A 144,179-nucleotide genomic window follows, 5' to 3' on the forward strand; every position below is an offset into this window, starting at 1 on the left:
TACTTACTGTATTTCAATTACTTACTGTATTTTTTCTGAATACAAAGTTACATTGGTACTTATATTTATCAATTTAATTTGGTACCTGAATTTTTGAATTTTTGTATTTTTGTATTCCTCATAAGTGCATAATGACAGCATGGATTATTAAAACAAACAACTTTGCTTTATCACAAATTTTGCATTGTAAGGATAAAAATAGTAATGGTTTTTCTTACTTACCTTTAGTTTATGTCCCAAATGCTTGTTATGATTTCAATGTTGTTATGTAAGTTCTTTTCTGTGTTCCCACTTTAGCACTTTTGTTCGCATTACTGCTACACTATTTCAACAACTTTGTTAGTACATGTTTAATATATGGGTGAGAATAGTAATAGCACGTACACAATGTAAATGTACATAAGTTTTCCGGTTCGGGCTAGCGACAGAATAACAGCGTCACGGGGCAGTTCTGTTCCGTGAAAACAACGCTGAGTCGCCCGGCCCATTCACACTAACCACAACTACTGTAAACCGCCTGTAACAGTAATTCAGTAATTTATTATATATCACACAATTGTGAAAAATAATTATATGTATTTTAATAATGTTACAATTTATTAACTGTGTTCATGTTATGTATGTAGGTAGTTAGTCCAATACAAATTTAATTTTTATGTTTTGTATTGTATTGTGTATGTTTGTGAATTAGTGTGAATAAATGGTATGAATTTGAAAAAAAAAAAAAGAAAAGCGTTGGGACAGAAAGCGGAAAAAATATGAATAAAAACTGCAGGAGCAAAGAAGAAAGAAATCCCGTGTGATTTATTCTTCAAGTGATGAAGGCGAAGTTTTACAACCACATTTTGAAGGTACCTACAGTGCCACAAACTTATCTGTTCCGGTGACAGCTCACGAAAATGTGTAATATTTCTTAATTGTATGAGATTTTAAGTTTGCCAGTAGTGGTAATTCGCTCTTGTGGTTTCAATAAACCCATCTAATCTATATCAATATATAATTCATTAGTAAATAATGAGATATGGATCAATTTAGTTCGCTCTCACCGGAACAGAAAAGTTTGTCGCACTATAACCTAACTTATTAATAAATTTGTTTTTTTCGTGTGGTGAGAAAGAGGCTAGAGGCTATTACGAAAATATTTTTTAAGCATTTTGCTCAGAGCTATCACGCGCATGATAACCAGTAGCTACTATTTTCCCCGAGATAACTCGCGCAGGTTATCCAGAGGCATTTTTGAGTATTAAAAATGTTTAATACTTATCTATTACGTCGCTTTTATAACAATATATGCAGTGGAATTAGCATTTTTTTCAAACTATTCACATGTTCGATTATATTTTTCCCAAGAATCTTTTTAAAGCTTTATTTGCACCAAATAACCTTGAAATGCTTTTCGCATTTTCAGAAGTGGACGCTACAGACGTTCTTCCAGTAAGCTCTGAAAGTGGGGTTATGCCGCCACACGAGGCCGTGAATCAAGATGTTATGGATGAAGTACAGATGTCAGACCCTGATTTTGATTCTGAATTATTAAAATCCCTTGATGATTTTGAAGACGAGCCGCTCGAGTGGGGGGAAAACATCCAGAATGATATCGCAAAAAGATTTGAGCGAGTTTTACTGCAAGGCCTAAAAAAAGAGGAAAAAACTGATCTGACAAAGAGGTACCTATTTCTGAAGAATAGCCCATCTACTAAAGCACCAGTACTTAACCCAGAATTGGCCACAAATACGCTGCAGGAACCTGCTAAAACTCGTGATAAGCGCCTCTCAGAAAAACAAAACCAGCTCGGACGAGCCCTCGCTGCCCTTGGCGCTGCCATGACGGCATTGCTAAAAAAGAACGTGGACAAATCCGACGTTATGCGAAAACTGAACGATGCAGGCAAATTTTTATGTGACTCGCATTATACTGAAACAGAAACTCGCCGAGCCCTGATCATCCCATTGATTGACAAATCTCTTGAGGAATCTTTTAAAGAAAGAAAACGAGACTGATTCTTGTTCGGTGACAAGTTATGCGACCTGGTCAAAAAATCTCGGGGAATCACTCAGGGGCCTGCACCAAACACATCAGCCAATTTAAACTGGAGAGGCCCACCGAACCGGCAGCGCCACTACCGCGCCGGTCCACCCCAGTCGAGTCGCGGTGGGCAGAGAGCGGCGCCGTCCTCCGCCACCTCCGCCGCCGCCGCCGCGGCGCCTGCCGCCCCCGCCGCGCCGCCAGACGCCGCAAAGACCCGCGGTGCAGTATCCACCGGCCGATCGGCCGCACTAGATGACACACAACCCACCGAGGTACGTTACGTTATTTTAAAGACGCGTGGAATCAAATTAAGTCTGATGAATACATCTTAAATACCATTTCTGGATATAGTCTACCTTTTATAGAAACACCTCAACAACTGCCTTTCAAAGAACGCTCGTTTTCCGAGGCTGAGAAAAAATCTATAGTTAAGGAATTATTACATTTAGGGCCGATTTTTCAGTGCCAGGATAAAAGGTCAAATAACTATCTAGCGAATAATTTTATTTGGCTGTTTATCGGCCTGGTAGTTGCTAAACCATTTTTCAATGAGGCGTTTGTTAAAAAAAAAAAGTTCCTTTTTGGAGAAATAGATGGCGTTGTCTGGGGTTGTACCAACTTTCAAACCCTCAGAACACACTCAGATCACAATATGTTATTCTGTGAGGCTAACGAAATGTGAAAGTGACGTAGGTAGGTAGAATTGTAGTATTATTTTCTCTATGATGTCGATGTCACTGTTGCTTCGTTGAATGTTTTCGCAGTTTCCAATCAATTTTTCGCACATTTATCCGAGTCGCCTTAATCCATTGTTGCGCCTGGCTTTCATCATTTGGAAATTTATGATGTCCTTTATTTTTACAAGTTGCGACGGCACACATTCTCATCTTGTCTTGTAAGTATTTCTTTGGGATCTTATTTAGGATCATACAATAAATAAAAATAGAAAATCAGTTCTCGCACGCAGCACCCGTTCAAACGGCGCGCATAGAGAAAAGAACACTACGTGACGGCGCGGGTAGAACTATTCACAGAATACTTAGCACTATCCCAAGCCACATGCAGTCTGAGCCTCGGAAGGATGGCTCGCGCTACCACCCGACATTTAATCACAACTAGTGAGTTCTTATTCTGAGTTTAGTACTCTTTGCTCTCTATGTAATTTTTGACAGTTGGTACACTGCGTTTTCACGCCATCTATCGGCTTACCCAAAAGCTCAACTGACAGCTGTCAAGGAAAACGGCTCATTGTGATTTATTCCATAGATAACTATCTTACCGATTTTTCTATTTGAACTCAGGAGAGATGAAACAAGTATATGCAGACATGATGCAGACACTAGTGCTAAAGCAGGACAGACTACTATTTCGATTTTCAGTGTCAACTGTCACTGTCAAGCAAAGAGCAATCAAGCCTCACTGACTGTTTGGTTCAAAAAGCCACACAACAAAAAATACAGTTTGGTTGTTTCGATTTTGGTATTTTTGAATTGCAATGGAATCACAAAAAAGAGAGCGTTCGGCAAATTTTAATAATGCTGAAGTTACTGTGTTAGTAAGTTTGGTAGATAAATTCAAACATATCATAGAAAAAAATAAAAAGACCGATGCTGCAACAAATAAAGAGAAGGAGACTGCATGGAAGAAAATTGAGTTATCTTTTAACTCCAGTGGTATAACCACAAGTGTCCGCTCATGGAAAACCCTTCAATTAAACTACGAGGGCATCAAAAAAACAATGAAGAAGAAGTCTTCCCTGCAAAGGCAGGAGATGTACAAAACTGGAGGTGGGCCCTCAAATGCACCTCCATTTAACGATGTAGAAGAAAAGGTGTTAGGCATTTGCTCCAACATTAAAGGACTTGAAGCACGTCACGATAGTGACACTATAAAAAGTAGGTATTAGTCAAGACTATACAACATATTACTAAATCTTTATGAACATCTCCCTGTGACCATGTACCTAACCCACACGTAAAATTTTGCAGTGCCAAGTGAGGAAGTTATTTTTGAAACATTTAAAATTTGCTCCACTACACAAGAAGATGAAACAGAGAATACTACTCAAGCTACTGTTTCAATACCAGGTAGGTACCACAGTTTTTTTAGGATTTTTGAGCATATCCCCAAGGTCTAAACTGTCTTCCGGTTGGTGGGTTCACATATCTAGATGTGCTAAATCTAGATATGCAGGTTTCCTCACGATGTTTTCCTTCACCGTAAGAGCGATGGTATACATTGTCCTTAAATTCAAAGAACTCATTGGTATCTTCGTAGCGCATCTTCCTCGCACAGCTACCTAGCGTAGTATTGGTGGAAACGGTCACATATTTTCGTAGCGTAGATATCACATCTTCGCAGCATAGCTGAATAGCACATCTCTGGTGGAAAAGCACCCTAAGGGCGAAGATGCGCCGCATGTAATGATTCAAATGTACTTCTTGTCACTCTGTAAGAATTCTGGAACGTCTCATCGTCAGCTGTTTGGAATAGTGTAAAGAATTCTCAGTGTATTGAGTGATATTTAATATGATTTCGTAACCAGAATCTATGTTTTCTTCGTCGGAGTAAAAAGCTGAACAACAATTCATCTTCCTCCATGAGTTCTTCTTCGCACATTGCGAGATACAAAATAACTTTTTGCTTCCACGATGGCATGTCTACTTTCAGTGAAAAACGCGGGCATACTGTAGGTCTGCTCTGCACATACATAGCTACACCACTCGCGATGGTCCATAGCACATATCCATAGCACGCATCCATAGCACACATCCATAGCACGCATCATTCCATACAAAAAACATATCTTAGTTGAATCCGTTTCCACCAGTGCTAAGCTATGTGCACCAATAATATGATTGGTGGATATCAAACGCATCCATAGCATCGTAGCATAGCACATCTCTGGTGGAAAAGCACCCTTAACGTCGGTACGGTACATCGATGACGTCTGGTGTGTAGGTAGATCTTATAAGGGTGCTTTTCCACCAGAGATGTGCTATGCTGCGAAGATGTGGATATCTACGCTACGAAAATATGTGACCGTTTCCACCAATACTACGCTAGGTAGCTGTGCGAGGAAGATGCGCTACGAAGATGCGCCGCCGCAAAGTAGCTGTGCGAGAAAGATGCGCATCTCGAGCTATGCTATGTATCGATAGGAGGGAAACGACGGGGGCGAAACGACACCACTCGCGATGGTCCATAGCACATATCCATAGCACGCATCCATAGCACACATCCATAGCATGCATCATTCCATACAAAAAACATATCTTAGTTGAATCCGTTTCCACCAGTGCTAAGCTATGTGCACCAATAATTATGATTGGTGGATATCAAACGCATCCATAGCATCGTAGCATAGCACATCTCTGGTGGAAAAGCACCCTCGATTGCCTAGATAACATACACAAAAATATCGCGTGTCTAACTAAACTAGGTTTTATAGTAAATTATAATAAGAGCTCATTGACACCTAGTAAAGAATGCAATTTTTTAGGATTTATTCTGAATTCACACAAAATGACCTTAGAGTTACCAAAACAAAAAATATATAATATATACCATCGGTTGGAAGTAATTTTAGACCATATTTCAAAAAACAAAAATATCCGTATTAGAGAATTTGCTGCGTTCTTAGGATCTCTTACTGCAATATGCCCAGCCATTGCATACTCGTGGTTGCATACTAAGTCGTTGGAGAGGGTCAAGTATCTAGCACTGCTTAACAGCAACGACAACTATGACCAATTTATGAAAATACCGAATAGCGTCGGAAACGATCTATTGTGGTTTAAACGGACTATACCATCCGGCTATAATCCAATAAGACAGGGTTGTTATCAGCTGGAGATATTTACGGATGCATCGATGACGGGCTGGGGAGCATCATATGACGGACAGCACACCGGTGGTCTCTGGACCGACAAGGAGCGTGCCCATCACATTAACTACTTGGAGTTACTGGCAGTCTATTTTGGACTTAAGACATTTGCCAAACATTTTACGAACTGCGAGCTACTTTTGAGAATCGATAATACAACGGCTATCGCGTACGTGAATCGTATGGGTGGCATCCAATACCCTCATCTAACATACCTAGCTAGACTAATATGGAATTGGTGCGAAGAAAGAAATATTTTTATATTTGCTTCCTACGAGTATATCAAATCTTCCCTTAATGCGGATGCCGACCGAGAATCCAGAATTCTCAACGTCGATTCTGAATGGCAACTAAGTTCATCTGCATTTCATAAAATCGTTAGTTCGTTTGGCCAGCCAAATATTGACCTATTTGCCACTCGAACCAATACAAAATGTGTCAAGTACGTTTCATGGAAACCAGACCCTTATGCTTTTAACATAGATGCATTTACAATCAATTGGGAACCATATTTTTTCTATGCTTTCCCACCATTCTCTTTAATGTTGAAAACATTAAACAAAATTATGACAGACAAAGCCACTGGCATCGTCGTAGTACCTTATTGGCCGTCGCAAGCCTGGTTCCCATTATTTAAATCCCTATGCAGAACAGACCCTATCAATTTTTCTCCACATAAAGACCTTCTGTCATCCTCTTTCAGATTGGAACACCCTCTGCACAGACACCTTTCCCTGGCTGTGAGTGTGTTATCAAGCAAGCATTTATAAAACAAGGGGTACCTGAATCTGCTATAGATGTAATGACTTCATATATTACACAAAATACTAAATCCCAATATAACTCTGGTTTGAAACAATGGTGGGATTATCGTCAACACAATAATGTTAATTTTTTTGATGTTAAAGTAGCGTCCCTTTTATGTTTTTTTAACAGAACGATTCCAGTTAGGCGCATCATATGGAACATTAAATAGCTATAGGTCGGCAATCTCATTAATATCAATTAATAACATTACTAATGATGAAAAGTTAAAGAGATTTTTTAAAGGTATTTTTAGATTAAGGCCTACGTTTCCTCGCTACAATATTACATGGAATCCTAATATAGTTTTGGAATACTTAGATAATCAATTTCCAAACGATACACTAACCCTTGAACAACTTAGTAAGAAACTGGTTGTCCTATTGGCTTTAGCTACTGGTCAAAGAACTCAAACGTTATCATTAATAAAAAAAATCCAATATTCTAGAATATAACGATAAAATTGTAATTACTATTACCGATTTAATAAAGACTTCTGGTATTGGCCATGCACAACCAGTTTTAAATTTACCATTTTTTGTACAAAGATTATCTGTATGTCCAGCAACTACGTTAAAATATTATGTTTTAGTCTCTGCTTCCAATAGACCTACTACAGTTCCTAATGTTATATTAACTTGACGGTCGAATGGCGTAGTGGTTAGTCGCCCTGACTGCTATGCCGAAGGTCCCGGGTTCGATTCCCGGCTGGGGCAGATATTTGTTTAAAGACAGATATTTGTACTCGGGTCTTGGGTGTATTTGTGTAGATATATCAGCTGTCCGACACCCATAACACAGGTTCTGCCTAGCTTGGGGTCGGATGGCCGTGTGTGAGATGTCCCCACATATTCATTTATTTAACTTATAAAAAAGCCTTACAAAAGCGCAACTGCACAGACCATCGGGCGCTGTATTAAACATACGTTGCACGACAGTGGCGTCGACACTTCAATATTCTCTGCGCACAGCACTCGCCACGCCGCCACCTCGGCGGCGCTGCGTGCTGCCGTCAGTGTCGACACAATTCGGAGATGTGCCGGATGGTCTGCCCAGTCGGCTGTTTTTGCAAATTTTTACAACCGTCCTATTGTTGATTGTAACCCTAATCTAGTTGATTGAATTGTGAACTAAACAGATAGTTATTACATAATATTTTTTATTAAATAAAGCAATGATTATGTACCATTAAAACTTATTTATTTAGTGTTCTCTGAACATCTACATGGTTAAATAAATCTCTGAGACGAAGGCAAGATAATTACCTGATCAAACGAACTTACCTGAAGTGAAGTTCGATCCTAATTATCTTGACTTCGTCGAGGAGATTCAAGGTCCCCCCCTCCCTCTATTGTCATAGATACTCTGCCATGACTACCAGTCAATATTCTCTTGTTTTCTCTGAAATATGAGTTTGGACCGGCGGGGCGTGGGGGCGCTGCAGTCGCACCTTGCCGCGCCACAGAGTACAGCGTTGTCAGGAATGTCAAATCCTTTTTTTTATGACGCTGAATGCTATGTGCGGACTATGGTTCGTGTAGCAGGGCTACTACATGGTTAAATAAATCACCTCGACGAAGTCAAGATAATTAGGATCGAACTTCACTTCAGGTAAGTTCGTTTGATCAGGTAATTATGTGCATGGCTAAAAAGTCTTTGAACTCATCGTCAGTTAGTTGAATTGACCGCCCGTATTTTTGAAGGGACTTCCTCATCCGCGTCAGTCACGTTTTCCATAGCTTTGACAGCGAGACCAACCGCCTTTATATGCGTTGCATGTTCTTTTAACTATACATGGAAAGAGGCAAAGGTGGACCAATTATTCCTAGGGACAGAGTTTTCTTCTAACATGCTGTTAGGTTCTGATCTCGGAGGCCAAGACAGAGCCCCTCTTTCTCCCAGTTGTTTGGTATAACACAAATGCATATTTTTTCATTCTCTATCGTTTGGACAACTTTGTAAGGCAAAGAAAACAAAACTTAACATCAAGTAAATGAAAGTAAGATATAGCTTAATGATTATGTACTCAGAGTTTAAGGACACATCACACGAAAGGGATACAGGCGTGAGTGCTTATGTTGTATTATATTATATATTATGTAGTTTATCACTCGGCTTTTATGCCGCCCATATTAGCTCAATAGGGTTTAATTCGCAAGTGATATGGCGGAAGGCGAAGAACAGTTATATTTTTGGATTTTGCGTATTGGTCAATACGCAAAATCCTAGCCTATCCATCAAATAGTTTTCGATGCGATTTTACTATTTGTAGTAGTTCCCTTTTCAGAGATTTTCTTCGTGTACAATGTTTATCCCTTTCAACCATCCTATTATGTCTTCCTTTTTCGTATTCGCCGTGGGGATTTTTTCTATTTTCCGGGAGTGGTATGAAGCATTATCCATGACAATTACTGAATTTTCTGGAAGTTTTTCTATAATTCCCTTGAACCAATTTTCAAATGTGTCCGAATTAATTTCCTTATGGTAGTCACCGTCTTTCTTTGACTCGAATACAAGCAAAGCTCCTTCCACGAAACCGTCTTCACTCCCAACATGTGTTATGATAAGTCGTTTACCCTTTCCTGTAACAATAGATATAATTAGTTAATTATAGTCAGGCAGTGCAGGTGTGTCGGCTTCAACTGTTTGTCAAATTGATTGATAACAAAATATTACCTGAGGGATTTTTTAAGCCGGTTGGTTGTTGTTGTATCAGACCAAACTCTGGGCGTTGTATGGCCTTAATTTATCCAGGTTTCATCCAAATAATAAATATTTTTTCTCACTTGCCTTTCCAATAATTTCTTCGCCAAAAAAAATGTCATCCCTGTCAGTCAACATACTGTTTCGACATCTTTTACTAAATTTAAATCCTATTTCTTTGATAATTTTGTGCAAAGAGGCTCTTTTAAAACTCCCCAGTGATCCATCATCTTAAATTTTTGACAGCACTTTGTCGAGAGTTGGAATTTCGTTTCTTAAAAATGAACTGTGGATTATTCGTCGAATCGCACATTTGGTGAAATCGTCTAATTTGTCACAAATAGTGAGGAGTGTTTTTTTCTTCTTTGGGGACCTTAGATCCGAATTGGTTTTTTTTTCCGAGATCACTCTACAACGACTCTACTCTATAATTTTCCTCTTCCTAGCTCATTCGTTAATTTTTTTCCAACGTTCAGTTGACTTCATGAAAAAAGTATGTACCTCGTCTAGCAACATAAAAAAGTGGCGGGTCTCTGTACAAGACACAGCGGCCGAGGTTCCTACCAAATTCAATGAATGAGCTGCACAAGGAACAAACATAGCAAATTGTGCTTGTTCTTGAATTTTGGCTTGTAAACCATTGTAAATCCCAGACATGTTAGAGGCATTATCATAAGACTGGCTGCGGCAATCATCGAGGTTAATGTTTAACTTTTCTAGCTCTATAGTAATGGCTTTAAACATAATATCTTGAGCCTTGGTCCTACAGAAGGCAAGAATTTAATAAATCTCTCACACCACATGGTTCATGGTGAGAGACTTATGTACGTACTACGTGTATCCACGATCAAAGAAAAATACTTTACTATTTTCAATTTTATATACTACTTTTTCAGCCATTAAATAAATGAATTTGTCGCAACCAGTTTTCGAAAGGTAGCTTGTTGTTCAGTGGGGAGCCAGTATGTATACTTGAGTGATGCCTCCCCCGGCATGTTTGACATTTATATTTAGAGCACTTATGTTAAGCTTGATATGGCTGTAAGCATAACACAGAAATTTAGCTTTTATAAACTGTATGCGATTTGAGACTGACATCTTTAGGTAGGTGGGACTATTGTATAGGTGCGAGTTTTGACACATTATACATGTAATATTATTGTCAGCAGTGGATACATGATGAGAGTTTTTAATTGTACAATGATGTGGTGAGTGTTTTGTTTTATCATTTAGCAACTCAAAGGCAGTTCTCCGTAGATTAAAAAATTCAAGCTGTTCAAACATTGTAGCAATTGAACTATCTTTGCGGTTGATTTCCCATGCAGCACGCAAAGAATTGTCCAACTTTTGACTTATCAAAAAGCCTAGTAATGTGTCCCATTCGTCTACAGGTAGATGTATTGCTTTGAGAGAATCTAATTTGTTGAACTTCGTTATTGAAGTAAAAATGAGCATAGCTTTTAAGTGAAAGTTAAAAATTAATGTTTTGTATTCATATCTTCTGTTTAATAAGTCAAGGGCCTTGGTGTAGTTTTTCTTCCGTAATGAGTAGAGCGTTGACCAACCCGACTTCAGATACTGTAGCTTGTTGACCGTTGGGAGATCCGCGCTGTCCACGGACGCGTAAAATTTGTTCTTAAACGCCGGCCATTGCCTGACGTCACCGTCGAACCGTGGGAGCTCGAGTTGTGGCAGCTTCACCTGGGGCCTCCTTTGTGCTGTACAGTCATGTTGTTGTGCAGTGGCTGGCTGTGTGGTTGTGCCGCCGCCGCCGCCGCCGCCCAGGAAGGACTCCATGAGCGCTTTTGTTTGGTTATACATACCTATTTTCGAAGGTCGCTCTTTCCTTTTCATGATCTTGTGTATACTCTTCAATTTCTTCAACACTGTCCTGTATCTCTTCAAATTGAATCAGGATTGATGTCCTCATGTCATGTCCTCAAGTCTCACGCGAACCTCATGGTGCGTGGGCTTTTGAAATTTAAATAGATAAATCCACCAACATCTAGGCCTTTTAAATGATGATGTGCACAAAATTAGTGATACGTCGTTGAAAAGGTATTTTTTTGCAGAATATGAATAACGGAAGCGCTAGTCCTGATTTATTGTTCAATTAGAATAATCGTAACCTTGAAAGTTTTTATATTTAATTTCTGTAATTTTAATGTTTTTGTTATTTTTTCACATTCATTTTTAATTTTTACAACAAAATGATCATCCTTCATAATAATATTATATCAGTCTTATTATAAAAAGATGGTACCAGGTTTAAACCCGGGTTTAGACAAAGACCAGAAAAATCGTTATTATAAAAAGTAATTAAACCTTTGGTCTAGACTTAGTCCGCGACCATCTATAGTTTAAAGATAAACCACACAGACCCCTAGTTAGGGTTCGAACGATACTTTCGATACCGAGTAAGTACGATACTTTCGTTCACGATACTCCATACTGAGTACTCGATTCTTTTGGACCGATACTTTTTCGGTATTCCTCGTCTCGACACGCAAATCGCTGGTATCGAGTACTTTTTTATCACATTATAATATGATAGGCCTACGGACGATCTACTATATTTTTTATGAAATTGTTACAGGAACACATACGACGTACTTACACTCAGAACTCAAACTATTTATTCTCAAAAGGTCTTAAAACAAGACCGATCCGTTAAAATCTCAGAATCTTGCATATTTTTTGTGGTTTTTGTGGTTTCGAATCCTGGCGCTGACCAATGAGTTCTTGGATTGATATGCACAAAGGTTCCACTTGAGAGTTGTGACAGAGAATATAATTAGCTTCTTCGTTGCTGAAACATAATTATTTAAAAAAAAGTTTTTATATAACTATAATATATTCTTAGATTTAATCTGTACAGTTTAGTGTTATTAAAATGTATATAACTCACAGTACACTATGTTCTCTTCCCTTCCAGTAAACTTAATTCCAATTGAATTTTTTTAATTTTCAATTTTAACAAAGTTTTTTTTAGTTCGTGCTCCTCTTTCATCATCTCCATTTGCCTTTTTTTCATTATAGCATTGCTGTCCAGAATGGCCTGTTGGACACTGATATTTCTGGAACAAAACATCAAATAAATGTTGATAAGCCATGGCCCATGGCCTATAAAAACCAAATTATTAATGTAAATAGGAATTTCAACTTACTTTTTTTTTAATTTATTTTCTTGGCCTTGCTTTCAGATACCCCAGGTGCCACATAGTTAGGTTCTTCTGAAAATTATAAGATTATTTAGATGTAGATTAATTATATTAATAGTAAATACCTATGATTAATAGTGACTAGGAATATCATATTTTTATCTGGCTCTTCTACAATTAATATTTGAGGATCTAGTTCTGAACTAATGCCAGGTGTTGGTACTGGCACTGGTGAAGGTTGCACTGGCACTGATGGAACTTGCTCTGGCACTGGTGGAATCTAAAATTAAAGCAAACTTTAATACCAGGTAGTGACCATCTGACCTTGCAAGAAAATGTAGTAGGAAAGATAAGTTGGCAGGTGTGTCTATTAATAATTATGGGCTTCAGTTAAACCGGGGATGCCCCAATTTCTCCATAGTCGGTTATCTAACCGACCAGGGATTGGTTCATCAATTATAAGTCATCTCCATATAAAATTATTGATAGATGTGTCAAAATTCAACCACTAATGCCTGGTTATGCTCTAACCGACTATGGAGAAATTGGCACTTAGTATTTAATTAAAGAAGAGTTATTTATACCATGGCATCACTGTCATAATCATTATAAGTGATTATAAAATCTTGAGGAGCGATGGCCATCACCTCCAGGTCCTCTGCGGAAGATGAAGGTGGCTTCTCACCTCCTCCCGTTGCTGTTTGTGCCCGCTTGTGTGCAGATGCAGACACGTTGGCCTTGGCCGCCAGCTTCATCCTCTTCCAGGCAAATTTTATTTCAGATTCTCCCCTTCCCTTTCCCGTTAGTTCATTTAATCTGAAAGAACAATAGTTATATTTTTTTGAAAAAACAATAGTTATATTTTTCCTCTCCTTGGTTTTCGCCATATTTATGGATGTATTATTTGATTTATTTTCAATGATATGTGCCGCTTGGGCAATTATATCTCTCAATATCTACAATTCAAGAAAGAAATAAGTAATTAAATAAGTAAGGTACATAATGCAAGTAGTTGTAGAAGTAGGTACACTTGTTTGATTCTATAATGACAAAAATAATGGGAACACAAGAATTACTAGGTAACAACACTTACGTTTCTCTTCGGGACTACAGTTTTCCGCCCTTTTTTCTTATGAGCATCCATAATAGATACGTACGTCAATATAATTTATAAAACCACACCAAAATTTTCTTGCTGTCCCAACCACAAGTGCAGGCGCGGATCCAGACCTCAAAATAGGTGATGGGCAAGCCTAAACTACTTGAAAATCAGCCAAGTTAAACTAGCTCATGAGCCACGTGTTCTAATGTACGCTCAGTATTATTGACTACTACTACTGCTCATATCACTATGATAACAGGGAATAGAGGGATTATCTTAATTAGATTATCACTTACCTTTATTTTACATTATTTAGGGATTAATTAAATAAAATATACTTATACAAGTTTAAATGAGTACACTCATATATTTTTATGAATATATGTACCTACCTACTTTATTTCTGAAACAAAACTAGCACGTTATAACTAAGTAACATTAATTATATAATTTTATAATAATAAAAAAAACATAAACAAGACATTGTTACCTAATAAGATTAACACGATTTAAAGATTTCCTCGCTTTTCAAAGTTAGTATCATCAGGAGCTTGATTTGAAAGGCTTGTGAAATTTAAACTTGATATTTATGATTGTTCGATACATTTTAGAAAAAAAGCCCGGGCATGACTAGACCTATTTTTCGGGAATTCTCAAGGACTTTCAGAACATGAGGGATGAAAACTAAATTAAAGTAAGGAGGTAAGTACCTACCTCTTACCTACGTGCATGATTAAATGACAAAATCTAGTTTGCGTTTTCTGTTTGCAAACACGTTGATTATCTCATCAACGTCCACGGCCACGTCTTTATGAATGTTTAGAAGAGCGAGCCCAGATAATCTTTCCTGTGCCATTGAGGCACCCAGGATTTTACCCTGCGAAGAGTCGAAAATGACCTCTCAGCGGTAGCTACGCTCACCGGAAGTGTTGCCAATATTTGTAAAAAACATTTTATATTGGGATATAAATCCTGGTCGCATTCCATAATGAGATGAGCTACCGTCTCTGGTATGGCGGAATTGTTTTCACTTTCTCTTTTCCATTTGGCCATCCAGAGTCGGTATTCATTGATTACTGTTAATGGGCTATCTTTTATAAAATGCCGGTACATCTGGACTACTTCTTTAACTGTATCTACGTGGATTTCAGGGTCGACATTCGATTTGGGGAGAAAAACACCCAACCGAAATAGGTCTAGTACTTCCGGAGACAATCTGTGTGTTAAATCATTGCTCACATTATCCAATAGCGGTATATATACGGATTTCCGGACTAAATACAACACTCTTCGACCGAATTCGCCTGATAATTGGGTCTGTTTTTTTGTCTTCCAACTGTACGTGGGGATTTTAAGGTAACATCCAACTGTTTTGCTTGCTCTGTAGCCTCTGAAAATAATTGCTTGAACACAGACTCGGCGTTTTGGCGTTTCGTACCTAATACTTCCAGGACATCCTTTATAGCATCGGTGGCTCTTTTGATGTCAATTGATGCAGTTTGCAGTAAGCGGCTCAACGAAACTGTAGTTCCTGAAATGAAAAATGTTATCTGACTCATAGAAACCAAATATTTATACAATACATAACTAGTTATGATTTTCTTTTACTTACCTAGAACATCGCACAGGCATATAGATGTAATGATAAAATAGAAAGAAAAGAAAGAAAGATAAAAGAGCTTCGTATCGTTTGCAAGAGACAGTGAGCGTCACTTGAAGTTTTGTTATCTTGCCATGTCGATATTATCTCCAAAGCGTTACAAATTTTAACCAAATGAGGCGTTTGTTAAAAAAAAAACAAGTTCCTTTTTGGAGAAATAGATGGCGTTGTCTGGGGTTGTACCAACTTTCAAACCCTCAGAACACACTCAGATCACAATATGTTATTCTGTGAGGCTAACGAAATGTGAAAGTGACGTAGGTAGGTAGAATTGTAGTATTATTTTCTCTATGATGTCGATGTCACTGTTGCTTCAGCGTTCAGTGCGATTGTGGGTACAGCCGTTCTTTTCAAGTTTTCTCAGTTTCCTTGTATTTCTCCTGTATTAATTGAGTTGTAGTTGAGCTATCTGCTCCTCCTCCCTTGATACTGTAGAGTTAGTGCACTTGAGATAGTGACTCTTTTGAGATAGTGACTCTTGTGAGATTTAATCACAACTAGTGAGTTCTTATTCTGAGTTTAGTACTCTTTGCTCTCTATGTAATTTTTGACAGTTGGTACACTGCGTTTTCACGCCATCTATCGGCTTACCCAAAAGCTCAACTGACAGCTGTCAAGGAAAACGGCTCATTATCGCCTTCGAATTGTAAATGGCCGTCATGTCTCTCTACCCATCGTGTTTCACATATACTCTGTATTGCACCGCCAAGTTCGTCCGTGAATATTCTATGCCTTTTTGCAGATGCGTTTGCAAAGGCTACAATTTTTCTCATTGTTCCAGTAGTGTTTCTGCACGAAACGACGTTTGATGACTTGGCCAATGAGTTATTTAAGGCATGATTACTACACGGGCACCGTTTTGCGTTTACAGCTTGTAATGTAGCAGCTCGGCAGGGGCTGGTCTGGATCACCGGGGAGCGACCCCTGGGCGAATCGACCTGCCTGGCCTCCCCCGAGAGTAGGGGTTGGGTGCTATATTGTAATGTGGTACTTACCCTTATGACTAACGTCCCTAGTGCTTAGGGCTGGTACCTACCTAATAACTCTCAATTAATATGTACCGGGAAGCTGTCTTAGGCTAGCTCAGCTCGACGCCGGCCTCTGAAGGAGTGCCCGGTCACCTGGGGGATCTACACTGACCGTGAAGCGGTCCTAACTATCCTGATATTGATCCTGAGGCCCCAGGAGGGAAATAACCTCGATAGGTGTACGGGGTGATAATTAATAACACCGATTAAATAGTGTAACACAATTGAGGCGGCACTGGACCCGCTTTATTTACAATCAAGTTAACTTATATATCTAGGGTACTTACAGCTTACGTACTTAATATTAACACACTACACAAATGCACAAATACTTATCACGATTATTGATATTTATATTGGTCGGGCCCTGAAGGGGCCTACGCGGATGTTCCTATCTTAATAAGGGGAAGGATACAGGGTACAGGAGGTCGGGCGAATACCGGTGGTGCGTGTGGACTTGTTCCAGGGTTTGTGGAGTGTATTTGTGTCGACAAGAATGTGGCTGAAGGCCGGTGTGTGTTCGGTGATTGTATAGTTCGGTACTTACACAGATGCTTTAAACTAGGCAACCCAGGCATCCATGTACGTATCCGGGGGACCTCGGTCCGCTAATTAGGCAGCCCACTGTGTCGGGTCTAGTCGGGTATACGGATGCTTTAAACTAGGCACCCCAGGCATCCATATATCCGAGAGGCCTCGGTCCGTTGAGCAACCTACCTCGCGGGGAGACCGGTGTTGTGAGATTAGTGTGCGTGAATAGATTACTTGAATAGATATGGGTGCGGGGAGGGATCTCGGGAACGGAATGATCACTCGTCGGAATAGGAGGTGGCGAATGGTGCTCTAGCGGCGGTCCGGCGGCTATTTATAGGCGGGTCGCCCCGCGCCCCTTGTATTCTCCGGAGTCGTCTGTGTGGTGCCCCGCCTCGTCTCGCACACGCCGGGCGCTCTTGTGGCCGCGGTGTGAGGGTAGGTGTGTTGGACGGTTGGTTTGTAACGGCTCGTTACATTCTCCCCCCTCGGCAGAAGAATTTTTACCTGGTAAAAATTCACAGGTCATGTAGATACATACAAGGAAAAATTAAGAGAACGGTGCATGTACTGGTGCATTTGTTTACAAACGGGTTCCTACTTTATCATCTGGATTCAGGATATATTTTATTTACTTAGATATTTATATCAGGTTAATTTTACACAGTATAATATTATTAGCTTTGGTAAAAAAAAGTTACACGGTATTGTCCATGAGCATTTCATCCCTGCTTGGTGCCGGTAAGTTCGGACGGAAACGGTATATTATATTCGGGATTCTTTTCTACATAAAAGATGTGAGTATTTTGTTTTTTACAAGACATGAGCAAGGATAAAATGCATGGTTGGTTTTACTTACATTGTAGGCTATGTGTACATAACTTATTGTGTACTGATATACATTTTCCTGTTAATTACATTAGGTATACGGTTTCAGCTTTACGGTTTTAAATTGTTTACATATCAAATAAATTAAAATTTATACGGCATGTGCCCTTGCGCTGAAATTTACTCGGTCGGTTTGACGCTTGACATTGACTTCATAACTAAAATTCTAACCTGTGTACGTTCACAGAGTAACGTATTGGGCTGCGTTCAAAAATTTACAATCTTTATTCTAAGTCTGAGCAAAATTTTACTTGCGACTTTGATGCAATAAGGTGGATGTTATACGTTTAACATGTCTGTGTGTCTATTATTTACTTATATCATATTATACTACGGACGGACGGTGTAAAATGTGTGCATTTGCGTTTACATTTTTACCTATTTCTACATTTTTAATATAGATTGCGGTTTTTCAGTTGTATATTTATAATTAAATTACAAATTAAACATAATAACATTTTTACGGTACGGTACGGAATGACTAGGTCATAAATATACAAATGTTTTAACTTTTTACGGCTATTTGTCTTCAATCTTCATTATGTTGATGATTGAGGGTAGGTTTGGAATTATCGGTTCGTTCGGCATCGCATGAGTACCGCAGCTAGGCACATCTGGCGATGGGTGATGACGTCATCGGTAGGTATCTTATTGCTTCGGTTCGGTGGAATCAGTGGAATACGGTTGCGGCGAGTTTGATGACAATGATTTTAGGCGTTCTTTGTACTTTTTCATGTGATGAAGAACATCTTTGTACATCCCGGGCCAATAATATGTTTCGGCAATGCTTTTTAGGATTTTTCCCGTGGTCACGTAGCCTGTTGTTGTCGGTTCATTAAGGTATTGTTCGATAATCGACCTTCTCTTCAATGTCGGAACGCATAATTTCCACTGCGATTGTGCATTGATCTTGACCCCGTACGCCGGATTTACAATTCGTTTTTGGAGTGAGCCGTTTTTAATTGCGAATGTTGGGTCATTTTGAGGTGATTTTCGGGTTTCGGTCATTTTCCTCTCGAACCATTCTTTTCTTTCCTGGATTGAGGCTGTGTCGGGATATCTTGGTGGATGTTGTTGCTTAGGTTTTTTCTTATGCTTGCGGGATTTTGTCTTTATTGGGCCGTTGATTATATTATTATTCGGTGGTGTTGAATCATTTGTGACGACTTCGGTGACTTTCGGTGTATTTTCGGTATTGTTGTTCCAGACTATTGTGGCTCCTGCTTTTCTTAGTAGGTCTATCCCTATGATAACTAGGTTTGGCGGTGAATAAGCTGGTAGCACGAAGAGTTCGTGTGTTATTTTTCTCTGCCGTATCTCGATTTCTGGGTCTATTCTGAGCTTCACGTCCATGACTCTGCCATCTGCGACGGTTACTCGCATCCCTGTGACTTTTTCTGTGTCGGCGTTTGTCGAATTCTCTTCATAAATGTTTCTACTGATGTACGATCTGGTGGAGCCTGTGTCAACTAACGCTCGGTATATGATTTTACCTATTTTTACGTCTTCAAAAATTCGTTGTTCTGGTCGGTTTTCTTCGGCGGTTATGTTCGTGTCTCCGAACTTGGTTTCTCTTCTGCAGCAGTTGCGCGTAAGTCTCCCGAGGACTCCGCATTGGCTACAGAACAGTACTTGCCTGCCCCGGCATTCTTTGTGTGAGTGGCCTGCTTTGCCGCAGTTCCAGCAGCACGTGGTCCTGTCGTATTTTTCGTGTATTTTACGAGGTTCTGGTGACGTTTCTGGATGACTTTTCGGTGTCTGGCGGTGTCGGTCTGGTCGGTGGTTCCACTGTTGAGATGAGGATTCTTCTGTGATCTGCTCGTACTCGGCTGCCTGTTTGATTAATTCCCCAAGGCTGGTGAAGTCTTGCTTCTTGATGTAGTACTTGTAGTTCGCGTTCATGTTTTCGTAGACTCTTTCTTCTTTTTCTGTTTTGGACATTTTTCCGTACCTTCTCATCAGGGTTTGTATGTCGGTCAGGTAGTTGACGAAAGATTCACGGTGGTGTTGTTTTCGTGCGATGATCATCTCGAGCAGGTTTTTCTCGTATCCCGCCGGGTAGAAGAAGAGTTTGAAGTCTTTCAGGAAGTCTTCCCACTTTTCCCAGTTGTCTGAGTTGTTTCTGTACCATAATAGCGGTTTACCTCTTAGTACCTTAGGTAGTACCTGGAGTAATCGGTCCTGCGGGACGTCACCTGATGACGTCAGTTCATCCAAACGCTCGATGAACTCAACCGGGTCGCATGCGGTGTCGAACGATATATTCCATTCCCTCACGATGGATGACAGGTTCAGCTGGCTCGCGGTTCTGGTCTGGTCTTCGGATGTCATCTCGAAGGTCTCCTCCTCTTCTTCTCTGATGTGGTCGGACAGCTGCTTCCTCAGCTTGTCAACGGTTAAATTTACGGTCGGTAGCTTCCTCTCCCTACTTTCCCTTATTAATTCCTCTTTACTAAGGTTATAAATCCAAGAAGTTGGCATTTGATGCTGTATATTTACCTACTATAAAACGGGGCCAGTTTGTAATCGGTTACTATAACTTAAATAAAAATGACCAACAAAAAATTATCTGTTCTTTACTTTTGAATTGTAATTTTTGTTAAACGGGGTCGGTCGGTCGGTTGTCGGTCTATTTTTAGAATGATTACGGGTAGAAAGTTAAGTTGCACGGTTAGTCGGTCGGTCGGTTATTTCTAATGATTTATGATTTATTACGGGGGGCTAAATAATATTAAATATTGATGAGAATTAGTGGATTTTGCGTTGGGCGCCAAATGTAATGTAGCAGCTCGGCAGGGGCTGGTCTGGATCACCGGGGAGCGACCCCTGGGCGAATCGACCTGCCTGGCCTCCCCCGAGAGTAGGGGTTGGGTGCTATATTGTAATGTGGTACTTACCCTTATGACTAACGTCCCTAGTGCTTAGGGCTGGTACCTACCTAATAACTCTCAATTAATATGTACCGGGAAGCTGTCTTAGGCTAGCTCAGCTCGACGCCGGCCTCTGAAGGAGTGCCCGGTCACCTGGGGGATCTACACTGACCGTGAAGCGGTCCTAACTATCCTGATATTGATCCTGAGGCCCCAGGAGGGAAATAACCTCGATAGGTGTACGGGGTGATAATTAATAACACCGATTAAATAGTGTAACACAATTGAGGCGGCACTGGACCCGCTTTATTTACAATCAAGTTAACTTATATATCTAGGGTACTTACAGCTTACGTACTTAATATTAACACACTACACAAATGCACAAATACTTATCACGATTATTGATATTTATATTGGTCGGGCCCTGAAGGGGCCTACGCGGATGTTCCTATCTTAATAAGGGGAAGGATACAGGGTACAGGAGGTCGGGCGAATACCGGTGGTGCGTGTGGACTTGTTCCAGGGTTTGTGGAGTGTATTTGTGTCGACAAGAATGTGGCTGAAGGCCGGTGTGTGTTCGGTGATTGTATAGTTCGGTACTTACACAGATGCTTTAAACTAGGCAACCCAGGCATCCATGTACGTATCCGGGGGACCTCGGTCCGCTAATTAGGCAGCCCACTGTGTCGGGTCTAGTCGGGTATACGGATGCTTTAAACTAGGCACCCCAGGCATCCATATATCCGAGAGGCCTCGGTCCGTTGAGCAACCTACCTCGCGGGGAGACCGGTGTTGTGAGATTAGTGTGCGTGAATAGATTACTTGAATAGATATGGGTGCGGGGAGGGATCTCGGGAACGGAATGATCACTCGTCGGAATAGGAGGTGGCGAATGGTGCTCTAGCGGCGGTCCGGCGGCTATTTATAGGCGGGTCGCCCCGCGCCCCTTGTATTCTCCGGAGTCGTCTGTGTGGTGCCCCGCCTCGTCTCGCACACGCCGGGCGCTCTTGTGGCCGCGGTGTGAGGGTAGGTGTGTTGGACGGTTGGTTTGTAACGGCTCGTTACATTCTCCCCCCTCGGCAGAAGAATTTTTACCTGGTAAAAATTCACAGGTCATGTAGATACATACAAGGAAAAATTAAGAGAACGGTGCATGTACTGGTGCATTTGTTTACAAACGGGTTCCTACTTTATCATCTGGATTCAGGATATATTTTATTTACTTAGATATTTATATCAGGTTAATTTTACACAGTATAATATTATTAGCTTTGGTAAAAAAAAGTTACACGGTATTGTCCATGAGCATTTCATCCCTGCTTGGTGCCGGTAAGTTCGGACGGAAACGGTATATTATATTCGGGATTCTTTTCTACATAAAAGATGTGAGTATTTTGTTTTTTACAAGACATGAGCAAGGATAAAATGCATGGTTGGTTTTACTTACATTGTAGGCTATGTGTACATAACTTATTGTGTACTGATATACATTTTCCTGTTAATTACATTAGGTATACGGTTTCAGCTTTACGGTTTTAAATTGTTTACATATCAAATAAATTAAAATTTATACGGCATGTGCCCTTGCGCTGAAATTTACTCGGTCGGTTTGACGCTTGACATTGACTTCATAACTAAAATTCTAACCTGTGTACGTTCACAGAGTAACGTATTGGGCTGCGTTCAAAAATTTACAATCTTTATTCTAAGTCTGAGCAAAATTTTACTTGCGACTTTGATGCAATAAGGTGGATGTTATACGTTTAACATGTCTGTGTGTCTATTATTTACTTATATCATATTATACTACGGACGGACGGTGTAAAATGTGTGCATTTGCGTTTACATTTTTACCTATTTCTACATTTTTAATATAGATTGCGGTTTTTCAGTTGTATATTTATAATTAAATTACAAATTAAACATAATAACATTTTTACGGTACGGTACGGAATGACTAGGTCATAAATATACAAATGTTTTAACTTTTTACGGCTATTTGTCTTCAATCTTCATTATGTTGATGATTGAGGGTAGGTTTGGAATTATCGGTTCGTTCGGCATCGCATGAGTACCGCAGCTAGGCACATCTGGCGATGGGTGATGACGTCATCGGTAGGTATCTTATTGCTTCGGTTCGGTGGAATCAGTGGAATACGGTTGCGGCGAGTTTGATGACAATGATTTTAGGCGTTCTTTGTACTTTTTCATGTGATGAAGAACATCTTTGTACATCCCGGGCCAATAATATGTTTCGGCAATGCTTTTTAGGATTTTTCCCGTGGTCACGTAGCCTGTTGTTGTCGGTTCATTAAGGTATTGTTCGATAATCGACCTTCTCTTCAATGTCGGAACGCATAATTTCCACTGCGATTGTGCATTGATCTTGACCCCGTACGCCGGATTTACAATTCGTTTTTGGAGTGAGCCGTTTTTAATTGCGAATGTTGGGTCATTTTGAGGTGATTTTCGGGTTTCGGTCATTTTCCTCTCGAACCATTCTTTTCTTTCCTGGATTGAGGCTGTGTCGGGATATCTTGGTGGATGTTGTTGCTTAGGTTTTTTCTTATGCTTGCGGGATTTTGTCTTTATTGGGCCGTTGATTATATTATTATTCGGTGGTGTTGAATCATTTGTGACGACTTCGGTGACTTTCGGTGTATTTTCGGTATTGTTGTTCCAGACTATTGTGGCTCCTGCTTTTCTTAGTAGGTCTATCCCTATGATAACTAGGTTTGGCGGTGAATAAGCTGGTAGCACGAAGAGTTCGTGTGTTATTTTTCTCTGCCGTATCTCGATTTCTGGGTCTATTCTGAGCTTCACGTCCATGACTCTGCCATCTGCGACGGTTACTCGCATCCCTGTGACTTTTTCTGTGTCGGCGTTTGTCGAATTCTCTTCATAAATGTTTCTACTGATGTACGATCTGGTGGAGCCTGTGTCAACTAACGCTCGGTATATGATTTTACCTATTTTTACGTCTTCAAAAATTCGTTGTTCTGGTCGGTTTTCTTCGGCGGTTATGTTCGTGTCTCCGAACTTGGTTTCTCTTCTGCAGCAGTTGCGCGTAAGTCTCCCGAGGACTCCGCATTGGCTACAGAACAGTACTTGCCTGCCCCGGCATTCTTTGTGTGAGTGGCCTGCTTTGCCGCAGTTCCAGCAGCACGTGGTCCTGTCGTATTTTTCGTGTATTTTACGAGGTTCTGGTGACGTTTCTGGATGACTTTTCGGTGTCTGGCGGTGTCGGTCTGGTCGGTGGTTCCACTGTTGAGATGAGGATTCTTCTGTGATCTGCTCGTACTCGGCTGCCTGTTTGATTAATTCCCCAAGGCTGGTGAAGTCTTGCTTCTTGATGTAGTACTTGTAGTTCGCGTTCATGTTTTCGTAGACTCTTTCTTCTTTTTCTGTTTTGGACATTTTTCCGTACCTTCTCATCAGGGTTTGTATGTCGGTCAGGTAGTTGACGAAAGATTCACGGTGGTGTTGTTTTCGTGCGATGATCATCTCGAGCAGGTTTTTCTCGTATCCCGCCGGGTAGAAGAAGAGTTTGAAGTCTTTCAGGAAGTCTTCCCACTTTTCCCAGTTGTCTGAGTTGTTTCTGTACCATAATAGCGGTTTACCTCTTAGTACCTTAGGTAGTACCTGGAGTAATCGGTCCTGCGGGACGTCACCTGATGACGTCAGTTCATCCAAACGCTCGATGAACTCAACCGGGTCGCATGCGGTGTCGAACGATATATTCCATTCCCTCACGATGGATGACAGGTTCAGCTGGCTCGCGGTTCTGGTCTGGTCTTCGGATGTCATCTCGAAGGTCTCCTCCTCTTCTTCTCTGATGTGGTCGGACAGCTGCTTCCTCAGCTTGTCAACGGTTAAATTTACGGTCGGTAGCTTCCTCTCCCTACTTTCCCTTATTAATTCCTCTTTACTAAGGTTATAAATCCAAGAAGTTGGCATTTGATGCTGTATATTTACCTACTATAAAACGGGGCCAGTTTGTAATCGGTTACTATAACTTAAATAAAAATGACCAACAAAAAATTATCTGTTCTTTACTTTTGAATTGTAATTTTTGTTAAACGGGGTCGGTCGGTCGGTTGTCGGTCTATTTTTAGAATGATTACGGGTAGAAAGTTAAGTTGCACGGTTAGTCGGTCGGTCGGTTATTTCTAATGATTTATGATTTATTACGGGGGGCTAAATAATATTAAATATTGATGAGAATTAGTGGATTTTGCGTTGGGCGCCAAATGTAATGTAGCAGCTCGGCAGGGGCTGGTCTGGATCACCGGGGAGCGACCCCTGGGCGAATCGACCTGCCTGGCCTCCCCCGAGAGTAGGGGTTGGGTGCTATATTGTAATGTGGTACTTACCCTTATGACTAACGTCCCTAGTGCTTAGGGCTGGTACCTACCTAATAACTCTCAATTAATATGTACCGGGAAGCTGTCTTAGGCTAGCTCAGCTCGACGCCGGCCTCTGAAGGAGTGCCCGGTCACCTGGGGGATCTACACTGACCGTGAAGCGGTCCTAACTATCCTGATATTGATCCTGAGGCCCCAGGAGGGAAATAACCTCGATAGGTGTACGGGGTGATAATTAATAACACCGATTAAATAGTGTAACACAATTGAGGCGGCACTGGACCCGCTTTATTTACAATCAAGTTAACTTATATATCTAGGGTACTTACAGCTTACGTACTTAATATTAACACACTACACAAATGCACAAATACTTATCACGATTATTGATATTTATATTGGTCGGGCCCTGAAGGGGCCTACGCGGATGTTCCTATCTTAATAAGGGGAAGGATACAGGGTACAGGAGGTCGGGCGAATACCGGTGGTGCGTGTGGACTTGTTCCAGGGTTTGTGGAGTGTATTTGTGTCGACAAGAATGTGGCTGAAGGCCGGTGTGTGTTCGGTGATTGTATAGTTCGGTACTTACACAGATGCTTTAAACTAGGCAACCCAGGCATCCATGTACGTATCCGGGGGACCTCGGTCCGCTAATTAGGCAGCCCACTGTGTCGGGTCTAGTCGGGTATACGGATGCTTTAAACTAGGCACCCCAGGCATCCATATATCCGAGAGGCCTCGGTCCGTTGAGCAACCTACCTCGCGGGGAGACCGGTGTTGTGAGATTAGTGTGCGTGAATAGATTACTTGAATAGATATGGGTGCGGGGAGGGATCTCGGGAACGGAATGATCACTCGTCGGAATAGGAGGTGGCGAATGGTGCTCTAGCGGCGGTCCGGCGGCTATTTATAGGCGGGTCGCCCCGCGCCCCTTGTATTCTCCGGAGTCGTCTGTGTGGTGCCCCGCCTCGTCTCGCACACGCCGGGCGCTCTTGTGGCCGCGGTGTGAGGGTAGGTGTGTTGGACGGTTGGTTTGTAACGGCTCGTTACAGCTTTTTTGCACAGTTCCTGCACAGCACCTTTTACATCTGAGGCCATTACAGAACAGCTGTCCGTTCCTATGCCTACGCAGTACGCTAAATCCAGTTCAAATTTGCCGCATATATTTTCAACGATTTTCGCTAATTGTATGGCTGTGAGTCGCAATTCTTTTGAGCCTTCTGCGGTCTTTGCGTTTTCGCAGTCTAGCATTTCGTAGGCATCGCAAAAGCATATGAAATCTTCCTTGATTACATAATTACTCAAATATCTTAATGATAGACTCATCTGTTCCGTATGCGATACATCAGTTGTCTCGTCAAAAATTATCGAATAAAACTTAGCTTTTTTTACGTTTTCCAATATAGTTCTCTGGATGTGTTCTTTACAAATGTTAATCAACTCATTTTGTACTGTTTTACTTATATAAGTGGCTGTTGAACTTGCTGTTTTTAAATGGTTTAGGAGTTGTGAATCGCCTGCATCTATTCTGAACTTTAACAGTGCCCGAAAATTGCTTTCAGAAGATACATCACTACGGTTAGTATTTGTGCTAAGAATGTCACCATCGTCCCTGTGTCCACGTAAGGGTATATTTTGACGGCCGCACAATATTATAGTTTTTATAATAGGTCTTAAGAGATCCCTATTTTCTGCCACTTGCTCCATTCTTTGTGTCGAAATTTGGTTCGCGATATCGAGCTCTGGTTTATGATGACACGCCAAAAAGCTTTTCCCCCTTTCAACAGCCGCCTTATGGTATTTATTACCTTGATGCTTCAGTAATAAACCATTTTCACCCAAAAAGTTATTGAAGCATTTCAATGGTTCATTAACAAGACGTCCGGGGTTAGATCTCACGGAATCAATATCAGAATTAGCTAGAAATAATGAACAATATTTACAATAAAGCCCCTGATATTTATGTGATAGCACAAGCCAATGGAATTTCTGGAGATGTGACCGTTGAACATGTTTTTTGTACGATTTTCCATTTTTTTGTATGATCTCGTAGGGAAAATCGTAGTCAAGTGGAGGCACCCAATGATTTTCAAGTAAAAGAGCTTTAGTAGCATCTGGTAGTTCACGCATTTTTTTTGTATCAGAAACATAGTTTCCTATATCCGAAGCAAATGCAGAGTTCAATGACATGTGTGAGTCAGCAGTGTTAGTTGATGATGATGACGGTGCTGTTAGAGCTGTGGCCGTGCACTGATCAGAAGAAGAAGCAATAGCAAGGTTATCATTGTTAAAGAACATGCACAAGCAAGCAATAGTCGGCAAAACAATATAAAAAGTATGTAAGTAGTTAAATACCTATTTAAAACCACTTTTACGATGAACATATAATTAGTAGGTAGAGGTAGTCACATTGGTCATTTCATTACGCCGGTCTGTCAGACAAATACGCATAATACATATTCATAGAAAAAATGCCCCGCCACCGCCGCCGCCGCCGCCCGCCCGCGCCAGCGCCCGAAATTCACTCACTTGGCTTCAAACATACCTACCTACCTAATCGCACCTATGTCTACCTACTCTATCGCGCAAACAAATGCCTCCGCTGCCGTGCCGTGCCGCCGAGCGAGCTGCTCTCACTCTCAACGCAGCGGACGGCCGAAAACGGCCTGCAGTAAGGCCTTGGTCTCCTATTTACGCCGTAGTTCGCGTCCAGCGTCACGCCGTAGGCCGCGTCACGATGCTCACTATAGAAATGTACTGATGCGGTCTCCCTCACACGCCGACGTTGGCGCGTAGACATAATGAGCATTGTGACGCGGCCCACGGCGGTGACACTTGACGCGACCTACGGAGTAAATAGGAGACCCGGGCCTAAGGCCTTGGTCTCCTATTTACGCCGTAGATCGCGTCCAGCGTCACGCCGTAGGCCGCGTCATGATGCTCTCTATAGAAATGTACTGATGCGGTCTCCCTCACACGCCGACGTTGGCGCGTAGACATAATGAGCATTGTGACGCGGCCTACGGCGGTGACACTTGACGCGACCTACGGAGTAAATAGGAGACCAAGGCCTTACTGCAGGCCGTTTTCGGCCGTCCGCTGCGTTGAGAGTAGGTACTTACAATAAATAACTTAATTAAATACAAACTGTCACTGTGTGTAAAATAAAACCATCGCAAATCCAGATGGGCTATACTAGGCAATAATGAATAAATGCTTAGTGGATATTATATTTGATAATTAGGTATTATGTAAGTGCCTTACGTACTTATTTAAAATTTAGTTCGCTATTACGGAAAGCTGCGATAGTAGGAGTAGGATTAGAAATAGGAATAATGGAAAATAAGTTATTTAGGATGTTTTAGTAAGTATTACTTATTAGTAAGTTATAAAGTTACCAACCCACCCAGCCCTAAAAACAAAACAAACAAACACACACAAGTAGTGAATTATTGGGAAGTCTATCCCACTCTGCGTTCGCTCCGCCGCCGCGCGCTTCGCGCGTCGTCGTCGCTCACTTGAGTGTGATAGCCTTCCCAATAATTCATTATCACACGGCGACAATGGATCAGACTGGGACGGAATGGGAGAGACTTCCCAATGTGTTTTTAATTTAAAGAACATGGCACGCACGGCTTTGGTCTTAATACAGAGTGGGATACACTTCCCAACGTTTTGATTATGAGGTTTAGTAATTTTTAGATACCTGCATTACATGCACACTACATATTTAATACACAATCGCAATGGAATTTCAGTAGGTACACAACACACACACACACAGTCTATACATGACTCTAGTTGGTCAGTGTTGGCTGTGTGATGTTGAAGATTCCGGGTTAGAATCCCAGCCGGGGCAGATATTTGTTTATAACCAATAAGTGTTTGATCTCGGTGTTGGATGTTAAGTGTAAATTAAGTATGATGTTTGTATTGTATGCCTATGAATAAGTGTTCTTGACGACCCTACATTCATAAAAAATACAACGTCTTAAGAATACAAATAATTAAATTAAGTCGGATGGCACAGTGGTTAGTAATTCTAACTGTTGTGTCGAGGGTCCTGGGTTTGGTCTCCGGCCGGGGTAAATATTTGTTTTAATCATAGATAAGTATTTATTCTCAGGTTTTGGATGTGTCGAAAAATGACAATAGGCTTGCCCGCTCTTACATTGGGTTTCTAAACATCTCTTCTCTGCCTACTCATAAGGGGGTACAGTAGTAGAAGGCGTGTGTGTGTGTTTATGTGCATGTAAGTGGGTACTCAAGAAATCTTGAATGCGTAAAACACAAAAAATATATACCTACTCAGAGCAGAGATTACAATCTTATGATTAAGTAAAGATGACTGACGAATCTATTACTCAACATCTTGGGGGACTTTGAAGTAACATCAGAAGAATGGGGTGACGATCTTCAAGAAGGCGTAAGCAAGAGATTTCAACAAATCTTACAAGAAGGCCTTAAAAAAGAGGTGAAAGAGGAACTTAACAAGAAGTACTTGTTTCCAAAGAATACACCTTTTTGTAAGGCGCCAACTCTAAACCCGGAGATAAATACTATGCAGGCCATGACTGAATCCTTTAAGCAAAGAGACAAACACATGATGTCTAAGCAAAATTTTTTTTTTTTTTTTTTATCCTATTCTGTGCCTTGCTACTGGGTATCTCCCACGCCTATTTAACCTTCTTTTTTACTGTAGTTCTGGTTTATTATCTTGGTGTGAGCTGTTGAATCTTATTGTAAAGACACTTTGTGTCCGACATGTTCACTTTTTGAGATTGTTGTGTGTTGAAGCAGAGCTCAGGGACCAGCTCATGTCCAGTGACATTGTACTGAAAGTGTGTGGGATTGTTCATTCATATACTGACAATTCATTGTCTAACACTGTTTTTTCTTTTCATTCATCTATTGTAGGCAAATTTTTTGTGTAGTGGTCCTCCAGTATGAATAATAATAAGCTTTTAAAGTTAGGTCTATACAACGCAGGGTCTTTAAACACAGGGCACGACGACTTTATTTTTGCAATGGATCGCTTCCAGGCAGATATAGTAGCAATAAATGAAACATGGTTGGGGCCAGGACAGGGAGCGTGCGCGCCCGCAGTGCCGGGCTACAGGTTGCGCAGCGCCCCCCGGCCAGCGCACATGGGGCGCTCTCGAGGGGGCGGTGTTGGTTTTTACATTAAGAAAAATATAAATGTGCGTTATTTGATCCCACCAGTTGCTAACATAGAACAATACTGGATCTCAACGTGAGTTAATGGACATCAAATAGCTGTAGGTACGGCGTATAGACCTTCGTGGATACTTCTTGATTTGTTTATCGATGCTTTAACAGAAGCAGTAACCTCTTTCTCAGATTATGATCAGGTCATTCTTCTTGGAGATTTCAATGTTAATATGCTTGATAAGAATAGTAGTGAGGCTCGTAAAATAAACCAATTCATTGAATATTTAGACTTAAAACAGGTAGTAACTGAACCTACTCATTTCTCTGTGGGTACCGAAACTCTAATTGATCTTGTCTGTACAAATGCAAAAGTTATTGACGTAACTGTAACAAATATAACGGGATCATTAGGACATGCGATGATTAACGTAATTTTTGCTTTAAAAAAAATAAACCTCAGCCTAAATACTTAACTTTTAGACCTATAAAACATATCAACCTAGACAATTTTATTCGTGATCTTTTTTCATTGGATTTTGAATCATTAATAAGCTACCCTTCTGTAGATTTGGCTGTAAATCAATTTAATCTCCTTATAACTTATCTTTTTGATATTCATGCTCCTGTAAAATCTGTGAAGATTCGTGAGGGCCAGTCACTACAGTGGGTCACTGACCCTTGCAAACAAATGATAGACTTGCGTAATAAAGCACATGAAAAATTTAGATTAACTAAATCAGAAGAACATAAAAAGTATTATATGGACTTAAAAAAACTTGTTATTACCAGTATAGCTAGTGAAAAACGTGCCTATTTTGATCAATTGATTAATAATAAAATTAATGAACCGAAGGCTCTTTGGAAAAACCTAAAGCAGAAGGTTTTAATTGATTCAACGAAAAGTGACTGCTTACCTGATTCATTTAATAATCCTAACAAAATTAATGAACATTTTTTAGACATACCTGGTATTAATGATGTTCCTGTCTCTAACTTAAACTTTTTTAATACACACCGTTTTGGCACAGCAGTTTTTGAGATTCATCCTGTCTCTGAAGCTGATATTGCCAAATATATAATTTCCATAACATCCAATGCTACTGGCATAGATGGCATTAATAGAGATATGATATTACTTACTCTTCCACATACCTTGAAAACCATTACTGCTATAGTGAACAGGTCTATCATGGAACAATCAGTTCCACAATGTTGGAAATCAGCACTTATAAATCCACTCCCCAAAGTTGACCCACCCGCTGTGCTTAAAGATCTAAGACCGATCAGTATCTTGCCTCTCTTGTCTAAAATAGTAGAGAGAGCCGTTTATGTTCAACTAGTAAATTTTATTGAAGACAATGGCATACTTCCAATCTGGTTTCCGTAGGAATAGGGGTACGACTACTGCATTGCTTGATATCACCGATAACATCCTAGCTGAACAAGACATAAGCAATGGGTCAATTTTATACTTTTTAGATTTCTCACGCGCGTTCGATTCCCTAAATATTAACCTACTTCTGGCCAAACTATCTTACTACGGTCTCAGTTCTAATGCTGTTAGTTGGTTCAAGAGTTACTTATCAAATAGAACACAGTCTGTTAAGCTGGTGTTAAGCAATGGTACTTGTATGTTTTCAGATTCTTTGCCCATTACATGTGGGGTACCTCAAGGTTCAATCCTTGGCCCCCTTTTGTTCATAATCTATAGTTCCGATCTTACGGCCCAAATTAAATACTGTAATTACCATTGCTATGCTGATGATGTTCAACTGTATGCATCTATCGCTCCAGATAATCTAACAAATGTATTGGAGGGTATTAATAGTGATCTCGAGAATATAGATAACTGGTCTAACAACAATGCATTGGTGCTGAATCCTTCTAAATCGAAATACATGATACTGGGCACTACCATGCAAGTTAGAAAGATCATCTCATCTCTCAACAATAATAAACTAACGATAAATATGAGAGGGCAAGATATTGAGCGGGTTGATGAGGCAAAGTGTCTGGGTTTGCTTCTTGATAGCGGTTTAAAATTTGAAAATCATATCTTAAACATTGTTAAAAATTGTTTCTTTCGTCTTAAAGTATTATATAAAATTCGCTCCTTATTATCAGAAAAGGTGCGAATTGCACTGTGTGAAGCATTGATTCTATCCAGACTTAATTACGGAGACACTGTTTATGGCCCTTGCCTTCTGGGTAGAACTCGACGTTTAATCCAGCGGGTGCAGAATGCTTGTTGCCGATTCTGCTTCCATGTTCCACCACGTAGTCATATCACTCCCTTTCTTAATAAAGCGTCCATGCTTAACATGGAAGCCCGTAGGCATCTAGATATCTGCAGCTTAGTTTTTGATGTATTAAAATATAAAAAACCAGAATATTTGTACTCAAAGTTTATTTTCTCTCCTTTTCATAATAGGTATGGTACTAGATCTACGCGTCCAATCTTGTCAGTTCCTTTGAAGGAAGTTTCCGCTACCATGCAACAAAATGCTGGAATAATATTCCACCACCTTTTAGGCTTCTCAAAAATAAAACTAATTTTAAAAATAAAATGAAAACGTTTCTTCTTACTAAACAAAAGCTTTGAAATCTTTGAATATTGTCTTAGTTAATACATTATCCTTCATTGTAGTAAATACGAAACAACATAAAAAACTTATCTCTCTTGTTCCTAACACAGTCTGTGTTCGTTGTCTAGCTACGTATGGTGCGGAGATAGGTATGGTACTCCTTTACTCACTTAGTGCGTACCTGTTTTTTCTTCGTCTGTTGAAGAGTCACGTTCCAACAAAAAAAAAAAATTAATTGTACTTAAATATTTTTATTTACTACAAAAATAGTCTGTTTCTAAATTGCTTTCTTCTCTTTTTGACGGGTTTACACTTACATTAAATAACACTAATTTTACCTGTAAGTATTTTTACAGGGCAGGCAGTTTATGACGCTCTCGAAAATTAAACTAAGGGAGGTAACTGAAAATCAGTGGTTTGTCCCTAGGGGCAAACATATGCGCTGAGTTGCTTCCCTTTTGGTCTGCTTCAACACACACATTTCCATAATTTGTGTACATAACTGTACTTATCTAATTTGTTGTAACTATTTATATGTGTTATGTTTAAGTGGAACAAATAAACGATTTATCTATCTATCTATCTATCAAAATCAACTCGGAAAAGCATTACCCGTGTTAGGAGGGGCACTAACTGCTGTTTTGAAAAAAAACCCAAACATTTCAGACGTGGTTCGTATTCTTAATGATTGCGGCAAACTTATCGCCGATTCACATTATATGGAGACATATACTCGCCGATCAATGGTTATACCATTGTTAGATAAATCACTTGTCGAACCGTTTAAAGAGAGGAAACGGGACCAATTTTTATTTGGTGATAACTTAATGGACATTGTAAAGACGTCCAATACTATGAAGAAGACAGGCACTATGATTCAATCACAAAATACCCCCACAACGAGTGGTTTAAACTTCCAAGGACCACCATTGCGGGGCCGTCAGCGCTATTACCAGTGGAGCGGAGTGGACTGTATGTGGTTGGTTTGTAGGCCCTGGGGGTGCTTGAAGCTCGTGGGAGTAATAATAAACGGGAATTGTGATTGATCCGTGTATTTTCGTGTGAAGAGCAGAAACGGAAGAGGAAGTTGAACATAGACAATGACATGAAATATAGAAAACATAGACAATAATCATAGATAATTAATGTTGCTAGCCAACATGCTGCGGCCTCACAAGATGAGAAAACAAATAACATTTTTCTTAATAAATGTATGAAATATAACTATGTGCCTATGTACTTAACATCTTTAGGTATCAATTTACTTTTACAATAATGGTTTTTTAATAATATACCTATACGTATTTGGAAATAACATTCAAAACACAACATTAAGTATATTAACAACTGATGTTATACTATATTAACAACAAAGGGAAATTACACATGTAGTTATCTAATAAAACACAATAATAACAATGGTATTAACAAAACAGTTAAACAATAACATCAAAGTTAGGTTGAATTACAACTACATCAACAAGTACTTAAAATTAATTACTTACTAAATATTATCCTCAATAGGTAATATGCAAATTTTATTTATAGCCCTAATGTGAGACTTATTATTAGGAGTTCTCACTTCTACAGCTCTAACCTTGCTGTCATGCCCGGGGAAGAGTTTTACAATCCTGGCCAAGGGCCACATCATTGGAGGTGCGTTGTCCTCTTTTAAAATAACTAGACTACCTAGTTTAACATTACATACATAAAATTTCCACTTAGGTCTATTTTGTAATACATTTAAATAGTTTTTGTGCCAGACTTTCCAAAATGATTGTTTGATTTGAGTACAAATTTGCCAAAACTTTAATCTATTTTGTGGGATATTAGTGATATCGCTTTCAGGGTACATCATTAAGGCGTTACCAATTAAAAAATGACCTGGTGTAAGGTAAGAGTAGTCAGTTGGGTCAGCGGTCAAGGGTAGCAACGGTCTAGAGTTGAGGACTGCTTCGATTTCACACAGCACAGTACTTAACTGTTCGTAGGTTAACACATTTTTACCTATCACCCTTTTCAGGTGGTACTTTGTACTTTTCACGGACGATTCCCATATCCCTCCGTACGTCGGTGAATAACATGGTATGTAATGGAATTGAATACCCTGTTGAGAAGCGAAATTATAAACTTGCTGACGGTGATTTTGTGAGCTTTGCAACTTATAGAGTTCGTTTAATTGATTATTGGCACCTTTGAATGTGCTAGCATTGTCACAATGTATTTCAGTCATAAGACCTCTCCTCGAAATTTGTCTTCGCAGGCAAGCGAGAAACGTGTCGGTGGTTAAATCTGAAGCTAGCTCGAGGTGAATAGCTTTTGTTGTAAAACATACAAAAACGCAGATGTAACCTTTTCCAATTACTGAGCGTCTTACGCGTGACAATTTAACATCGATAGGTCCAGCGAAGTCTACACCTACTCGCACGAAAGCTCTGTTGGTAAAGGTTACTCTACTAGCCGGTAATGAACCCATGAGTTGTTTGGCTACTGTAGCCTTTTGTCTGAAACATGTAATACATTTGTGAGTTATTTTTTTAACTTCTGATAATCCATTACAAATCCAAAATCTTTGATTTAAACTAGATAATAATAGCTTAGGGCCTGCGTGCAGTAGTCTTTCATGCTCACTTCTAATAAGCAGTGTAGTAATGTGAGATTCTCTTGGTAATATAACTGGATGTTTTTGGTTGTAAGTTATATCAGCATGGTCAAGTCTACCACCTACGCGCAGGAGGCCTTCGTTATCTACAAAAGGATGTAAATTTGACAAGTTTCCTTTTAGATTGTTATTTTTGCACAAAGAATCTATCTCTGTTTCGAAATATTTATGTTGTTCGTACTTTATTATAAGCATTAAAGCGGAATTTAATTCAGCACTAGACAAATAGTCGTGATTTATTTTAGTTTTATTTTTATTCATATTGTTTAGAAATCGCAATATGTATGCTAAGAGTCTAACCATCTTTCTAAGATCAGAACAATTGCTGACTAAGCGCTCCAATACATACTCGAGCGGGCCTGTGTGAGACCCGTGGTCGCTGGAGAGCACTAAGCAGTGCTTCACTTCTGGTAAATCAGATGAAGTGTTCGTTTCAGTAATAGGAAAGTTATACTCACTGTCATTCAGGAAACGTGGGCCGTGCCACCATTGCTCGCAACTTGACAGCTCATGCGGCCTGACGCCTCTGCTTACGAGGTCAGCTGGGTTATTATCAGTACTAATATACAACCATTGCCAGCTGACGGTGTGCTGACGGATTACATTTACTCTGTTTGCGACATATGCTTGTAAATTCGTTAATTCCATTTTGAGCCATGCTAGGACAATCTGTGAGTCACTAAATAAGTAAACTTTGCTCACATTAACTTTTAATTTTAATGTGTCGTATGTTTTCGACATTAATTTAGATAACAATAGTGCGGCATTCAATTCGAGCCTTGGCACTGTCATCCCCTTTTTTTGTATAGGGTTTATTCTAGACTTAGAACAGAGTAGATGTAAGGGCGCATTCACACGGGATACGTCTTTGACGATTCGGTATAAAACACGATTCGCCTTGACGGATAGATGTTCACATTGAATACGGAATCGTGTTTTTTCACGATTCGTCAAAATATCCGAATTGATGTTCACATGTTGTTTCGTGATTGTGTTCAGTTGAGAGTAACTACCAAAGACAATGGACGTGAATACTTTAATTCACGATTCGAGATTTTTAACGAATCGTCATTCTAATGACCGTAGTGACCGACGTATCCGTCTACGTCTTTTTTCACGATTCGTGAAGCGTGTGAACATGGGTATATAAAAAGCATTGCTCCCGTCAAAAAAAATAACGAATCGTGAAAAAACACGATTCGTGAAAAATCACGATTCGTCTTCGTGTGAATGAGCTCTAACGTGGTATTACCTGTTGGGGTGGTTACTCGCAGGTAGATGCAACAACCGTGTGCCGTGGAACTGGATGCATCTGCAAACCCGATCAACTCCACTGTGTCTTCGTCTGAAAACCTTACATTTCTATTGATTTGAATTGGTTCCATGACTCTTAAGTCTTCGGTGAATTGGATCCATTCCCTTTCTACATCAGTTGGAGGGCATGAATTCCAATCTGTGTTGTTGATCCATAACTTCTGCATTATTGATTTTGCTACTACTATTATCGGATTGATGAAACCGATCGGATCGTAGCACCTACCTATATAACTAAGTATGCTTCTTTTTGTGAGTAGATTTGTATCGAACGTTCCTGGTGAAGTTATGATAAAATTATCCTCTTTAGTATTAATCTGAAGACCTAGGGTTTTCATATTGTAGTTGTCTTTTTGCAAATCAATACTGTCAAAGTGTTGATCCTCCAATGGTATGTCTGACAAAACCAACTCGTTGTTGGAGGACCACTTATGAGTGTTAAAACTGCCTAAACTCAATAATGAGCATAATTGTTGTTTAGCTTCACGTACTGTGGCTAAATCATTGTGAGAATACAACACGTCGTCGACATAAGTGTTGTTCCTTAGTATGAATGCAGCTAAGGGATATTCATTCTCATACCTGTTAGCTAGTTCTATTAAACATCTAGTAGCTAAATAACTCGAACTCTTGAGACCATAGGTTACTCTATCTAGTCTAATGCATTTTATTGGTTGACTGGGATCGTCCCTCCAGAGAATGTTTTGCAGCGATGTGAACGCTGGATCTACCAGGATGTTCCTGAACATGCGCTTGATGTCTGAGGTAATGGTATACCTACCTAATCTGAACAACAGCATAATATCAAATAGATCTCTCTGAACCACAGGACCATTCAACTGTAAGTCATTCAATGATACTTTTTTGTTTGTTTTCATGCTCGCATCAAACACCGAGCGTACTTTTGTTGTTTTACTCTCTGGCTTAATTATTGCATGGTGAGGCATGTAGTAAGCTGCCTGTTTATTGATGTCATACATCTCAATGTCGACATAGTGACCATGACCAAGAGATAAAAATTCATGTATGAATTGTTTATATTGCATGAATAGCTCTGGGTTTGCCATTAATTTCTTTTCTAAGTTATGAAATCTTTTCAGAGCCAAATTAAATGAATCACCTAGTGTCTCTTTTACTTCAGACAGAGGTAATTTCAAGGGCAATGGAACTTGAAACTGTTTATCTTTGAGTTCTACTGAATTTTGGAATATTTGCTCACAGAGCTCATGTTCTGGAGACTTCTCTGAAAATATTTCAGGTACTTTTTCATTTGTCCAAAATTGGCCTAGTGTTTCATTGAGATCCATTTCACATTTTAGCACTACCTTATTACATAATATTTGACCCTTAATGGAACCTGTCGGCAGACTCCCTCCGATGATGTGGCCGAAGTGTGTGTTAAAGATGTGCAGATCATTCTGAGCTGGCGACTGCTTCCCGCTGTTGTTGGCAGGAGTCACACTGCTCTTCTCCGGCAGTAGCACCTGAAACATTATGTTGGCACCCATTAACATGTGAATGTCACTTGGCACATTGAATTGCTCATCTGCCCATTCAATGTTAGATGGAAGCTGTAACTCATCTAAATTGATTTTAGATTGGGGCAGTTGAGAGGTAATCTGATCGGTGACGTGACAGGTTACTGTGGTCTTGAAGGCTGATTTCAGTGAATGAATCTCCAACGGGACGCAGTATTTCAAATGGTTCTTTGCATTTGATATGCCTATTATATTTGTGGCACTTTGTTTGGGAGTTAAACCCAAGAGCTGGACTAGTTTTGAGGTGACTATTGAAACTTGAGATCCACTGTCCAGTAGTGCTTTGAAATGAACCTCTGTACCATCCTTTGCAATAGCCTTCACTCTAGCTGTGGGTAAAAGTACATTACTGTTATTATTGCCTGTTAAAGTAACAGGAGGTGCGAGGGCAGGCTCATTGTAATGCACCAGAGTGTTGTGGGGTCCTTTGCACTCAGCACATCTGAAGTGAAACCTACACTTTGAAAAATGCGCACCAAGACAGACATTGCACAGCTTATTTTGTTTAACAAAATCTATCCTCTCCTTGCTCGCCATCAACTGAAACTGTTTGCAATTAAATAGCTTATGATTTGTCGACTTACAATTTAAGCAGGTTGGCGGCTTGTCAGCTGCGGCTGCGTGTGCTGCTACCTTCCCGTATCTTGCTTGGGGTTGTTGTTGGTGAAGACCCTGGTCGGTGCCCTCCAGCGCCAGAGCCCTTTTGTCCAGATAGCAGAGTAAATCCTCCAGGCTGGGTTCGGCGTCCAGGTCCCGCTCGAGTTGATATGCCCGAGACGTATAACCATCTAATTTGCGCAGAATTATACATGTTAGTATGTGATCCCAGTATATGATGTTTGGATTGTGATTTTTTATGGCGGCTACTTGTTGCCTAATAGCTGATACAAACTCTCTTAAGTTGCCTGCTATTGATTTTCCTACGGTCCTCAAATCTAGAAGGTTGCATATATGTTCATTGACAATTCTGTTCTTATTTTCATATCTATTTTTAAGGAGTTTAAGAGCTTCCTGATAGCTTTCACCTACCAATGGCAGGTTCTTGATGAGATCAAAAGGCTCTTCTCTCACAAATGATCTGAGATAATACAGTTTTTGGATGTTATCTAGACTATTGTTGTTGTCAATTAGTGACATGAATATGTTTATAAATGGTACATAATCTATGAATTTACCTGTCAAAGTTTGTATATCTATAGGAGGTAACTTTATTGCACTTGTAGCTGGAGTTGAAGGTACAGTTGCCGCTGGAATCTGAGGTGGTGACCGTGAATTTATCTCTTTGTTTAAAATGGTGGCAATCGTATAAAACTGGTCTTCTACACTTGCGAAATCCTCAGAATCTTCGTGATCTATGCACAAGATTTCTTTGCTGAGGGATTCGTACTCCAGAAATGCACTATTTACTTTATCCAATTTAAGTTTCAAAGTTTCTAGCGGCAACTGTGACAACTCATTTCTAACGAAGCTATATAAACGTGTAATGGTACCTTTTACGAAGCCCCTTGCGGATTTTAGCTTTTTTAAATCCATTTTTGGTTGTAAATACAATTGCACCACTTAACTTTTAGCAGTTATAGTCACTAATACTAAAATATTGTTCGATGTCAACCGAAAAATGGCGGCGTGAGTTGAATTTTTCTGCTTTGCACTTTGCGTTTGCGACTTTGACGGCTGCGGCGGCTCGGCTGACAGTCGGCGGTATCTTCGTGCGCCGGATGCTCTCGGCCCGCAGAATCGCGCGCGCCGATTGGTCGATGGCACTGTTCTCAGCGCAGACTCGCAGATTCGCGCTCGCTGATTGGTTGTTGGTGGCGCTGATCTCAGCGCAGTCTTGCCAACCTCGACGATCGAAATTGCACCTTCCGCTGCGTTCTTGTTGCACACCACGATGGATAATTTGCGTGGAGCTGCAAGATGGCGCCCTTTTTGAACTTGTATGGCGCGAAGCTCGAAAATAGTTCGCACGGATTTTGCGTTTGTCGTACTTCCCAGCTTACCCCTCGATCCGAGAAGGACCATGGAGCGGAGTGGACTGTATGTGGTTGGTTTGTAGGCCCTGGGGGTGCTTGAAGCTCGTGGGAGTAATAATAAACGGGAATTGTGATTGATCCGTGTATTTTCGTGTGAAGAGCAGGAACGGAAGAGGAAGTTGAACATAGACAATGACATGAAATATAGAAAACATAGACAATAATCATAGATAATTAATGTTGCTAGCCAACAACCAGTCTACTCCATACACAAGGTAATATTTACCTAAATGATGTAAATACTTCTATAATAATTATGTTTACGATATTCGTAGCACATACATTATATGTACAAATATTATCATTTCAGGACTGGGGTGCAGCGGGGCCAGCACATGAACAGTGGACGGCGCCGGGGACATCCTCTGCCAGCGCAATTACCGCAAACACGGCGCCCGCTGCAACCGCCGCCGCCGCCACTGCGGCGCCAACAGGCTCAAGCGATGACGACGCGTTACCGCTCGCAGAACGAGCATGTGCGACGTTAAACCCCCACGAGCAGGTACATGCTGAACGCTTAAAGCATTTTGTTAATAAGTGGAAAACCATTACAAATGATGAATTTATTTTATCCACCATATCAGGCTATATCATTCCGCTTTTAGAGAAACCGAATCAACCATTAAACTACCGACCTTATAAGAAATTTACCAGCCAAGAATACATCGACCTAGACAGGGAAATATCCCATTTATTGAATATAGGAGCTATTGAAATATGTAACCCCGTGACTGATCAGTTTATCTCTGATATCTTTTTGATACCAAAAAGCGATGGAAGCCGCCGATTTATACTTAATCTTAAAAAAATTAATCAGTTTGTTCAAGTAAAGCACTTTAAAATGGAAGATATCAGAACGGCTATAAAACTAGTTAAAGAGGATGATTATATGTGTAATATCGATTTAAAAGAAGCATATTTATTACAACCAATACACGAAGACAGCCAAAAATATTTAAGATTTTATTACAATAATTTTCTGTTTCAATTTAAAGCATTACCTTTCGGATTATGTTCAGCTCCTTTCATATTTACTAAAATTCTTCAGCCAGTGTTTTTTTTTTTTTTTTTTTTAAAGATTTTATTATCACTCCACAGACTTTATGTCCGTGCCTTTTTGAGAGATCAATATATTGTGAGAGTTTGGTTGTTTTTTGTCTTCCTCTTTTAACTACTCACTACTCAATGTGGAAGCTTATAATATATATATTTTATCTTTTATATATATATACCTATATATTATTAATAATTTTTTTTTATTTATTTTTTTGCACTCCTGGAGGAAAATCTACACAGACACCTGGGAAGGGGACCCAGGTAGTGTCGGCCTTTAACCGACTAAAAACCCCCAGTTGTGCATTTCTTGTTTTTTTTTTTTTTTTTTTTTTTTCTTTGTTTCACACAGTCACACTTACAATTATAATGGCAACAAACATTTGAAGGGTAGGGCCAGTGTCAGCTGTCTTCAGAGAACTTAACAGACGCCTGTCAGTGGCCACACACTCCTTTTGTCATCGCTGTTGTTTTGCCTGGTGTTAATTTGTGACAGTGTTCTTAAAACTATCTTAATTTTATTGGTTAGTTCTTATACAGATAATATTAATTCATGATATACTATACAATACCTACATATCAAAACTATACAATACATGCTATATACTATACATAACAAAACTATAAAATACATGCAATACGGTTTGGCCGTCAATATAAAATTAAAATCAAAATTCTCCTATTCCGCTCCATTTTGCGTTTCCAAAAGCCTTGATTGCTGGGCAACGACCTCTTTGTCCCGATTTTTTATTGCCATCTTTAGGTTGTACTCGAGGATCCGTTTCTTCGGTGCTGTTATTGCCGTTCTAGCGAGGTTGCCGATAGCGTCCTCGGTGTCATCCGCATAGTAGGTGCAGGCGGAGGTGTGCCTCGACAGCGCCACTACTGCGTGAGGTATGCTATCGTGCAACTTTATTTTATCTTTTGTTTTTATGATAATGACGGATTCGTACGTCAATCCCTGTGCTTCGTGTATGGTTAAGACGCGTGATCCCGTTCCTTCTCCAAACCCTTGGCTGGTCAGGGTCTCTTTTTCTTCCTGTGTATGCGTCAGGAATAGAGTGTTGGTTTGGGATTTTGGAATTGCTGCGTCTGTAAACCTTTTCAGCTGCAGGGATTGGATACGCGTTGTGGCTGCGTATATGCCTGAGTATACTTCTCTTAGGGCGTATGCAACATCCATGGGGTTTCTGTATGAGCACAACAGCTCCTGGGTGATGTTTGCTACCAGTGTTGGGCGACTGTACCTTAGTTCGAATAGGTTCTCTCTGTCTATGTACGGTAGCTGGTTGATGTCTCCGATTAGAGCAATATCACTGGCACGGGACAGGCGGGCGGCAATTACGATTGCCCCGAAATGGTTCATCAGGGCCTCGTCAATTATCAGGCGTTGGCATCCGACATGTTCTCTAAAGCCGTTTACTAGGACTGATTCCATCGTACGTACCCTAGTTCTAGCCAGTGTTTACATACTTGAGGTCACGTGGTTTAAGGTCGACTAGGTTTCTTGACGACGCCTTGTGTATAGGGAGTTCAAAAGAGAGCTGTTTGTATAACACTAAACAAACAATAGCATGTCTGGAAAACCTTGGATTTATAATCAATTACAAAAAAAAGTATATTAATTCCTCAGAAATCTTGTAGATATCTTGGCTTTATTATAAATTCAGAACAAATGACAAATGTTTTAGATATGCTTAGCCAAAAAGTCATAAAAATTAGAGAATTAGCCCGATTTCTTGGATCTCTCACCGCAGCTTGCCCGGCATTAACCTATGGATGGTCTCATACAAAATCATTAGAAAGGGCTAAATATTTAGCTCTTCTAAAGAATGATGACTGTTATGAGAAAAACATGACACTTCCATCCTACATAAAAAGTGATTTAATATGGTGGAAAAATAATATTTTGACCGCAAAAAGATCTATAAAACCAAACAATTTTGTTTTAGAGATATTTACAGACTCTTCAACTACCGGTTGGGGTGCGGCATGCGGCGGTGAGAGAACTGGAGGTCAGTGGACACAGGTTGAGAGAGACAACCACATAAATTACCTAGAACTACTGGCGGTTTTTTTCGGCTTAAAATCTTTCGCAAAAAATTTTACTTGTTGTGATATATTGCTTCGTGTAGATAATACTACAGCTATCTCATATGTCAATAGAATGGGAGGAGTTCAGTTTGAACACCTCAATTCGGTTGCCAAAAATATTTGGGACTGGTGTGAGGAAAAGCATATCTTTATTTTTGCAAGCTACATTAAGTCATCATTAAACGTAGAAGCTGACTCGGAATCCAGAAGAATTAATCTAGACACAGAGTGGGAATTAAATACTATCGAATATCTTAGTATCGTGCGGAGATTTGGAAATCCCGAAATTGATCTTTTCGCATCTCGAGTTAACGCAAAATTTTCCAAGTATATATCTTGGAAAAGAGACCCATCTGCCTACGATATCGATGCTTTCACAGTTAACTGGAACCATTTTTTCTTCTACGCCTTTCCTCCTTTCTCTTTAATTTTAAAGGTGCTTAATAAGATAATAGCCGACAAAGCAACAGGTATAATAGTAGTTCCAAATTGGCCCTCTCAACCTTGGTATCCACTCTTCAGATCATTATGTATTGACGAAGTAATTATATTAAAACCGGATAAAAATCTCCTTTCATCATCATTCAGGTCGACACACCCGCTACATGCCCACCTTTCCTTGGCAGCGAGCATATTATGCGGGAAGCATTTATCAGACAAGGAGTACCGGAAACGGCGTTAGACGTCATGATCTCTTCTATAACATCAAGTACCAAAGCTCAATATACTTCTAGTTGGAAATTATGGTGGAAGTACTGTCACGAAAAAGCTTTTGATTTTTATAATGCTAATGTAAATAACATTCTTGATTTTTTATCTAACTGTTATCGTTTAGGATCATCTTATGGGACGCTAAATTCTCACCGTTCTGCTATAGCATTAATTAACACCAATAAGGTTTCTGAAGACGAAAGATTAAAAAGATTTTTTAGGGGTATATTTAAATTAAGACCTACATTTCCAAAATATAACGTTACTTGGAATCCTAACATCGTGCTAGATTACCTAAGCGGATTGTGTATCGAAACAATTAACTTAGAACTTCTCACTAAAAAGACTGTAATGCTATTAGCATTAGCCTCAGGGCAAAGAATACAGACTTTGTCTTTAGTAAAAACTCATAATATTAAGGTATATAGTGATAAGATAATAATAATAATTGATGATTTAATTAAGACATCGGGGATTGGTCGTGCCCAGCCTGTTTTGAATTTGCCATTTTTTGTACAAAACCCTAACATATGCCCAGCAACCACCTTACAAGCTTATTTAAATAGGACCGCAGACCATAGAACTGGTAACAAAGTATTATTTACTTATAAGAAACCATTTAGACCAGCATCGACACAAACTATCGGTCGATGGCTAAAGGAGACGCTGTCGGCAAGCGGTATAGACACTACAATATTCAGTGCCCATAGCACTCGGCATGCAGCCACTTCATCTGCAGCTCGAGCAGGTGTTAGCTTTGATATAATTCGTAAATCAGCAGGCTGGACCGAAAATTCTTCAATTTTTGCCAATTTTTATAATAGGCCTATTGTTGATTCTGATTCTAACTTGTTGAGTAACAGTCAATTTGTTGAGCAATCATAAGTAAATAAAAATACATACTTTCAATATTCATCATGACTTTTTATTTTATTTAGCAACATTGTTAATATTTAAATACTCCAAACATCTACATGGTTAAAAATAATATAAATCTCGGAGACGAAGACTGGATAATTGAAAGATCAAACGAACTTACCTGAAGTGAAGTTCGATCACAATTATCCTGTCTTCGTCGAAGAGATTTAAGGTCCCTCCCTTCCCATTATATAGTTCCCTTTACAGTACAATGTTGCTGGATCCTCTAAAAAGAATGAGGCTGCCGGCAGGGGGAGCCGCGGGGCGGGGCGCTCCGGTGTGACGAAACTTTTAGTTTCGGAGTTATACACTAGAGGGCGCTAAATACTACGTGCGATATTTGTGTGCAGCAGCAGAGCTACTACATGGTTAAAAATAATATAAATCTCTTCGACGAAGACAGGATAATTGTGATCGAACTTCACTTCAGGTAAGTTCGTTTGATCTTTCAATATTATCATTTATTTACTAGAGTAGGTTATAATTTTTTTTATGAGAATTAAAATAATAATTAATAAGTATATCAACACGCAAATTTTACCTCAATCAATCAGTAATATTGATTTGCATTGATTCTAAGTTTAGCTAATTTCATACAGTTATGTTTTAAATCATTTAAACAGTAAAAAAATTTAATGATACGATAATAATAGGAGTAAATTCACATATTTTTATGACAACAATCACTTTTTCTATAGTTAAATAACATACCTACAGACGAATTGAGAACCTCCTCCTTTTTGAAATCGGTTAAACACTATTTTAAATAAGAACTCAGTGCTGTGCTATCACAGCTTTTGCTAACACATTACTACTATATACTTACATATTTTTATTAAGAACTTGGACTGGCTAGGGCTTTGACTAAATGATAACAATTACGAAGACTTAAAATTCATAAATTAAATATATAAAATAAAGCTCAAATCTCGACCGGGGTAGATATTTGTTTGATAAGAATATTTGGTGCTCATGTCTTTGATAGTAAATATTTGTATTGTATGGTATTGATATATCCAACCCGCCTGCTAGGTGTGGAGATTATGCTCATAACCCTCCTGCAGTTATTTTTGTGTGTAATGAAATTGAGGACTGTTGAGATTCATTAGATATTTATTTATATATTGTTTACATAAGTAAGACATCATAAAATTTAATTAAACTAAACAATCAAAAATACCTTCTTCAAAAATGACTGTGATGTTTAATTTGTGTATTTAGCGAGCAAAGTAAATATATATACTTATATATTATTTTTTTCAGGTCCCAGAAAAAAAAGAAAACTGTGGATGTGTTCGGACTCTGCAACGAGGACGAATACAACGAATGCGTGTTGCGGTCGAAGACTCTACCATCATTCGTTGTGAATCGCGTGGCCAACGGTAACCAGCGGCGGGTTGGCAGCACATCCGGCGAATTCTATGCGGAGCTGAATGTCTACGCGCGCCACGACGCTGAGGAAGCTCCCAAGGACACCCGCTGGACAAAGGCCTTGCTCCGACTAAACTGCTACCTTGAAGAGGGCTCACCGCAGTGGAAGCTGTTGCATCGCTTCGTGAAAGAGGCCGGTACACTCTTCGAGGACTGTGTACCGTCATTTTATAACCCCGACTTGGTTAAAATTAAACAGGCCGACTGAGGCAATTTTACTATATATTTCCATATTTTTATTTTTCCTATTGGGTACTTATATGTGGTATTAAATATTATTTTGGTATTGGTATAATTACAGGTAAACGTGGTATTGGATATTATTTTGGTATTGGTATAGGTATAGGTACAGGTAAATAAAGCTACAGCTAATTTTTTAATTAGTCTGTGTATGTTACTTTGTAAATTCTGAGTTAGTATTGGTATAGGTATAGGTACAGGTAAATAAAGCTACAGCAAATTTTTTAATTAGTCTGTGTATGTTACTTTGTAAATTCTGAGTTAGTTAGGTACTAGGTAACTTCAATATTTTTGTCAGTCAATCTATCCCTAAGCTTGAAGTCTTCTTCAGTCTATAGAATTCCACTGCTGGACGTAGGACTTTTCGCATCCAATCTATTACCAGACACCTTTTGCAAGTAGTCATCCTTCGTCCTACACTACGTTTGTCTAGTCGCGGTCTCCACTCCCGAACACGTTTACAGCTTTGAAGTTTTTTTACAAATTTTATAGACACATATTTAGCGTGAAGGAAAATATCGTGAGGAGACCTGTGTGCATAATTAGATACCTCAAGACCACTTTAAATCAGACTCGGTGAGAGAAGGCTTTTGTCGTGCTTGGTGGCTTGGTGGTTTACAGTACCTATAAATTGCAATAATATATACCCATATAAGTACCTAATTTCTAGTTAGTTAATCAACAGATCGCAAAATGCCATTTTGCACTGTATGTACAGTAACTATTGACAAGAGGAAGTGGATTGGTCATTTGCGGAGTAATTCCCATAAGAAAAATAACATTGTTATTGCCGTGGAGGATGGAGTGCAAAAAATTTTGTCCGCATTCCGAGATAGAATAGCTACTTATAGAATTGTTGTGCCAGAAGGCAAAGAGCTTTACTCAACGTCTTTATTTTTCATCAATATAAGGAATAAAATAAAATCACTTTTAGATCAATCACTACAAAAACATACTAGTATCAAAGTAAACTTTGAACTTTTTTCAACATTCTTGATGATGAGCAATGATAATCAGGAGATAAAATCCTTTTCAACCAAAAATATTTCTCTCCATTTTAATTATGATTTTAATAAAATTTTCTCTGAAATAGAATCCGAACTGATGAAAAAAATGGAAGAGTTTCAGGAAAGGGACTCGGGCTGGACCTTTTTGAATAACTCACATTTTGAGATTAACATCAATAAATATCAACCACTCAGCGGGTCCAAGTACACAGCTTTACCTCGATTTATAAAGAACAAGAAAGCGTGTTTAAATATTCAAAACAATGATGAATACTGCTTCCTCTGGTGTGTTACAGCAGCCTTACACCCAACAAAGATCCACCCCGAACGGGTGTCTTCCTACCCTAATTTTCAGGATTTATTCAACACTGAAAACATGAATTTTCCTGTAAGTTTCGCAGATATCACCATATTTGAAAAAAATAATCCAAATATTACTGTCAACGTATATGGTTTGAGCGATGGTAAGTTTATTGAAGACACCATTATACAGATCAGAATCAATGAACAAAAAAGCTAGGCATATTAATTTATTGCTCGTTGAAAACGAGGATAAATCACATTACTGTTTGATTAAAAATCTACCCCGCCTTGTGAGAAGTCAAATCACTAAGCATCATGGAAATTTATTCTTTTGTGATACATGTTTGTCATTTTTCAAATTACAAGAAGACTTAACCAATCATGTTTGTGGAGAGACAGCCTATTTTTTACCCAAAAAAGGTTCTTTTCTCCAATTTAAAAATTATGACAAGAAACAAGATGTACCCTATGTAATCTATGCAGACTTTGAGACAATGTTACAACCAGTGCATGGTTGCGAACCCAACCCTAATATTGCTAATACAACTGACCTGCACCATCATATACCGATTGCTTTTGGATATAATATAATTTGTTCAGTTGATGAAACCCAAAATCGCTACGTTTCTTACAGAGGTAGGGACTGTGTTTCAAAGTTTATTCAATCGCTACAAACTGATTGTAAAAAAATTCATGATTCGTTAAATACCAACAAACCAATGATTTTCACGGAGTCAGACGATCTGAATTTCCAAAAAGCAAAGCGCTGTCATATTTGTAACCATTTTCTATGGAATGATAATGATTTGAATTTTGAATTTTTTTTGACTGTCACATCTCCTCACGCTACCGCGGCGCGGCTCATGCTCATTGTAATTTGCAATATAAATCACCTAATTTCATACCAATATTTTTTCATAACTTATCAGGATATGATTGTCATCTTTTCATCAAGGAACTTGGTGAACTTCCTGGAATGATAAAATTAATTCCAAAAACAAAGGAAAATTATATTTCCTTCACAAAATTTTTACCCATCGGTGATGGAGATCACATTCAGTTGCGACTTACCGATTCATTCAAGTTTTTGGGAACCAGCTTAGAGAAATTAGCTAAAACATTAAAAAAAGAAGACTTTCATTGCCTACGCAAGCATTTTCCAGAAGATAATCACTTTAGTCTTTTGACGCGTAAGGGAGTCTACCCTTATAATTACATGAGTAATTATAAGGGTAACATTTTTGTAAGTGTGAAAAAGATAGTATGTTATAAAACATGGTGTTTTTTAAATTGTCGATGTTGCATATTCATTATGTTTTCACAACACGTGGCTACTGCGTAAAGTGCAACGCAAACGTTTGTGTAAGTGTGAAAAAGATAGCATGTTTTCAAATTATCGATGTTGCATATTGATTATGTTTCTTTCATTCTACCACCAGCGTGCGCACGAGCACCTCACTGTTAAGACTCGGACCATTCTCAAACAAAACTCTACAAAATGTCACAATCGGTAAGTTATTTATTTCTTCTCGCATATTTGAATGTAGAGTGCTCGAGAGTTATGGTGGACAATTATTTAATATTTTTCTTTCTTTCCAGATCCTGAATGAATCTAGTCCATACGGGTTAGGTACGCCGCATTCATTCGACCAGCTGCAGTGCGGACAAGTCTGGTTCGACAGCGATGTTGAAGAGGTACGGCCACCAAGCCCAGAGAGAACCATCACTAAAAAGAAAAGTGTTGCGACCAGACAGTCCAGAAAACGGCGGGCGGAGGATGACTCCACAACCTCTTACGTGATGAGCAAATCACCGCGACCAGGACATCGGCTCGTGAGAATTGAGGTTGTGGATCTGAACAGCAGCACTAGTGACAGTGAGTGTGTGGTGCTAAAAGCACAGTACGTTGTGACGCATCCGGTAGATGAAATAATAGACATGACGGAAAACCTCGTGAAAAAAATAACAAAGACTATGTGTAGCTCTTAAGTAATTTTAGGTTTAGTTTAGTATGTAAACTATATTTTTGTATAGATGTAGGTATATTAAAATGAATAAAAAACTTTAATAAAAATCTGGATTTTATTTTCTTTAAACATAATATTAATAATCATTATAATACCATTTCCTTAAACAAATAACTGTTTTTAAAGCACAATATTTTTGATGGTTAAAACAACAAATTTTGTCATTACCTTGATAACTATCAAATAATGATTTTAAGTTAGGGCACCCCCTTTCTCCGATATCTAGAACTTTACAATCAGGTGACAACTCTCTTAACCACTTACATTTCTCAGAACCTTTAACAAATACATTTGCTTTGTCTAAAACTGGTTTTATTAACCTGCTAAATTCATTATAATCTATGTACCCTTGTCGCCAGTAAATTCCCCTATTTCTCTCCAACCATTTTACTTGTTTCTTTTCATCATTAGTTAATTTTGAAAATGGATAAGGAGGCTTTACTAAATAGACCTGAGTATATTCTTTTGTAGCATATGCTAATTCTTTGATAATAAATCTATTTTTATAGTCACGAAATCCTTGCAAATCCAATAATAATAAATCAGTACTCATATTAGTTTTTTTTACAATATTAGACAGTGGTTTATACTCGATTATACAATCATTTAAAATAAGACAATAAGCTGTTGTTTGATCGGGTATTTCTACATCACTCTCTATCTCAACACGTACATCCACCGGTCCGGTTTTTAATGTTTCGTTTTGACGACAACAGTCAACCACGAACAAGGGTGCCTTTTCTTTAAACTGTTTTAAACTTAACAACGGCCCTAACTGATGTCCAAAATATGACTGTTGAAATTTCACGTACTGCTCGTATATTAATAGATATCGGTCTTCTCCAAATTTTATATCAAGATTTTCATATGGAAAATAGGTAGAATTTAAGAACACTTTAAAATCGCGTAAATGACAATGATCGAATTGGGACATATCCGACTTAGCATTGCTTTTTCGATTTGTTTGTAAGCCTATAATAACGCACCGCGGTTTTTCCATTTGAGATGTAGTTTTTATTGACCACGTATGTTTGGTACTTCTTGGTAATAGAGGATATTCATAAAGATCCCAATTTCTAAATGCTATATTAATAGCTTTGTCTTTCTCTAAATATCTCAATAAGTGAATCCTCTCGCGATCTGATACTTTTATATGTGGCATTCTCCACACTAATTTATTTATGGTTATATCGTCTAATACTTCATTAGTACTTAATTTTATTGCGTTAAGGTTCGTGTTACTACGCAGAAGTACCAACTCATGCTTACAATTCATAATATTTTTTTTGTAATCCTCAGCGAAGCCAAAAATTTTATTTAATGGTATAGACACGGAAAAAGATCCTGAAGTAATTTTAGAGCCCTCAATTTCCCACCCCCACAACCGTGACATTTTAGATTAATTTTCATTCATTGACAACAAAGATAAATTAATCTAAAATGTCACGGTTGTGGGGGTGGGAAATTGAGGGCTCTAAAATTACTTCAGGATCTTTTTCCGTGTCTATACCATTAAATAAAATTTTTGGCTTCGCTGAGGATTACAAAAAAAATATTATGAATTGTAAGCATGAGTTGGTACTTCTGCGTAGTAACACGAACCTTAACGCAATAAAATTAAGTACTAATGAAGTATTAGACGATAGTTGTTATTCCTGCGTTTTTTATTCTGTCTATCTCAACACCGTTGAGTTCATATCGAATATCTTGAAAAAGAAACAGTATAGCATTGTTAATAAGTTCAACACTGCTTACTTTCTCTCTTTTATCACCAACAGGACGAGACACTGTGATAGACCCTTCTATGTATAGTGTACTCGCTGTCGGCAAAACGTACAGGTCTTGTTGATTAATAGGAATGCGAATCTCATCATTAAGGTTAAAACTGTTTATGTATGGTTTATACGAATGAACTACATAGCTTTCAATACTGTTGTCATGGGTGATCGGATCTGTTATATTTAAAATATTCATTTTAAGAGTTTGATGGATTTCAGAAATTGTTTGTTTTCCTTTGTAAGCTTTTTCCTTTTTATAGGTGGTGGCTGATGGTCTGCGCGTAATGTACTGCGTATGTTATATAGCGGTTCAAACCTTTTATTGATGAAATCGATCATTTTTTTTTTAAATGCAAATAGAGTTGTAATTCTTCTTGTCGTAAATTAATCAAGTTGTTTTTTGCGTCTAAAATTCTTATGTTAATTTCACTAACAGTGTCTTGATTTACCGGAAAATATATTAAATTTTTTGGAATTTCTATTATTCGGTATCCTGGCGGTACACTAGGAGCAAATTCGTATATAATGTGACTGGGTTTTCCGTTAATATACGATCCGCTCACAATGTCACATTCGATGCGAACGATGGTTGTAGAAAGAATGCTTACTGGAAAGACGGAGTCATGTAATATATTGGCTTTAAGTATTTCATTTCCAAAACCCAATGTCCTCGCAATTGAACCAGCTTTTTCAAAATGAATGTCTTTCGAACAAAATATATTTGTACTTAAAGTATTATTGTTGCACATTAACTTAAATGTGCAATCAGTTAAATGTGATTTTAAGAAATCGTAAATATCTAGCAGTTCGTAAGATCCTTCAGGGATTTCTACCATTTCATTATCACCATAATAAAATTTATTGTTGTTTTTACCTACGTTAGGTATCGAATTGAATGTTGAAAAAAATACTAGTCCGCATTCATATTCACCACCAAGTTGCAAAGCCGGCGAATAATTTGTAGACAAAGCGGATTTACAACCAGTAATTGATAGTGTGAACGACATTGTGATAATGAGAAATAATATAATCAATCGCTTGTTATAAACGGTTTCCAGATTTTTTTCAGAAATTTAATGCATAAGTGACCACAATTCGGTATGTTAAGTAATTTTATGGTGATTGTTTTTATAATTTTAAATTGAAGTATGTTGGAAGTTGAGACACTAATTTGAATATTTTTTATTTTACTGCTCTCGTTAATTTAATAAAAAATAATTAAAGATCGGCTCTTCGACGATTTTATGACGTCATTCGCTACCATGCAGCTGCTGACGTCATCAAGATCGTAACTCTGTGAATATTTACACTTTAGATTGACAGAAGTGACATTTAACAATTGAACATTTTTATTCTCTTTGGTTGAAACTTTAACCTTGCGCAGCGTCTTGAAGGACAAATTATATTTTAATTTTTGATAAAATAATCGGAATCCTTGAATATTTTATATTTTTAAGAATGAGACACTTATTAAGAAGATAATATCTCGAAACGGTTTTGGAATTAGCATCAAAAAAAATTACTTAACATACCGAATTATAAAGATTACTTCCTTGACAATTTTGATAATTGTAGAATACATTATTTTTTTTTGTTAAATAAGTTAATATTTCTTTAGGCGGTTTTAAACCATAACTATCAAAATAGTTCGTATAATTATTAACTTTGACATAGGCTACCCAGTGAGTTCCATCATTGACTGAAAGATCTAAATTTACAATAGCACACTCAATTTTTTTAGGCTTACTTGGCAGAGTATCTCTCATATAAACTCCACGGAAATAAGGTATATCGCGAGTGTGACTTAATATATCAATATTACTTAGAGCACGTCTGGGTAGCCGCGAAACTAGTTTTTTGACGATTTTCACATAGTCCTTTACCCTTTTTGTAGGGTTTTATGTATAAACCTTTCCCCAATGCGATTGATTCCATCGTCTTATTGTGACGTTCAGATTCCGCCAGATTTTTTTGCGCTGACTTATAATCATTTACAGCTTTAGCTATGCCGCCTACACCACCGGCTAATGATCCCAATGCCGATAGTCCCGCAAAAATTGGAATTAAAGGAAGTATCCCTCCTGTTTTAGGAATGGGAATAATTCTAGGTAATTTCACACGGTTATTTTTGTGAAATATTTTTTTTGCAGCCAAATATGCTAACTCTATGGCATGTTTGTTATTTTTTGGTTTTATTTTCCTAAGCACTGATTTTAATTTGTTAACAGATGATTTAAATGATTGAACCCCAGCGCCAGTTCTAAGTTTAGCTCTCATAATTTTATTTACCAACCAAGATGCGACTTTTTCTCCTGTACTAACGTCTTTTGATTTCAATCTTTGTTTTGCCATGTTTTTTAACTCCAAATCTGCTTTATGTCGATCTTGTAAATTAGAATAGTTTGCGTAAGCTATATCGTGTTGCATGCATGTGTTGTCCAAACGATTAATGCCTTTATCGCCTCTTCTTAAACGTTCTTGTAAGCGTGTACCTGGACCACAGTATTGATAGCCTGGTAAGTGTAACTCTACTGGCAAATTATTTATCAATGAGTTAAGGAGTCCTTTCCCTTTCATTACTGGATGACTAATGAAAATAAATGGAACAAAACAGTATAATATATGTACTTCAATCTTTAATAACATTGCTTTTATCGATCCAACTGTTTTCTTTTGAGCTTAGACCAAGCCATTTAACACAAACCTTATTTCCAGACGTTTTAATTACCTTTTCAACTAAATAAATATTAGGATACTTAGTTTTTTGAAGTTCGTATTCATAAAAACAACCTTTTATCGGAATTCCATGTTGATCTCGTACGTAATATGTAGTAGGTTGAGATTTTATTACTTTCATAACCGTAAACAATTCGGTGGACCAGTTCGGTGTATAGCCTTTTTGAAACTCTCCTTTATACTTGCTTATACGGACAACGTCACCTATATGATACTTATTTTTTTTTAATGATATAGCCTTATGACGATTTTTTATATTCTTAGCTATGATTGATTCATTCAACTTATTTATCTCAGATGGTTTATACTTTGTAGTGGTATGAATAGTATGATTATAATTATATACTATATCATTTATTGGACTTCAATACTCAATACTCAATACTCAATCTTCCTATCCATTTATATTTTCCAACAAAACTGAAATGTTTAAACATCTTGCCTTTTAAAGTTCTTATAACTCTTTCCACTATTGATGCTTTTTTTGAAGAGTATGTGGAATAATGATTAATTCCTCTCTTTTGCATAAGTTGTCGAAATATGTCATTGTAAAACTCCAAACCCATATCAGTTTGCAAATTTGCAGGAGTTCGTCCTTCCTTTAAAACTCTATCAAAAGCTAAAACCACCTCACGCTTTGTTTTACTCTTCAATGCTACTACCCATGTATACTTAGAAAAGGCGTCAATAACAACCAATATGAATTTAAAACCATTGTTGTATTTGTAGTATTTTTTTACATCAATCAAATCTGCTTGCCATAAATCATCTATTCCTTTTAGGATAACTGACCGACGTGGGAAATTTCGTCTGGCAGCTTTATGAATTTCATTAACCACACCTTTTTTACTCATGTTGGATGGTGAGATGATCTCTCAAATCTACTATATGATCTTTGATCATATTACTCACGTCTACTTTAGAGCACTTGCGATGCAACTGTTCCTGAAGAAGACTTGATTCAGCTTTTATACTTGTGAGTTCTGCAAGAAAGTCTTCTTTTTTGCAATAAAGGTTGTAGCTTTGATCGAGGTACTCTTTACTAACAGCTTCATCACCCTCAATTGGCAATTTCAATCCTTTTAATCTTCTTTGTTTTAAATCGTAATCACCTACTTCGTTTTGACTAAGTGTTTTAGTTAATGGTGTAAATTCTAACGAGTCTAGAACACGCATTCTTTTATGAACGTGGTGACCAAACTTATCGATGTTCATCATGTAACTGAGGTGGAGGTTATAGTTATAATAAAACTTAAATTAATTTGCACAAGTATTTATTTACTTAATGTCTACACATGTTCTTAATTCTTTCATAACTGATAATATTTCATCATCTAATCCAGTGTTACCAGCATCTCTGGAAGCTATTAACAATTTTAATGTTTTCACTAAGTCATTTGGATCATTCCAAAAAATGTAATCTACACTTTTACAAACTTCTTTAAATAATGCCAATCCCTTCCCTTTTGCGGTGCTGCTGTTAGATTTGTCTGAAGGTGAACTTAACAATGGTTTTATAATTTCTAAATACTTAAAACCCCTATTGCTGTTAATTGGTTGATTTAAATCATATTTTCTTTTATGTGCATTCGTGAGCAATAACATGGACTTGTAAATTTGTTTGTCATCTTCAGTGACTACTCCTAAATCAGGTTTTCTTTGATAGAGTAATTCAGATAGCCCTCTTGTTCTATTAAATGAATGTCCAGCTACTATAAATTCATTATCGGTTATAGTAACGCGCTCTGTTCCGATCATTGGTTTTCCATTTTCTATCCTGATTCCGTATGGAATATCTTTAAACACTTCTGATGACAAAGACCATGATGATATTTCCTTAGGAGTCGGAGTCGAAACACCATCGCAAGTTTCAAAAAATAAATCACTCGTGTTATTCTTTGAGTTTTGTTCAAACTCTGAATCACTTACAGATTGTTCAAAATTTATATCACTTAATGAATTTTGCAGTGTATCGCCTGATACTTTAGTGGGTACCGATAATTTTCTTTTCCTTGAAAGAGTAATATCTGGTATGGTATTGTCTTCTTCCTCAATATCTTGATAACCACCATCATATTCTCTAGCACTAGAGTTTTTTCTGGCTGCTTTAATGAGTCAGTTACTGGTTTGAAAATAGATTGCAGTGCTATTTCAGAATCTAATTTGTTGTTTTTCATTTGTTGAACTTTCTTTTTAACAGCCTCAGCAGATTTGATTATTTGCTGTTTTATATTTTTTTCATCGTTCATTTTCGCAAACAGTACAACTTTCTAGTCGAAAAGCAAATGGAAAAGTGCTGAGTATATTGTTGAGAAGCTTTATATATTCATTTCAACCATCGACGTTTATAAATGTATCAAATTTCATTCTATAGCAACCTTTGTTTTTCTGACAGTCTTTATTTATGACTAAGTAGCTAAATTCATTTTTCCAAACTCTGGAACACATTTCACGAAACTTTGACCAGGTCATATCAGTGTTAACATGTTCATCATATACATGTCGGAGGTTTACGTCATCTTGCTTAAATAAAATTAAAAGATTGGCATTGTCACGAATTAATTGTTTTGGGACTTTGGTGTAGGTTTGGTTTAAATAAAAACAGTCTATATTTTATAAATAATCTCGAATATTATTTTGATTTTCGCATGCTACATCATCAAAAATTATGATGGAATTTTGAGCGGCGTTAATAGGACTTAAAACTTCCTCATTGTCGTGATATTTAAAATAGGAAAGACCGGATACTAGATTCAATACCTTTTCTAGAAATATGTATTTTGGTTGGAAAATTGTTTTTGAGTACAGGTATACGTTACTAAAGTATAATCCATCTGGATGTAAAAGTAAGCCTATCACTAAGTTTGTTTTTCCACAGTTAGATGGTCCGCAAATAATGCAACGGATAGTATTGGGTAAAAGTATCCCATGTCGGTGATTTACTTTGTTTGAATCGACATTAATTTTACTGAGCTGTAGTGAATTTGGTTGTTTAATGAATTTCATGTTTATTAAATGACAATGTGTTACCACTTACATCGTCATTGAAGAAGTGCGACAAAAAATTAAAAACTCAACTTTTTATGTTATCTACAAAAATCTGGAATGAATTATTGGGAAGGCTATCACACTCAAGTGAGCGACGACGACGCGCGAAGCTACTACTACACTATTACTACTCACACACAAATATTTTTAGATGGAATAGGTAGGTACGTACATAATGCGTGTTAAATGACTTACCATTTTTTCTATATACGTAGAACAGTTCAATAACAATAAACACTAACACTTAACACGTATTGCTAGGTTTGTTTTAAACCAAAAAATCCAAAAATAACAAAAAACTTAAGTTATCCGTAACTTTTCCGATTGTTGAAAAAAAATGACAAGGACCGCAAGGAAGGAAGTAAGTACGTAATTTGAAGTCTGTGAACGCTTTCCGCGCCAACTGTCAAAATATGATGCATGATGCATGACACATACTCTGTGAGTGTTCTACGTTTCGTTCCACGCACGCAAATATTTTTTGTATTTTTCTGAAGAAAAAATTCACACTGCATAGATATTTATTTTATTTAAAGTGATAAATTAACTTAATTATAATATTAAAATACCGTGGTGTGATATCGCAAGCCATTTAGGTGATGGGCATGCCCATCTTGCCCATATGGGTGGATCCGCGCCTGCACAAGTGCCCAAGACTCAAGACTTCGCGCCTTCGCGGTTCGCGCCTAAAATAAGTCCGTTTCGTTTCACTTTCTTTCTTTATGTATAACGAGTTAAGATAATTTGGACAATTATACGAAATTTGCATATTATTTTATCAGATTTAATTAAACAGATAAGAATAAATAAAATTTAATTATAATAGCTCATGTTGTATTACATAAAGTACTTTTTTCTTATTGACGGTGAGCCTAGTAAAATTTAAGTATTGAGTGGATTGAAACGTTGTTTCTTTTGGTCTGTGAATTTAAGTTAGTCTTGACTTGGTCCTGGCTTATCTCTGGTACTAAGTGGTCATGAGTTTATTCATGTTTTATAATAGGAATCCAATTTAAGCCTCTACTAACTTTAGACCAGAGATAAGCCAAGACTTTCTGGTCCTGGTTTAAGTTAAGTTTTTATAATAAGACTGTTTATTATCTCAGTAAATAAAACCAGCAGCCTTACTCCCAGCGATTAATAGTCGCTGTCCAAAAAAGGCAATTCCAACTCAGTTGAAAAATTTAAGGCGATTCATTTGGTACCACCACCTCGGTTTTGACTGCCACGCTGACCAGAGACAATGTAAAAAATATATTAAGAAACGACAAGTGATTATTTTTGAAACGGTAGCCGAAGTAAGCCTATATCGGGCCGATGTTGCGTTCGTATTTCAATAGAGGTGAACAAAGAGATGTCGCTCTATAAATTTGTATTAAATCTTATGTTTTTTCTCGCTCGGACAAGGAAAAAATTGTGTGCGTTCGAAGTATTAAAAGGTAATTACCGGCATTCATCAGTCCATATTATGTTTTAATTTTTTCAATGTTAGTAAAAGAATAATTAAAATACCTATTAAACACTAGTTTAAAGTCATCACTCATGCTATTTTTTACTTATAATTCACAAAAACTTAACGTTCTAAACGTTTAAATTTGAAAGGGGGGCTATGTATGAAAAAAAATTAAAATGCTCATATTTTTTCTGATGATAGGATAAAAGTAGGCATTTCAATGATATTAATTATTATTTTTACATTTAAGGTCTTCACGGGAATCATATGTGGAGAGTGCCGTAGGCTATGTGGAAGTTAAAAGATCTGGAACTTTATGTGATGTGAGGGCCAAAGTTGTTCCTGAACATAGAATTTCGAATAAATATTATGTGGCGACCATCCACCTTGATGAAGCGAATGAAAACATAATCGACACATCTTGCGAGGGTTGTGCAGCTGCAGCAGGTATGTAGTACAGATAAAATAAAAAAATATAGGTGTTCTAAGTAGATTCGTTATCATAATCATCAACAATACATAGAATTTTACTCTTAGCCATGATCCTGTGCCATATCATATCACATGGTTAGGCCATCGTTTCCATGTTTGCAGAATACAGCAAGTGCTATTAAAACTGCTAGGTGTTGGGATTAACGCCCCCCGCCCTTTCTCTTTACAATACTAATATAGATTGGTTAAGATTTCAACGATTCTTATTTTTCAGGTGGGTGTAAACATACACTTGTGTTACTTTATTGGCTGCAAAAAAGAAGTGCTGAACCATCACCTACCAGTGTGCAATGCTATTGTTGGCTGAAACCAAGTTTGTCTTCTGCTCGTCAAGAAGTAGTGCAGTGCAAAGCGATGTATACTGCAAATTCGAAACAAATGGGTCCCAAGGACTCATCAATTTTAGATAAATTTCGGACTGAAGCACGAAAATATGGATGCAGTAATTCGCTTATGCGAATGATAATAAAGATGCAAAAGAAAAATTAAATAATTACTGTATGTTTGACATAATGGTTGCTTTTGTTGCTAAAGAAAATGACCATAGCTATGAGAATTTTAAAATATTTAGTGATAATAAAGTCCAAAATGTTAAAAACAAAATATGCACAGAAACAATAGGTCAGGTAAACTCCAAACTGTGGCATTGCATGAGGCAAGGACGGATTACTGGCTCAAAAGTGCACGAAGTGGCTCATTGCAAGACACCAAATGGTAGTTTAAGTGAGGAATTATTAGGGGGATACAAACTGGACGAAAAAACAAGAGATGAAGAGAGGGAAAAAATCGGAGAAAGAGGTTATCATGAATTTGCAAAGAGAATTGAATAAAGAAATTGAAGACACTGGATTTATCCTAATTAATGGACTCTTCGGAGCATCACCTGATGGGGTTGGTGATGAATTTGTTGTTGATGTTAAATGTCCAATTTCTGACAAAACAAAAACAGCCTATATTAATAATGGCAAAATATCTAACAAATTTATGGGCCAAGCCAACAAAAAGGAGATGTTGGCTGCCAACAAAATGAAATGTTTGTTTTGTGTTGCTGATCCAGGTTTTGAAATAAATGGAATAATAGAGATGGTTGTTGTGGACTATGACGAAAAATATCTAGTAGAATTGATGATAGAAGCAGAAACATTCTGTAAAAACAATGTATTCCCCAGAATATTGAGTTGTGCCAAGGTAGTGCCCTAATTTTTTTACTTAAGTACTAAATAAAACAAGAAAACTTAATCAGCATTCTTTTATTATTTTGTCTTGTAGGTTTATCAAACCACACGCTACTATTACAATTTCATCTATATATTTCATATGTTTGAAATGTACAACCGAGTGTGGTTTCAGCATTTTAAACTCTCTTACTCTTCTTATTACTCTTTCCACGTGCACTCTCAAACTAGCAATAACTTTAGTTTCAATGACTTCCTTTTTAGTCATATTTTTATTTGTGAACACACTTGGAGGACGAAGAATTCTAATATTTTTAGAGCTGAGTAATGACTCAATCTCTTTGAATCCCCTATCCGCCATGATTGTGGCATTTACAGGCAGAGTATCAATGAAATTACTTTTCTCTGTAATTGCTTTATCCGAGATTCTTCCGCCATACCCCTTTGATATAAATGTTATCAGTCCGGCTGGTGTACATGCAATCAGATATTTGACCGTGTTACATGATTTATACTGGGACCAAGTCTGTGATTGTTTTATGGGATTGCTGGGCTTTTCTATTTGTATTTCAAAACAGTCAATTATACATTGGACATTGGAGTATCTTATTTTAAAAACAAGCGGCAAATTTTTCCTTATTTCGATGGGTGAAGGTAGGTAAATAAAATTTTGGAAATAAGTAGCCAAAATCAACACATTTTTGCCGAACACCAAGCTGATGGTGGACCTGGTGATTTCAAATTCTTCACTCATTCTGACAAAAGAGTCATTATTTTTTATTTTAAATAATGATATTATTAAATGTAATGCAATAGTTGAATATTGCAGTGCAATGAAATCGATTACCCACCAAAACGATTTCGGGAGACCTAAATACATATTTGATTTATTTTTTATTGTTTTCAGTAGAAGTTCTCTTCCCAATTTTTCATTTGTATTGACCACAGTAGAAGATGAGCTTGAATCAAAGTTTGATGGCCCAAACAATGATGCTGATGTAGAGGGACTTGGCTCACTCATGTGAGACATCAATGATGGCACAATTTTTCGGGTAATTTTTCGAGACCGGAAGTTAGTGCTTTTGTTTTTTGTACTGGGCACAGCTGCATCATCCTGAAATATGATACCAATATTAACATTACCTATTTCTCAAATAAAAAAATGATTTCTATTCTATTATATAATTCACTAGTCATACTTACACAATGAAGGGTTTGTACACATTTTTCAATTGAAGATGTTTTTGGTGCAATATCATGAACACTTGATGTAGTCGGTTCTATATTGACGCTAACCTGCAAAGGTAAATAAATAAGTAAATAAAGATGTAATGTACATAGAACACTTCAAGCAAGCAGTTAAACATCATCAGGCAACCCACTCTCTTCTCTCACAAAATTGGCCGAAACAAAGTTTCAGTGAGTTTTTCTGAATTTGAAGACGCAAATTTATTTATGGAGAACTCGGCTTTAAAAGAAAAATATAAAGTTTTTATCCCCACTTTTAATGTCACCCGCATGGACGTCATTAAAGGAGTCCCACTTGATTGGACAGAAGAGGACATAATTAAAGATATATCCACTCCAATAGGCTGTGGAAAAATAAGAAAAGTAAGAAGAATGAATCGAAAAGTTTTTAATGATGGTAAGGCATCCCATATAAACACGGTACAGTTGTAGCAACATTTTATGGTCAATTTCATCCTAAAAGAATATTCATGTGTTACTCATCCCTAAACGTAGAACTCTATATCTTTCCCACTGTTCAGTGCTTCAACTGTTGTAGATTTGGGCATGTTAAGGATCAGTGCAGATCTTTACCTCGGTGCTTCAAGTGTGGCGGCAAACACTCGGGATCTACATGTTCAGCAGAGGAAGGCGACTTCCAATGCTGCTCATGTGGTGGCTCGCACTTGGCTACCAACAAGAAGTGCCCAGAATTCGAAAGACAAAGAGCGATTAAACTGTCCATGGCGCAGAGCTGCATCTCCTATGCTGAGGCCAGCAAAATTCATCCCCAAGTCACCCGTTTGTTTTCAGAAGTGGTTTCATCTAAACCTATCTCTACTCCATTCATGGCTACTAATAATGATTTATCATTTGAAAATAATTCTTCATCTTCAACTTCATATAAAAAAACTGTTTATCTGAAACCAAAATCGCCTCCTACCATAACCAAGGGTTATGATAGAAAGGCTCATAATGGAATAATTCAGGAACATGTCGAATCATCTCCGAATGGAGGTGTTTTTAAACATCGCGAAAATATAACTAATTCAGAACAATCAACGATTGAAGAGTTAATTAAAATGTTAACTACATATTTAACTCAATGTAAATATAATAACACATCGTCCAACGATGACCATACTAAAATGCATAAACCTTCTACTAACAATGGCTCACCACAATCAGCAACAAATGATTCAGTGGAATTGCCAAAGTATAAGAAATAAAAAATCTGATTTAATTCATTTAATTATTAAGTACAATCCATTTATATTATCATTTCAAGAGACCTGGCTTAAGCCAGGCTTTATCTTTAAAATCCCAGGCTACTCTAGTCTGAGAGAGGACAGATCTGATGGGTATGGTGGTACAGCCTTATTCATGAGGCGTCCGTGTAATTATGTACATATTCCCATTCCATCCCATAGTAGTAATTTCTCTATTATTGCCGTAAAGGTTAATAATATTACCTTTGTTTCTTTGTATATACCCCTTGCTTCTTCTGATATTATCAAAGAGATTGATGGTATCTTATCTTCTATTCCTAAACCTCTTTTAATTTTAGGTGATCTTAACTGCCAACACTCCTCTTGGGGCAGCACTATTGCTTCTACTCCAACTCCCTGTTCTGTAAATATTTTAGAATTAGTTGATAAGTATAACCTAGTTATATTAAATAATGGCTCAGCTACTCGTAGGACTGCTCCTGGCCAAGGCATAAGTGCCCCAGACCTATCTATCTGTTCACCCAAATTAGCAGATGAACTACTCTGGACACTCCTCCCTCCACTTTTGGCGGTGACCACTCTCTATTTTAATTAAATTCCCTTCAAAATTTTCAGCCACACCACCCTGTAAAATCAATCCCTGTTTTAAATTTAATCGGGAAAAGGCTAACTGGAGTAAGCAACAGAAAGTTGACAGTAAAATAAGCGCTTTACCTAGTGTTTCATGTGGTAATGAAAACTTATGCGTTAACGAAAATCATTATAGAATGTGCGGAAGAGGTTTTCCCTCTTAAAAAATCAAAAAAGGTACAGTGCCCTTCTCCACCCTGGTGGGATAGTGACTGAACTTTAGCAATAAAAGATAGGAAATTGGCTGAACTAAATTACTCCAACTGCACTACTGATGAAAATTTTAGTATACTCACCACGCCAGGTTATGTCAAGCAAAAAAAACGGTCCTTAAAAAATGACACTGCAAGAATCGAATATGACATTTCGTTCCCCTCCTCGTACTTCACCCCCTCCAATATTCGGGCGCCATTGAGAATTTGCATGACAGTGACAGCACGCCAGGCCGCCATTGCGTATTGTTGTTGAGAAGTGCTTGCGTCGATTAATTTCCGCCTCTTTAAATCCACAATTTGTGCAATATCGTGTAAATTTTCGGCAATGTTTCGAAAGTGTTGTGTGCCCGTTTACAATAATAAACGACAGGACGTTAAATTGCATAAATTACCCGCTACAGAGGACAGCAAAAACCGGTGGTTAAAGTGCATAGTGCAGCATAGTGCATAGGTGGTGCAGCAAACAATCGCCTTTTACTTTTGTGAGGGTGCCACATCGAGTCTTCAATTAAAAGGCATAATTAAAAATGTTATAGCAGCAGTGACAGACACAGGGCTTACACCAATTGCGCTCATTTCTGATCAAGGATCAAGCTTTCAGTCTGCTATAAACAGTCTATTAGATGACACTAAACGAGACCAATTATGTGCTGGAGAGATAGTTGGTGAGTAAAATTTAAATATTAGCTACAGATACCAGTTACTCATTAGTTATTATAATTTCATTCACAACCTTTAAGACACATGGACTAGTCTGCATAGTCACTTCTGCTGGTGCATGTTCCCTTGAATTTGTCATATTATAAATCTTAATTTTGTTTTTCAGATGAAACTATTCATTTAAATGGCGCTTCGCTGAGTGTCTTTTTCGATCCACCTCATCTGTTAAAAGGCATTCGTAACAATTTACTAACGAAAGACATGCTGTTTGAGGGGAAAAGGGTGACATGGAATGACATTGGTACCGATTCTGAAGGGCGCACTTCCTAATTTTAAAATGAGCTAAAATCTCTAAATTTAACTTAGAGCGCTAATTTTTGCTATTCTGAAGGCAACGATTTTAACGGCCAACTAAATTTAGAAGGCTGATTTGACGTCTTTAAAATGAGTGTGGCCATATGTGAGATGAACTTTTTATTAAATTCACATGATTACAATCCAGAATATTGATTTTCTTTTTTAGATCCTAAATACTTTTAAAATCCTAACTAATATTATAAATGCGAAAGTAACTGTGTCTGTCTGTCTGTTTGTTACTCTTTCACGCCAAAACTACTGAACGGATTTGAATGAAATTTCGTATACATATGGTATAGACCCTGGGAAAGAACATAGGCTACTTTTTATCCCGGAATTCCCACGGGAAAACTTTTTAAGGCGAAGCGAAGCTCGCGGGGACAGCTAGTAATTAATAACAGTTTAGATCTTACCAAAAACTTGAAATACTTATCTTTAACGTGAATATTCTTGATTATTTCTCATTTTAAACCATTACCTTAAATATATATTTAAACTGGCAACTATTTTTGATACAAAAAATACTCTGTTACAAGAGCTCTGTGTAATGTGTGTGGTGTAAACAAAACAAACTTAGAAACACGGAATGGCAACGAAATTATGTTTGAAATGTATTTATTATAAATAATGTTTTTCCCGATTTCCTGTAATAGTTTTGTGAGAAAACTGACCAAAGCACTCTTAATACAATGAATGCGTTTGCCCTGGCTTGCTCTACGGTTGTTACAGGGTATAATTAAGTACGGAAGACTCCACACATCGCAAGTAAGTAAATAGTGCAATCACTCTTTTCTCAATTTAAATGCCGTTGCTTCGATTCAAAAAGGGATATAGTTTCCTTTATCGTCATTCGATTCAAGTTTAAAGTTTGTATGGGAAATGAAAAATTAGGTTATAAATGAAACTTTTTTTTTTTCGTTCATTCCAATTAGGCAATGGCGTTTCTCTTTACAGCCACGGGGTCACGGTAATTACTTTATTTTCATTTAAAATTAACATTTTGCACTTTTCTTCGCATTAATACTATTAAATACACTACATTTAAGTTTTTATTAAGTAAATTAGTAATTATTACTTCAGAAAACTTACAAATAAAATGCCGATTTTTTTTTTGTATTTTTTGCAATAACGAAACGCAAAACGACTCCATTTTGTAGCTGTAGCGTCAAAGTCAACTGTCGTGTCAGTCACAGTTTGTTGCCGTTGCAGTTGAGATCGTTTTACGTACTCCTGTTAAGTTCCATTCTAGTGACTACCATGGCGTCTCCGAAGCCCCAGGTTTCTGATTCTGCTGCGTCGCCTGAAGAAGTGTGTGAAGTGCAAGTGTTGGACTCTTGTGAGTCGCTTGTTGCCGTCCCCTCTTCAGTGCGTGTATCTTCTGTTGAAGTGCAAGTGTTGGACTCTATTGAGCCGCTTGTGCCTCAACCTCAAGGTCCCAGTGGAGTGGCTGGTCCCAGTGGAGTGGCTGGTCCCAGTGGGATAGCTGGTGCTGGTGGGATGGCAGGCAATGTTTTGCCAGCTGCCCTATCCTCCTCTGACGACGACGACGACGAACTGATGCCCAGATTTCCCCAACCTTCTGGGTCATCTGGAAGACGAACCTACTTTTACGCGGAGGAGATCAAGTAAGTTACAGTTTTTCAAATATCTAATGTTTTACGCCATTTTGTAGCGGCTAAATTAATGTTGTCTTTGTCATTGTTTCAGGTCAATGTGGAATTGGCGCAAATTTTTTAAAAGACTAGACACTGATGAACAGTGTATTGCATTTGCCGAAGAAAGGAGACTCCTGCCGATGGAGAAGCAGTGTGGCGTACACCGCAGAGCCATGTCTATTGTAAAGGGTGGCCAAGTGGGCAGATTCAGGTGCACTAAGAGCACCTGTCGCACCAAAGCTGAGACACGTGCACGGGGAACCTGGTTTGAAAATGCGAGGTTGGCCCTCACACTCATCTTTCAATTGATGTACGCATTTAGTGTGAATGCATCATATAACGATGCTCGTATACAATGTGCCACGCCAGATGAACCAGCCCTCTCAAATCGCACAGTGGCAGACTGGTATAGTTATTGCCGGGAGACAATAGTTTTATATGAAATCGAGAACCAAGTTCAACAGCCAAAAATAGGCGGCCCTGGAAAGAGAGTTCAAATAGATGAAACTAAATGTGGAAAGAGAAAGTACAACAGGGGCCGCCAAATAGAAGGCCATTGGGTCATAGGAATGATCGAGGATGGGAATGATGATTTAAGTCTAGAAGTGTGTCCTGATAATGAGAGATCGGCCGAAATATTGGTGCCACTCATAAAAAAACATGTTCAGGAAGGCTCTATTATCCATACTGACTACTGGAGAGCATATAATTGCCTTCCTGATCATGGATATACCCACAGAAGGGTAAACCACAGTGATCCAGTAAATAAATTTGTGGCACCTGATGGGACGCACACTCAGCGCATTGAGAGCCAGTGGCGCGGTCTCAAGAAATCATTCAGATGTCAACAAAATAAAGCTGACTTTGCAGATTGGCTCTTCGAATATACATGGAGAAAAAGAATGAGAATAAACTTCCTTGACTCTTTTGAGGAACTTCTAAAATGTGTGGAACATGTTTATGGCATTTGAAAATGTCAACTCTCTTGAAATCACAAGTGAATGATGATTGATGATTATTTTCCCCTGGGATCAATGACAACTCTCTTGAAATCACAAGTGAATGATGATTGATGATTATAATTATTTTCCCCTGGGATCAATGACAACTCTATTGAAATCACAAGTGAATGATGATTGATGATTTTAATTATTTTCCCCTGGGATCAATGACAACTCTCTTGAAATCACAAGTGAATGATGATTGATGATTATGTTTTCCCCTGGGATCAAAACCTAAAGATAGGTGCGACGACGAGCAACGCGAGGAGGAGCGTGTTAGGTGCACATGTTCATCGAAACCAAAGCGGAGCGCAGCGAAGCGGAGCGGAGCGTTTCCAACACTAAATTTATGTATAATTTACCAAAATAAATGATTTAATTAAGCAACATTTTGTATTATTTACCAAAATAATGTATAATTTACAATAAATATGAAAAGAAGTATTATAAGATGACATAAATGACATTATTTACAACATAACCTAAAAAAAACTTAATGCTATATCTTAAATACTACTTGTCTCCTAGATGTAGGGGTTGGAGGGGGAGGTAGCCCAATAAATTCCCCCTCTCCCCCCCCCCCTTAATTCTGTATAATTTACCAAAAATGATGACATAAATAACAAAATTTACAACATAACCTCAAAATTTTCTTTATGCTATATCTCAAAAACTACTTGTCTCCTAGATGTGGGGGTTGGAGGGGGAGGTAGCCCTCCCAATGATGACATAATTAACATTTATTAAAGTACTTACTGCTATAAAAAGGATTTTCACTAAACATTTCATTTGGTTTCAGAAAAATAACGCTAAATTATGATCAAAATATCGAATACAAACATGTGTGATTGCAAGTAAACAAATAGGTGACCATAAAGACATCTTATGATTATTAAACAAGGAATTAAAACTGCAGCTATTTGTATGAGCTTTTCCTACAGAATAGCTCTATGGAATACCTATATTGGTTCAAACATCTGACCTGTAATGTAAGCAACAATAGAAAAAATGCTAAATCATAACACAACACAACATGTAAGTTAATATTTTGTACTTGTCTTGATTAATAATCTCTACAATCTTAACATAATGTGCTAAAAACTGATTATGCCCCTACCAACTGTATGTTAGTATACATATCAATAGATATTAAACAACCTTAAGGCTGCCTGACCACCATGGTGGTGCAGACTAGCGGAGCAGTGAGCTAGATAAAATCTACCAATGGAAAAGCATAATAACTGTATAATAATATGTCATATTATTCAACAATTTGTTGCCTCACACACCGCTCCGGTATCCTGCTCCTGCTTATCCTGCTACTTCGGCTTTTAGTTTTACCTGAGTATGTGTCAAACCTTAGCATGTGGTCATTGGTCCTCACAGCTATCATAGGCAATAAGTAAAACACACTTTGTCCCTGAACAAAATAGGTAAGTAAGTAAACAATAAAGTATATTGCAAAATTATTGTTTCAGTGAAATCACCAGTTGAAATTTTGAAAGAAAGAAAGAAAATTCATTTATTTCTGACACACACAGAAACAACTTAATACATTTACAACAAAAGGTTTAAAAGGTAATAAAAATGAAATAGAAAGTGAGTTTGAATGTTGCTTTCTGGTGCCGAAATGGGTTCTAGATCAGCTTGATACTATGGCAGGTAGCACTGGTATTCAGCTAGAACCCTTGGATTTAATGAAGTAATTGCATTAGACCTGGTTTCTCATGATTATGTTAGTTACAGTCTAAATCGCGGATTTGCTGACGACGCGTTTAAGGATTATTACCCTTGTTAACTGGATGAGTCCCATGACGAAAATCTAACACACCATTCATAAATCAAGCATTATGTGTATCATTCACTCATTTCCCTCACACTTCACTCAATATTCTGTCATATTCATTGAAATTTGTTGTCTATGTCTCTGTGATTTCAAACAACCTCAAACAACCAAACTTTTTGGTTTTGAGGTTGCCATGGTTACTATTTCTACCGAGGTTGTTTTTTGACATCCGTCATTGAAAATAATATTATAATAATATTGTAATATTTCTGAATCAGAGACATCTGTGGGGGTGTAAGTACCTGCACCTGGCTCTTTCGAGTGGAACCTTTGTGCATAATCAGAGACATCATAAGCATTATAAAAAAAGTAAAAGCCCGCCAAAAAAAAATTTCTTTCTTTCCCAATTCCCTCTTCTGGTAGACATAAAATTTAAAATAATTAATTAATTACCTATTTGTTTTAATATTAGAAGATTTCCATTTAAGTAAATAAGTTAGTAGAGGAAAAATGAGCCAAAAAAGGATAAATAAGAGGCAGCAAGAGCTGCTAGTGGACAAACTGGACCAGAACCAGACTTTGGCTAGGGGTGAGTGAAATAAGAGTATTTTATACTGTATGTACCTATTTACAACATATTTAGTGATTGGATAGTAGGTAGTTTTATGGGTAATTCTATCTGTTGATTACATAAGACGCTATCAGACCTACTTACAGTCCTACATACCTCCTTTAAAACTGATATAATTATAATTTAAGGTAATACGGCAGATCCTGACGTCAAAACGTTTTGGACGAATTTGGCTGTACAGCTGAATACTCTGGGTTGCTCCAGGACCGTCCGGGAGTGGCAACACGTATGTAGGTATCTTGACATTTATAAATGTTAATGGGATAAGATAGATAGGTAACTAGATAAGTATTCTTTATTTGTGCCTAAAAACGGAATAAGTACATTTATTATGGATTTTATTCCAAAACAAAGGTACAGATGGCATTTCATACACTACAAGCGATTTCTTCCAGACAACTTTGGAAGGATACATAGTTATGTGATGAAATAAGTTTGAATGTAGAATACAATTAGGTTTATTTCTCAGGTTAATTTATAAAGATATGGTATGAAAGGATACAATAAAATTTGTTGGTACTTAAGTTATCACTATCAGACACGAGTCTAACGAGCTTAGTGTCATTTTGATATTCCTACTTAACTTAGTATATAAACAAAAAACATAAAGTTATTCTCAACCTGCCCCGTTATCTTATATCGAATATTTTTAAAACGTAGTTACCTAACTATGTATTTCTCGTGTCAATCAGGTATGGCAGGCGTGGGTGCAGAAGGTCCGAGGCAAGGCCAGAAAAGTGCGCGACGCTTTGACTGGCACAGGAGGAGGGCCTTCTGTACCGCCGATGACCGACCAGGAGAATGCAGTATTTCTGGTAGAGCAGCTGTATTCGGCTTTGCCGATCAGGAGACGCCGTGGGTAAGTACTCTTTTAAAATAAATACAATTTTATATAAACTAAATAGAAATATTTGTGCCAGACACATGGCAATAACTCGGTACATCCGAGTACTTACATGATTCTTGGAAGAAAACTCCACATCTAGATTATATTCAAATTTAGTAAAAATGTATCATAATTAAGTAGGTTATTTAAATATAAATATATATATAATAAGTAAATATTACAGGAACCTCTTCGAAATGAAGACACTGCTGTCCCTCGCAACGCGCCAAGGGCCTCACCACCGGCGGCGGCTCTAATAGATGACCCGTGGACCCCCCTGAATGTGCCAGTAGTCTACCTTGACTCCCCGCCACAATTCAGGGTGGCGCGGTCTCTGTGTGGTGATGCACAAGAAAGGGGCATAGAAAGGGCTGCACCGGACGCAGTTGAATCGCCAAGACCCGCGCCTGTACCTCTGTCCCTGAGGTCAACCGCGTTCCACGGCGAAGAGCAGAGCGACGACCATGCAGAGGTATGTACCTGTTTACAACTTTATATATTTACTTCTCTATGAACTTTATGGTTTATATATAGAGCGATGGAAAGAAAAAAGCTCTTTTTCCATACACGCTCTTCAGGAGTAAAGTAGGTGTAATGTCTGAACTTTAAGAAATGTGCTCATACTTATCAAATATTTTATCTTGCAGGCCAACCTGCCAACACGGATATGTACACGCAGCAGCTCCAGAGAAACTCCGAGGCTCTCCGCGAAGCCCTTACGGAAAGCGCGAATACAATTGCGAACGCATTATTGGAGTCTGGTCAAATAATTGCTCAGGCTATAGACTCTCGTAGATAAAAACGACATAATTTTTACCATCATTCTAAATATTTAAAAATATAATATAGAAAATTGTCCGGATACAACTGATGTTCAGACTCGTATTGAAAAAAGTGCCCAGCCAAAAAAGGTTTGTGATCTCTGACATGTCAAAAATTTATAACTGTCAGAATTCCGTGAGATTAAAGATTAGAGATTAAGTTGAATACTTTTAACGCTGTCAGATTCAAAATTTAAAGTGACGTCTCTAATTTTGGACCTAAGCGGTGCCTTCAGAATGCCAAATAAATTTAGAGAGATTGTAAGCGTTTTTTGACAGCGTTAAAATTAGAATGTGCCCTTCAGAATCGATACCATTGTAGATGTAGATGTTTACAACGCTGACTGCAAGCATGGAGAGTCAAGAATTCTTCACAAATTGACAGATCAACATGTTATACCAGAAAAAATAAAAAAAATGAAGGTAACTTTATGTATTCCTATCCCACCACAGGGGTATAATCGTGACAGTTCTGACATTGCGAAAAAGAGACGCTTAGCTACATTAAGCGTAAGAAAGAAACGTTAAGCTGTAAATGTTTTTTGTCCTTTTTGCTGTGGCGCCTGTTTACGTCAGTTCTCTGTGCCAAACAATGAAACAAATGAAAAATCTGTGCCAAACAAAGGCTGACAGTTACAACAAAATTTTCTAAATGCTATTTATTTTTGATTTGCTAGTGATTTGTGGGTGTTTATTAAGTTTATTAGACTATTATCATCACTTAACGAGTGTGTGACATGGGTGGGTGGATTTTGTTCGGTTGTATAGAGCAAATTGAACGAAAACACGATGGAATGATGGATGAGATATATTTTCACATGTAAGTAGATACTATCAAGTTTAACAAGCTTACATTCATCATAGTACTATCTATTGGCTCGATTTTAATATATAACGATACTAATTTTAATACTGTAAGGTCTTTTAGTATCAGTTTTAAGTAAAAATTACGAGGTACCATATCATAACAAATCACATGGTGTTGCAAGTTATTGAAAATTTATTTTACCCACAAATATTATAGTATGCAAAGAAAATACTAGAAATTGTAACGGACTCGGGTTGGGTTTACAAATGGGGCGCACGAATTCGGTTTTTGTGAAGATTGTATTTTGTAGAAGTCATTCTCCTCTTTCAAATGAGGTGCCTCTCATTGTGAGGAAACGTTCGTTTCGTTTTTTTCTTCTATGTGTGATTTCTTCTGTATAATATAAAGGATATTGTATTGATACGAAATACGTATTTCCTTTAAAAAAAACCCCATCACATATTTGGCCCACGATTATAATGCTCATGCTCATCCATTTATCTCTGCTTCATAGGTTTCCGACAGAAAAAAATATATCAAGAAAATGGATAGACATTACCGGTCGCACAAATTGGGAACCAAAGAAACATACAAAAAATGTGTTCGGCACATTTTGAAGAGGATTGTTTCGATTGGACGAAGACAATGAATCATACAATCCACTCAGTTTGTATATAATTAAATAATTATATTGAAATCAAATAAGTATGAGTAAAGTTTTTTTTCTTATATCGTCGGTTGACAGGAAAAACTCACTAAGGCTGATTTTTCAATATTCAGATAAATGTTATCTGGGTAATACAAACATTGAGAAATATTGAGACGCAACAGCATCAAAATTATTTCCCAGCAAAACTTTTATCTGGCTATTGAAAAATTAGCCTTTAGTGTCTTTTTCCTATCAACCGACGATATACTCAAGTTTTGTTTTTGTTATTATGATAAGTTAAATTTCCCCATATTTAGGTTTAATTTTTTTGTCGGCAACATCTATGGTTTGAGTGAGAAAGAGAATAGTGCACACGGCGATTGCCAGTCTAGAGGTAGTAGGTCTATGTATCCCACTGTTGTCAAAGACCACCTCATTTAGTTGCGGGATGATCTGGGCATTTTTGGCGACCTGCGACAGGCCAGAGGTAGCCCAAGATAGAAAATGATATTTGATTCGAATTATTAATTATATTAATTTCGTTAATAAATAGTTTATTTTTTTCATAACATCATGTCTTTTTTATAGGTCAAGAATTGTGCGCGCGTATTGAGCAAGTCTGTGTCGGCAGCATTATCATACACTTCCGCTTTTCGTAAGTACTTACCTATATAAATAGTTTTAACAATATTACCCTCGTAAAGTAGAGGTATATACATGCTATTAAAGAGTGTTTTTTATTTATTTTAGCTCTTTATCCGGATGGAAAACCCGTCAGCAAGACCATGAAAAATACAGCAGCGGCAGTATCGTTTATAGACGACTTGTTTGACAGTGTCAACGGAGCGAGCACAAACGAAAAAAAATCGAAGGGAAAATTTCTGCGCAAGGCTGTTACAGCAAAATCAGCTCATCATAAGTTTTGGGATGAGGCAATTAAAACCTTGGAAGGTATTAAATTTATTTGCAAAGATGGAAAACAAAAAAGTGTCCCTTCTCTAAAAAATTGGGTCATTACTCTAAAAAGTTTTAAAAGGGTGTGGAAGCTACTTAATTCAAAAAAAATTTAAATTATGAGGCCCCGATATTTCAACTCTGATATTATTGAAAACTTCTTTGGCCAAGTGCGGGCCTATAATTACAGGATTAATGACCCAACTGCATATGCATTTGTAAATACGTTTAATTTTTCACTCTGAAAATTACAATTGTGAAGAAGACGCCAGTCAGGGCATATTAAATATACAGTCGCTTTTTGAGAACACTGCACCATCACTTGATTCCGTTCCGTATCGGCGACTGGTACAGCAATAACCGATACTGAATCCACGAGCATTGAATATGAGGAAAATCTTCAACAGCAGGCGAGACGTGAAAGAATAAATATACATTCTCGAGCATATACGGCAGGATGGGTAACGAGGAAAATACTTTCAAAAATTAAATGCAAAGAGCATAGAGAAAAGAACACTACGCAAAGAGTGCAAAAATAATTTGCTGTCAGAAGTAGATAGCAGCACACATGAGTTTATAAAACAAAAAGAATATAAAACAAAAACTCAAAAAAAAATGGTTTACCCATCCGAAAATGTTGTGTCAAGTTTTGGCAATATAATAACGTGTCCAAATGAATACTTGGAAATGCACGGACATAAAACTAATTTAAGTGAAACAATAAAACAAGAAATATGTTCCAAGTATTCATTTGTATTTCTTAATTGCCAATCACACAGAGAAATAGTTCTCGACCAATTGTTGAAAATTTCAATAAAACTATGCATATTTAACTGGTGCAATGTAATCAAGAAATGTAACTTGCATCCAATGCAAAAGAAGGCTCTTCTTAAATATAAGAAAAAATTAAAAAATAAAATTTAAATAATCATTTTGTTTTAATTATATCTCCCGTAATGTATGTATTTATTTTTGAATGGGCCGTATTTTCAATCGCCGGACAGCACATTTATTCCTAGGAACAAATTAATGTCTGGCGATTGGAAATATTGGCCATAAGGAAAATGCCCGATTTCAAACCGTAAGGTGCTTCGGTTATATATTAAGGCTGAAAATTTTGATTCCTCAGCCAAAAAAAAAAACCGAGGACCTTAAAAAAAAACCGAGGACCTTAAAAAAAAATGTCATGTTCAATTCTTGCAATGATGCAAAGACAAAGTATGCGACATGGCGGTCTGAAAGTTAGTTCTTCTAAAGTAGTCTGTGATACTCACAGAAACCATCACTAAAACTAAACAGTTATTTAAACAGAAAAAGTTTGCTAGTTGGCGATCTTTTTGTCTTTCCATATCCCCCCAAGTAAATCCTTCCGAAGTGTGGGCAAATATAAGAAGATTTAAATCTGCTTTCAAGGAATCCACAATTAATGCTTTTCCCCCTTCTCTGAGTGAACAGTTTCTTGACAAGTTAGCTCCTCCTTCAGTTCCCCCAGAAACTTTATGTTGTAAATATTCCATTCCCCCTTCAATAGTTGACAACCAAGTCGGATTAAACTCTCCTTTTAACTAAAATGAATTGAAAGGTATTATTAAATATTGCAAAGATTCCGCACCAGGATGTGATGGTATTCCATATTCTTTCTTTGCTCATTTGTCTGATAATACTCTATTACACTACTTAGAGATTATCAACCATGTGTTGATTTCTGGTAATGTACCTCATTTATGGAAAGTACAGACTATTATTCCTCTGCTTAAACCTCTTAAAAATCCCTCAGATCCTTCAGGCTTCAGACCAATAGCTCTTTCGTTAGTAATACTTAAGATCGCAGAGCACTTATTTAAAAATAGGCTTGAATGGTTTATCGAAAGTAATAGTTTATTGCCTCAAAGTCAATATGGTTTTAGGAAAGGCAAAAGCACCATGGACTGTATTTCCCTATTAGTGACAGATATTCGTCTGTCATTTTCTGCCAATGCATCCGTTTTGGCTGCGTTCTTGGATATTACTTCCGCCTACGATAAAGTTAACTTGAGTATACTACGTCGTAAACTTTTAGCTTTGAATGTACCGATTTTGTTATCCAACTTCATTATGAATATATTAACTAATAGAACTATTTTAGCTTGTCGAACCAAACAGTCTACTCTTATCATTGGCAAAGTAGTGGCGTGCTTCCAGGCCAAGGGTCTTTGTCACTTAACTTCAGCAAACCTTCTTTTTGTATCCTCGTTGGAGGTTTTTTAGACCGCGGACTTAGAGGTTATTGGAGGTTTTGCTCGCGAATGGATCACCGCCTTTAGTTGAAGAAATTTTACATGTACCTCTTTTATATTCGTGGATACTCACCTTATTTGTTACGCTAGTTTCATGGAGCTAAAGTCTTCAATCAAATTGTCCGTCAACTCCTTTGAATATTGTAACGTTATTTATTTCTTCCAAATAAATAACTTACATCATAATAATTAACTTCATAATTTATTTGTAAATTCCCTTTTAAAGTATCGACTTCATCGATAACTTAATCTTCGCGTCGATAATTCTTCAAATTATCGACGCGTTCCCATCCCTAGCCAGCGAAGCGGTCTTTTGTTCATGTCCCCACCTATCGCGGCAGCCCCACTCGGTGACCACTGGCTCTCGATCATTCGTCCACGGGCTACGGCATCGACTGCGCGTGACCCTACCTCACGGCAGTCCTCTAGGTGCCTAGCCCGCTCTAAAGTGTCGAATGACCTAGACTTTACCAGTGGTGCCTTGTGCGTGTCTTCCCCAATATCGGGTAAGTGTGATCAGACTTGCTTAGCTCATTTTAGGAACCTATTTGTGTTTTAAACGTGTACTACTGTATTTTAAAAGTGTTAATTTAAATTTGTTTAACGTAGCTTCCTTTTTACTTTTTATTCGCTGCTTACGCCGCTTACGAGTTAGCAAATAGCTAACGTAACTACTTACTAACTGCGCACTTATAGCAGCCAAGATGGCGGACATGCAATTACGCATTATCATTTAGACTATTTTAGACATTCCATCATCATCAGCTTTTTATTTCTTTTATTTTAATTACGCTAGCTTGCCTAAATGCATTAACGTAGTTTTATTCCAAATTATGCTGCAGCTAGTCTACCGCTTTCGGCCTTTTGTAATAATTTCTAGTCTTTCTTAAATTAATGTTAGGTATTCCGTTCTGGTTTCCACTGCCGCCTCAATCAAGTTAGATTAGGTGCTCTTCTGTAGGTTTTGATGACGGTATGTGGAACCTAGATGATAACTGTGTACTGATGCGTTGGATTTCCATCTTTTCCAGGGTCCAAGGTCCACGCTACTACTCCAAGGTCCACGCTACTACTCCAAGGTCCACGCTACTACTCCAAGGTCCACGCTTACGTCCACGGTACGGTTTACCGACTACACGGATCTGCTACGTGGCTTCTACGGCTCGCCCTCTCCGTGCTGGTTCGGCAACCCCCCTACCTCCGTGTTGCTGTCCACGCCGCGCAGCCGAGCTACACGCCTGCCTGCCTACCTACCTGGGCACTGAAGAAGAGGACTTCCACGCCGGTCGCGTTATCGGGATTCCACGCCGATACTCTTCGACTCAGGGGAGTCCCTATCCGTGCCAACTGAAAACTGACTGATCGTGTAGTGTAGGCCTAACCCACGTTGACCTTTAAATAAATTTGTGTCAAGCTGAACCCTGGCTTCTCATTTCTACCTCTCCGTTAGCTAGCCATTTTTTATAAGCGCGACACTGGCGCCCTTCACGTGGTTCTAACGGTCAGTCATTTCTTGGTTGGTAACGTAGCTTGTTTTGTGTGTGTGCAACTTGTAAAGACTTCTTTTTACCTATTTATTTTATTCCCGCTACATGTAGTAACTGTTGTGCTGTGTTTATAACCTAGTGCTGTAATTTAATATCAAACTGACGATATCGATAATATTTTACTTTCGAAAATATTTATTTGATTGTTTCTTTAAATTTCATTGTTTTTAACACAGTACAATAGTTGCATATTTGTTTTCAGCTGCATCTTTTATGTTTGCTTGTGTAATTTACTGTGTACTTGAGAAAAAAAACTGTCTACTTTAATTGATTTTGTAACAGAACGGAATCAATGAGTTAAGTAGATCTGATCTCACAGTAGTTTTAGAAATGACGCTATTCGCTATAGTTTTAGATTTTCGGTTTGTTGGGGCTTAGGGCTGCGGTCATAGGCTCTCCAGTTGGTGGTTGTGGAAATGATGTAGGCGACAACTTTCTTGCGTGTAGACTTTGATTTTATTAATTATTTACAATATTTTAAATGTACAGTGGCAGTTAGGTGAGAGGCGAATTCGAATGTGTGAGTGTTAGTTGCGCGTGTGAGGTTCTACAGGCTTCTTTAATGACGTAGGCAGGCGGACATCGTGTTGGCGTCTTCTTATTGGTCCCCGTGAATATGTCGTGATGAAGGCTGGCTCTGATTGGCTGTTCATGACGTGATATTGGCGAGAGTGGCGCCATCTAGTGCTCAGTGCGTGTATTAGCTGCTCTGCTTATCAGCTAGCGTACTAGTGTGCCGTAACATACTCCCGGCCTTGGAACCGTCAGGTTTCAACAGGAACAGTCGTCCACAGGAAGCGGGCATATTTTGGAGAATGCCCTGCGTGTAGTCCCATTGGCGGTTCTGATATCGGCCACTCTTGATATGCCATCTCTGCCCGGGTAGACTCGTGTGATGCGACCCAGGCTCCACTTCAATGGTGGTAGATTGTCATCTTTGATGAGAACCATGGTGTGCTCCTTCAAGTCCTCACTGCTCGTCCTCCACTTGATCCTCTGCTGCAGCTCCGAGACGTACTCCTTGGACCACCTGGCCCAGAAGTGCTGGCGGATCTGCTCGACTCTCTGGTACCGTGTGAGGCGCAGCATCGGCTTGTCTCGCAGGTCGGCGGTGGCAGGTGCTGTAAGTGGACGGCCAACCAGGAAATGGGCAGGAGTTAGAGGAAGGAAGTCGTTAGGGTCAGAGGACAATGGAGTTAATGGGCGAGAGTTTAGTATGGCTTCAACTTGTGTCAAAGCTGTCGTGAATTCTTCAAAAGTTAAATGCGCGTTACCTACCACTCGTCGCAAGTGGTGCTTACAACTTTTGACTCCACGTTCCCACAAGCCCCCAAAATGACTAGCGTACGGAGGTATAGTGTGAAATTTTATACTTTGAGAAGTTGCGTAATCTTTTATTTCATCGGAGCAGTTCTTAAGGAACTAAGAAAGTTCATTATTAGCGCCTACAAAGTTTTTTCCATTATCAGAAAATATTTCTGCAGGTTTATTTCTACGACTAATAAATCGCTTCAGAACTAATATGTAAGCCTCTGATGATAAGTCTGAAGCGAGCTCCAAATGCACTGCGCGTGTAACAAAGCATACAAATATGCATATGTATGCCTTTACCGTGATAGCACCCCTACCTTTACGGTTCAATATGAGCACAGGACCAGCGTAGTCTACCCCACAGCGTTCGAATGGAAACCCAGGTTGTAACCTTTGCGCGGGTAAGTTACCCATGATGGGTTGTAGTGTCTGGGCGCGCAGGCGGGCGCACGTGACGCAGGCGTGCACGACGCGGCGCGCGAGCGAGCGGCCGGCGACCGGCCACCACGCCTCCCTCACGGTGTACAACAGAAGCTGCGGAGCTGCGTGCATCAGTTGTTTATGTTGATGTCTAAACAATAACAGCGTGAAATAATGTTTAGATGATAATAAGGCAGGATGCTTTTTATTGAAACTAAAATCTAAAGAGTTCTGTATGCGACCTCCCACACGAATAATTTGTTTATCATCTAAAAATAAATTCAGTTTCGATAAACTATTTGATTTAGATACTGACAGACCATTTTTATTGAATAAGTCGGAGAATGATTCCCTTTGTGCTAACTTTGTCAGTGTTGTGAGCGATTCATTAAGTTCGTCAACTGATAACGGGCCTATTCTTTTGATTTTGTTGCGCGCGTTATAAATAAACCTTAAGGCGTAGGCACCCGCTCGTTGCATGCGAACAAACTGTGAAAACCTATTAAAATCAAGCCATGACTCATCATTATTTTGTTGTGTTACATGACTTTGTACGGCAGTTGGCTTTATTTCGGGTAACTCTGTGTGATTAGGTACTAACGGTGCCTTCAAGCTCGTTACGTCAAACTGAGGGTCATGTAGGTATGTAGGACCATTCCACCAAAGACTATTTTCTTTTAACATACCTAAACATTGTCCACGTGATACTATATCGGCTGGGTTATCTTTACCACTAACATGCCGCCATTGACATAGACTGTCTTTGGTAAGTTCATGAATCTCTGCGACCCTATTTTGAACAAACGTTTTCAGCAAGTTACATGGCATACGTAGCCATCCTAATACTATAGTTGAGTCAGTCCAAAATACGACGTTATCGAACTTCGATCTGAGCGAGTTAATTATCTTGTGATAAAGTCGTGCGCCTACTAATGCTCCCGAGAGCTCCAGCCGTGGAATGCTAACTGGTTGAAGCGACGCGACCTTGCCCTTGGAATAAAGTAACCTTACGGTAACAGCTGATCTGTTATCAATTGTGCGTATGTATGCGCACGAGCCATAAGCTACCTGAGATGCATCGGTAAATATGTGTAGCTCTTTGCGTGTGTTGTTACAACCCATTACATAACGTGGTATGCGTATTTCATTGAGCGACGACAAACTATTTACAAACGATATCCATGATTGTGCGATATTTAATGGTACTATTTCATCCCAACCCAGCTTTAACAAATATAGACTTTGAAGTAAGGTTTTTGCTGTTGTGATCACCGGATTTATTAAGCCGATTGGATCAAAAATTTGAGATGCACCTGACAATATTTTACGTTTAGTTATATCCTCAGTCCCCCCTGAAAACTTTGTGTGAAAATACAACTCATCACTAAGATTGTACCAGCCTAATCCTAATGTTTTGCACTGACTATCTTCACCTAGTGATAACTCTTTGGCCATTTCGCTACTAGATAAATCGTTGTCAAAATTAAATATCCATTTGCGCAAAGGGAAGCAGCCTGACTGTAAAACTTTAGCCGTATCGTGACAGATTTTTAATAATTTTGATGTGCTGTCATCACCGGTACACATATCATCGACGTAAAAATCATTATTTATTGTTCTAGCTACGTCGGGGTCGTTGCATTCATTAGCAAGTTGTTTCAGACATCTACAGCTTAGGAAGGCGGCACTGGCTTCGCCATAAGTCACTGTGTTTAAATGATAAGTTTGTATCGGATCTGATGGATTGTCGCGCCAGAGTATCATTTGTAGGTCACGCTGTTTAGGGTCGACGCTCACTTGTCGGTACATTTTTTCAATGTCGGCACATGCTACGTACCGACATTCCCTAAACCGTAGCAAAATACCTATCAAATCCCTTTGAATTGCTGGTCCTACGTACTGTAAGTCGTTTAGTGATTTACCACTAGAAGATGGTGTGTTTGCTTCAAAAAACAACTCTTAATCGGGACGTGGTTGCATGTTCGCGATATACCCCGTGATGAGGCATTATGTAATAGGGTGAGTTATAAGAGTCAACGCGTGTCATGTGACCTAACTTTATGTACTCATGAATGAACTCTCGGTACATAAGCTTATAACTCTCGTTACGATTTAAACGTTTTTCTAATGCTAAGAAACGTTTTTCTGCGTGTGTGTATGAGTCACCTAAAGTGTCGGGTGAATGTTTAAAAGGTATGCGTACACTAAACCTCCCGTCAGATAACCGCGCTGTCGTCTGTACGAAGTGCTCCTCACATGCACGCTCCTCATCATTCATGTGCGTATTCCCTAACTTGCTCTCAATAGGTAACTGTTCTATTTCCCAAAACTTGCGTAATTGGGTATCTATAGCTTCCGTACTGTCTATAGACTGCGTGAAATAACACTGAACTTGCTTGCGATAGCTTGGTTCAGAATAAATAGGGCCAGAAATAATCCACCCTAATTTAGTGTTTTGAAGGAAGGGACCGCTCGATAGTCTCATTCTTCCTTCACATAACAACTCCCAAAATATGTCCACACCTAGAAGAATGTCTATGCTTTCACATTCATAGTAGGTTGGATCCGCCAAGTGAACATGATCGGGGATATCAATGTTGCAATGAGCGATAGTAACAGTTGGTACTGTTGATGTGATTCGCGGTAATACGAAATACTTTATGCGCGCAATAAAGGTGCTGATTGTAGATTTTACTTGGATGTCACACAGTTGCGTACTTTCTGTGACTAATCCTCCTACACCTTGAATTTGTTGATTGGACTGTATTGAATTTAATTTTAGTTTGTTGCATAACGACTGCGTGATAAAACTACGTTCACTACCGTTATCTAATAACACGCGTGCTTTATGAAAACAACCTGCATTGTCGGCTATCTCAACTATTGCTGTCGATAATAAGACTTGTTGCACCGGAATTGAGCGAGCGGAGTTTAGTTCGAGGTGTGCGTTATGAACCTGAATAGAACTATTCTTATCATTGGAGTCAGCTGAGCTCCCTTTGTCCCCCGTCGCAATAAAGGTCAACGACTGGTTGTTTACGTTTTCACTATTACATTTATAGTTGCAAATTAGTGAATTATGTTTTTTATCACATTTCCTACACGGACCGTACCTACATTCAGTGCTAGCGTGTCCTGACCGAAGACAGTTTTCACACAAATTATTCTCCTGAATAAACTTTAGTCTATCCTGAATATTGCAATTCAGAAATGATTCACACGAATATAACGAGTGCTTACCGTTGCACTTGGGACATGGTTTGTTGCGATTGAAACTGTTGTGATTATGCGGTGATTTATTCTTTGTTTTTCCGGTGATGACGTTGCAGTGAATTTTAGGCGAATTTTGATTATTGTTAGGTTTTTTATTATGTTCGCGTGACGTGTAGAAACTGGTTGTAGGTTTATTGTGATTTAAATTGATTGTCTCCAACATATCCGCCCTGTCCCTAAGAAAGTTAATTAAATCGGTTATCTTTATTGACGAACTAGAATCGTTGCACATTGATAACAATCTACTTTTGTATTGTTCCCACTCACGTTCTGTTATTTGATCTAATTTGGACACGGCCATGTACACAATGAGTGTGTCCCAATGCTCGACGGGTTCACCGAGCATTTTCAAGGAACGTATGTTTTTTAGAATGGTATCAATGAACTTTCTAATGTGGTCAGGTGATTCTTTTGATAAAGATTGCAGGGAAAACAATGATTTTACATGTGTGTGAACTAATAACCTGCTATTGTTGTACCTATTCAATAACAACTCCCATGCGATGGAGTAGTTGGCAGATGAAATTTCGATAGAATCGATCACGGATTTTGCGTCACCTATTAATGATCTTTTCAGATAATGAAGTTTACCGAAATTATCTACTTTGCTGTTGTTATGAACTAGGGATGTAAACGTGTCACGAAACTCTAACCAGTGCTCATATGAACCATCAAAGGTAGGTAGACTTATTGTAGGCAATTGAACTGATGCGCATTCAAAATTAGATGATTTTGAGCTCCCTGCAGACCTATCATCGTTGGTCATGCATTGAGCCTTAGCAAGGACACTATAATAATCCATTTCGAAGGTTTCCCGGCTTTCAATCTGACTACACTCGCGAGCAACCAAATCGACTCAAGCCTTGACGGCGCAAACATACATTAATACAAGTAAAATTATGAATAGAAATAATAAAAATGATATGTCATTTAAAAGCTTAAGATGTCAGCTTTAATTTGATATCATTATTATTGAAATCCATTCATCATTTTTGAAATAAATGATGTCTGAACGCAATTGTAGGAAAAACGGGAATTTAGGAAAAAAGGGTATGGGTATCGTATTATACAAATTAAACAAAAAATGTTAAGATAAAAATTTATTTATTTAAATCAATACTTTGTATTGCCCCCTCTTGCCCTAATTACAGCCTGCAGCCTGTTTCTCATAGACCTTATCAACTTTTTGACAGTTTCCTGAGGAATGCCGTCCCACTCCTCTAATAAAGCTGTCTTCAGCTCGTCCACGCTTGCAGGGACTGGATTCCTGGCCCGAACTCTTCTTTTGAGCTCGTCCCATAAGTGTTCGATGGGATTCAGGTCAGGACTGAGCGCAGGCCAGTCCATCGTGCGCAATTCCTTCTCTCTCAGAAACTGCCGACTGACTCGTGCCGTGTGGCAGCGGGCATTGTCGTGCATTAGCACGAAGTCTTCACCGACAAATTCTGCATAGGGCACAACATGACCGAGTAGAATGTCGGTGATGTACCGATCAGCTGTTAACCCGCCTCCTCGGCCGCCTCCAGGCACGAAAACAAGTGCGGTTTTTCCCTCTAGAGAAATACCAGCCCACATCATGCAGGAACCGCCGCCATATGCTACTGTTTCAGCGAAACAACATTGGGCAAATCGTTCCCCCGGACGCCGGTAGACCCGGCCTCTCCTGTCACTGCCATGCAGACACACTCTGCACTCATCAGTAAACAGGACCGACCGCCATTGCGCAATGCTCCAATCGAGATGCTCTCGAGCAAACTGAAGACGCGCTTGTCGGTGGCCTGCAGTCAATTTGGGGCCTGATGCAGGTCTTTTTGGTGTCAAGTTGGCTTCCTTCAAGCGTCTTCTCACTGTCCACTCGCTGACAGCCACTTGTCGTACACGTCTCAGTTCTTGCTGCACATCAACGCCCGTAAGGTGTCGATTGCGCAGCGAGGTTGAGACAATGAAGCGGTCGTCTCTCTCTGAAGTGCAGCGGTGGCGGCCCGTTCTTGGTCTTCGATTGAAGGCACCAGTCTCTTGGAACCGTCTGTATACTCGGGATACAGCAGACTGGCTCAAGTGGAGCTGGGCAGCGACTGCTCGCTGACTTAACCCTTGTTGCAGCAAGGCAACAACTTGAGCAGCTTCTTCTGGTGTGGTATCCATGGGTTTGCGAAAACAAGGAATACAATGCAACGAGATGTGTACCGGTCAACTTGCAACAAGCGACTGATAAGGTACACCGGATGTGGAAAGGTTTTATAGCGGGATCAGGTAGCGCAAGGCGTGGATTCCTAATGAGGTAATTAACACTGACGGGCAATTAAAATGCGTCATTAAATCTGCGCTTAGTTTTTTTTTATGGTATTGATCTTAATTGAAAGCCTAATTCTTCAGCTTTCGAATGACATATCACTTTTATATTTACCATTTATCGTTTTAGGAAAATCAATGTATATGTGCGCCGTGAAGGCTTGAGTCGATTTGGTTGCTCGCGAGTGTAGATAGTTCGCTATCAGAAATATTTTCTTCAATTTTGTTTTGAATTTCGTTAAACTCGGCATACAAATTTAATGCGCCTTGCATGCGTAACTTTAATTCTGCGCGCTGATTTTCTGATAACGTTTTATCAGCAAACTTATCTACATATTTAGAAAAGTTCGTTAATCTACCTTTAATAGATCCTCTTTTCTTGTTAAGGACTTTAATTAGCTCATCTATCTTTGGTGACGTGTCCCTAGTGCTAGTCATTTTGGTGCGAGTGAAAATGTGGAGTACTTACAGCTTTTAGCAGGTCGTAGCTGATGTGTAGGTAGCACAGGCACAAGCACAAGCGACAGGTGGTAAGCAGATGATGAGGCAATTTTATGGCACTGGAATGAGATAAGCACACTTTGACACAAATTGTAAGGATGGGTGAGGGCAGGATATTGCGGTCGGCCAGTCTCACCAGATGATGCGTGATGCTGCCTGCTGCTGAGTGTTGAAGCCGATCTTCCACGAGTGCGTCTTCACCGTCCAAGGAGCTGGTTCCAGCAGGTATCCGGCTCGAAGGACCAGATGTTGGGGCTTAGGGCTGCGGTCATAGGCTCTCCAGTTGGTGGTTGTGGAAATGATGTAGGCGACAACTTTCTTGCGTGTAGACTTTGATTTTATTAATTATTTACAATATTTTAAATGTACAGTGGCAGTTAGGTGAGAGGCGAATTCGAATGTGTGAGTGTTAGTTGCGCGTGTGAGGTTCTACAGGCTTCTTTAATGACGTAGGCAGGCGGACATCGTGTTGGCGTCTTCTTATTGGTCCCCGTGAATATGTCGTGATGAAGGCTGGCTCTGATTGGCTGTTCATGACGTGATATTGGCGAGAGTGGCGCCATCTAGTGCTCAGTGCGTGTATTAGCTGCTCTGCTTATCAGCTAGCGTACTAGTGTGCCGTAACACGGTTATTATCATTTTTTTTTACTAATTTAAACCTATTGACATCTACCGTAGTAATATCCTTTTTTTAATTTATTGACTGGACTTTTAACTATTAAAATCGTTAACTTTTTTTTACAATTCTACCCTCAGTTTAGAATATTTTCTTTTTAAATTATGATTCTGCTTGAGTTAGCAAATTATTATATTTGCTGCCTCTTTGAATGTTAGGTGGTCTTATTAACCTCTAAATGTTTGATAAGGCTTATTATGGTTGAAAGTATGAAAGATTTTGCAAGAGAAGTATGAATGTGTATGTAGTTTCATTAGTTATGAAGAAATATTAAGCTGCGGATTTTGACTTTTAGGAGGTCAAAATCCTTGGGCAGAAAGGGGGGTAATGTAACGTTATTTATTTCTTCCAAATAAATAACTTACATCATAATAATTAACTTCATAATTTATTTGTAAATTCCCTTTTAAAGTATCGACTTCATCGATAACTTAATCTTCGCGTCGATAATTCTTCAAATTATCGACGCGTTCCCATCCCTAGCCAGCGAAGCGGTCTTTTGTTCATGTCCCCACCTATCGCGGCAGCCCCACTCGGTGACCACTGGCTCTCGATCATTCGTCCACGGGCTACGGCATCAGGGAGACTGGTTTGCAATCCTCACGTATCCTCAGTAACTACTTTCACATTACGGACGATCGAATGGCGTAGTGGTTAGTGACCCTGACTATTGAGCCGATGGTCCCGGGTTCGATTCCCGGCTGGGGCAGATATTTGTTTAAACACAGATTATTGTTCTCGGGCCTTGGATGTGCCCGTAAAATGGCAATAGGCCCGCCCCCTATTACATTGGGACTAACATAACACTCTGGCGAAAAGTGGGTGCAGCATTGTACCTCTGCCTACCCCGCAAGGGAGTACATTAGTACAAGGCGTCATTGGCGTTTTCATTCGTTCCCGCCGAAACACGTGTTTTTTACAACTCCCAGTGGATTTTTTTTTTCTTTAATAAAGATAAAATAGCTCGAGGTTTGTGAAAAACAAGTTTTCAAGTAAGTGTTCATTGTTTCTAAACAAGTGAGTGAATTATAGAAATCGAAAGATTTGTTAAAATTGGAAACCGTGAAACCTTTTCGTAAGTACTTCCACGTGTGAACTGACTTCTTACTTTTAGGTTTTATCAATACCTAATGGTATTTCCATGTATAGAATTCATTGTTCTGAAATGGAAATACGCTTATTTTAAAGGAAATTCATATTTTCACTAGATATTACATGTTTGAATAAAGTTTGCTGCAGCGGTTGGTTTTAGGTTATAATCAAAATTCTATCGAAAACATACTACGTAATTTTGAAACTTATTTCGTATTTCCATGTGTATGATGTGATGACGGTGTAGTGTTCAATTTTCTAAAATGGAAATACTCTTATTTTAATGGGTATTCATATTTCCACTAGATATTACATGTGTGATTTAAGATTGCCGCTGTGGTCGTTTTTTAGGTTATAATCGAAATTCGTTCGAAAATATACTAATGAAGATTCATGTTCTAAAATGGAAATATTTGTGGTTTGATGGAAATTAATGTTTCCACGTGACTTACATGTCAGTTAATGATTATATCATTATTTTTGAGGCTATCATCACAACTCAGTTTACGAAAATATAACTGTATTGTTTATTTTAACGGTTTTACCGTTTGTGTATAGAATATTTTTTAATGGGTTGTGTTTTCTCTACCTAGAATGAGTGAAAATAATTGTGAAGGGATGAAGAATACAAGTCAGCAGAAAATAGCTGCGCCACGGCGAGAGCGGTCCAGCTCCAGCTCCAGCAGCAGCTCCAGTAGCTGCAGCTCCAACTCATCCTCGTCCGCCTCGTCGTCGCCACGGCCCAAGCGTAGCCGCAAGCACAAAAAGAAGAAGGGGGGTAAAAATTATAAGCGGTCCAGACGTAAGTTAAAAAAGCCTTCTAAAGAGATCAACAAACTAAAGGAACAGTTGAATCAGCCTTCCACGAGCAAGAGTAATCTGGAATTAGATGACTCTGTGTTAATAATCTCTGATTGCAGTCGAGAGCTATACAGTGCTAATGAAAGTGCTCAGCCAGAACTCTTTAATTTTAATATAGAAACCAAACTCAAGGACCCCGCTATCCCTAAGGCTTCTGAGTCAGATGTGTTATTGCTTGGGGATGTGGGTTTGTCAGTCTGAAATGCGGAGCGTATGAAATGAAGGACTGATAATTAATTTACTTTGTTATATTGTGGACCGAAACAAATTACAAGTATTTATAAAATTAACAAGTGGTCTGATGCCGGCCGCAGATACAGTGTATCCTAAGAATTTCACTTCTGATTGGCCGAAGACGCATTTTGATGTGTTGATCAACATCCCATACTCCTTCAACTTCTGGAAGAGTAGGTGGAGATGCTGCTTGTGCTCTTCTTCTGTAGCTGAAGAGACCAGAATATCGTCGATATATCCGTAGCAGAAGTCTAGGTCTCGTAGGACTTCATCGATGAATCGTTGGAATGTTTGAGCTGCGTTTCGAAGTCCGAAGGTCATGTATGGAAACTCAAACATCCCGAACGGTGTGGTGATCGCTGTTTTGGGTATGTCGTCTTCAAAGACTGGTATTTGGTTGTACGCCTTGACCAAGTCTACCGTGCTGAAGATTGTCTTGCCTGACAGCTGATACGCGAAGTCATGAATGTGACGTACCGGATATCGGTCTGGTATGGTGCGAGCGTTTAGCGATCTGTAATCTCCGCATGGACGCCAACCATCATCCTTCTTGCGGACGAGGTGGAGAGGTGAAGACCATGGGCTGTCTGAGGTTCGAGCTGTACCGCTAGCGAGCATGTCGTCAAACTCCTTCTTGGCTATTCGTAATCGCTCTGGGTCTAAGCGTCTTGGGCGGCTGGATACTGGTGGGCCGGGTGTTGTTCTTATGTGGTGCACTGTATTGTGCTTGGGAAAATCAGGTTTACCGGCTGGACGGGTAACTTCAGGATACTCTCTCAGGATATGGTGGTACGGTGTGCTGTCTATGAATGTGCGGACTGATGCGATACTTTCTGTACCTGATTGACGTAGGACTGCCACTGTAAGTGATGTGAGTCCATCGATGAGACATTGCTTGCGGCAGTCGACGAGTAGGTTGTAGAAACCTAAAAAGTCGACTCCTATTATTGGCTTCGAGACGTCCGCGATTGTGAAGCGCCACTGGAAGGCGCGCCGTAGGCCAAGGTCTAGGTTGATATTAATGTATCCATATGTGGGTATTACTGTACCGTTAGCGGCGAATAGCTCGTACTTGGCTTTCTTGCGATGAGGCACCCGAACAGCTGACCGAGGGAAAACGCACAAGTCTGAACCCGTGTCTATAAGATAGCGTATCTTGGACTTCCGGTCGGTTATGAACAGGCGGCCTGTAGTGATAGGGCAGATGCTTGCCGCCTCTAGTGGCTGCCCGTCTCGTTTCCCGAGTTATAAGTGCACGGGTCTGAGCATTTCTTTGCCTTTGGCCCAAATTGGAAATGGTACCAGCAGTATGAGTGTCCTTCAGGGTACTCTCTGGATCGTGATCGCTGACGGTGTCGGGGTTGTGAGTTTGATCTGGATCGGTTACGCCTGTTGAAGTTTCTTTGGAAAGGACGATTCTGGGACTGTACCTTTACTAGCGCTTCCACTTGACGAGACAGTTCTTCGATTCTCGCTTCCCACGGAGCAACGCTGGCGGCTGGAACGCTGACTGAAGTGCGACGACGTGTGAGGGTTGCACCACGTCACATATCTGGTCTGCGAGTTCCGCCACCTCATCCAGGTCTACTCTACGCTGTGATGCTACGATAGGCTGCACGTGTGGGGGCAAGCGACTAGACCATACGGTTCTGATAAAATCATCCGGCATGTTGGGGCCTGCTAGGTGCCGGAGATGACGCAAGAATTCAGTCGGCTTTCTATCGCCGAGCTCTTCGTGTTGCATTAACTGAAGCGTCTTTTTCTCCCGTGATGCTGATATGCGCCTTATTAATTCTAATTTAAGCTTATCGTACCTGCCTGTGGGTGGCGGCTTGGCAATCACATCCTTGACGATCCGGGCGTACTCCTGTTCCAGTTGACACGACACGAAGTGGAATTTAGTTGAATCTTGAGTAATTCCAGACAATATGAACTGACTCTCAACTTGTGCAAACCATACCTCAGGATCATCGGGCCGAAATGGAGGAATGCGTACACTCACACGACAAACTTCACTTGAACCAGCGAGCACGTTACTTGCGTTTGCGTTTGTTATGGAATTTTCACTTGGACCACTGCCGAGTCCGCCGCCATTGCCGCTTGGAGATCCGAGTATTTCGCCGTCGTTTTGCGTGGCCATTTTCTTGTTTCTTGAAGGTTGATTTCTTGTCCAGGTCGTGGGTCACCAATGTGGGTTTGTCAGTCTGAAATGCGGAGCGTATGAAATGAAGGACTGATAATTAATTTACTTTGTTATATTGTGGACCGAAACAAATTACAAGTATTTATAAAATTAACCATTTTACAATTGAGAAGAAAAATCTAAGCGGGAAAAACAAGAGGCGGGCGAGTGTCTATGACTACGTTCAAGGAGCCAGTTCCCGAGCGCCCGCCGGAAGTTCGAGCGCCCGCCGGAAGTTCGTGTTTCTTCCTGCGACGACTTCGTGTGATTCACCAATATTAGTACCGCGGAGCGGAATCACAGAGTAGCGGGTTGTGCCACTACAGGGAGATACAAAAATTGGGACATAAGGGCTGTCGTAAATCCGCTATGCTGAGGTCCAAAAGGCTTATAACCGCTCTCCGGGCTTCATAGCTTTAGAGGTGAATGAGGAGGTCAGGGCTTATGATAGCCTGCGTCATCTGGCCTATGCAGACAAATCATATGCCGCTTTAACACTTTGCATGCTTAAGCAGCGTGAGGCATTGCAGTCAGGTCTGCGGGACTTACTATCATGGGCCAAAAACTCTAATGATCTCAGTTTTGAAAATCTGAATGATAAATTATCAGATTTATTTACCCAGGGTGAGGCACCCAAAACTTTTGCAACGTTGACCAATTGGATAGCCCAAACATTGCGACAGAAGGGAATCCGTATTCTGGTGTATTTAGACGACTTTTTAGTAGCTCATCAGGCTGCCGAAATCCTTCACTCTCATGTTGGAATAGTGTTGAATACCTGGGCTGGTTGATAAATTACGAGAAGTCGATCGTACATCCCAAAAAGAGTATACCTGGGTATACTTTGGAATCCATGGTTGAATCGGAAACAGTTGCCAGAGGAAAAGATTCTAACTACGATTTCCAAGATAAAGTCAATGTTGTCCAACCCCAAAACGAATTTGAAGGCAGTTCAGAGTCTTGTAGGGTTGCTCAACTTTGCAAGTTTTATTGTGCCCAGGGGCAGACTAAATTTCAGAGCGCTGTTGAATTTTTCAAACCAGCTACTGACAAGGTGTCCAACAAAAATGACCTTAGTACCGGAGAGTGTCAAAGACAACCTGATGTGGTGGCTGCAGAATTGTCGTCACGCTTCGGAGATTAACGAAGCTCCTGCGACGCATTTCTTGACCACAGATGCTTCCGACATAGCTTGGGGGGCACAGTTAGACAACGAGCTAATATCAGATCACTGGCACCCGCTAGAAAAGAATTTACATTGCAACCAAAAAGAGATGTTGGCAATTTTAAAGGTCTTAGAAGATCGGTCTCACTACCTGAGTACAGTATTGGTACAGTGCGACAACCGTACAGGGATTGCTTACCTGCGCAACGAAGGCGGCACAAGATCGGGTCTTCTCTTGGAACTGACATACAAGGTATTTTACCTGCTGGACAGTTATCAGATACATTTAAAACTGTTTCATATACCCAGAATATACAACAGCCATGCGGACCACCTATCACGCAATCGGGCACTACCAGAGTGGCACATGAAACCAGAATACTTGCAAATAGTGTTCAAGAAATGGGGAACACCTCTAGTGGACCTCTTTGCATCAAGGAGATCTCATGTAGTTTTATGTGACATTGGACATGAACGGTTTTTTTTCGCCACTGTTGGGTATTTAATATTAAAGGCATCTTGCTTTGTGTACGTCCATTTAATCATAGTGTCATGCTATGGCGACTTAAAACAAGCCAAGTTGTCTGATTATATCAGAGTAAGCAAGTACTCACATCTGTTGTTAGGTGGCTCTTAATCGTGTAAAATAGTAAACCTCAGAATAAGGAGCCGGAGCTATGGACTCCTTTGACACGTCAATGTCATAAACATTAAAACATGTCATGAGTCTGTGATGAAGTAGTTATTGAAAAAAAATCAAATTTTCGTTTCAATAATAATTATTACTTATTTATTAATAAAGTGTGTGTTTAAGTGCTAGTTTTAAACTGAGATAGGACTACAACGTGCATATATAATTGTTTTGAACTGAGATCGGACTCCAATGTGTTTATAACTGAGATAAGACTCCTGTGAATTTATTTGGACTAAGGGCGACTATTCAAGCCCAATGTCCTTTCTGAGGTGTTGTGTTCCGAGATGCCCAGTCACCAATGGTGATGGTAAGTAGATAATCTACCCTTGTAGCCGTCATGAAAAATTTTGCTTAAGGACCCTACCACTTTTTCATGTGTTCTATGCGTATTATGCCTACTATAATTAAGAGGCCTATTACCAGCAGCAGATGATTTATTGATAATGAAGTGCAGCCTCTGCAATTGAGTAAACATACAGGCTTTTGCAAAAATGGTATATAGTAGGTAATATTAAGCCGAATGGGGATGACTGATGACTCAGGTCATTCTGAACAACTTAATTCTAAGACTTTTGGAAATTTGAGAAAATATTATACTTCATTATACCTAGTAAAAAGTCATGTGACCAACAGAGATTGTATGGAGAAAAAAAAACTATGCGAATTTACAAATGTTCTATGTAGAACAAAAGTTGTACAGGTTGGGTATAGATACCGGTTACCTTAATTTGACTATGCTGATTATGTGGGGGGTTAGGGAACTTCTACTTGGTAGGTACCTTAGGCACCTTATTTTTCTAGGAGGCAAATAAGTAGGTACTTAATGTTTTGATATTTTTGAAAATCAGTTTCTGTACTTTTACCACATCGATTAATTTATTTAATTATTCTTTTACAGGTGTCTTTCTACATCGTTTTTCAAATCCAAGTAAGGACTCAAAAAAATTTGAAGTATGGGCTACTAGGATTGGAGGAGAATTTCTTGAGCAAGAAGCAGTTTTTTTAATATAATAAGTTTTATTTATTACTCTCTAGGTAGACACTATTATAGAAACAGACAGTCATTTATAAGTATTACTAGCTGTTCCCGCGAGCTTCGCTTCGCCTTAAAAAGTTTTCCCGTGGGAATTCCGGGATAAAAAGTAGCCTATGTTCTTTCTCAGGGTTTAGACCATCTGTATACCAAATTTCATTCAAATCCGTTCAGTAGTTTTGGCGTGAAAGAGTAACAGACAGACAGACAGACAGACAGACAGACACAGTTACTTTCGCATTTATAATATTAGTTAGGATTAGGATATGAAAGAGAAGAATCTCTTACAAAGCAAAAGTTAAATACACCATTTAAGGTATGTTGTAAAGTTCCTATAATATAGCACTGCCATGTTGTTGTTTTATTTTTATAACAGTGGTAAATAAAACGATACTGTATTATTGTCTGTATTGCAGGTAATTTATGAAAATCGGGAACACCCAAATATTCCGAAAAACTTTTTTCCGAATTTGATAATTCCGAATATGTAATTTACGAAATATTGCAATACCGATTTTTTAAAATATCGAATTATAAAAATTACGATAATTATAATTTCGAATATTATAATCACGAATATTGTTATTACGATTATTAAATATACGAACGTGAAAAAATACGAATACTTTAATATACGAAAAATAAAATACCGATTTATTAAAATCACGAAAAATTAAAATCCCGATCGGAAATATGATAATTCGTGATTTTGACAAAAATTAATCATATAATATGCCATTTATTTCCAAACTAAAGTGACTTAAGTATTAATTTTATATAGTTTTACATTTTACAATTTAACATTCTATATAAAAATTTTATCAATTAGCTTAAATTCATTATGATGCATTATTAATTATTATTTTGACGGTCGAATGGCGTAGTGGTTAGTGGCCCTGACTGCTATGCCGAAGGTCCCGGGTTCGATTCCCTGCTGGGGCAGATATTTGTTTAAAGACAGATATTTGTACTCGGGTCTTGGGTGTTGATATTTATATTTAGTATTTATCTATCTATGTATTTGTGTAGATATATCAGCTGTCCGACACCCATAACACAGGTTCTGCCTAGCTTGGGGTCGGATGGCCGTGTGTGAGATGTCCCCACATATTATTATATATTATTCATATTATTATATATTATAATTATTAACTTTACTAAATTGATTACATTTCTAAAACTAAATATACATTATTTATTAATTTAACCAATTAATATCAGTACTTACTCTATTTTTATTACATTATTAATTTAAATTAAGATAATTTCATTATTATTTTACTAAATTGATTACATTTGACAAAAATACATAAACGTATTTAAAACTTCAGAACCAAAACCAAGAGATAGGTGCGACGACGAGCAAAGCGAGGAGGAGCGTGTTAGGTGCACATAGATATCGAAAAACAAAGCGGAGCGCAGCGAAGCGGAGCGGAGCGTTTCACATAATATAGCTTAAAAATATATTGTGTAAAAGATTTAGTTTCCCATGGATTTTGCTACATGGCGCTGTCGTCACCATTCTACATCGCGGTATGGTTTGGTTTATGCTTTGATTTGGGGAAAAGTAAATAAGATTGTACCATTTTAAATAATTGTAATACAATTGCTCGGATTTTTACGGTGGTTAACCTTAAAAAGCTTAGGACCCAAACCTAAAGATAGGTGCGACGACGAGCAAAGCGAGGAGGAGCGTGTTAGGTGCACATAGATATCGAAAAACAAAGCGGAGCGCAGCGAAGCGGAGCGGAGCGTTTCATATAATACAGCTTAAAAAATATTGTTTGTATACGGATTATGCTGTTAATAAACATACTCGTACTATTCCTAATATATGACTATTTCTTGTTCACTAAAAACATTCGGGAATTTGTATTTTCGGAATATAAAAAATTCGGAATTCGTAATTTTTACAATTCGATATAACAAATAATCGTACTTTTGAAACATCGAAATTATAATATTCGGAAATATGACTTTCGTCATTTTAATTAATCTGTGGTTTAAAATTTCGTTTATTATACTATTCGTGATTTTCGCTATTCGGAAACTTAAAATTCGGGATTGTGAATTATTCGGAACTACGAAATTCGTAATTATGAAAATCGTTATTTTCATATTCGTAAAAAAGTAATTCGAAATTCTGTAGTGTACCCATGAAAATCACATCAAACTACGGGCTTGAATTAAGCCTACCTAAGGTTTTCAATATTTTTTACTAGATGGCGTAACTGTGACCTTAGCTAAAAAAAGGCGCGAACATACCCGTCTATCTCCAGTTATAATATTCTAGTCTATGGAATAAATCGCTAGAAACCAACTAGAAACGGCTATATTCAGTCGCTTGCGTGACGTTACCGCAAAACCATCATCAATGCGGTGGGAGTACGAAATTAGCGATCTTGGTGAAATCGGTTCAGCCACTCATTACTCCCAGAGTAAGGCTGCAGTTGAAAGTAATTTCTCCCATTTTAATAATACGTGTTTACGTGTATTACGCCCTAACTGTCATCAGGAGAGAGAGTGCAATGCCATAGAAAAATACTTCCTTCCGACGAATATATTTCAAAATGGACAACTTATACGGATTTGTCGTCATTATATTTTTTTCTCACTTGAAAAGAGCTATCCAACGATGTATGACTCATCTTTATTGGACATAGGTCCCAAAACGCCCATTGTCATTTCAACGCTTATGGGCCCAGCCGTACCTAGTGTATTTTTCGGAAAAAGAAAATTTGTAAATTATATTTTGCAAAAAAAGTTCTAAATTCGCGTGGTGTCCAATTTACAGTTTCATGATGAGTTCAAATGCCCACACTGGCATCGAAAGGCTAAAAGGCCGGGATAATTATGCTACATGGAATTTTAGTGTGAGGACATAATAATATTTGGAACATGAAGAATTGTTAGAATGCATTGAAACTGACAGTGTGAAAGACTCTAAAGCGAGAACTAAGATTATTCTACTGGTGGATCCGTCTTTATCTGTCCACAGTCCACATAGAAGAAGCCACAACCGCGAAACAGGTATTGGAAAATTTAAAAATGGCTTTATTTTAGGTGACTCCGGATATGCCCAGAGAGCCTGGCTCATGACGCCTATACTCAATACTGCAGAAGGTTCGCGAGAAGCAGAATACACAAGGTGGCACATCCAAGCGAGAAATTGCATAGAAAGATGCTTTGGGGTCCTAAAATCACGGTGGAGATGTTTACCCCGTGACAGGACCCTGCATTATCACCCTTATGTCGCAAGCAGAATCACAACTGCAAGTGCTGTACTGCACAATATTGCTTTATGTGCCCGCATGCCTGAGGAGCTTTCACCAGACAATGATTATGATGATTTTGTGCAAATAAATAATATAGATAATCAAAATGATTAAAATCCAGGGCAGAGCCATGTAAAATATTTTAATTAATAGATTGTAGTTGGTTCAATATTATCACAGTTAGATTTTTATGTAATTAGGTTAATTGTTGATAACTCGACTGCGATGCAAACTCAAGTAGTACTAAACACATAAATAGCTGTTACGGCAGCGGTTTCGATGTCCATGTTTGAGAGTACTGTCTGCCGATATTGAACTCAGGCTGACCGATCAACAGACGTGTGGTCGCTTGTAGAGATTTGTCTGCAAATGCATTCGCGTACGTCTGCAGATGCATCCGCAGACGTGTAGCAGAGCCATTACATAAGTTCCCGAACCCAGAAAATGAACCTGATGGCGCCACTACACGTCCGCGGATGCGTCTGCAGATGGATCCGGAGATGATATCCGCGGACGTGTAGAGGGGGTGATTTGGGCATCTGTTGTAGGTATTTGACGTCTACAGACGCATCTGCCACCGATCCGCTTGTTGTCGGTTTTTCTGGCACAGATCAAAAGGTTCAAGCGCGAGCGTCCGGCATCGTGACCACACATCCGCGGACGCCTCATGGAGCCACTACACGTCCGTGGATGCATCCGCAGACGTACGCGGATGCATCAGCAGACGAATCTCTGCAAGCGACCACACGTCTGTTGATCGGTCAGTCTGAATTCAATATCGGCAGACGCTACGTGCAAACATGGACATAAAAACCACAGCCGTCGCAGCTATTTATGTGTTTTAGTACTTTTAACTACTACTAAAGTATGAATCGCAGTCGAGTTATCAAGAAGAAAGGGATAAGAAGACGATGCTGGTCTCACTGACTGAGGCGTACGCGGACGTGTGGTCGCGATGCCGGACGCTCGCCCTTGAACCCTTTGATATGTGCCACAAAAACCGACAGCAAACGGATCGGTGGCAGATGCGTCTGCGGACGTGAAATACCTCGACAGATGCCCAAATCGTCCCCTCTACACGTCCGCGGAGGTCATCTCCGGACGCATCCGCGGATGTGTAGTGGGGCCATCAGACAGTGAGACCAGAATCGTCTTCTTCTCCACTTCTTCTTGATAACTCGACTGCGATGCAAACTTAAGTAGTAGTCAAAAGTACTAAACACATAAATAGCTGCAACAGCTGCCGTTTCGTTGTCCATGTATACGAGTAGCGTCTGCCGATATTCAACTCAGACTGACCGATCAACAGACGTGTAGTCGCTTACAGAGAGCATCCGCGGACGTGTAGTGGAGCCATAACAGGTTCCATACTTGGAAGTTAGCCATTGGAAGCGATATTTTCACTTTAAATTACATATATGTCTACAAATATCGTAGAGTCTGTCACCAACACTTTGAGAAATCTTGCTGGACCAGGAACACAAAATTCACTAATAATGCTACTCCTACACTTCAATTAAAAGGTAAAATAAATAAAATTGCTTTTTCTTACAGGTATTCCACTGCTAGATATACTTAGACCTATTTTAAAAATATTTATCTTAATTATTATCAGTGAAATACTTGGCTATCACCAATTTTTTTTTAAATATTATATTTCTTATAGTGTATAAAACAGCTAATAAACCTAATATCAAGTCCAATGTAAAAAAAAATTACAGGTTTAGTAATCAAGAGATGTCCCTTGAAAGATGTAACCAATGAGACAGGCTTTGAGAATGCTGCTGCTGGATGTTCAACTTCCAATGAATACATTGGCATAAAAACTTCAACATCATGTGATGCTGAAGTATCAGCATCTGGTGAGTGTAGTTTTTCACTTTACAGGCACTAACACCCCCTCAGAGAATAGAATAGTATTTATGTATACAAGCACTTGAATTACTTCAATATAATGTCTGAATTGATATTTTTTATAGTGAATAATGAGCCATGGACAGTAGTTTTTATACAAGACTAATTGTACTTATATCATTTCTGTTTTCAGATTTGAAAACTACCCACCTTAAGAAAAAAGTAATTGGTGGTGGTTGCAAATTGCAAGCCAGCAAGGATTCCTACAAATTGAGGTTAAAGAAAGCATTAACTTTATCCTCAAATAATAATTTCCAACGTGCTTTGAAAAGCTTCACTGCGGCCAGGGTGGCTGCAATTTTCATTATGCTGCAATTTCGAGAAAATATTTGTGTTGCCATCGCCGCGCCGATTACATTGAGCAGGTTGGTGTCAAGAGCTGGCATAAAATCAGGTCTTAATGAAAATATATTTGTACAGTTAGAAAAGCGCGCCCGGAAAATGAAGCCTGATGATTTAACGTTTTAGCAACTGTTTGTGATCAGGGTAAGTACTTCAAATGTCAGCGCTATAAACTCTTTAATTGAGCAAACAAAATGGAATATGTAAAAAAAGGAGAAGAAATGAGAAATGCCACATTAGATGGCAATGAAATAATACCATTATATGATGTCCCACATTTACTTAAAGGGATAAGAAATAATCTTCTGACAAAAGAATTACATTTTAAAATAGATGGTGTGGAAAAGGTGGCGAATTTCGAAACCAAACTAATTAAACTCCAGGATGGTTGCATAATTTCAATTTAAAAATTATTATTTTTTATTATTATTTTGAACCCTGAAAACGCTATCGGCCATGTTGTGACGTCAGCTGCTTCGTGCTGTGTCAAGAGCTTTAAGTGTAGACCTGATGTGACGTCAGAAGCGTCACATCAGTCCACACCATATACAATTTTTAAACAAATATGACTGAGAGCGTTTTCGCCTGTTTACACTTTTCTATATAGTTAAACTAAAAGCAGGCACGGAATCGCGTGGTTTTTAGAAAATAGGGTGTGTACGGTCAGCTGCATAAGTAGCTATACAAGTATACATTTCTGTACCTTGTCAAAGTGACAAACCGTCAATGTTTCAATGAATGGATAGGCGGTTTCAGATTGACAAGGTACTTAAGTGTACAGCTACTTATGCAGCTGACTGTACAATACATGCACATGAACATAGATTAGTTCCTAATTCAGTCGCATTAGTACTGTCAATGTGTGCCTTTATTATTAGTGATCTATGACCTGTGTTGCTGTTTTATTGTTGTCATAGGACTCAGGCTGTGCTATTGACAGCAATTATAAAAGGGACATTGTTGCCGTACTGTGCCATTGACAGTTATCAGCCACGCACTTTGGTCGAAGGCTTGTCGAAGGCCACGCATTGCGTGGTACTCGTACGAGTAATAGTGCTAATCACAACATACTTTACTTACTGAGTTCGGGCTGTTGCTATTGAGCAGTATTTTAATACGAGCATCAGGACTAAACAAACATAAAATCAGCCTGCTATTGAGGCTGGTAAATTCTACATACTACAACAAATATTGTAGTTGCGCAAAATTGCATATCATTCTTCATAAATGTCGTCATTCAAATAGCGGAGCAATAGCAGAGGACAAGGTGAGCTGACTGAGTTCACGGTCAAGTACAGGAGCGGGACCATACGTCATTGACCTAAGTCATTGACTGACACCACTCCACGAAGCATCCGCCTTTGACAAAAATATCGTGCTGCAACGGGTAGGAGCGAGACAGCGCTGAGCGAAGAACCCACCAATTGCGGACAAGAGCGGCCTCGGTGAACGTTTCCGGTTGGTTCGTGAGAATCATGAGTGAAGCAAGTTCGCGACAATGGGGAGTAACGCGTGTGAATTTGCCCCTAGGGGCGCTGATGTCGACTGAGGTCAAGTGGCATTTACTTTTCACTGGTATAATTTGGCGGGCTTCGTAACAAATTATATTTTCGTTCATTTCCCTATTGAAAAGGGATCTACTTTCGAGAAATTATTATTTTTTTCTCTATGAATTATCGCAAAAATGGAATATTTGTCAATGAATGTGCACGCTTTGAAAGCTGAATTAAGGAAAAGAGGCGCAAAAATAAGCGGTCTCAAAGAGCAGCTAATTCAGAGGTTAGTTTGTTTACTGTTTACAAACTTTTTTTTACGAAGTGTATGCTTGTTTGCCCAGGTAACAGCTATTTTTTCTTTTTACAGACTCCAAGACTATGACCGTAACAGTAACTTTGTTGGAAACTTAGAGGACAGCATCATACAACAAAATGAAATCTCTCTATCACTGATACTAATATAAAATTTACAAGATGTCCATCAAGATTCTATGGAGAACGAGACCACAATAAAGTAGAAGAGTTCATCAATACAATCTGTATCTACAAGAAAATTTAGCAAATCTCCGAAGAAGCACTGGAATGTCTCCCGTTACTCTTGAAAGATGCCGCAAACACATGGTGGCAAGGTGTTCAGTCGGAAATTGCAAAATGGCCTGCAGCACTCAAAGCTATACGCTCGGCATTTGCCCCAAAAAGGGAATGCCATGAAATTTATATAGAACTATTTTCGTCTAATCAAAAACCGAATGAGCCCATTGGCGAATTTCTGTGTACAAAAAGGGCCTTACCGGGACAATAATTACCTGCGAAGCGTCATAAGGAAGAGGAATAAATAGACCTCATTTACGGTTAACTTCACTTAGGCATAAAAAAGAAAATAGCACGAACTGACATTAAACGATTTGCTGAACTTCTGGAAAAAGCCAGACCCATACAAAAACTGAATGTTGAAAAACCTGCAGAAACTTCATCAGTAGTGAGCTCAACCACTTTTAAGAAAGGACCCAGAAAGCGGTGTTTGTATTGTGGCAGGAAGAATCACCTTGAAGAAGTATGTCGCAAGAGATTGTCAGATCTGGCAGCTGACATTGAGAAAGAAGGAATAAGTAGCAGCGTGACAGCCCAACCAAAAGGCAAACCACAAATCACATGCTACGGTTGTGGTGCGCCCGGCGTATTTCGGGGTAACTGCGCCCTCTGCAAAAATAAAGAAAGCCCGCTAAGCCTATTCAATTTTATGCGATCAACCATAAAGTGGAAGGAAATGTAAAGATCCCTACAATTGAAATTTACTTTGAAGGTCAGAATTGTCATGCATACATAGATACAGCGGCCAGAACCAGCATTGCAGGAACAACGCTCTATAAATTATTAATTAAATCTGGTGTGTTGTTTAACGAGCAAGAACGGAAATAAAGCTGGCTGATGGATCGGTCAACATTATCAACCTACTGTCGACCTCAGTTAAAATTTCTATGGGCGGTCGAATTTTGCCTATCACATTTTCCATCATACCAGGCGCTAATGATAAAAGAACTCTGTCCTGGGAATTGATTTTTTGGAGGCCAGTGGCATAAATCTTAATTTGCCACAAAGATTATGGCACTTCATAGACAACAAAGCCATGAAATTTGAGTTCGTGCAAATGAAAAAGAATGCTACAGTAAGACTGAAGAAAATAGATTTCTCTTGCATGGAAATTGAAATCAGTGGCAATATTTTTAAAAATCAAGCAAAGATAATGGAAATACTTCAAGATGTGCAAAATACTAAAAAAAAACTTGCAAGAACTTGCTAGACATTATAGTTTATCAAATTGCTGAATAAAATGGCAGATTGTAGCGTTACTACAACGACAAGAACCAACTGGGAGCTGGGAGGGCTCTGTATGTAGAAGAACGTTTTCCTCCTATAAAAGCAGTGTAAAATGTGTTTCAGTTTTCAGTTGGACGACAATTTAAAGGATGCAGGATTTCGAAGCAAATATTTTAAAATTTATGTCTAGCTTACGCTTTCTTAGCTAAGAAGCAAAAGGAACCAACGTTTGCTACAAAATAATAGATTATTTACTTCCTAGGGAGCTCTTAACTTTGGTGTCATGGAGTGGCAACTCTGTAAAGACCAAAATGGAAAAAACAGAAACTCGTCAGATGTTTTTTTCTGTCATACAAAATGCTGATTCAAATCTAAGTCAGTTATAGGCCCGTATTAATAAAGCTGCGTACAGACCGGGCCAACGAACGCCAACGGTTATCCTAAGAGCTCGTTCCCACCTGTCGGGTGTCGGATCCGTATATTAAACGGAAGTTCTAGTGGCAGAGCATTGTATATGACGCTATTCACACTTATCGGAAACCGATTTTGTGTCGGCTCCGACAAGAAATGTCGGGTGTTTTGCCAGCCCTCTACGCCCGGAAAAAAATCGTGTCGGATCTCGCTCGCCTATGATTAAGAACGGCGCTGTTCACATTTGTCTGATGTCGGAGCCGATAACCCTCTCCCCGCTACCCCTCATTCCGTTCGTGCGTACGTCGTACCTGCGATCGCGCACACACACATCGCGGCGCGCAAGCAGAGTTGTTGTGTTTTTATTGTACGCACGTTTGGTGATTCGTAGTAATGGAAAGAAATATCAACCCCGAACACACTAGTTCAGGAAAGAGGTGTCCTTTGGGACAAAACTCTAAATGATTATAAAGATAAGCAACTGAAAATAGCTGCTTGGCGGGAAGTTTGCTGCCTACTCATACCTAATTTTGACAATTTGGACGAAAAAGAAAGACAATCATGTGGTAAGTGTTTGAAGTTATTTATTTAATAATATACGTAAAATTCAAAACATAAATATTAACCATGCGCTTCTGGTTGCCAAGGCACCGAGCCTATTGTTGAAACGAAGTAGTTTGCAAATTCAGACCGTATATCATTTGCAATAGGACCACCACGTGGATTACAGTTTTGCAGTTGTACTTGTTCTTGCATCGGATTTTCTGCCGCATAATGAATATCTTCAAAGTTCAGACCGTCCTTTTCTCTTACAAAATTGTGTAATACTGTACACGCTTTTACAATTTCGATAGCCGTGTCTGGGTGGGCATCCAGTGGCCGATGAAATATTCTCCATTTATTGGATAAAATACCGAATGCGCAAATTAATTTAATGCATCATTTTAATACTTCAAATACTTACAAATGTGTTATTACATAAAACTACTTTAATGCTAGTTTATCTAGTGCGCTAAAACAGTCATAAAACCATTTTATCGTTTTTGAATTTCGACAAACGATGAAACAAAACGCAGCGCGTTACTTGCTTGACGCGTCGTACACAAAAGTTTGTTGTTGTTTATTGTGTTGTTTGTGTTTTCTATAAATTTCTATTTGCATTCGAATCAGTAGTACCTAATGGCGGCTAAAAAGCATATTTTTACTCCAATGGAGAAAAAACACTTTGTGGAATTATTAAAAAACTTTACCGGCATTATTGAAAATAAAAATACGGACGGGGCTACGCTGAGAGCAAAAAAGAATGCCTGGGAAGAGTTGACTAGAGATTACAATGCTAGTCCTCATGCGACCACTCAGGTAAGTCAAACCTTTTTTGTTTTAAATGCATAACAACAACTTGCCGCTTCCCAAATATAATACCTAAACCTATAATACCTATATTAAAACTTAACCCATTTCTCACAATGCCCTTTCAGGTGACAAACAAGCAACTCAGGCGTCTATGAATGAATATGAAGCAGCGCCAGAGGGATGCCCTGACTAGAGAAAGGCAGCAGGGCCAGCGGGTGGCCCTCACTAGAGAGCGGCAGTGTCGCCTTGGCACTGGAGGAGGGCCCTCGATTTCGGATGCTGCCATTGATGCACTCAGATGTGTCACAGGTGGCACCAGCTTTAATAGTAGGGATCGAAAATGCTATGGATTCCGACACTACTCAAGGTAATTTTTTTTAATAGTTTAAGTTGTAAAGCTGTGATGGATAAATAAATAAAAATAATAAAATAACAGATGCACATCTTTTGTTTCAGAAAATACATATGATCGCATATTAATAGATTCCCAGCCTGTCTCAGAAGCCACAAATGAATCCCCCTTCCTTCATCCATACCCAACTGTTTCCACACCCAATACAGTTGTGGAATTGGCACTTGTCCACCATCCTCAGTCACCACCGGCACCTACTCCACTATCTCCACCACCTCTTCAAACTCCACCACCTCCTCAAACTCCACGACCTCCTTAAACTCCATTACCTGCTCAAACTCCACGACCCGCTCCACCACCACCATCAGCTGCACAATCATTCCAAAAAACTAAAAATTTAATATTGGAAAATGAATATAAGGAAAGACAGAGACGGGTAATTTTGACGATGGCAAATTTTACTATAACAAATTTCCCGATTCAATCCGGTGTTTTTCCAAAAATCCTTAAATGAAGTTCTAATTATTTTTGTAAAAAATGAATTATTTCCATTCAGTAAAATTTGCCATCATCAATATTATGGGTACTTTTCCTTCAACTGCGGCCTTATTTTTCCACTCTGTATAGGTATATATATATTGCTTGATTTATCTAATGCTTCATGAGACAGTGTAAAGTTGACAACATGTGTGAATTAAGGAGGGCCTTTAATCGAATGCAGTTAATTATCGTAGACGAATCGCCGCCCGGCGAGGCCCTAGCAAGTTCCGTTTATTGGTACTGGTTTTGGGTAACTTGATCTGAAACTGTGTGTACTTTTGCCACTTACTTATTATATTTTGTCATTTCAGACAAGAAAATACAATAACGCTGGCGAACAGCAAGGGACACTTACCAGAAAGACAAGATATCTGAAAAAAATCAGCCACCCGGCTCTGGGAGTAAGAAGAAGAAGAAATATTCTTACTATGACATTTTGACTTTCTTAGACAATACAACGGAAACTGCTGGAGAAGAGTCACTCTGTGAAGAAATGTCTGAACAAAGTAATTTAGAAACACCTAATGAGTCCACGCAACCAGGTACTTCACGTCAAGAAAGTTCTCAACTAACATCACAACGTAATTTAGAAACACGTAATGAGTCCACGCAACCAGATACTTCACGTCAAGAAAGTTCTCACCCAACATCAAAACAAAAACAAGTAAAATCTAAAAAGCAAGCACCATCTGAATTTGAGGCACAGTTATTAGAATGCTTAAAGTCTAATCAACTGGAGCTAGAAAGTGAGGATTTGGCTTTCTTTCAGTCTCTGCAGCCTTCATTAAAAAGATTCACTAGATATCAAAAACTAATGTTCAGAACAAAAGTGTTAAATATAGTTATGGAAATGGAAAGTCAAACACAACCTGCATACTACAGTCCCATACCTACAACAAGTTCTAGTGCTTTTACTGAGCTTGACAGTTTGTCACCGATAAATCAAGATTACCAAACCAATAGTATAATCCAGGATACTTCGAGTCTTAACGACAATGCTATTAGTTCTGCTGCAGTGAATGACAATGAAACTCTTATTTCGACTGAAAGCGGCTTGTTTAAAATCACGTCTTATGACGTAATTTATACCCCAGCAAAAACATCGTCTACAGGCGAAAGAAACGTCAACGCTCAGGATACAAATTTACAAAGAAATGAATGATGTAAAATTAGATTTTTTAATTTATGAATAAAACTCTTTTTATTAAAATGAGTACGATTAACTTTTTTTCTCCAGTTTCTCTCTAATTGTTTGTTTAGTCATATGAGTGCGGTTGTACACACGGCACAGATCAAGTTACTCAAATCCAGTATAAGCGGGACTCCGACGGGTTACCTAAGTATGATAATACGCAAGGCGCGAGTTCCATTTATGCTGGTTTTGGGTAACTTGATCTGTGGCCATGTGTACTTTATCAGATAAAAAAAAGGATTGTGTATGTAGGTTGAACGTACCAATCCCAAACCAATTAAGGACTTTTTTTGACTTTAAATTACTGTCATGTGCAAACCTATAACTTTTATCTATATTATAATAAGTAGCGTGTAATGAAAGGTAGGAATGATTCCACTTTAATGGTGACATTTTATGAGTGAAATAATCTTATTTTATGAAATTTCAACAATTAATAACCAATGACGCGTTACTTTACGATATTTCAAACAAAAAATCATTATTATACCGTTTATTTAGACTGGATAATTACTAGAACATGTGTTGTATGATGTCTCAATAGTTGAACACGATGGTCAACTACCGAAAAAATCATTGATTTGATTTTTGTTTAACATTTTTGCAGTTGACCAGAGTACATGACAAATTTTTTTTTTGCACATGTAAATTTACACATGACCAGGCCTGTGTCACTCCGCGCATGGGCGGCGCAGGCGCCAGCCTGGCGCCTGCCCCATCGATGGGGCAAATCTAGTCGGCTGCCGCAAGCGGAAGACGATACACGCGCGCGCTATTTGTTCCTATTTTGTACTAGTTTATAAATGTCGTATTTAGGTATTTATTAAAAATTATGAATAGAAAAATGGACATAAAAAGAAAAAAAGCAGCAAAAAAATACTGTGCCGTATTTAATTGCTTAAATACGGATCGTGATCCAAATTTTTTTTTTTTTAGATTACCAAAAGATGCTGACAGGTAAAACTAATCTAAGGGCGTCTTGCACAACAAAGTTAAATAAAATTAAATAGTTTGTCTCTTGCTCTGACAGTATAATGTCAGAGCAAGAGGTCATAGATTTAATTTTATTTAACTTTGTTGTGCAAGACGTCCTAAGTATTTTATTGATTTCTTCTACGTTCCTTATTTGAAATGAAATTAATCCGAACTACAAACCCTTTTTTTTCTCCACGTTGAACAAAGTCTATTCCAATTTTGTTTTCGTTAAAGTATTAAATTTACAGACACAACTACCTTCAAAATGCATTAATGAATCGATTATAAAATGTGCGCTGAGTGGGATTAGTGCTTAACGAAACTAACACGTTCTGTATCATAATATAAATTATATCCATAATATAAATTATAACGAAAAAAAAACATGTTTTCACAAAATTAAATGTTTTAGGTATTCATACACATTTTATGTACTTCAAAATATCTTAACTATGAAATTGTTATTGTTTTTACTGGTTATTTCCAATAGAAAAAAAGTTTGGAATAGCTTTGTATTCTTAATTCAAATTAATTTTGTTTTAAAACATGACATTCTTTTTACAAAGTCAGTCCGTTGCTTAGTAAACGTTGTAGTCTGTGGTGCTGAGGCAACCCTAAGGTGGCTTCTTTTTCAATGCGTATAACCACGTATAACTTATTATGCACCGTAGTCCAGTGAAATAAGGCGCATATTCCCTCAAAAATTAATTGGTAGGTAAGTAAATAAAAACGTGTGCGGCCGGAACGCGATCTAAATTAGATCTTATTGCTTATGGGATGGAGTCATATTTCTTTGCAGGCCATTGCGAAGATGGGCTTCTGTACCTGGTACTAGTTATTATTCTGTGACATGACAGTAATTTGAAGTCAAAAAAGTCCTTTACTGGTTTGGGATTGGTACGTTTATCCTACCTGTTCAAATCCCTTTCCACTAAATCATAGCAGGAAATTAAATATTTAAAATTTAAAACTTACCTTAATGTAATAGCGAGCCTCTCAATCGGTTGTATTGTTATCCTTCGTAAACTGCTTTTTTGTAGCTTATTCTCAATTTTACACAACAGTTCATCAAAAGAACGAATGGACATTCGAAAGTAATTTTTAAATTTACCTTCATTATTTTGTAGTTTTCCAAAGTGTGTAACAAACGCCCCAGCAAGAGGCCTATTTTCAAGAAAGGGATCAACATGTACTCTTGTCTTCTTGTTTCGTCATTTGTAAAGTATGTAAGCGATAGATATTCTTCTGACATTGATCATTTTTGAACACGTCTATACCGTTACGCAGCCCGTAGAAAACTGAAACTCATGCTGCGTATGATCCGCAGCGTGAAATTTTACGCATGCGGTCCAATCCCGCGTGCGTGAGCAAATCCGCGTGACACTAAAAGCGCCCTTAGTGTTAATCACAACATACTTTACTTACTGTGTTTGGGCTGTTGCTATTGAGCAGTATTTTAATACGAGCATCAGCCCCCGTATTTTGTAACTCCGAGTGGGGTTGGTTGGTATAAAATGGCTGACAACTTAGAGCATTATTAATTAATAACTTTTTACTGACTTATCTGATTTCACAAACGTTTATGTTGAATGTAAGGATATATTGGAAGGCTTCTTGCATATTTCTTTCACTAAGATTTTTGGTGTTTTCGGTTAATAAGTCACTAAGTTGATACCAATTATCACCGGTTGCTAACTCTCAAAAAATTACAAAATACGGGGGCAGGACTAAACAAACATAAAATCAGCCTGCTATTGAGGCTGGTAAATTCTACATACTACACTCGCGAGCAACCAAATCGACTCAAGCCTTGACGGCGCAAACATACATTAATACAAGTAAAATTATGAATAGAAATAATAAAAATGATATGTCATTTAAAAGCTTAAGATGTCAGCTTTAATTTGATATCATTATTATTGAAATCCATTCATCATTTTTGAAATAAATGATGTCTGAACGCAATTGTAGGAAAAACGGGAATTTAGGAAAAAAGGGTATGGGTATCGTATTATACAAATTAAACAAAAAATGTTAAGATAAAAATTTATTTATTTAAATCAATACTTTGTATTGCCCCCTCTTGCCCTAATTACAGCCTGCAGCCTGTTTCTCATAGACCTTATCAACTTTTTGACAGTTTCCTGAGGAATGCCGTCCCACTCCTCTAATAAAGCTGTCTTCAGCTCGTCCACGCTTGCAGGGACTGGATTCCTGGCCCGAACTCTTCTTTTGAGCTCGTCCCATAAGTGTTCGATGGGATTCAGGTCAGGACTGAGCGCAGGCCAGTCCATCGTGCGCAATTCCTTCTCTCTCAGAAACTGCCGACTGACTCGTGCCGTGTGGCAGCGGGCATTGTCGTGCATTAGCACGAAGTCTTCACCGACAAATTCTGCATAGGGCACAACATGACCGAGTAGAATGTCGGTGATGTACCGATCAGCTGTTAACCCGCCTCCTCGGCCGCCTCCAGGCACGAAAACAAGTGCGGTTTTTCCCTCTAGAGAAATACCAGCCCACATCATGCAGGAACCGCCGCCATATGCTACTGTTTCAGCGAAACAACATTGGGCAAATCGTTCCCCCGGACGCCGGTAGACCCGGCCTCTCCTGTCACTGCCATGCAGACACACTCTGCACTCATCAGTAAACAGGACCGACCGCCATTGCGCAATGCTCCAATCGAGATGCTCTCGAGCAAACTGAAGACGCGCTTGTCGGTGGCCTGCAGTCAATTTGGGGCCTGATGCAGGTCTTTTTGGTGTCAAGTTGGCTTCCTTCAAGCGTCTTCTCACTGTCCACTCGCTGACAGCCACTTGTCGTACACGTCTCAGTTCTTGCTGCACATCAACGCCCGTAAGGTGTCGATTGCGCAGCGAGGTTGAGACAATGAAGCGGTCGTCTCTCTCTGAAGTGCAGCGGTGGCGGCCCGTTCTTGGTCTTCGATTGAAGGCACCAGTCTCTTGGAACCGTCTGTATACTCGGGATACAGCAGACTGGCTCAAGTGGAGCTGGGCAGCGACTGCTCGCTGACTTAACCCTTGTTGCAGCAAGGCAACAACTTGAGCAGCTTCTTCTGGTGTGGTATCCATGGGTTTGCGAAAACAAGGAATACAATGCAACGAGATGTGTACCGGTCAACTTGCAACAAGCGACTGATAAGGTACACCGGATGTGGAAAGGTTTTATAGCGGGATCAGGTAGCGCAAGGCGTGGATTCCTAATGAGGTAATTAACACTGACGGGCAATTAAAATGCGTCATTAAATCTGCGCTTAGTTTTTTTTTATGGTATTGATCTTAATTGAAAGCCTAATTCTTCAGCTTTCGAATGACATATCACTTTTATATTTACCATTTATCGTTTTAGGAAAATCAATGTATATGTGCGCCGTGAAGGCTTGAGTCGATTTGGTTGCTCGCGAGTGTACAACAAATATTGTAGTTGCGCAAAATTGCATATCATTCTTCATAAATGTCGTCATTCAAATAGCAGAGGACAAGGTGAGCTGACTGAGTTCACGGTCAAGTACAGGTGCGGGAACATACGTCATTGACTGTGTAACGAACCGTTACCAAACCATCCACCGCACCTACCCACATTCCGAAGCCACAAGAGCGCCCGCGAGTCGAGGTGGGGCACCACACAGGCGACTCCGGAGAATACAAGGGGCGCGGGGCGACCCGCTTATAAATAGCCGCCGGACGGCCGCCCGGCCACCATTCGTCACCTCCTGCTCCGGCGAGTGATCAGTCCGTTCCCGAGATCCTTCCCCGCACCTGTATCTATCTTAGTATCTATTCACGCACACTAAGCTCACAACACCGTCCTCCCTACGCTGTGGGTCGCCTACTAGCGGATCGAGGTTCCCCGGTATACACGGACGCCTGGGTCGCCTAGTTTAAAGCGGCCGTGTACCGAACTATACAATCGCTAAACACACACCGGCCCTCAGCCACACGTTCTTATCAACACAACTACACTCCACAAATCCTGGAACAAATCCACACATACCACCGGTATTCGCCCGACCTCCTATACCCTATATTCCTTCCCTTTATTGAGATAGTTATATCCGCGTCGGCCCCTTCAGGGCCCGAATCATATTAATATCAATTACCGTGATAAGTATTTGTGCATTTGTGTAGTGTGTTAATATTAAGTACATAAGCTGTAAGTACCCTAGATACATAAGTAAACCTGGTTGTAAATAAAGCGGGTCCAGTGCCGCCTGAATTGTGTTACACTAATTAATCGGCATTATTAATTCTCACCCCGTACACCTACCGAGGTTATTTCCCTCCAGGGGCCTCAGGATCAAGATCAGGATAGTTAGGACCGCTTCACGGTCATTGTAGATCCCCCAGGCGACCAGGCACTCCTTCAGAGGCCGGCGTCAAGCTGAGCTAGTCTAAGACCGCTTCCCGGTACATATTAATTGAGAGTTATTAGGTAGGTACCAGCCCTAAGCACTAGGGACGTTAGTCACAAGGGTAAGTATCACATTACAATATAGCACCCAACCCCTACTCTCGGGGAAGGCCAGGCAGGTCGATTCGCCCAGGGGTCGCTCCCCGGTGATCCAGACCAGCTCCTGCTGAGCTGCTACATTACATTTGGCGCCCAACGTAAAATCCACTAATTCTCATCAATATTTAATATTATTTAGCCCCCCGTAATAACTTGTAAATCATTAGAAATAACCGACCGACCGACTAACCGTGCAACTTAACTATCTACCCGCCCGTAATCATTCTAAAAATAGACCGACAACCGACCGACCGACCCCGTTTAACAAAAATTACAATTCAAAAGTAAAGAGCAGATAATTTTTTGTTGGTCATTTTTATTAAAATTTCCGTAACCGATTACAAACTGGCCCCGTTTTATATTAGGTAAATATACAGCATCAAATGCCAACTTCTTGGATTTATAACCTTAGTAAAGAGGAATTAATAAGGGAAAGTAGGGAAAGGAAGCTACCGACCGTAAATTTAACCGTTGACAAGCTGAGGAAGCAGCTGTCCGACCACATCAGACAAAAAGAGGAGGAGACCTTCGAGATGACATCCGAAGACCAGACCAGAACCGCGAGCCAGCTGAACCTGTCATCCATCGTGAGGGAATGGGATATTTCGTTCGACACCGCATGCGACCCGGTTGAGTTCATCGAGCGTTTGGATGAACTGACGTCATCAGGAGACGTCCCGCAGGACCGATTACTCCAGGTACTACCTAAAGTACTAAGTGGTAAACCGCTATTATGGTACAGAAACAACTCAGACAGCTGGAAAAAGTGGGAAGACTTCCTAGAAGACTTCAAACTCTTTTTCTACCCGGCGGGATACGAGAAAAACCTGGTCGAGATGATCATCGCACGAAAACAACACCACCGTGAATCTTTCGTCAATTACCTGACCGACATACAAACCCTGATGAGAAGGTACGGAAAAATGACCAAACAAGAAAAAGAAGAAAGAATCTACGAAAACATGAACGCGAACTACAAGTACTACATCAAGAAGCAAGACTTCACCAGCCTCGGGGAATTAATCAAACAGGCAGCCGAGTACGAGCAGATCACAGAAGAATCCTCATCTCAACAGTGGAATCACCGACCAGACCGACACCGCCAGACACCGAAGAATCATCCAGAAACATCACCAGAACCTTGTAAAATACATGAAAAATACGACAAGACCACATGCTGTTGGAACTGCGGCAAAGCAGGCCACTCACACAAGGAATGCCGGGGCAGGCAAGTACTGTTCTGTAGCCAATGCGGAGTCCTCGGGAGACTAACGCGCAACTGCTGCAGGAGAGAAACCAAGTTCGGAGACACGAACATAACCGCCGAAGAAACCCAACCAGAATACCGAATCTTCGAAAACGTAAAAATAGGGAACATGACATACCGAGCGTTGATTGATACAGGCTCCACCAGATCTTACATCAGTAGAAACATCTATGAAGAGAACTCGACAAACGCCGACACAGAAAAAGTCGCAGGGATGCGAGTAACCGTCGCTGATTGCAGAGTCATGGACGTAAAACTCAAAATAGACCCAGAAATTGAGATACGGCAGAGAAAATTAACACACGAACTCTTCGTACTACCAGCTTATTCACCGCCAAACCTAGTTATCATAGGCATAGACCTCCTAAGAAAGGCAGGAGCCACAATAACCTGGGACAACAACACTGAAAATACACCGAAAGTCACCGAAATCGTCGCACCAGAATCAACGCCACCAGACAATAATATAATAAACGGCCCAAGAAAATCAAAATCCCGCAAGCAAAAGAAAAAACCTAACCAACTACATCCACCAAGATATCCTGACACAGCTTCAATCCAGGAACGAAAAGGATGGTTCGAGAGGAAAATGTCCGAAACCCGAAAATCACCAGAAAATGACCCAACATTCACAATCAAAAACGGCTCACTCCATAAACGAATTGTAAATCCGAGGTACGGGGTCAAGATCCATTCACAATCGCAGTGGAAATTATGCGTTCCGACATTGAAGAGAAGGTCGATTATCGAACAACACCTTAATGAACCGACAACAACAGGCCACCGAAGCACGGGAAAAATCCTAAAAAGCATTGCCGAAACATATTACTGGCCAGGGATGTACAAAGATGTTCTTCATCATATGAAAAAGTACAAAGAACGACTAAAATCATCGTCATCAAACTCGCCGCAACCAAATTCCACCGAACCGAAGCAGTAATAACCTACCGACGACGTCATCACCCATCGCCAGATGTGCCTAGCCGCGGTACTCATGCGATGCCGAACGAACCAATTATTCCAAACCTACCCTCAATCATCAACATAATGAAGATTGAAGACAAATAGCCGTAAAAAGTTAAAACATATGTATATTTATGACCTAGTCATTCCGTACCGTACCGTATAAATCTTATTTTGTATAATTTGTAATTTAATTACAGATATACAACCGAAAAACCACAGTCTATATAAAAAAAATATAGAAATAGGTTAAAATGTAAACGCAAATGCACACATTTTACACCTTCCGTCCGTAGTTTAATATAATTTAAGTAAATAATAGACACACAGACATGTTAAACTTATAACATCCACCTTTTTGCGTCCAAGTCACAAGCAAAATGTAGCTCAGACTTAGAACAAGGATTGTAACATTTATGAACGCAGCCCAATACGTTACTCTGTGAACGTACACAGGTTAGGATTTTAGTTGTCAAGTGTCAAACCGACCGAATAAATTTCAGCGCAAGGGCACATGCCGTATAAAATAAATTTTAATTGTTAATTTAGTTGCAATGTAAATAATTTAGTAAAATTTGCATATGTAACAAAACCGAAAAACTGAAACCGTATATACCTAATATAATAACCAGGAAAATGTATACCAGTACACAATAAGATGTACATATCCTACAATGTAAGTAAAACTAACCATGTATTTTATCCTTGCTCAGGCTCTTGTAAAAGCTCAATATTCACATCTTTTATGCAAAAAAGAATCCCGAATATACCTGAAACCGAATGTCCTGATTTACCTGCACCAAGCAAGGATGAAGTGCTCATTTATTGCATTATCTATTTACCTGTAATCTTGTTTTTTTTTTACCAATCTTAATAATATTACAATTTGTAAATTTAACCAGAAATAAATATCTAAGTAAATAAAATATAGCCTGAATCCAGATGATAAAGTAAGAACCTGTTGTAAACAAATGCACCAGTACATGCACCTTTCTCTTTATTTTTCTTGTATGTATCTACATGACCTGTGAATTTTTACCAGGTAAAAATTCTCCTGCTGAGGGGGGAGAATGTAACGAACCGTTACCAAACCATCCACCGCACCTACCCACATTCCGAAGCCACAAGAGCGCCCGCGAGTCGAGGTGGGGCACCACACAGGCGACTCCGGAGAATACAAGGGGCGCGGGGCGACCCGCTTATAAATAGCCGCCGGACGGCCGCCCGGCCACCATTCGTCACCTCCTGCTCCGGCGAGTGATCAGTCCGTTCCCGAGATCCTTCCCCGCACCTGTATCTATCTTAGTATCTATTCACGCACACTAAGCTCACAACACCGTCCTCCCTACGCTGTGGGTCGCCTACTAGCGGATCGAGGTTCCCCGGTATACACGGACGCCTGGGTCGCCTAGTTTAAAGCGGCCGTGTACCGAACTATACAATCGCTAAACACACACCGGCCCTCAGCCACACGTTCTTATCAACACAACTACACTCCACAAATCCTGGAACAAATCCACACATACCACCGGTATTCGCCCGACCTCCTATACCCTATATTCCTTCCCTTTATTGAGATAGTTATATCCGCGTCGGCCCCTTCAGGGCCCGAATCATATTAATATCAATTACCGTGATAAGTATTTGTGCATTTGTGTAGTGTGTTAATATTAAGTACATAAGCTGTAAGTACCCTAGATACATAAGTAAACCTGGTTGTAAATAAAGCGGGTCCAGTGCCGCCTGAATTGTGTTACACTAATTAATCGGCATTATTAATTCTCACCCCGTACACCTACCGAGGTTATTTCCCTCCAGGGGCCTCAGGATCAAGATCAGGATAGTTAGGACCGCTTCACGGTCATTGTAGATCCCCCAGGCGACCAGGCACTCCTTCAGAGGCCGGCGTCAAGCTGAGCTAGTCTAAGACCGCTTCCCGGTACATATTAATTGAGAGTTATTAGGTAGGTACCAGCCCTAAGCACTAGGGACGTTAGTCACAAGGGTAAGTATCACATTACAATATAGCACCCAACCCCTACTCTCGGGGAAGGCCAGGCAGGTCGATTCGCCCAGGGGTCGCTCCCCGGTGATCCAGACCAGCTCCTGCTGAGCTGCTACATTACAACTGATTTACACCACTCCACGAAGCATCCGCCTTTGACAAAAAGAGCGGGCTATATCGTGCTGCAACGGGTAGGAGCGAGACAGCGAGACATCGCTGGGCGAAGAACCCACTAATTGCGGACGAGAGCGGCCTCGGTGAACGTTTCCGGTTGGTTCGTGAGAATCATGAGTGAAGCAAGTTCGCGACAATGGGGAGTAACGCGTGTTAATTTGGCCCTAGGGGCGCTGGTGTCGACTGAGGTCAAGTGGCATTTACTTTTCACTGGTATAATTTGGCGGGCTTCGTAACAAATTATATTTTCGTTCATTTCCCTATTGAAAAGGGATCTACTTTCGAGAAATTATTAATTTTTTTCAATGAATGTGCACGCTTTGAAAGCTGAATTAAGGAAAAGAGGCGCAAAAATAAGCGGTCTCAAAGAGCAGCTAATTCAGAGGTTAGTTTGTTTACTGTTTACATACTTATTTTTTACGAAGTGTATGCTTGTTTGCCCAGGTAACAGCTATGTTTTTTTTCTTTTTAGTCTCCAAGACTATGACCGTAACAGTGACATTGTTGGAAACTTAGAGGACAGCATCATACAACAAAATGAAATCTCTCTATCACTGATTGATCCTCCATATGCATCGGGTACAAAAGTTACACATCCAGAACTAGAAATTCCAACCAACACTTTCAGTGTCTGTTTTGTCGGACAATAATTTTTCCTGCGAATCGCCACAAGCCACTGTTATAGCACAGTTTCATCTCTTGGAAACATGTGTCCTCCTTTTCTTTCCGAACATAACGGAAGTGCACAACATTGCGGCATAGTAACGATAATATGATGATAGTTCGGTAGGTATTTATAATTAATAAGTTTATGAAATTAAAAAACTTTATTTCGCGCCAATTTCTTAAAGTCGCCTTTGATAATTTTGACAGCTGTCTGACCTCAGTCGACAGTGGCGCCAACTGGTGAGCAAAAAAACGGTAGTCCCTATTCGTTCAATTTCGTTCCTCTTCTCTTTACTTATTCCCATTTTTTCCTATTAAAAGTGAAAACTATATTCGAATTGTACAATATAAGTGTATTAATTAAATTTAAAAGTACGATTCAAAATGGAAGACGATTTAAAACGCATGGTCGCGACCAGAGGTCAATTTAAAGGTATACCTTTAAATACTAGCTAGACTAAGTAACCTCAATCTCGAAAATGTAACAAGGGAGCAGGTTCTTGTTAAAAAGGAACAGCTTATGTCTACCTATCGTAAGTATTGTGAACTAACCATTGAAATTTCAATTCTAGACCCGAACGACGATGAAAAGATGAGTATAAGGATAAATACTTGATAACTTTGGCGGCTAAAACTTTTTAGGGTCGAATTGGCCGATTTTTTTTGTAGAAGTAAAAATTCTGGTAATACCTACTTAATTTTACTGGGACATCGAATGCCAAAATACTGACTCGGACTGAGTTGTTTAACATGATGCAGAGGCAAAATTTGCCGAGTATAAACGAAAAACTCGATTTCGTTGAAACTTACCTAGTTGGTTATGATTACTACTCTGACGATGAAATTAGGGAAATAAAGCATATTTTTTACGGTTCAAGTCTGAAATAAAATCAAGATGGGCTGCAGCGTACAAAAAAGAAGAAACATTCATTAAAATGAATAAAGATTGGCTGGAAGGAACATTTACAATTCCGAAAGTCAGTAGTCGATCGGGGCAGCCCACAGTGGCTTAAATCGCTAATTTACGGGGACTATTACCAAAAAACTCAACGTCAAGAAACAAAAGGAAACAATCACGTAGAGACAGCCAGATATATACCTGGCTCGAACAATTAATAATAATAAGATAACTAACAAAGATGTCCAAGATAACAGCCAGTTATCCGAGCGCAGGTGGAAACTTGTCTCAGTTACGCTTTGTCGTCACAACCGATCGTGTGTTTCAAGTCTCGCTGCAAGTGCTTTAAAAGTTGAATTATTTTTAGTTTGCCATGGCTGCCAATACTTCAGGTTAGTAACAAAGTTAATTAATTTATAATTGACGCAAAACCAGTATTTTTAATGAGATTAAAGCTGTAAGAAGAAAAATACGAATTTATTTTAAATTTTGTAATTTTACTGGAACCGGAAAGAAAAGTCCTCTTGTTTTCCGGCCTGAAATATTTTTTAAATGATTGTGTAGGTACTCATTTAGCTTTCTAATAATACCTACAAGAATGTGCGTAGATATGCGTAACTATTATTAAATATGTTTTCTTTGTCATTAGGTAGCGGAGCGGGAGTGACCCGTTTGGAGTTGTATGAACTTCTTTCGAATCAACTCTCTTAAATAAAGCGAATACTGTTGCTGCAAGGAAGAAGGCGGGTGAATATGTTTCCGGAAAGATGGCTGAATATGTTTCTGGAAAGATGGCAGATTACCTAGAAGAAGATACTGTTAATAAAATATCGCTATTTTCGTTAAAAATTCATAGTCGTTGGAAAGCTAGTAGACGAAATTTTTTTTTTTTTGTCCTCTTTCTCATCTGCCATCGACATTGTGTCTTCATCAGATTGTATGTTCATTATCCCTCGTTGTTTTGGGTGATGGTCAAGTGAACATCATCTCCTTGGTTTCTAATTCCAGCTTATCTCCACTTAGATTCTGTCACTGAGGGACAGGATGTGCCATCGCTTCAACCGTCGAGTATCCTCGGGGTCACTCATCAGTAGATCTCTCGCTAATTTGTTGGTATGTCCCTGTAACCTGTCCTGATATTTGGAGCTGTATGAGCATATTTCCTCTTTCACTGTGGGCATCCCCAGGTACTCGTGTATTTCAGCATTTCGGGTATACCAAGTAGCACCATATATGTCCCTGAGTACTTTATTCTGAAAGCGTTGTAGGATTTCCAGGTTGGAGTTACTTGCAGATCCCCAGAGTTGGATGCCGTAAGTCCAGATTGGCTTTATGGTGCACTTGTACACCAGCAGTTTGTTGTTGAGTGAGAGAGGCGACTGTCTTCCTATCAGCCAATTCAGCTTCTGATATTGTAGGTTAGCTTCTGTTTTTTTGGCTTTAATGTGTTCAGCCCAAGTAAGTCGTCTATGTAGTCTCAGACCAAGGTACTTCACACAATTTTTATGCGGTAGTTGTTCCCGTCCCAAGTTTACAGGGGGGCAGTCACCTTTGCGTAGGGTGAATGTGACGTGAACCGATTTTGTGGCACTGGATTTGATCCTCCATTTTTGCAGCCAGACATCAATCTCGTACAGTTGTGCTTGCAGTTTCTGTGAGGCTAGGATGGGGTCTTTATTGCTCGAAAGACAGGCTGTGTCATCAGCGTAAGTTGCCATAACAACATCATCATCTTTGCAAGGCAAGTCGGCTGTGTAGATGGAGTATAGCACTGGACCGAGGACTGAACCCTGTGGGACAGATGCTTGGATCTCATATAGTTTTGAAGTAGTTTCTCCTATTTTGACTTGGAATTTCCTGCCATGTAGGTAAGATTTTAGCACCATGAAGAAGGAATTAGGTACCAGGTTTTTCATTTTAAATAGGAGACCCTTGTGCCACACCCTATCCAAGGCCTGTTGTATATCTAGGAAGGCTGCAGAGCAGTACTCTTTTTTTTCTAGGGACAGTCGTATCTTTTCCACAATGCGGTGTATTTGTTCAACAGCTCTTCTCGAAATCCGAACTGATGATCAGGGATAACTTTTTCTTCATCGAGTATAGGTTTTAATCTTCGCAGGAACACCTTTTCAAACACTTTGGATAGTAATGGTAGCAGGCTTATAGGCCTGTATATATGCAAAAGCTACAAAGGCTTGCATGTGTAGCCATCACAGGATGCATGAAATCAACACCCACGGCCGCACTCGAGGTACTTCTCGACCTTCCACCATTACATCTCGTGGTGAAACAGGAAGCAGCTGCCGCCGCTTTTAGACTAAGAGTAGCTGGCCTGTGGGCAAATAACTCAACAGCGTCACACACATCCATTATGTTGGAAGCCATAAAACATCAACCAATGATGGCAGCGATTGGTGATCGAATACCGCTTATCCATATATTTAATAGGCACTACAACATTCAATTGCATGAAGAATCAAGAGATCAGTCCAGTATATATGAACTGAGAATATACACTGATGGATCCAAAAAAACGTCAGGTACGGGTGCTGGTGTCCACTCGGATGACCTAAACATCCATTTTTCACTGGCACTAGGCAAATAGAACACAATCTTTCAGGCTGAATGTGTTGCTATTACACGGGCCGCTAACGCAGTCAAATCTAGAAAGGTTACGAATCAACGTATTCGTATCCTATCTGATAGTGCTGCAGTTCTGCTAGCTTTGTCTAGCAAAACTATAACTTCGGGGCTAGTACTAGAGTGTCACTCAGCTCTAGAATCGCTTGCCTCACAAAACAATACCATAACCCTCCAGTGGATAAAAGGGCACAGCGGGTCGCTGGGGAACGACGCTGCTGATGAACTTGCACGAAAGGGATCTGACACTGCACCAATAGGCCCAGAGCCGATAGTACCGATCCCTTTCAACCAAATTCGCTCTTGGTTGCGTTCCCGAACGACAGAATGCCACACCAATCTCTGGAGTAACAGTGCCGAGTGCAAACAAACAAAAGCTTTTGTACCACTAATTAATACTAAACTAACACGCAAATTATTATGCTTGGACAGAGCAAACTTACGTGTCGTGATAAGTACCATAACAGGCCACTGCCGGTTAAATAAACACCTATATCGCATGAAAATCTCCACCACTCCTCTTTGCAGAAGTTGCATGGAGGAAGATGAAACAGCTTCCCATGTCTTGTTACATTGCAAAGGCGTGGAGACACTACGATCAAAAATCCTCGGATCTCCGGGGTCCCTCCGGGAAGTCATGAGCAACCTAGGTCGTCTACTGGCTTTCTGGCGTGAGCTTGGGTGGCTTAATAGCTAGTCACCCCATAGGTATTTCACGCATAATGGCCCACCTTGGAGGCTAAATGCGGAAAATCAGCTCGCCATGATAGATAGAGATAGATAGATAGATAGGCCTGTATGAGCCAGGATCAGTGGGTGGCTTGCCATCTTTGGGGGTCATACATATCTGCGACACTTTCCATAGTTTAGGATAATATTGTATTCGAAAGACAGCATTGAATAGCATTGTCAGGAAAACTACTGGCTTTCTAGGAAGATGCTTCAGAATTTCCCCAGTTATGAGGTCAAAACCCGGTGCTTTTTGTTGCTTAGCTTCATTATTGTTCGGTGTAGCTCGTTGGGTGTCACTAGTTTTATTGGAGGTGATAGTTGTTGGTCACTATTAATCACTTGGTCTATTTCTTTTTCAAATTCCATCATATTTGAACTGTTTGGTGTGAAAACTTGACTAAGGTGCTATGCAAAGACATCAACTTTCTCTTGTGGTGTTTTAGCCCAAGTACCCTGCGGTGTTCTGATAGGAGGAATTGGTTGCTGTGGCCTTTTCAAGTTTTTTGTTATCTTCCACAATGAGTAGTTGTCTTTCGTTGTGGCTGAGAGTTGAGATAACTTATCTTTAAAGGTTGCATTTTGATTTTCTTCTATTATCTCCTTTAGTTCTCTGGCTGCTCTATTTAGATTCATTTTGTCTTGAGAAGATCGACTCAGTTGCCACTGCCTTCTGAGTTTTCGTTTTTCACCGATTTTTCTTCTTATTTCCAATGGTATGTTTACTGGTTTTGCTGAGAATTTGATTTCAGGTGTTGAACGCCAGGCTGCTTCTTGTATTTTATTTGTTATATAAAAAGTGGCTTCATCAATATCTTCTTCGGTTTTCAGTCTCACTTTTAGATCTACAACTTCGTTGAGATACTCTGCAAAGGCGTCCCAGTCTGTTTTATGGTTGTAGAGTGTCAATGGAGGCTCTCTATAAATTATGTTTGTACTGAAGGTACCTATGACAAGTGAGTGGTCAGATATTGTGTCTAGACAGGATTCCACGTCACAGTATAAATCTGAGAGACCCTTTTTTATAAAGAAATCAAGCAGGTCGGGTATTTTATTTGGATCTGTCGGCCAGTACGTAGGTTCACCAGTGGATAAAGAAGTCAGCTTGCAGGAGTCTAAGCACCTTTTGAGTTCACGCCCTCGAGTTGTGATTAATCTTGAGCCCCAAAAGGTGTGCTTGCTGTTCCAGTCGCCGCCGCTGATAAATCTGGGGCCCAATGATTTAAAATAGCAAGCCCACATTCCCTCACTCACAGTGTGTTTGGGAAGGCAGTACACAGCGCTGACATTGATGGCTCCACTTCTACCTTCCACTGTAACAGTGGTAGCTTGTATATACTCTTCTTGGAATGTACTATGAGGGTGATGTTTTATACTGCTCCTTATTAGGACTGCTGAGCCACCTTGTGAAGTGCCTTTAGGGTTATTACTAACGTAAATATTTTAGCCATCCAAATTAAACTCCTTGTGGTCATTTAAGTGGGTTTCCGATATACCTAAGCATTATGTCAATTTTATTTATTTCGAGTATTACTGATAGTTCATTTTTGCTTGACGTAAGTCCGTTTATATTGTATGTTCCAATTCTCAAGTTATTAATGGTAGTTTCTGCACGAGCGCTGTTAAAAGGTTCATAAGAATGACCATGTTGTTCAGAAGGAGTTCTATTTTTTCAGCTATTTATTCATTGTATTCATTAGTATTGAGTAGATATTGTTGCCGTCATCATGGTTTTGATGTATTTGGATGTTTGGCTGCGGTCTGGTTGAATCAACAGCTGGTGATGATGATAGAATAGAATAGAATAGAATATTTATTCAGAAAATACTTAATGCTAAATGTTATTTACAATAATAGGTCAACTCTTAATGCTAAAGGTAGTTTAAAATACTGATCTGAACTAGGAAATAACAGAGTTTTTCCTGTATTTCAGATGGAAAAGCTCTAAATTAAACAATTTTAGAATCTAAATTAAATAATCTTAGAACAGAAAATATTAAGTAATCTTACTTTCTAAGTGTTTTATGTTAGATTTATTATAAACAAGGCAATTTATGTTAGGTGTAGGTAATTATATAGGTTAAAAGTATTGTTTAGTTATACATTAATAATAATAAGTTAAATTAAACGGTAACAATTCTCACTTGACAATAGTTAATAAGTTCTCTGTATCTTCGTAGGACATCTCTTGTAGAGATTTCTGGAGAACGTTCTTACACTTGGTGTAAGTTAACGGGTAAAGGACCAATTTAGCATTTAACCTATTGTAAAGGATTGGTCCCAAGAACAAGTAAAACCTAGATGTTAACGCATGTTTCGTTGTTTTTATTGTGCAAACTTTATCTACTCTCCTTTTGTTTGTTAATTCTGGGCTGTAGGGAAGTGCCGTGTGCTGTTTTAAAACTATACTTGAAATAAATAACTGGCGGACTGTTAGTACTTTGCATGATTCATATAGAAGTTTCGTCGGATAACGGAAAGGGCGAAATGTTGAGACTTTAAGAACTGCTCTTTGAGCTCTTTCGATCCTCAATAATAAGGTTTTAGCCGAGCCACCCCACGAAGTGATACAGTATGTTAATACTGATTGTGATGATGATGATAGTGGATTTGTTTCTTTAGCAGGTTTGTTTATCGTAGCATCTCTGTAGGACATGGTAGTTGTGTTCTTGTTTTGTTCCATGGAGACAGGTACGCTGCTTCTAGATACAATTTCCTTTACTTTGTCCGCTGTATGCTTCAAAGTGTTACGTTTGGTTTTGTAGACGAAATAAGAATATTTTTTTAAAAAACGAAACGAAATTTGGTTTCAAGATTCAAGGCGATCTATTCACAACAGAAAGGCAATCACAGGAACATGTTGCTGGTAGCACCCGAGAAGCATGTCCGAACAACAAAGAATTTTGACTCGTCATGCGAAAGAACTAAAAGAAGGCGCACAGAGAGCTTGGTTCTGAGCCATAGTCCTGGAGAACTGGCCTTATATATCAAATATACGACCCTTGCCGAAACGAAATATAAAGGAAATACCACAAGAAGTAATGAGTCTGATAACAATTCCAGTGGTTGAGACACAGACTGAGAACCAGGAACCTGAGTCTTCACACAGTGTGCATGACATTCATTCAGATGACGAACAAGAGTCAACACTAGTAAAGGTGTTTGGAAACAACGGACAAGAAGTGCACATAAAGTGAATACGAGACTCAGGCTCACAAGTTTCTCTCATCAATGCAGAGGCCGTTGAGGTTTTACTCCTAAGCGAAATGATATTAACCTCATCGGGGACTGAAATCCAGAATAGCTATTGCATTGATGCATTCCGTTGCAAGTTCATTATTTGATCCCAATTTAGTACTCTGATGAACTGTCCATGTGGTTGACAAGATTACATGCAGACTTGCCAGTGAGGTACCAAGCAATTTGCAAATGAACATAGTAGATTTATAAAGTAATATCACGCTTAAAATGGCACTTAAGGAAAGCACTGACTAAATACAGCTCTACGGAGCTTTGAATTCTGAAATCTCCGATGAAATGAAAAAGTTAGATCGGTAGATAATAACTTTACTATGTTTGGTTGTACATATTATTTGTGTGAGCACTTAAAATCCCCACGTACAGTTCAAGACAAAGACACAGGCCCAATTATCAGGCGAATTCGGTGGAAGAGTACTTTCAGAAATTCATATAATTATATACCGCTATCGCAATTGGATAATGTCATCAATGATTTGGCACACAGATTGTCTTCGGAAGCCTTAGACGAAACAAGCAGAGTACGAAACCAATGATGCGAATGCAGGTTACTCTGGTTATCAAACAGCGACACGTACCGATGAATAGTTATATTGTGTAATTGTCACAATATATAATTTGTTGTTTTTGTCTTACCTATAATATTAAACATTATAATAATAATTATGTTGTTTTCTTACCTATACTTTACTATGATTAAACATAATGATAAAATTAATAATTATCACCCTAACCATCCCCATCCCCATCATACGAGCACCATGACCTCCAAAGAATCCAACACAAATGTACCAACCTTCACTAAGTGTGATATGAACCTACCTACGGAATCCTGTGAATACAGCAATCTGGGATATGACGAAGCTCTCCTGGCCAGCCATCCAGCTGCATCATCTGCAGCTCAAACCCCAACCCCAGCCAAGAAAGCAAAGCAGGCGAAGGCACCCAAAGAGAGCCCCCTCTCCATATTTCAAAGAAGCTGGGTTGAAATGAGGATCAACTGTGCCGATCCTAAAACCTCCTTGAATCTGGTCAAAACCATGAAGGCCGAAGTATTGAGTGCACTCATCAACTCCAATCTGCTCTCGATAGAGATAACTGACAAGTTAGAGTTACAGTGGGATCTCCTCGGCCCTGACCAGATCACCATATTCTTAAACCTATTTTTAACAAAGAGGGATGATCGTGACGCTATAATCAATGGTGGAGCAGGTTTCTTCCTCGACGGGATGATAGCTGCAACTCAAACTCACACCAAAATTCAGCTATTGGAGGCAGCAGAGTCCATGGCGTTGATCAAAACCGATATGGATCTCACAACAAAATCACTCGCCGCAACCAAACTTGCTCTATCTGATTCAGAGGACACCTGGAGGGGGCAATCCTCCTTAATATCAAAGTACACTTGTCAATTAGAGGGTATGTTCAAGACAGCTGTCTCAGACTTAGAGAACTATAAGCTAAAAGCCAGCCAAGAGGTGCCCACCACTACTCTGCAGACCTCCCAAACTACTCACGGCAGGATGACATACGTTAAAACTAAAGAAAAAGTGACGATCTATACACTCCCAGACACTCCTCCCGATGAAACAGTTGCTGCAAGACAAATTCAGCATTTTCTGGACCGGATGATAAATCCTGAAGATTTAATGCCTTTTGACCCCAATTTCCTAATGGAGGAATTCAGGACAACTTACAAAGCCCAAAAAGTCACAGCTGTCAAGGCCTTTAATATGGTGCTCTCAAACCTAGGTGTGAAGACACTTATTCCCGAGAGAAAGTAATGATAAAACAAATAAATCTGTTTTTTTCTTACCTTAAAGTCACCATCAGTCGTTCAATCGGTTGTATAGGCACACGTCTTAGGGTCAGCGCACACCAAGAGCAGAGCAGAGCAGAGCATATTGTGAAATCATTGAAAAATTAATCTTATGATAATTCCATACATTTCAAAATTGAATACACGTCCCAACTTGATGCTCGACCATGCTCGAGCTTTCTAGTAAATGTTCGAGTATGCGTTCTACATGCGCGAGCGTGCTCGAGCTGCCGCCGGCGCGCGTTGCCGCCGCGTATCGCCCGCGCTCAGTGTGCCGCAGCGAGAAGACTGTGTTGGACGTGCGTTTACTACTTCGCGCCGGCGTCAGTTGGAAATCATGGACGAAGAAAAGTTAATCAGTTTGGTGCAGCGTTTTGAATGTTTGTACAATATATCGAGCCCAACATACAGCGATCGGATGTTAAAAGTCAATGCTTGGGAAAAAGTTTCTCAAGAAATGGGGAAACCAGGTAAGTTTGATGTGTTATTGAAAATAGATTTAACCCCTTTTTGCACAAATACCTACGGCTGCTTTTCAACCGCCTTCACAGAAAGGAGGAGGTTATCAGATCCAGCTTCTGAATTAAAATATTCTTTGAATTTATCTCGAATCCCCATACTTGTGGTTATACTTGATGATAAGTTGTTTTCATCCAGTGATTGAAACTGTTCCAAAATAATATCTTGCGGGAGTGGCAGGGGGCTAGTGTTATGCGAAAGTATTCGTTGTGATGCTGAGGGAATCTGGTCTTTATCGATGAGAAAATTATGCAAACAAGTACAAGCCAAAATAATCATATCAAGGTGATGAGGATGCACTTTTTGCAGTCTTTGAAAAATTTCAAATTTCTGTACCATTATCCCAAATGTACATTCTAACATTTGTCGAGCTCTGCTAAGTCTATAATTATATATTTTTTCTCTCGATCACCCCTAATATCATTTCCAGGATAAGGCCGCATTATATTTTTGCATAAAGGAAATTTTAATGCTTCATCGGCCACAAATACGTGTGGCATTTCTTGATTTGTACCTGGTAAGCACTTGTTCGGGGGTATATTGAGCGTCCCATTATGAATTTTGTTCCCTAACTGAGAATTTGAGAATATACCGCCATCGCTATTGCGCCCGTATGCACCGACATCAACCACAACGAATTTGTAGTTTGCATCTACAACTGCCAATAATACGGTACTAAATGTCTTTTTATAATTGAAATATAGGCTTCCGCTATTGTGTGGTGCCCGTATAGTTACATGTTTTCCGTCAATGGCACCGATGCAATTAGGGAAGTTCCAAATATTTTTGAAACCTTCTTCGATTTGTGACCAGGATTCCGAAGTTGGCTTTGGCATCACTAAAGGCTGCAATACTTTCCAAATCACAGCGCACGTTTCATGAACTATTTTACGGATTGTACTGAAACCCATGCGGAAATTAAAAGCCAATGATTTAAAACTACTGCCGACAGTCAAAAATCTGAAAGAAAAAAGCTTACGTTAAATAAATGTTCATATATTTATTATATACATATTATATTTATAGATATTTTTTTATAAGTTTCAGATTGTCAAAGATGCTGGAAGTTACTTCGAGATAATTTTAGAAGGGCTATAAATACAATAAAATTCAAAAGTGGTTCTGCTGGTGGTAGGCGTCGCCCAATAAAATATGAACAGTTAATGGAGTTTTTGAAACCACATCTTCAGCACAGACAACAAATGTCAAATTTAGACTCATCATCAGAAGACACACAATCTTCAAATTTACAGTTAACATCAGACACTGATGAGACACGACAAAATGAATCTCCTAGGCCATCATCCCAAATGTCCAATTATTCGCAGCCTAAGCCAGGACGGGCTTCGGAGATTCTTGAAAAATACATCCAGAGTAAGGAACATGAGCATCCTGTAGATAGCTTTTTTAAAACAATTTATTTATTTATATACACTTTATTGCACACAAAAACATTTTTTACACAGAAGCATTTTAAAAAACATAGCTTATAATTTGCGCACAAAGGCGGACTTATTGCTAAAAAGCAATTTCTACCAGCCAACCTTTGATTGGTGGTTATCGAAAGTATGTAATGTAAGCTCTTAAAATGTACAATAATAAATTTAGGTATGTAAACAATAACAAAAATAACAACATTAATTTAAACTAACAAAATGGGATATCTACCTATAATTTAATTAATGCCTAAACCTTAAACAACTACCTATATTACAATAAATAGAATAATTACTAATATACTTAAATTATAATACATACCTATACCTACAATATATACTATAATATAATACATAAATATATAATACATAAACATAATAATACATAAATATATAATAATATCTACCAACCTAGGGTTTGATAATAATGATTCCTCACACTCCTCTTAAAAGTTGCAATTGATGGTGACATCCTCACGCTCACAGGTAAGCTGTTCCACAGGCACGCCGCCTTCAAAGCAAAGGAATCGCCATAAGAGGCAGCGTTATGTTCAGGTATACTGAGCATCTTGTTCTCATTAGATCTCAACGCACGTCCATGCGAACTTAGGAAAGAAAATTTTGACTTCAGATATTCAGGGGAAGCTGGATTATTCAATACATTGAATAGCAAATTGAGAATGTGTGTATTCCGGCGAAGACGAATTGGGAGCCACTTTAATTGAGCACGATACTCTGAAATATGATCATACTTACGTAAACCGAATATAAATCGGATACATAAGTTCTGGAGACGTTCGAGTTTGTTGAGTAGCTCTTCAGTGAGGTCAAGATAGCTTACGTCAGCGTAATCGAGGATCGGGAGCAGTAAAGACTGTGCCAGCGTAATTTTGGTGTTAAACGGTAGAAAGTACTGCAAGCGTCTTAGGCTGTGGAAAGATGCAAATACTTTCCTGCTCACTGCGTCGACCTGTGGGATCCAAGAGAGGGTTATGTCCATGATCACGCCTAAATTTTTTACGGATGATACGTAAGGTATGTCTGTTTGATCATACCTGACCTTTCTAGCAGCTGTGAAATCTATCTTGTTCAACATGCGAGGGCTGCCGATTACAATTGCCTGAGACTTAGTAGGGTTTAGTAACAGCCCAAATGACTTAACCCACCTAGAGATGATCTCCAAGTTGTCATTGATGAGGGACAATGGCATCAACTGTGAAAAATCTCCCCGAGAGGATGCAAGCACGTATAAAAAGGGATGTATTCAAAATTATAAACGATGCTGAAATCGAATATTACGATGAACATGTTAGAGAACGTGCTTCAAATCAATTAATCCAAACGTCTATGTATGACGTACACGATAGTGAAGACAGCAACTTTTCTCCGTACATACCATCAAAACAGACCTCTAATATATCGGTTCCTCAGTATACATACACGCCATCAGCAATCACTCCTAGCACATCCCAATTTAATTCCAGTCCACAAGTGAAGTTTTGTGCAGTTTCCGATCAAACAAAAAATTACATTTCCAAAGAAACAACTCAAACATTCACGCCAACAGCAATCACTCCTAACACATTCAAATTTAAGCCCAGTCCACAAGTGGAATTTGTTACAATTTCCGATCAAACAAAAAAATATACTTCTAAGGAAATAACTGATACATTCACGCCATCAACAATTACTCCTAATCTGTACACTTCAAATTTTTAACAAGTAACTAAACCGTACATTTAACATTACAACTCAAAATCAGTAAATTTTTTCCTAATTATTTTATAATAAAAATATATAGTCTCTGTGTCTCATGTCTCCCCACATAGCGTCAATAATAATAATAATGTCAAACCCCTAGTACCAAAACCTAAAGATAGGTGCTACGACGAGCAAAGCGAGGAAGAGCGTGTTAGGTGCACATGTTCGTCGAAACCAAAGCGGAGCGCAGTGAAGCGGAGCGGAGCGTTCCCCCCACATAACGTCAATAATAATGAAAATACGATACGACAATCTTTTATACTTTTTGTGCATTATACATTATGATAATTATATCCGTTGTAGAATATATCGTCGCAGTCGTAGAACAGTGACGGATCTGATTTTTTTCGATTTTCGGATTATTGCAGATTCGTCTTTAAAATTTCATTATTTACCAATACAGCAAAAAATTTTTTAAAAATCTTTTATAATAAGTGATATACAGAGTCGAACACTGACGGTTTTGATTTTTTCGCGTAGTACATGGGCGCTTGTGACGTCCCGTCGATGTTCTGCGGTGACCCTCACCCCCCGCGACCCGCTCCCGCGCGACGGTTTGTTTGTTCTGTCAGTGTTCTATGTAGGAGCACATGGAACACGTGTAGTGTGGCAACACTTTCCCCTACCAATAAACGTCATTCTAACATCATACTTGGGTTTGATTGCGCGCGTCCTTACATGGCGACCCTGCCAGCCGGCCTGCCTCCGTGGCAGTGCCGGCGGACCGAATAATAAATACTTAATTAAAAACAGTGAAAGTGGAAAATATAGTAAAAATGGACTAATTATAAAAAAGTATAAAGGACTTATAATAAGTGGAAGAAAATAAACATACACAATTTTATAACAATAAATTTAAAAACCAAAATTGATCTACAAAAGTAAATAAAAATGGATGGCGCCGGGAGACAAATTGGCTGCTGAGGAGAAGGCGCTGGGAGTGTGCGAGTCGGGTAGCAGAGGATGTCCTCCGAGCTACAGCTGCGAGGCTGGAGGAGGATGCTGCTGCCTGATGCTGCCCAGAGGGACGCGAGGAGCTGGACGCGCCCACAGTTGGATCCCCGCAAGTTCTACTGCCGCGCCACCCAGATGAGAAATTTATATTTTTTGGAACATTACTTTGAAATTCAGGTTAGCTAATTTTTTTTTGAGTTGATTTAAATTCGTTCAGAAGCAGATAAGTAAAAGTCTATAGGCGGGGTGAGTGCGTAGTGTTAGCAGGAGTAGGTATTAAATGCAAACACTTACAGTTCAGTCCAGGTTTGTATATTGAACAAGCACACACAAAGTCTATAGAAATTTAGAAGGAGAATGCACAAGCCAACAACACAGCAGAGGGGTAAAGTTATAGCACTTAGGTATAAAGCGTAAGCTAGTAAACAAGCGAGCTAGGTATACAGCGGAAAGATCGCGTAAATATAAGCAGTAGCGGGCTAGCGTAAAGCGGCACAGGCTTCGCGTCGGAGTTGAGATTTCGACTGGCGGCGCACGGGCCGCGGAGGGCGCGCGAGGTTGCGCGGGCGCGCGGGGCAGGGAACTTGCCTCCGGACCGGTATCGGCGGCCGCTCGACTTGACCAACAAATAACCTACGGATAAAATATTTTGTGCGTTCTCGATGTATCACGACAATTTATCCGTCGGGCACGATACGTTTGGTGTTGTATGATTGTGTGATGTCTATGAACTTAGAATTAATGTTAGTAGGTATTGTTAGTGTATTTAATAATAACAACTATACTAAATTAAACTTACATAAATATTAACTAGTGTGTAAGATGTATATATTGTAAATATTATACGTAATACAATGTAGGTATAAGTGTAGGTATATACGGTACAGTGTAAATAGATAATGTAAATAAGTGTAAATAGAAATACAATATGTACCTAAACAATGTATGAAAATACAATTCAGTTCAACTGAATACAGTGAATGTATAAATGTAGGTAATAAAATCGGGAAGATACCTACAAGTCTAAAGTCAAAAGTTGTTGTTGTTAAAATATAAATAAAGTATTTTTTTATGTGAAATATGAATAAAATAGTTTTGGAATGCAAAAATAATAACCTAATTCAATTCTAAAATGATTAATTTGTTGCATGTTTATTTTCTTTGGAGAGTGTTATTAGTTTAATGACGCTTGTTGACGACTAGGTAATATTTCATCAATTAAATCAGGTAAAATATTGTACGTGTCTGTAACTTAATTATTTTCACATTAATTTTCATTTCAGGATATTTTCTTTTTCAGGTTAAAGTACTCGTAATGTTTGGCTTAAATCACAAAAAAAAAACTTGATTTTTAAAAGATAAGACAATTCTAATACTGATAAATAATGGAACTCATAAAATTACCAAATAATAAAATATATAATAATAGAAAATCTTACCTTATTTTTTTAATTTCTTTGAAAATATTTTTTAATTTAAAATGTCTTAATTCCGTCAAAGTACTATTCAAATTTCAAAATTAAACTGCTAACCTAATCAAATTACAATAAATTAAATTATATACTTAAATAGGTAATTATTGATACATTTTTGTTTAAAAAATAAATATCCAAATTACAAATTCAATGCATTGCACAATTTTCTATTGTATTAATCACTTAATTAAAAATATTCTTTGGTACTATAAAAACACACCTTGACTAGCTACCTATATTAAATTAATTATTTGCATTTAAAAATTAAACTGCTATTCATTTATTAAATCACATAATTTTATAGATACGAAGATAAGAAATAATAAATAAATTATTTTATTGCACTTAATTTACAATTATTAATACATAATTAAATAAAAAGTAAAATAGAAAAAAAATATCAATTAATTAAATAATCCACCAAGAGCCAGATATTGCCCAAATGTAATAAATAGTATGGAGGTAAATACCTCATGTACCTACATATATAATTCAATAAATACAAATTTAAACATTTTTACTTGTGATAGTAAACCAATAAAATAATTATAATCTTTACAGTATAATAAAAAAAAAAACCGTAATATAATGGTATCTTTCTTGTACCTAACAGAATCGCATTCATAAAGAGATATTTTATATGTCATAGTTTCGTAACGCTAAAACCGATAATATATTTTTCCCATTTAGCTCATTATCTTAAACTAATATCCCATAGAAAACATAGCAATAAGTCTATTATACCTATTCTTATAAACACGTATCAAAGTTCAATTACAGATTTGGAGCGATGCTTAGTTTATTCTTCGAATCCATATAACAAAAACATAGGTACTTCTCACAAAAATGGTCACACGCTCAACATATATCGTATTTCAATCCGCCGCGCATGCAGTGAGGAATCTGATGATCATGCATATTGGGAAACCAAGTCATGTCTCGATGCAACATTTAAGCTAAAGTTATAACAGGTCTAAAAACATTAATCTCTACTCTTTATTATGACGTTTCATGATCATGTATTATTTATTTATACATTATGAAGTTATTATTAAAATAAAATATTAAGTACTTATTATTTAACTAAACTATCTAGATATTTTACAAATAAAAATGATAATAATATAAAATACTTATAACTGGCCTGGAAATATTCTACCCTTAATAAACAGGAGTTTATCAAAGGTAGAATATTTCTTTTAGTTCGCTGCCGTCGCCCGGGATGGTTCCGAGGAGGCTGGCAGCGTTCCCTCTCTGTATAGCCAGGCTGATGCGCTGGCTGAGATAGCTGCCAGCCCTCTGGTCCCTTGATACCTCGACCAGGCGCGACGAAAGTTCTTTTACTAATCGTCGCGCTTCGGGTCCCCACGGCCCCAGGGTCTCAACCCCAAACGGCACAAATATGTAGCTGTCAGACAGACCGTTGTATTTGCGCCGTTTGAGGTTTTCTGCAGCAGCCGCCGCCGTGCCCGCCGCCGCGGCACTACCCTGGATGTGGGAGGGGGCCACTGTGTCGGTGCAGGTGGCGTCCCACACTAGGCATTTCCCGTACTTCCAGGGCATTACGGTCATACCGTCGGGCCTCTTCCCGTCGTCTCTCGCCAGGCCGGTTGGCTCCAGAATGGCGGGGATTCCGGCGCTCGCAAAGGCCCGACGTATGACGTCGTTAGGGGCCGCGTGGCGAGGTAATCGGCCGGCACTCCGCTGACAGGAGAGGCCGTGGTGGCCTAGCTGGTCGACGGGGTCCCCGCAACGGCAGCGATGTGGCTCGTTGGTCTTACAGCCTAGTCTCAAACAGACAGAAAGGTTGAAGGTGTGGCGGTCCAGCAGTGTGCCCACACTCGCAGATGGAAGGGCCCTCAACCAATGTCCCGACTCCGGTTCGGCAGAAGCCATGAGGCGGGCGCGGTCTGCAGGGTTGGTGGCAGTTTCTAAGAGATTTTCCTGAACCTGCCTGCAGATCGGCTCGTCCCACAGCCTCTGGGATTCCGGTAGTCGAGGGACATCTTGTTGTGGGCCAGCGATATCTGACCAGGCGCTCCTGGCCTCGGCCAAGTAGGTTATAGTAGTTATCCAGTTGGCAATTTAGAATTTCGGTTAGTATATTTCTGATCATCGCATCCAAATTATTAAGTAAATTTTGGTGTCTCCAAATAGGTGAACATCGCAGTACATAGGTAAATTTTGGGACGAAAAGACAGTATCTGATGATTACCAGGGCGATTTGCGGATTAATTTGTACCAGCCGATGCGATGATTCCTGGAATTTTGTGATTTCATCGTCAATATATTTGGGAATCGATTCGTCAAGAACTGGGGATCCGAGGAGACGAAGCGAGCTTTTATTTAAGATTTTGATACCGGGTGCCAGAGAGTTAAATTTACTATGGATGTCTGTTTGTTTGTCTGTCGGTAGGTTGGGGTTGATAAAAAGTTCACATTTAGAGAAATTTAATTCTAGTCCGATGTTTTGGAATTCTTTGATCATGGAGTCAAGGTCTTGAAGAGCGGTGCTTGCTTCATCTCCTATGGATCCATCATCGAGATACCAGGTAAGATACAGATACAGGTCTAAAATAAAGTTATCATTTTTGGGTGTAACTACGTTTAGAATATCATTCAAAGGCAATATAAAATAGAATCACAAACCAAAAATATGCAGTAGTCAAAAATAAAAACTGATGATAAAAATACATACTTAAGTACAGTTGAAGTCAGAGAAACCTGACCACCTGTAAATTTTCACTAAATTAAAATAATGTAATGCCCGAACTGTATTGGTAAATAGAATATTAAAATATATCTTAACGGTATAATGAAGTTACAGTACCAACCAACATTAATTTAAATAAGTACCTACATACATATTATTCGAAATGTACTGTATATTGAAAAAACACGTACGTCACTACAGAAGATAGATAAATAAATTGAGTAAAGTAATAAAATATATCTACTGATTTTCAACATAGGTACCCATAAATAAAAATTATAAAGTTTGGAATGTAAAGAATAAAAATACATTAATAATATTAGATATTGTTACGTAAACATAATGGTTTAGAAAGAAAAAAAAAATCTTAATAGAAGAAAGATAAGTAAAATATAGAGTATAAAGTTTATTTTGCGAGCAAAGACACGGCTAGATGTAGTATTAAAGATCTTTTTGTCGTTCCAAGAAATGATGATTAGGTACGAATCGTCTTGTCGTCGTCGTATGTAGATAAGCGAAGGGTTTAGGTATTGATGTTTAAGTATAAAGATTGTTTAGTACTCTATTGAGACTAGGAATTGACAAGTATAGTTTAATTGAATGAAGATGTATGAATTATGGTGAAAATGGTTATGAGTAAGCTATTATAGAATATTAGGTAACGTTTGATAAGTAAAGTAGCTCTGTACGCGTAAGAGCAATGTATGGTTGAGGATACTTTGGTCTCTAAGACGTTGATAAACAATTGGACTGATCACCCAAGCGTTAACAATATTTTATTGGCCGAAGGATTCTAAAGGATATGAGTAATTTAAAGAAGGTAATACGAGTAAGGGACATACACAGCGCAATTACTTAGATAATTAGCGATTACGTATGGTCAGACGACTTATAAAAATAAAAAGTAAATAGCAAAGTCATCGAATGTACATATGGTAGGGTACAACAAGGTGTCACGTCCTTATTTCTGATCATAGTGCGGTCGAGAACCCTCCGTGAAGAATTTTGGAATTGCCTAAGAGTAGAGCTAGTTTAAATGTGCCCTTGTAATATTTATGGAACATGTGTTTTTTATATTATAATTATTATAGAGTCGACTCTCGTTGTTTAGCGTACCCTACAGATAAATATATAAATAAATAATGAAGACCAGGCCTGGCCCACCAAAGAGTGGAAATAATTATATGTACCTTTCGTAAATGTATGTGTGTGAAATGAAATAAAAGTATAAATAATAAAATAAAAAGATGACTTTGAAAATAAAAGAATATGAATGATGAAATATATACGCAAAATAAATGAAATAAAGTAGGTATAAATAAATGAATAAAGGTAATTTTGAATATAAAAGAATGTGAATGATGATAAATATACGCAAAATAAATAAAATATAGTAAATGTCTAAATTAATATTTAAAAAAGGAAATATGTATAGAAAGAAAAATTATAATGGTTTAAATTAATAACTAACGTCAGTTTGGTATAAAACAAAAGAAGGCAAGATAAAGTTTTAATCATAATGAAGTAAATAAATCATATTATAAACGAATAATTTTCTTTAACACAATTTAAATATATTTACAAGTACAATCAAGGACAAATCCTTCTATAATCATTAGATAATTTTGAATTTTAGTTGGACACAACTTGTGTTAAATGAGTTTCTTGTAGAACAATACAGAGTACAATAAATATACAGAGTTTTAATAATATTGAAACTAAATAACTTGAAATAATTAATATAAATACTTATTGAAATTTTAATATTAAATCTAAAAATATGTTTGGAGTATACATTTTAAGGGTACGGTCTATACAGCTATACAGGTGTGTAGTAAAAATAGCCGTTCTTAGATAATTAAAAAACTTGCTTGGATCTTGTTTTATTTGTTATTTGTATTTGTATTATTTGTATTTGTTTTATCCTAGGGTAAAGATTATGGAAATCACCAGAATTACATGTTAAAGAAAACATCGGTGCTGCTCTTTTACGGGGGCGTCGTTTTTGCTTCTCTTTGATGATCAACACGAGCACTAACAGTAATGTTTCTTCGTCAGAGTCCATGGCTTGACTGATGTCACATCACTGGGATAAAAACGCACGGCTGTAAATTACGCTTTCAATTTAGACGTTCGGTGTCGGACTGCAAACGTACCGCAGCGGCCCGACAGCGAGATATAACCAGCGGCACGTTAAGCGTGCGGCAGCGGTCCGACACGAAACGCATAAATTGAAAGCGCCCTTAGATTAAAGGCAAAGGCATGCCAACAATTGATGGGTTCTTATCCTAAAGAAAGAGTAACTTCTACACATGCATTTGAAAATGTAGGCATTGACTTTTGTGGACCATTTGAAATCAAACAATCTAGAATCCGAAAATCATTAGTTTCAAAAGGCTATGTCTGCATTTATGTGTGTTTTATAATAAAGGCCATCCATATGGAACTAACATCAGATTTAACTACCGATTCATTTTTGGCCTCATTAAAAAGATTCATCTCTAGAAGGGGAGTTCCATCTCAAATATTTTGTGATAATGGATGTAGCTTCAAGGGTGTTAACAATAAGTTGAAAGAATTATACCGATTACAGTCCACTCAGCAACATATTGATTCTGTTCAAAAATTCTGTGCCCACAAACAAGTCCCTGGCATCAAAAATTGTGGCTAAATTGTCAAAAAAGCTTGCCTTGCAAGTGAAGAACTTTGTAAAATTTCCTGCAGCAGACGAATTACAAGAAGTTAAGAGGAAATTTTATAACATAGCTCACTTCCCAGGTGTAATAGGCTGCATAGACTGCACACATATCCCTATAAAAAATCCAGACCGTTTAACAGGAGAGGTTTTCAGAAACCGTCATGGATGGTTCTCCATTAATGTGCAGATTGTGTGTGGGCCCAATATGGAAAAATTTGATATTGTTGTACGCTGGCCTGGGTCTGTACACGACTCCAGGATTTATGCTAACTGTAGGTTCTCTATGAGGCTACAAGAAGGTGACCTGGCTGGTAGCGGCATCCTACTAGGTGACGGTGGCTATGCACAAACACAAATAATGTTTACACCGGTGCCAAACCCTGATACTCCAGAGAAACAGCGATACAACAGAGCACAAATCTCCAAAAGAAATGTTATAGAACGAGTAAATGGAGTACTTAAGAGACGGTTTGCTTGTCTAAACCGAAAGCTGCAGAACAGTTTAGAGAACTCATGCCACATCATAGTGGCATGGCATGTGCTGTCCTCCACAATATATGCGTGAAAACGAATGAGCCATTAATTGAGCCTGAGCTTGACCTGGAAGCTGTTCCAGTAGCTGAAGTGCAGGATGCAGCGCGAGGTAGCATAATAAGGAGTGCATTTATAACCAGGCATTTTAATTAGGTATGATATGAAAGTTTGATTTTTGTTAAATAAATAAGACAGTTTTTAGCTAAATAAACCATTTATCGTTTTTACTTTTTTTCATATGTATGATTTTGTAATAAAAAATAACAGGTACTTTAAAATGTTTTATTTAAGTATCACAATGTTTTACATAATAATCAACGAGTCAGTCTTCCTCATCCAGCTTCTACCTGACTAAAAACTTTAGAAATAACATAGGAAATGTAGAACAACAAATAATCAAATATTTATTAAATAATAAAAGATAAAAAAAACTATGTAATTAGTCAATTCTTCCACTTCCACTCATTTTCACCTATTGATTAGATATCACAGGAAATTTCTAAAGATTACGATTTTAATAGGTACGCTGTTAAAACTGCAGGAGTGAAGAAATTGTTTTCATAAGACCTGGTTTCTCATTATTCTGTTAGTTACAGTCTCAATAACGGATTTGCTGACGACGCGTTTAAGGATTATTACCCTTGTTAATTGGATGAGTCCCATGACGAAAATCTAATAGACCATTCATAAATCAAGCATTATGTGAATCATTCACTCACACTTCATTCAATATTCTGTCATATTCATTGAAATTGGTGTCTATATCTCTATAATGTCAAACAACCTCAAACAACCTTTTTGGTTTTGAGGTTGCCATGGTTACTATTTCTATCGAGGTTGTTTTTTGACATCCGTCATTGAAAATAATATCATTACGCCATGCCCTTTGAAAAACAATACAACGATGGAGTGTCAGTGCAAAAGAAAGGACTCAACAAAACACCTCAATTTCTAAGTAAGGTCTTATTTTAAAATAGTTTGTTAGAAGATTTTTCACTTAATTCAATAGTTCTCATTAAGTCATTAGGTTAAACTTCTTGAATCTACCTCTGTGGTCTAGTGGTAGAAGCTCAGCTTCATCACGATTTTTAGCGCAGACGCATTGCCTGCTGCAGAGAATCCACCAATTCTCTAATTGTTTCTCATAATGTCTGAACCAATGGACTCTAACCCTACCCCTTCAGATGTTATTCCAAGAATTAAAGGTAACCAACCTGTCCGAAGACCAAGAGGTTCCCGTGGTCGTGGAGGTCGTGGAAAACCCACTGACAGATCCGACATCTGGCGTTCCCAACAAAATGACAAGTTCATGGCCAAGATGGAAGCAGAACGTAATGCACGATTCGCTAACATTTGTATGCCTGACCCGCCGTCAAGCGCTCCAGCCCAACAACCGCAAACTAGTAAACTAGTAATCACCCAGGGATCCCGGGTTCGATTTCCAGGTAAGGCCATAAATTTGTGTTTCTATATTGCGGTTCCAAGTTAGGTTAGGACATTAAATTTAAACTTTTATCTCGGTTTGACATTATATAAAACCCAGACAGTATCTCGCTTCATTTTTTATGTCACACAACATCTAGTTCGTATATTGTTTATAAAAGGCTCAGCTTCATCACCCAGGGAACCCGGGTTCGATTTCCAGGTAGGGCCATTAATTTGTGTTTCTATATTTCGGTTCCAAGTTAGGTTAGGACATTAAATTAAAACTTTTATCTCGGTTTGACAGTATATAAAACCCAGACAGTATTTTCGCTTCATTTTTTATGTCACACAACATCTAGTTCGTATATTGTTTATCAAAGGCTCTGTTCATTTTTCCATCTTGAATTCTTGACAAATGTGTCAAAAGTCAACAACCCGTTGCCTGGTTACCGGTCTTAACCAAGTCTTAGCAAAACCCCACAGCAGAAATTAAGTTTATCACGCGATCAAGGGAGTTAACCCCATGATTTAGACCTGGTTTCTCATGATTCTGTTAGTTACAGTCTCAATAACGGATTTGCTGACGACGCGTTTAAGGATTATTACCCTTGTTAACTGGATGAGTCCCACGACGAAAATCTAACAGACCATTCATAAATCCAGCATTAGGTATGTGTATCATTCACTCATTTCCCTCACACTTCACTCAATATTCTGTCATATTCATTGAAATTTGTTGTCTATGTCTCTGTGATTTCAAACAACCTCAAACAACCAAACTTTTTGGTTTTGAGGTTGCCATGGTTACTATTTCTACCGGGGTTGTTTCTTGACATCCGTCATTGAAAATAATATTATTACGCCATGCCCTTTGAAAAACAATACAACGAACAAGATGGAGTGACAGTGCAAAAGAAACTTCTCGGGAAATATCATATCAATTTCTAAGTAAGGTCGTATTTTAAAATATTTTGTTAGAAGATTTTTCACTTAATTCAATAGTTCTCATTAAGTCATTAGGTTTAACTTCTTGAATCTACCTCTGTGGTCTAGTGGTAGAAGCTCAGCTTCATCACCCAGGGATCCCGGGTTCGATTTCCAGGTAAGGCCATAAATTTGTGTTTCTATATTGCGGTTCCAAGTTAGGTTAGGACATTAAATTTAAACTTTTATCTCGGTTTGACATTATATAAAACCCAGACAGTATCTCGCTTCATTTTTTATGTCACACAACATCTAGTTCGTATATTGTTTATAAAAGGCTCTGTTCATTTTTCCATCTTGAATCTTGACAGAATGAGTGACAAGTAAACAACCCGTTGCCTGGTTACCGGTCTTAACCAAGTCTTAGCGGAACCCCACAGCAGCAATCAAGTTTATCACCCGATCAAGGGAGTTAACCCCGTGATTTAGCATGGTGGGACACTCACTAACCTTAACGGTCCAACATGTAACCAAACCGAGGTATTTTTAACCTAACCGAATGGTGTGAAATAAGGCCTTAGCATGGTGGGACACTCACTAACCTTAACGGTCCAACATGTAACCAAACCGAGGTATTTTTAACCTAACCGAATGGTGTGAAATTAGGCCTAAATGTTAATGGTTAATGTTGATTGTTATTCTTTTTTATACAATGACACTAAACACGTTTCGTTACTGCAATTTTTTTTTGACATTGTTTGAAGATTTGAAGTTTTTTTTTTTTTTTAAATCTTTATTTATTTGAGGACTTTTGTCACTGAGTGACGATGTCAGTCCCATAATACCTACGGTTAAATACAACAAAGCTAACAATTTTATTTACCTACCTACTTAAACTAAACTCAAATAATAATTTGGCTGCCTCTGACCAAGGTTCAGCAAGGATGCCATGGAACACTCCAACATCAAGCCTATTTAAGTTAAATTTACTAACTAGTAATTGTCTTTTATCGCGGTTCCGGACACATTCCACTAAGAAGTGGTAACAATCCTCTTCAACCCCGCACTCGTCGCAATTTGGGGAGTTAACTTTTCTCATTAGAAACCCGAATTGATTCAGTGGAATGTGTCCAGTCCGTAATCGAAGAGCCATAACAGTTTGAGGTCTATTCAACTTGAGATTGCTAAACCACGGTATACGAGGAGGCTCGCAGACTATACTTTTATACCAGATGCCTTTTTGCTTAGAAATTAGGTTAAAGTATTCCTTCCAATTTTCCCTTATCTTCTGTCTATATTTACCTAATATTTCCGACCAACCTATTGAAACAACTGTTTCACAACCATCTGTAGATGCTTGTTTAGCAAGTCTGTCAACCTCCTCGTTACCGAGTAGCCCAATATGAGATGGAATCCACTGTAGAATTATTGATTTGTTACTTTTATACAAATTTAACAGTTTGTCTATGATTGAGTACGCTATAGAAAGACCCCCTTTTACACATCTAATTATATGCTGTAGAGCACCTTTACTGTCTGTTAATATTACAATTTTTAGAAAATTTCGAGTTTGAACATAAACTATTGCTTTGTAAATGGCAAGTAATTCTATAGACATAATGGAGATAGGAGAGTTAATCTTAAATATATTATTTACATTATCAACAAAACCTGACATGGTGAATGACCAAGCCCTTGCAGATGCTGGCAGCCATTCAAATAGAATGGGAGGATCTGAACCCAACGACACTCAGAGAAACTCACTGATTCATGGCAGGAAGATAGATTGCGTTCATGAAAGCAGCAGGCTGTTGTCCTTGCATAGAAACTCTGTTCTGAGAGACCTAGAGAGAGACAATCTAATAGGAGAAATGAACAGTGAGAAATTCACTCAGCTAATGGACATTTGTGATTAGGTACATATTGATTGAGCTCTGCTCCAACGATACAGAATATTTCAATGGCAGAAATGGCAGACTTACTTTGTACGGCGTGATAGGAGTTTTTAGTAAAGGGTTCAGAATGATGAACTCGTCAGGCGCATTGTTTACACAAGATTATATTGATTCAACAATAAATTGCAATCATGTTTCAACCGTTGATTATCAATCAAGTGATTACATTTCTAATGAAACATTAGATAAAACTATAACAAAAATTTGGGAATCGGATCAAATTCCTGAATCATCAAATAAAGTTGTATACACAGATTTAGAAAAGGAATGTGAGCAATTTCATTGATAACACAACTCGTAACGCAGAAGGCAGGTTTTGTGTCAAACTACTAACTACTTCACTCAATTGAAATGAATGCTGTGAAAACTGGTTTGACTGAAGTGCCTGAACGTAGACGTATGGTCACTTACATAAAAAAATTGCCTCTTTTGCCTAAATCCCTTATACCTCAATCATGGGAAGAAATAATAGAGAAAAGACCTGGTGATAATATGACAGACTTCAAAAAATACTTAGTGGTTAAAAAACCCCTCACTAATTTCATGCTGCAATGAAAGGCATAGAACTACCAATGCGTTGGAGGCATGGCATCGACGCATTCGGGTGCGATTCCATCAGAAGCCGACTTTAGTACATTTTCTGTACTGTTTAAGAAAGGAGGCACGATTTCAAGATCTGGTGGTCCGTGGACATTATTTCCAAACTGCCAACCGTAAAAGGAAGGATATCTTTTTTGAGAAAAAACTTTGCCAAGAATTATTAAAACTTGAGCATAAAGAAATTAAGCCATACCAATTTCTTGAAAACATAATAATTATTTATAAATATATATTTTTACTTAATGTACCTACTTACTTATATCTACTTATACACCAACTTAGCTTACTCAAATATACACACATTCCACACATACACACACACACACACAACACAACACAACCCATCCTAATTAATATACCTCGCGTTCGTGACTGAGGTCACAACACAAAGGGCCAGCTGAAAACCAGCGCTGTGGCCTCCTGGGCACAGCACACGCTGAGCTGGTGCCTTTTTGACGCTCTGGACAGCAACCGTCTTTGTTTACGTATTATTTTCTGTTTTTTTTTCTCTTCATATAAATTATTTGTAGTATTCTTTTTCTTTTTGTTTCTGTTTTTTATTGTTCAGTGTGTCAAATAAATGTTTCTTTCTTTCTTTCTTTCTTTCTTTCTTTAAAGATCAAAAAAAATTAAAATAAAATAAGTATAAAGAAATAAGAAGTTACATTATGCTATTTTTAAGTGGTTACAGAAGTTACATTAT

The 144,179-nt window shown here is 38.8% G+C and overlaps 5 protein-coding genes, 4 long non-coding RNA genes and 1 pseudogene across 11 annotated transcripts; 7 read left to right on the top strand and 3 right to left on the bottom strand.

The window, feature by feature from the left end:
• Positions 1-16,579: 16,579 nt before the first annotated feature.
• LOC125489468 lies at positions 16,580-20,806 on the bottom strand. Its single transcript, XM_048625398.1, has 2 exons — positions 17,764-20,806; positions 16,580-17,411 (listed from the first exon to the last, which is right to left on the bottom strand). Exon 1 carries the CDS (start codon positions 20,271-20,273, stop codon positions 18,441-18,443), a length of 1,833 nt encoding a protein of 610 aa, XP_048481355.1. The 5' UTR covers positions 20,274-20,806; the 3' UTR covers positions 16,580-17,411; positions 17,764-18,440.
• Positions 20,807-20,928: 122 nt separating this feature from the next.
• LOC125489469 lies at positions 20,929-26,079 on the bottom strand. The gene is made up of 2 exons (XM_048625399.1): positions 22,113-26,079; positions 20,929-21,760 (listed from the first exon to the last, which is right to left on the bottom strand). Exon 1 carries the CDS (start codon positions 24,620-24,622, stop codon positions 22,790-22,792), a length of 1,833 nt encoding a protein of 610 aa, XP_048481356.1. The 5' UTR covers positions 24,623-26,079; the 3' UTR covers positions 20,929-21,760; positions 22,113-22,789.
• Positions 26,080-36,702: 10,623 nt separating this feature from the next.
• On the bottom strand, positions 36,703-39,784 carry LOC119690331. The gene is made up of 2 exons (XM_048625376.1): positions 38,885-39,784; positions 36,703-38,246 (listed from the first exon to the last, which is right to left on the bottom strand). Exons 1-2 carry the CDS (start codon positions 39,435-39,437, stop codon positions 38,176-38,178), a joined length of 624 nt encoding a protein of 207 aa, XP_048481333.1. The 5' UTR covers positions 39,438-39,784; the 3' UTR covers positions 36,703-38,175.
• Positions 39,785-40,526: 742 nt separating this feature from the next.
• Positions 40,527-44,486, top strand: LOC105380406. Its single transcript, XR_007267014.1, has 3 exons — positions 40,527-40,548; positions 40,644-40,835; positions 44,069-44,486. It is a non-coding gene; the product is annotated as an uncharacterized LOC105380406 (long non-coding RNA).
• Positions 44,487-65,423: 20,937 nt separating this feature from the next.
• LOC105393239 lies at positions 65,424-69,638 on the top strand. The gene is made up of 3 exons (XR_005254818.2): positions 65,424-65,882; positions 68,573-68,808; positions 69,252-69,638. It is a non-coding gene; the product is annotated as an uncharacterized LOC105393239 (long non-coding RNA).
• Positions 69,639-69,916: 278 nt separating this feature from the next.
• LOC105393247 lies at positions 69,917-72,337 on the top strand. Of its 2 annotated transcripts, XR_007266965.1 has the most exons (4): positions 69,917-70,416; positions 70,883-71,049; positions 71,261-71,548; positions 71,724-72,337. It is a non-coding gene; the product is annotated as an uncharacterized LOC105393247 (long non-coding RNA). The 2 variants fall into 2 exon arrangements; XR_007266964.1 differs by having other exon boundaries at positions 69,920-71,049.
• Positions 72,338-76,727: 4,390 nt separating this feature from the next.
• LOC125489405 lies at positions 76,728-78,003 on the top strand. 2 transcript variants are annotated; one of them, XR_007266961.1, is made up of 3 exons: positions 76,728-77,090; positions 77,616-77,623; positions 77,664-78,003. It is a non-coding gene; the product is annotated as an uncharacterized LOC125489405 (long non-coding RNA). The 2 variants fall into 2 exon arrangements; XR_007266960.1 differs by having other exon boundaries at positions 77,616-78,003.
• A 23,358-nt stretch (positions 78,004-101,361) lies between these two features.
• Positions 101,362-103,530, top strand: LOC125489404 (activity-regulated cytoskeleton associated protein 2-like; the record flags this gene model as incomplete). The annotated part of the gene is given in 1 exon segment (XM_048625235.1): positions 101,362-103,530. A coding segment is annotated over 1 exon segment (804 nt), but the record flags the coding sequence as incomplete, so codon positions are not given.
• LOC119691805 lies at positions 103,022-107,213 on the top strand. The gene is given in 4 exon segments (XM_048625569.1): positions 103,022-103,085; positions 103,523-103,687; positions 105,678-105,908; positions 105,984-107,213. Coding segments are annotated over 4 exon segments (1,005 nt in total). The 3' UTR covers positions 106,529-107,213.
• A 27,942-nt stretch (positions 107,214-135,155) lies between these two features.
• On the top strand, positions 135,156-138,779 carry LOC119692582 (annotated as a pseudogene).
• Positions 138,780-144,179: the final 5,400 nt, after the last annotated feature.

The sequence above is a fragment of the Plutella xylostella genome, chromosome 14, assembly GCF_932276165.1.
Source record: "Plutella xylostella chromosome 14, ilPluXylo3.1, whole genome shotgun sequence".
Classification (NCBI taxonomy): domain Eukaryota; kingdom Metazoa; phylum Arthropoda; class Insecta; order Lepidoptera; family Plutellidae; genus Plutella; species Plutella xylostella.

Excerpts from the sequence above, each read along its gene's own strand:
- LOC125489468 (XM_048625398.1), bottom strand. The coding sequence starts at position 20,273 with ATGCCAACTTCTTGGATTTATAACCTTAGTAAAGAGGAATTAATAAGG.
- LOC125489469 (XM_048625399.1), bottom strand. The coding sequence starts at position 24,622 with ATGCCAACTTCTTGGATTTATAACCTTAGTAAAGAGGAATTAATAAGG.
- LOC119690331 (XM_048625376.1), bottom strand. The coding sequence starts at position 39,437 with ATGTCACTAATTGACAACAACAATAGTCTAGATAACATCCAAAAACTG. Across the intron at positions 38,247-38,884 it reads GCCGCCAACCTGCTTAAATT|GTGCTACTGCCGGAGAAGAG; the intron begins GTAAGTCGACAA and ends ATAATGTTTCAG.